At 47.5% G+C, this 144179-nt stretch overlaps 1 protein-coding gene across 2 annotated transcripts; it reads right to left on the bottom strand.

Moving 5' to 3' along the window:
* Positions 1-84617: 84617 nt before the first annotated feature.
* On the bottom strand, positions 84618-143492 carry TMEM200A (transmembrane protein 200A). Of its 2 annotated transcripts, none has more exons than XM_038526769.1 (2): positions 143395-143492; positions 84618-87836 (listed from the first exon to the last, which is right to left on the bottom strand). In XM_038526769.1, exon 2 carries the CDS (start codon positions 87818-87820, stop codon positions 86345-86347), a length of 1476 nt encoding a protein of 491 aa, XP_038382697.1. In that variant the 5' UTR covers positions 87821-87836; positions 143395-143492; the 3' UTR covers positions 84618-86344. The 2 variants fall into 2 exon arrangements, with proteins under 2 accessions (XP_038382697.1, XP_038382698.1); XM_038526770.1 differs by having other exon boundaries at positions 84618-87831; positions 143395-143466.
* Positions 143493-144179: the final 687 nt, after the last annotated feature.

The following is a 144179-nucleotide window of genomic DNA, read 5'->3' as shown; positions in this document are numbered from 1 at the left end:
ACAAGGAGGTCAAGGTGATAGGGATAGGACGAAGGGTCATAATTTAAGTAGAAGTTCTGAGAAAAGCCCTGAGGGAAGTAAGGGAGATGGCACATTGATGTCTGAGAGAGGAACACGTCAGAGAAAGAGAGGGAAGGACCCTGAGCAGGGAGGGGGCTTGGCGGCCAGCAGCGGGTGTGGCTGGAACAGAGTTGGGGAGGGGCAGAGTGAGGAAGTGTTCGGGGAGTAGAGGTGGAATCCTGCAGACGAGGGAGGAGAACCACGGAAGGGGAGGCAGGAATGAAGTGGGTGGAAGTATCCCGGACAGCACAGAGTAGGCCCCAGGCACTGAGCGGCTATGGCAGAGGCAACCTGGCGAGGTCTCTGGAGAAGCTGTGGGTGCTGAGTGGACTTTGAGTTCCAGTCCGTGGGACCCACAGTACGACTTGTTATCAGGAATCCTGTTTTTCTCCTGTTATCTGCTCTTATTGTAGCCTTACTATAAACCTCGAGTAAAAGAAAAATACTCGCGTGACCCTAAGCTCCTTGCATCTGAGCACAAGGATTCTGGGTTGCACGTCACCACCTCAGGGTCTGCAGGATGGCTGGCATTTGGCTGTGGCCTTAGAACGGGTTTGCTCCAGTCTAGCTCTCACCAGGATGCCAAGAGCCATATCTGCCACGGCAACTGGAGTATTGCCTGTGATTTCAAATGTGCCCAAAGCACGTCCCCTTTGAAGCCAGTACTCTCTGTGACTCGGTTGCTGCTATGTTTCAGAAACGTCAAGGGGCTCAGAAATGTACGGACAAAGAAGTTGGACGGTAGCTCCTCTCGGTGTTAGGTGCCTTCAAAAGCAAAATGTCAAGCTCTTTCCTGGGTTGCTCACCTAATGGCAGATAAGGAAACAAAGCACCATTACATGACCGTTGCGAGATGCATTTTCTGTCTGTGTCCATATCCAAGGCTAAGAGCCTGCTGACTATTATGTTCAGAAAATGGTTTTCTGCAATGAAGAAATGAAGCATCTAACACATTCTCTCTCTTGACTATTTGTGAGCTAAGAAATAGTCATATCGTTGGTTGCAGGAGTAGAAGCAGAAAAGATGCACTGGGGAGGGTCATGCTTAGATAAATTTCTGGAAGAAACTATGAGCAACTAGAATCAAAGAGCCAGAGACGACAGGATGCTCTACTGGTGAGAAGTGAAATTAGAGTAGAAACAAGAGGAATAAAAGTCCTGTTACCACAGTGGTTGGAGGCGCAGTGAACATTTTGTGCTGAGGGACGAAGCGACACTGTGGTCTGTAACCTGTGCTAGATTCCTCTAGTCCCCAGACAACATTCCCATCATGTCAAACCTGCCTGTTCAGATCTACTGAGCACCCAGCTTGGTTCAGCATGCTCTGGTACCGGGAAGGCGTATACCTCCTGGGTCGCTCTCAGGCTCGTGGTAGGGGGGATATGAGACAGTTTTAACCATCAATTACAAAGTGATTTCACATCTGTTTTTCAACTGATACAAGAATCCTCATGGAGCTGTTAGAGAGGCATGTCATAGTTCAGCTGGGTTTCCTTTGAGGAGGTGAAACAGCCGGCGGGTAATATGACTTACGCAAGTCCCATGTGTTGGCCACTATTTCAAGGAAGCACACAGCTTTCCAGTGAACAGTGGAGACCATTTCAGCTCGAGGCTGAATTTGTGGATCATTAGTCATTGTATCTTAATTTCAGTTAGTTGGAACTCAGTTCTCTAGATTTCAAGATCTTAGGTGCCTGGTGATTAATAACAGATATTGTCTGTTTTGCCTTTGGTTGACAAGTTCCATTAACAAGGTCAGAAGGTCATGAGTTTGCCACTGGTGATCTACAATAAAGCAGGGGGCTCTTTGGTGCTCTAAACTCCTCTGTTTTAGAGACTGCTTATATTCAATGACCCTCAACAAATATGATAGGCACTAATATTCGGAAAATAGCATTCATATTTTAGGAAGACGACAAAACACATTTTCTTTTTTTTAGCTTTGTATTTTATTTTATTTTTTATTTTATATATTTATTTGTTATTGGTGTTCAATTTGCCAACATATGGAATAACGCCCAGTGCTTATCCCGCCAAGTGCCCCCCTCAGTGCCCGTCACCGAGTCACCCTCACCCCCCACCAACCTCCCCCTCCATCACCCCTAGTTCGTTTCTCAGAGTTAGGAGTCTTTCATTTTCTTTTTAGAAATTTCAAACCCAGACTCAGAAGAGCAGTAAAAATGACCCCAAAAGAAGGTTTTCAATAAACTGACTTGTATTTATTCCATGCTCAGTGCCAAATCACCTTCTAACATTGTTGTCTATAAACTACAAGGAGTAACAAAGGCCTGTTACATACAATACCCTTTCCCTCCTCACTGGTATGATGACTGACTCAGTAAAGGGATGTCTAATTTGTGAGATTTATTTTAGTTTGTGTAGAATTATAGATTTTTCAATTCTGGCAGAAACCGGAGCACTAACCTGGTCCTTCCACCTGAATCCAGTCTATTTATAGAATATCGTAGCAATTCTGCTATTTGCAAAGAGTAAATTCTTGTTTTCTGACATTGTATTTCTGGAAATTTCTAGACAGTGTGGCTAAATAAACCAACTTTCAAAACAAAACAGAATAACATAACAAATAAACAACACCTCACAATGATAATAATTGGAAGGCACTGCGTTTGAGATCCCCTCACCCAGGAAGAGGCCTTTGTGGTTGATGAACATGATGTTGCCACATGAACTCCATTATATCCAGGCCTCATGACTTCAATAGACATAAAGTCTCTGCTCTCTAGTACCAGAAAGTAACACACAGGAAGAATCGGTGTTTATAGAGCGGGGACCTAGGGTACACCATTTTTTTTTCTTCTGGTAAAATCCTCAGTAAATCTAGATAGAGGGATGTGAAGCCGCACCAGCAATTTAACAAGACTGAATGATAGCTTCAATAAAAGATTGACATGTTGAGTGCTGGGAATCCAGGAAAGTCTTCCTGTCAGGATATTCTAATAATCTTCTTTGAGGCATTCTTAATCAGCTGCACCATCTCTTCAAACACAGGATTTTAATGAGACACAGAGATGTTGTCCTCATCCTTCAAGTCAGTTCAAGTTATTGCAGAAATAACCGTGTCAGGGAATCACACATTGCATATAACTGCCATGGAGCTGCGATTGTTTCAATTGAAGCACGTGGGAAGAAAGGAGGTCAAGTAAAGGCCACATGTGCCTCACTCGAAAATCTATATTAAAAACCACAACACTGTACTTTCTCTCAATCAATGCGAAATGTGTATTTGAAATGTCGCATCATCAAATTTCTGGAATAGCATGGAAATATCTCCATCAAGCAGATTTCTCTGTAAGCAGGCAAAACGTGTTGACAACATGTGAACTAAAAAATTCAGTTGTGACAGGTGAGAAATCCGAGATAATGGGGCAATGCTAACCATGCATAGCGTTTAACCAATTAAAACTATTTCCATGTACGCTTTCCACTTTTGTGGCCCTCACAAAAACCCAGCTGAGGCTCAGAGATAGTGAATAATTTAGTCAAGTTCACAGAAGTAATGAGACCCAAAGCCATGATTTGCAAATAGCTTTTATATTGGTCAACCCTTACCATCCTGTATTTAGGTCAAAAAAGAGGCCATTATGACATCAAACAATATCTGATGCTGCTCTTTCAATTTACACAATTAATGTTTCTTAGTAACTCCAGACAGCAGGTTCAAGTGTAAGAGAAGTCCCCAGTGGACAAATACTTGTGATTTAAAGATAGGGTGCTAAAAAAAAAATAGGATGTTCTGATTTCAAAATAGTAGGCTGAGCACACACTGAACTCTGACACGCCGCAACAAACTCCAGAAACGAAAGCTTGTGTGTGTGCATGTTTGTGTATATATGTGTATGTATAATATAGGTTACATCTTAATCACTTACACATTTTACTTAAATATATATGTAAGCAAATACATAACTACAGTCACCCCGATAAAAGAAGAAACATTTTCAAAAGTTGTGATGGATTCCCTAAATTACTTAAAACAGATGGTTTCTGATTTTAAAGAGATAAGCAGTAGTCCCAAACACTGTGCAGAAGTCCAAGGGACACCATGGAAATGAGAGTAATACCTCATATGCTTCAAGCTCATAAGTGGTGGAAACCAGACGCCAGAAGAGGCCAGGGGCATTCAAGATGATGTTTGTTGGTATTAAGAACAACTTGGCTGATGAACTCTTAGAAACTCACGTACACACACGCATGCATACTCAATTTTAGGGCCAGGAAGCCCCATAACAGGAGTATGTTTCCTGGGGACACAAAACCACACCCTTAGTGATGTGGGGAACAGGGGTCTCTTAAGCCCAGACCAGGTGCCAAGATGTCCTACCAGGGGCATCCCACCTTCCTCCTAACTTGTTTAAAAACATTATGGAGCCCAGTCTGCACAGCAGACTCTGCTCTTCCCTCTAGAGAGGCATTGTATACAGAGGCAGCTGACCACTTGCATGAATCACAGTAGAGAGATAAGCTCAAAGAATGAGAGACCGAGAAAGTAAAATAAATAAATAAACAACAGAGAAGCAAAACACAGGTGTTAGTCTGAAAAAGCAGATCTGGTAAAGCATTAAGAACAGGATGTGTAAAATGAATTTAACACTATCATGGAAAAGTTAGGGAAAGTATTACAACCAGGAAACAAATTACAGTTAAAGAAATGATCAGAAATTCAAAATCCCATACCATCCGTGATTAACACACATGCACACACACAATTAATAGTTAACTAGGTATAGGAAAACCTTTCCTTAGCCTGGTGAAAGTTACTGTAAATATCCAGCAAAGATTATAATTAATGGTGAAACATTTCAAGAATTGCAAGTAAAACCAGAAGTGTGATGAGGATGCTGGCTGTCGTGGCTAACATTCCAATCGTGTCAAAAACAAGATGTATAATAATTAAAAAGCAGTGCAATTGCTGGGTCGTAGGGCAGGTCTATTTTTAACTCTTTGAGGAACCTCCACACAGTTTTCCAGAGTGGCTGCACCAGTTCACATTCCCACCAACAGTGTAAGAGGGTTCCCTTTTCTCTGCATCCTCTCCAACATTTGTGGTTTCCTGCCTTGTTAATGTTCCCCATTCTCACTGGTGTGAGGTGGTATCTCATTGTGGTTTTGATTTGTATTTCCCTGACGGCAAGTGATGTGGAGCATTTTCTCATGTGCGTGTTGGCCATGTCTAGGTCTTCCTCTGTGAGATTTCTGTTCATGTCTTTTGCCCATTTCATGATTGGATTGTTTGTTTCTTTGCTGTTGAGTTTAATAAGTTATTCTAGATCTTGGAAACTAGCCCTTTATCTGATAGGTCATTTGCAAATATCTTCTCCCATTCTGTAGGTTGTCTTTTAGTTTTGTTGACTGTATCCTTTGCTGTGCAAAAGCTTCTTACCTTGATGAAGTCCCAATAGTTCATTTACCCCAAAGATACAGATGCAATGAAATGCCGGGACACCTGCACCCCGATGTTTATAGCAGCAATGGCCACAATAGCCAAACTGTGGAAGGAGCCTCGGTGTCCATCGAAAGATGAATGGATAAAGAAGATGTGGTTTATGTATACAATGGAATATTCCTCAGCCATTAGAAATGACAAATACCCACCATTTGCTTCAACGTGGATGGAACTGGAGGGTGTTATGCTGAGTGAAATAAGTCAATCAGAGAAGGACAAACATTATATGTTCTCATTCATTTGGGGAATATAAATAATAGTGAAAGGGAATAGAAGGGAAGGGAGAAGAAATGGGTAGGAAATATCAGAAAGGGAGACAGAACATGAAAGACTCCTAACTCTGGGAAACAAACTAGGGATGGGGGAAGGGGAGGAAGGCGGGGGGTGGGGGTAAATGGGTGACGGGCACTGAGGGGGGCACTTGATGGGATGAGCACTGGGTGTTATTCTGTATGTTGGCAAACTGAACACCAATAAAAAATAAATTTATTATTAAAAATAATTAAAAAGCAAAGAAAACTATGGTTGTTTACAGATAATATAATTGTTTACCTGGAGAACACAAGATAATGAATGGTAAGCTGTTGGAAGGACATGAATTAGTCTACAAATGAGTCCAATATGATATGAGCCATCAGGAAACAATGGCTTCCAGATACCTGAGAAATTATCACTTAGCAAATCCAACTCCAATAGCAATAAAGACAAGGAAGTGATGGAGTAAGTTTAACAAAAAACGTAGAATACATTTATAGGGGAAGTTGAAATGCTATTGAAGGATAGCAAATAAGACCTTAATAAATGGCGAGACACTGTGGTCATTGACCAGAAAACACATGACCATAACGATGTTGCTCTTTCCCAAATTAATACATAAAGCAAATGCAGTCCCAATCAATATCCCCAACAGACTCTTCATAGACATCGCCAAGCTGAATCTATAACTTGCATAGAATACGAAATATGCAAAACTAAAATAATTCTGAAAGTAACTCAAATGAACTGTACTTGCTCTATCAGAGATCAAAGTTGATTACAGAGCTAAGAGGAATTATGTGATATTGATGCAGGAATAGACAAACGGATTAATGAGCTAAACAAAGCCCAGGGACACAGTGAGATGCATGCAGATACTTGGCTTATAACAATGGGAGGGAAGAAAGGATGGACTACTCAGCCAATAATTTCATGACAACTGCCTTCATATGTGGAAAACCAATTGGATCCCTGCAAAAAAGTGAATCTAGCTATATTATACACCTAAAGGGAAAGGAAAATTTAAACTACTCAAGAGTGTACAAAATATCTTTGTAATTGCCAGTAAGAAAGTATTTATCATCTCCTCCCCCCCAAAAAATCAAGAAACAGTTTGCAAATGTGCCCACCTCAGAATATAAAATCTTCTAATCCACAAAGACTTCATTAAAAAGTGAAAAGATAAGTGACTGACGTGGATTTGCCACCTAGATAGCAAAGTATTCGTATCTAGATCATATAGGAAAAGGCTAAGAGAAGATATTTTTCATTAACCAGTCTTGCAAAAATTTAAACATTAGATAAGGGGCATCTGGGTGCCTCAGTGGATTAAGTGTCGGCCTTCAGCTGGGGTCACGATCCCAGGGTCCTGGGATGGAGCCCCATGTCCGGCTCCCTGCTTCTCCCTCCGCCTCTGCCTGCCACTCCCCCTGTTCGTGCTCATTCTCTCTCTCTCTCTCTCTGTCAAATAAATAAATAAAACTTTAAAAAATTGTTTTTCTTAATTAGTACCCAAAGTTGGTGAAGTCTTAGCAACATTTTTTTTGGATTTGACCCCAAAAGCAAAGGCGAGGAAAGTGAAACTAAACAAGTGGGATCACATCAAACTGGTAAAGCTGCCCAGAGAAGGAAACCATCAACAAAAGGAGCAGACAAGCTGGCGAGGGGCTGAGGAATCAGGTCTTATAAATCGTAGATGCAAATATCAATTGCTACGATCACGTTCGGGAGCAATTTGCCAATAGCCAGTAAAATTAAAAATATTTATACCTACGCCTCTGGCATGTTTCCTTGACAAAATTTTACACTTGTGCCAAGTTTGTTCATAACATTATTTTTCATAGTGAATCACTGGAAGGGATCTAAAAATGAAGACATATCCATCCAAGATAGATAAATAAAATGTGGTATGTTCACCAATTGGAGTGCCCCCCATAAAACAGTTTACAAACATATACTAAATTTAAGCAGAATGACCCAGTCTGATCTCAAAACAATGCTGAATAAAGCAGACAAAATCACTACTAGCATGGAACATGTAGTATCCTAGCATTTAATGACTGATGTCACATTTTTCTACAAACTTAAGAACCTTATATACTTTTATGTTCATTTATGTTTATTTTTTATTTTTTATTTTTTACATTTATGTTTATTTTTTTATTTTTTATTTTTTTACATTTATGTTTAAATTAAAAAAAATCTCATGATACTGATGGCCTCTTAGGAGGTAGGAGAGAAAACAGAGTTAATTGGGGGTCGTAGAGAGTGAGCAAAGTAATTACTTTATCTCTAATATTCTAATTTTTTTCTAATATTCTATGTTTTTAAGGGAGAATGTATTCTATTAACTTGTGCAGTTGGAATTCATTTTTCCAACTCGCTGTATAAGGACATGTAGTAGCTGCGAGCATATGCCCATATTCCTTCACTCAGTGCCATTGTTTTCATTACTTATAGTCCATTCTTGTAATAAAATTAATAGGTACTGTTTGGTGGTCCCCTACCGCAGGCTAGGAACCGCACCAGGAGCTTGGGGGCATTAATCCTGCTCCTCATCCTGGGAGTCAGGTATTCTCACAGCGTCAAGGGTGGACGGAGCTGATCCTCCAAGAGGTCAAGCACCGGGTCTGCTACACGGTCAGAACTAAGCTTGTAGGACCAGGTTTTAGACTCACTTTTGTAGGGGCGCCTGGGTGGCCGCCCTCGGCCTGGTCATGATCCCAGGGCCCTGGGGTCCAGCCCCACATTGGCTTCCCTGCTCCACGAGGGGTTGGCCTCTCTCTCTGCCTTTCCCCTGCTCAGGCTCTCTCTCTCTCAAATAAGTAATTATACAAATATATTCACTCTGGTAAGACCGTAAAGGCCTGCAGTTCCCACCGCTGACCGTTTAACTGTGTCCTCTACTGACAACAAGTGACACTTGCCTTGGCTATAAGGCAAAGAGCAGGAGCACGGTGACATCCATGGCACCTCTGTCGCGTTCGTCCCCCTCGGGTGGGAGCCCCGGGCTCCACTTGCTCCTGCAGCTCCCAGCACTTGGTACTCGGGAATTCTCGGTGTTCGGGACGGACTCAGCTGGACTGAGGGCTTATTAGGAAAGCAGCCGGGTCTGCAGCCCTAAGAACGGGCCCAGGGCGGGATGCGGCAGCCTGGAGAGTGCGAGCGACGAAGGAGGCTTCCGTGGGCCTGAGCAGGCTGCGACCGTGCACTCGGCAGCCCTGGGGCCATGGGGTGTCCGTGGCTTGGGCGTGGGCGTCTCGGCCGCACTTCGCCGAGCTATGGGCACACATATACTAGATTGACGCATATTAATGGGGCCCGGACAGCGCTGGTGACGCTTCTAGGAAGTCACTCGTGTAAACATTAGCATCTGCAACTCTGAAAGTGCTCTACCGGGTGTAGGGGATGGATCCAGCAGCCGTCTCAGGCTAGGGTGAGGCCACTGTGTCCACGGTGCCGAGCTGCAGAGGGGCCTAGTCACAGTGAATTGGAATTGGATGGTAGTGCGGGGTCCGGCAGTGCCCCATCTGGGCGGCCCCCCACGGGGGTCCTGTGCTCTGTCCTCGATATGCTGGCTTCCTCAGGGCCAGGCCTGAGGACCAGGCCCTGCTTGGCCCTATCGGCCCCTACACGTGGCCTCTTCTTAAATCTGCATCATCTAGTGCCGTGGCCAACAGCTCTGGACATCGATCGGCCTTTGTCATGATGGGTGCTCTGCTTATTCACGGTAAAAGCACACGTGTGAAGTCGTGTCCTCATGTTTCCCAAGTCACCATGTGGATGATCACCCAGATGTGTGCAACCTTTCATTCTTACCGTTAAAATCCGCAGGGATACATTGGATGTATAGCCAATAATTGAGTTGCTAATACAATAATTATTTTATATCTTCTCTACTTTTAATCAATCCCAAAGCTTCTATCTCACCCTTGTATCATAGTCGTGCAAAACAAGGGCCGTACCCCGCGTGGTTAGCTCAGATTGTCAAGGTAGTGGTCAGAGAATCATGGCGGGGCCGCTTGGGGAGGGCTGCGCTCCTGGTTCCTGGGTAACCGCAAGCTCCCGTCGGTCTGGGGAGAGCCCCAGCTGGCAGATTGTATCTTTCCGGGGCCGTTGGCAAGTCCCATCTTAACGGGCAGATTGTTGCTGAGCATGTTCGGATGCTGCGAACTGAAGCATAAGTGACGGGAAACAGGCGCTTCATCACACAGGCACACGGTCGTCATAATGAACAGCCTGGACTTGAAGGCCAGGGGGTACCTGACGTTCTGAAAATTGTCCTCAGGACACTGATTTCAACCCCATGGATCTTCCTTCCTATTGTGAGTCATAGATGCTCAAAAAGTCCACTGGAGAAAATACTAAGAAGGTAAAGGAAGCCCAGGGAGCATGAGGCGACAGCGGCCGTCCAGGCTCCTTTACCACGAAGGCCACACGACTCACGTTGGGTGGGCTGACCTCTCGGACGGACGGACCGATGGACGGAGGCCCAGCGGTGCACCTGCCCGGCAGCCACCAACAGGACAGCCAAGTGGGGCGCCACGTGGCTCACACGTCCCTTGCACGTGGCGGAGGAAGGCCGAGCGGCACCCAGGCCTTCCTCTGAGAGCCCTGTCCAGGTCCCCGCATCCAGGACTGCGGGCTGGCAGTTCGGCAGAGCTTCTTGGGGTTGGCCCCTCGCAGATGGTGAGAGCCGGGCTGGCCAGGGAGCCACGGCCGTGGCGGGAGGCCCGGAAGCAGGCGGGTGCACCTGCTGGAGGCGGCCCAGCAAGGAGCCCGCTCAGCGCTCTCAGCCTCCCTCCTGGCTGAGGACGTGGGACTAGGCCAGCGGGCCCAGGCTCTGCTGCAGGGCAGCATGAGCAGACATTGGGGACATTCCTGGCAGGTGTGCGGATGTGGGCCACCAGCCCTCCCCTCCCTCCGGCTCCAGGCCCTTGGGTCCACGCAGGTGGCTGCTCTGAGCCGCTCCCCAGCCCCGCTGAATGAGGGATCGCACTCGTGGGCCGGGGCGGCAGTCCCAGCTGTTTTATGGTATCGATCTCTGGGGACACACTGCAGCTAATCGCTAAGATGGGACGGCGCTTTCATGTCTCACTGAATCCAAACACCCCGTGAAACAAATAAACAAGCCCCATTTTACAGATGGGAAGAGAGCTGTGGCTTATCCCCAAATCACGCGGCTTATAAATGATGCATTTGAGAGGCACACTTGGCCTCGCTGACGGCAAATCCTGGTTTGTTTAGCTGTGACTTACTGTTCAACGTTTAAGTGGTTTTTTGAACTACTTTTCTTTTTCTTTTTAAAAATATTTATTTATTCATGAGAGACACAGAGAGAGAGAGGGAGAGGCAGAGACACAGGCAGAGGGAGAAGCAGGCTCCATGCGGGGAGCCCGACGTGGGACTCGAACCCAGGACCCAGGGATCACGCCCTGGGCTGAAGGCGGCCCTAAACCCATGAGCCACTCAGGCATCCCCTGAACTACTTTTCAAATGATCTTCTTTTGAACAGATAAATCAATGTTTTACTATCACAGTAATAAAAACAAGTAAGATCTTTTTCCTATTTTTTTAAACTTTCTTTCAGATTGGAAAGTGGGGTGCACTAACACTCAGATTTTCCAAACTGAACCAAATGAGCTATTTTGTTTTAAACAGCTTTTCTATAATTTTACCAACTGTAAGATATAGCAAATTTCCAAAAATAAATATTTTTGCATTCCGTTGAGATTTCTCTCTAAATATAAAAGAGTGAGGTAAAAGGATAAGGTGACACAAAGAGCATGGGGCGCCTGGAGTGCTCATTCAGTTAAGGGTCTGGCTCTTGATTTTGGCTCAGCTCATGATCTCAGGGTCCTGGGATCCAGTCCCTCGTTGGGCTCCCTGCTCAGCGGGGACTCTGCTTGAGGACTCTCTCTTTCCCTCTCCCTCCACCCTTCCCCCTGTGCCCCCCCCTCTCTTTCTGAAATAAATAAATAAATCTTTTCTAAAAAAAGAAAAATGAATCGCTATCCATCTGTCAAGCATCTACCATATGCAACAAACCATGTGTGAAGGTTATATATCCTATTGCTAGTCCTTATCAGAATCCTGTAAGGCACGTTTTACTGACCTCATTTTACAGATGAGAAAACTAAAGTTCTGAGAGTGAACCAAGGAGAGCAGGGGTCCATGCTCCTCTTTTTACACTGTAATGAGCGTGAATTTAGATGAGGAAATATAACCTGGAATACTTGGAAACAGCGAGCACGAGGATGCTAGAAGTCAATGGGGAATGAGTCCCCTTCTCATGTAGGCCCCTTTCTAGCTGAGAGACAGCTGCTTTTTTCTGATGATAGGAGAAGAGGGGGGACACATTATTGGAGAACCGAGACCCAATTCTGGCAGGAAGATATGATCCTGTTCACCAGATAGACCTCAAAGCAATTAATTTCCACTTGAACAAGCATATGAAGTTAGGAGCCCCAGCAGCCAGCCGGGGAAAGTGTTTCTCCCCCCTCCTATGATACAAGAAAAATAGACAAGCCACCTGCAATATGCACATATCGGACATCTTTAAAGAAGAACAGGATAGTGAAATACAATAAATATTTAAAGATATAATTCAAGAGAATTTTCCTGAAATAAGATTTTTTAAAAACTTGTATATTAAAATGCTAAGTAGACAAAGTTGACCCAGTTCAGTCAACACAAAAGTACCTCTTAGTAAAGTAATTAGACTCTAAAGTGACAATAACTAGGGCACCTGGTGACTCAGTCTGTTAGGCACTGGACTCTTGATTTTGGCTCAGGTCATAATCTCAGGGTCCTGCGATCGAGCCCCACACTGGGAGTCTCCTTGTCCCTCTTCCTTCCCCTCTGACCCTGACTCCACTTGCACGTAGCCTCTCTCTCTCTCTCTTAATCAATCAATCAATCAATCAATCAATCAATCAAATCTTTAAAAAAAATAAAGTAACAACATGTACTGCAACCAGTCTTTGGTCAACCTTTGGTGAACCAGGTGAAGAACACCATCTTCTTTTTTTTTAAGGGTCATTTATTTATTTTAGTGAGGGCTAGGGGAGAGAATCTTGAAGCAGACTCCCTTCTGACCACGCAGCCCACTCAAGGCTCAATCTCATGACCCACGAGATCATGGGCAGCCTGAGCTGAGACCAAGAGGTCATCGCTTAACTGACTGTGCCACCCAGAAACCCCAAGACCATCTTTTCTTAAGAAGAAAAAGGAAATCAGCTGGCTTCCCCACAGCTACATTTAGTGTCAGAGGATAATAGAGCCATTTCTACAAAGTGTTCATCAAGGATTTTATCTTCTTTTTTTTTTTAAGATTTTATTTATTCATGAGATACATAGAGAGAGGGAGAGAAAGACAGAGGGAGAAGCAGGCTCCATGCTGGGAGCCTGACGTGGGACTCGATCCCAGGTCTCCAGGATCACACCCTGGGCCAAAGGCAGACGATCAACCGCTGAGCCACCCAGGGATCCCAGGATTTTATCTTTGAATGAAATGTCCTTCCAGTGTGAAGGTTACATAAAAATAGTTTTTTTAATGCCAGGGCTCAGGGATTATTGTTCCCATGAATGCTTTGTAAGGAATCTGCTTGGAAGAAATATCAACTAACCAAGAAATGCCTGGGAAAACCATAGTGAAATGTTTGGCAGTGAACGTTGAAAATATTCAACTGCAATACTTGGTTCCAAGCAAATGTGAGAATCGGGGTCTCAGAACAGAATGTCAATATTATTTACAACGTAGAAATAAGATGAAGGGAAAGAGCAAAAGAAGAAGGCAGGTGAACAAAGTCTTATAGCAGGGATTCAAAGGTTATCTTTTTTTGAAACTTTATTTGGCAATGACTTCAAATTTATAAAAAGTTGCAAAAATAAAAATAGTGCAAAGTACACCTTTACGTAGATTTACCAGCTGTAAGTAAACATTTTACCCCACTTGCGTTATCATTAGTTCTCCTTTCCTGCACACATACACACACACACACACACACACACACACACTCATTCCACAGTGGCCCTTTATCCTTAAATAAGTAAATGTATATTTTCTAAGAATAGGGATATTGTCTTGCATTACAGTACGGTTACCAACTACATAAACCTATATCGATGCAATTTATTACCTAATCTATCATCTATATCCAGGCTTTGTCAGCGAACCTAGGAAGATCATTACAGCATATTTTCCCCTCTAAAACAAGATGTGGGGCAGCCCCGGTGGCTCAGCGATTTGGTGCTGCCTTCAGCCCAGGGCGTGATCCTGGAGTCCCAGGATCGAGTCCCACGCCAGGCTCCCTGCATGGAGCCTGCTTGTCCTTTTGCCTGTGTCTGTGCCTCTCTCTCTCTCTCTCTCTCTCTCTATGTCATGAATGGATAAATAAAATCTTTAAAAAAAATAAAAATAAAACAAGATGTGGTGAAGGGTCAGGTTTTACAATTAACTGTCAGGCTCTTTAGGTTCCTTTAATCTGTAATATTCCACTGCCTTTGTCTTCTGTGACATTGACATTTTTGAAGAATGCAGCCACCCCCCCCCACCATCACCCTTTCTTTCTTCTTTTTCTTTTTTTAGCAGAGCGTTCTTCACTTGTGTTTGCCTGATGTTTCTTCACCCTTGGATCTAGGCTATGCATTTCCAGCCAGAATGCTACCAAGGCAATGTTGTGTTTTCAGGACATCAGATCTGGAGGTGTGTGAAGCTCATCTGGCCCTCACATGTGACGGTAATTTTGATCATCTGGTCAAAATGTTCATTTTCTCCTCTTAAAATTCCTCTTTAAGAAGAAGTCCAATGGAACAATCCACAAAAACAGGGACTGAATAGGTATCATGATGACATATAATCACTGTTTTGCTTTGTTTATCCTCCCTTGCCACAAATAAGCAGTCTGTAGAGGGGATGCTTCAGGATTATGCAAATCATCTCATCCTCACCCAAAGTGTATCTTTTAAAATCATCAAATCAAGTAATAGAAGTGTGAGCATATTCAACAGTACAAAATTAAGCATTAAGAAAGATGATATAATTGACTAACATAGAGTGGAGGAAGGGCGACGGGAGAGAAAGGAAAAAGGAACTATTGCTGACAGTAGCAGAAAGTGTATAAAGCATAAAGTTAGTACATCAAATGATCATCATTAATGAAATCACTAGAAGCAAAACATGGCTTTCAATATATCAGAACTGCTTTTTGAAATTAAATCTAAGCTAAGCACATAATGAAATACTTTGTTAGGGTTGTATAAACAAACAAAAAATGGCAAAATGAAGACAATACATAGCTATCATGCCTCTATGTAAAAAAAAAAAAAAAAAAGCCTCTTTCACCTACGAAAAGACAGATTTTCAGAGGGAGCCACAAAACAATATCTAGCTTTCTGTTTTATGTAAGGGGTACTTAAGACACGTGGGAGATATTTAAAACAGGTTGATTCAGAAAATTGAATAATTTTAGAGGACAAATATATGTGAGGAAAATGCAAACCCAATAAAACCCAATAAATCCCATATCAAGGAACAGAAGTGTGAAGTATGTAACAGTACAAAGATAAATACTGAGCAAGGTAATATCAATGACTAAAATGGGGAGAGAAGAGGAGGAATGAGAGAAGAGAGGAGAAGAAGAAATATCAGGTCACAATCCTCGTATTGGACAGACTGGAATTCAGCCCAAAGACCTGAGCCGAAGGCAGACGCTTAATGAACTGAGCCACTCAGGGTGCCCCTAGATAATCTTGAAAAAAATTGGTAATTTCAAAAACAAAAAACAAAAAAACCCCAAAACAGAAATAGCATTTTTCTAGCAGAATGCAATAAAATCAAATGAATGGCGAAAGCATTAAAAAGGACCTTTCAATTTGGAAAAGAAAAATTGCACAAATTACCTAGAAGAAATGATTATGAAAACACTAGAGGTATGTCAGGCCTAAGGAATATATTTAAATAAGGGATCAGAGGAATAAGTATTGGCTTGCATATTCATATTAATACAAGTGAAGGAACAGAAAGAAAGAAATCGAGCGTCTGACTAAAAGAATTGACAAACGCGGGATCCCTGGGTGGCGCAGCGGTTTGGCGCCTGCCTTTGGCCCAGGGCGCGATCCTGGAGACCCGGGATCGAGTCCCACGTCGGGCTCCCGGTGCATGGAGCCTGCTTCTCCCTCTGCCTGTGTCTCTGCCTCTCTCTCTCTGTAACTATCATAAATAAATAAAAAAATTAAAAAAAAAAAAGAAAAGAATTGACAAACGCAAAGCAAAGCAAGCTGAGCAAACCAGAAGGAAAGGATCCTTTTTTTTTCTTTTTTTTTTTTTAAAGAAGGAAAGAATTCTTAAAAGTAAAAGCAAAAATACAGGAGTTAGAAAACAGGAAAACAGTCGGACCAGCAAGCAAATCCAAAGCTGCTCCTTTGGGGGGGAAGAAAGTAAACATTAAGTCACATAAACTGCTGGCTAAGCCAGCTAAGAAGAGAAGGAGAGCGGCCAAGGCAGTGGATAAGGCAGGTTAGGAGGCTCTTGCTGAAGCCCTTGAGCCCGCACCTATGCGGGAGCAGCAATTTCCTGACTTCCTCCCTTTCTTTTATACGAATCATTGTGTTTGGGCTTTTTTGTTTCTGCTGTGGTTATCTTTGGCAAATAGAACATTTCTAGAGAATTACCCGCTGTACCAAGGTGTCCAGACTGATTCGTGTCAGTTTGAGGAAAGCAGCCTTCCAGGTCCTCTCGGTGGTGGAGGTTCGCGCCACATTGTCCGAAAGAAGGAGGGCAGCCCCAGAGCTTCCGGAAGCATCGACCGGCTGCCCGGTGGCTCTGGTCTGACCCTGTTTCATTGCCAGGTGCAGAGGGGAAGGCACAGTGGGCCCCGCATCAGCACCAGCCTGGCCTCGGCGTCAACAGGAATCTCCAGATACTTGGGGGGTCCTCGCTCGGGAGTCGTCAGCCTCAAGAGGGATGCAGGCTCTCCCCTGCGGTAGGAGAGGACGCCTCCCAGCAGCCACCCCGAACCCCGAGAAGGTGGCTTTAGCACAGGGCTGCGCTTGGCCCGCGGCACACAACCGGCATTTGACCTCGTGCTGCTAGGGCCTCTGTGCTCCCAGGATCAGGAGAAGGGAATGTCCCTCGCCGTGGGCAAACAGGGATGCACCGTGGGTGCGTGGGGATGCACCGTGAGCACCTGGGGATACACCGTGGCGTGAGGAGATGCACTGTGGGTGCACGGGGATGCACCGTGGGCACGTGGGGATGCACCATGGGTGTGCCGGGATGCACTGTGGGTGTGCAGGAATGCACCGTGGGTGCACGGGGATACACCGAGGGCACCCAGAGATGCACTGTGATCGCACAGTGATGCACCATGGGCATGCGGGGATGCACCGTGAGCATGCGGGGATGCGCCATGGGCGTGCGGGGATGCGCCATGGGCGCATGGGGATGCACCGTGGGCACACAGGAATGCACTGTGGGTGTGCAGGGATACACCGTGGGAGCGCAGGGATGCACCGTGGACACCGGGAGATGCACCGTGGTCGTGCAGGGATGCACTGTGGGTGCGCGGGGATGCACTTTGGGTGCATGGGGATGCACTGTGAGCACCTGGGGATGCACCGTGAGCGTGCAGGGATGCACCGTGGGTGCGTGGGGATGCACCGATGCACCGTGGGTGGGCAGAGATGCACCATGGGCACGCGGGGACACTGCAGGCAGCAGCCAGCCGCGGCCGTCTAGCCAAGAGCCTCTCAGGGTCGCAGGCCACCAGGGCCCAGGGGAGCTGCCCGGCAGGAAGGGGCAGGCCCTCTGTCGTGCCAGAGAGCAATGCAGAACCCGGCAGGACCGGATCACCGGCTCCTGGCGCAGCTCCTAGCAGAAGCTGGGGAGCGGCCACGCACCCCCTTCACTGCGGGTCCCCAGGCAGGAGGCCGGCAGGGCCCGGCCTGCAGGTGCTGGATGTTAAGCTGCAGTGAGGTTTCAAATCTGCTGAACGAGTGGACCTTTTGTCTGAAAATGACAGAGAAGCTATGGCTCCAGGAGGACATGTCCGTAAGGGGCAAGAAGGGGAGCCGCCCGAAGCTGGTTTGGGTGCAGTGATGGGAAAGGAAAATAAAGCAAGGTTTTGGGGAACTCACCCGAGTTCAGGCTGTTTCAGGACGTGTGAGAACTAGGATCTAGAGGCCGTTCCTGTGCTCATGGACGCCCTCGGCCTCTTGCTCCTAGAGCCTGTTGGATTCAGTCTGACGGCTTCTGGCTTGGCATGAGCTAGTCTAGATGTTAACATCTTCAGGGAAGGGACATATTAATGGGATTAACCTAAAACATGGCTCCTTATGACATTCTTTCGCCTTGAAGTAGGTGGAATCCACAATCAGCAAATCCTCCTTGACCTAATCGACAAATGTCCCCCATCACTGTTTTGTAATGTATTTAGGACGAGCCGATGCGACATCTGAGGATCTCAAGACCATATTTTCTACGTATGAAGTTTTTTTTTTTTCCTTTCAAATACAGGCTGCACGTTTGTCCTAGAAAGGAACTTAAAGCATCTGTCTCTCTATCTGCCGGTCGCGTGTTCCTGTAGCAATAGCTGTGGTGACACGTGAGTCGCACAGATGTGTCCCCGCTGGGCCGTCTCACTGGTGGGGGGGATCCCAGAACTGGACCCTGATAATCCATAACCTGAGCTCCCAGCGACCACTGCCTCTGCCATTACCCCAGGTGTAATCACTGCTTCCCCTCAAGAGAGAAGCTTTGGGCCCCGAGCTCACAGGCCCCGAGCAGGAACCTCCGCCCCCTCCTTGACGAACCCGCTTCAGGAGAGCCCACGGAAGCTGCTGTCTACCTGCTGGAGCTAAAACCAACGCGGCTGAGGTTACCCGTGACTCGAGCCTTCGAGGCACAGGTGAAGTAAGGCGGCCTTCGTGCGGGTGAGACGGGGGCGGCGGCCGCAGGTGTGGGGAGTGGTCCCCCCGGCCGGTGCCTGGTGCTCCTGCTGTGGGGGGCAGGTCACAGCCTCGGTAGGAGAAGCGGGACCCCAGCACCCACTGGGTGCGACCTGGAGCAGCCTTGCTGCCACTTCCCGGGGGCGGGGATACAGATGATGGGGGAGAGGAGGGATGTGGGGGAAGGATGGGGCGGGGCAGGAGCCCCAGGAGGCCCATCAGGAAGCCAGGAAGCCGTGTTCTACAGGAGGCCGGGAGAGGAGGGGCGGGGAGCCAGTGGTGGGGACAGATGATGGGGGGAGGAGGGATGGGGGGCAGGAAGGCCCCAGTAGGTATGAAGCCATGTTCTACAGGAGGTGGGGAGCAGACCGGGGAGCTAGCAGGGTGGGGGACTACTGCTGCCCCCCGACATCCGACGCCCGGCTTCCGTGTGGCTGCAGGGACCCAGCAGGCGGCGGTGAGAAGGAAGGAGCCGGGTGCCCAGTCTCACCCCGGATTCCGCGCGGGTCCTGCCCTCGGGGACCTGGGATCGAGCCCCAAGCGTGGACTCTGCTTCGTCCTCTGCCTCTCCCCCGCTCATGCTCTCTCTCTCTCTCTCTAAACAGAGACACAGAGATAAATGCAATCCTTTAAATAAAAAGGCAGGTGATGGGAGCGGAGCGGTGGGCAGTGGCCCCGTGGGCACCGATGGTGAGCCGAGGGAACGGAGCTTCACAGCAGCGCCGTGGGCCTCCTCCCAGGGCCTCCTCCCCGGGCCTCCTCCCCAGGCCTCCACGCTGGGTCTCCTTGCTGGGCCTCCTCATGGGGCCTCCCCTCCTCCTCCTTGTCCTTTAGGGAGACAGGACGGGGAAGCGGCCATGCAGCCTTTGCTGGCTTCTGCCTTCCAAAGTTTGGGTCTTCGGCAGAATGGGGACCGAGTGTTAGCAAACCCTGGGATTCGTGGGTAGGAGCTGAGGAGCAGGGAGCTGGACGGAGGCACCTGCCGCCCGTGCCTGCAGGCCGATCCCAGGGTCTGCACTTCCCGGGCGAGGGGCCTGCTGGCCTGCTCCGCGGTGCAGTCCCGGGTGGCAGCACTCAGCGCAGAGGCGGTGTCGCAGGTGAGTGGGGACTCCTTGAGCTCTCCCGTCCCCCCGCGGGGCTGACCTGTAGCCCAGGGACCGAGACCCCGAAGGGACAGGCAGGCGGACAGGGACAATCCTTCAGGAGCGACGAGCCCCTGGATTCGGGTGAAGAGCTTTTGAAGCGGAGGCCGCAGGGAGGGAGCCCGGGGGACTGCGCGGGTCACGTCAGGGTCACATGTCAGGGTGCTCATGAGCGATCCATTACTGGGGGCCCAGCTAGACGGCGGGATTTTTGGGGACACCCGTCCCCGCGGCCGGCAGCCTCTGCAGCCGGGCCCAGCGGGTCAGCCCCTCACACACCCTGTGGTTGCCTCGCTCGTAGGCCCACGGGCTCAGGGTGACAACTCTCGCTGTGTCGCTCCCATGGGCAGGTGTTCTCGGACTCAGGGGCCTGCCCATAAACCCCGTGTGGGGCCAGAGAACGGAGTCAGCACGGAGGACCCGGCATAGAGAAAACCAGGGCCCGGTGACACCGTTTGGACACTGGAGTCAGACGGTACCTGAAACCGGTTCTATCCCTGGGCTCCCCAGTCCTTCGGCCTCAACATTCCTTGGGTTAACAGTCTGTTCCTGTTGGGTTTTCTGCCGCTGGTACCCTGTCGAGTCCGACCCATGCGACTCACTGTTCCCCCCAGTGATTCACTGCCCCGTGTGACCGGGGTCAGTTACTCAAGCTCTGAGGATGAAACGAGGTAACCTGTGTAGCCCCTCAATTCTTGGGGTTCTAACAAACGCTAATTCCCTATAGAGGTATCGAGAAGACACCGGCTGCTCGGCCGTCTTGGGGTTTGAGCCGAGCCCGGGGCTCTAAGCCTCATCCCTTCACTCCCGAGCTGCGTGCTAGGGCAGGCCCTTGTCCTCTCTGGGCTGCAAGTGCCTCACGACCGCGGAAGAGCCCTGGTGTCTGCCTCAGGGGTCTGTCCTGGGGACTCAAGCAGTTCATTCTTGCTCAAGGCTATGAGGTGCCCGGTACACGTTCGGGACTCACAAGCATGTTGGCTCTGGCTGCACGTGGCAGCGAGGGGCCCCTGATGTGGCCGGCGCCCTCGAGGTCATTGCTGTGCCAACTGGTGAGAAGGTCCCGATACAGTGACTGTGGCACCAGAGTCGCGGTCGGAAAGTGGCTCTGGCCACCGCTCTGCCACTTCCCTTTTTAGGAGTCGTTTCAATGATCCGGACCTCAGAGATCCAAGCTGCTATTGCTCCTCCTATTTATTTATTTATTTATTTATTTATTTATTTAAAGATTTATTTATTTATTCATGAGAGACACAGACTGAGAGAGAGGCAGAGACACAGGCAGAGGGAGAAGCAGGCTCCATGCAGGGAGCTGACGCAGGACTCGATCCTGGATCCTGGGATCATGACCGAAGCCGAAGGCAGGTGTTCAACCGTTGAGCCCCCCGGGCGTCCCTGCTCCGCCCTTTTAATATGAGTTGTCTTCTTTGGAAAATTCAACTTTTTGTCTCTAGATCCGGATCCCAAGCTCTTGACAGACGAGTTATGAAATGGGCTCATTTTATAACTACCGATAAAGCAGCAGTGGCTGAACAGGCGGATCTTCAGAACCACAGGTGGAGCGTCTCTAACCGCAGATCCCGGGGTGCAGATCCCGGGGCGCAGGCCGCAGATGCTTGTTGAGTGGCAGGCAGTGGGCCGGGAGCCGAGGTTTAAAACAATCTCCCAGCTAACATTGATTACCATGTAGGGTTGGAGACGATCGTACAAAGGGGCTTGGTGATGGTGAGCCTGAGTTCATGAATGGCTCCTTAAATTAAAAATATTAATGTAAAAAAAATAAAATTAAAAAATTAAAAAAAATAAAAATATTAACGTAAAGAGAAGCACCTCAGATAAACGTTGTTAGCAAACATGGTAGCCGAGACCCCGCTGGCTCTGGAAGGAGGCGGAGACTAGGGAGTGTAGCCCATTTATGCACGAATCCTGTATCGTCCTCATGCCTGAAGTTTCCGGGTTTCGGAGGTTTGCCCAAAGCCCTACCTTCTGTAAAACAGCTGGAGCTAGGAACCGGGTCCTGACTCCCCTTCTCCCTTCCCCGCACCAACTCGTAACAGGACGTGCACGCGACGTGCACCTGCCTCAAGAAAGAAAAGGCAAGATTTCAAGCCCAGTTTGGGGAACGCTGTTCTCAGTTCCCTGGGTGCAGCGAAGTGGCAGAGAGGAGTGTCGCCTCTGTCTCCCGCCTATATTCTTCTCTAAGCTCACGTCTGAGCTGCTAGTCTGGGGCGGGAAGGGGGCCAAGATGTCCCGAATGCGGGTTCTCTCCTCTCGGATGTAACGTCTGTGGGTACAGACACCGCGGGCCCCTGAGCCCCTTAGAAAGATCCTGCTAGAACAGCCCAGAGGACATCGCTGAAGGTTCCTCTGCTGGTTATCAGCCTTCAGAAACTGCCTTGCACTATTTTCTCTCTCTTTTTTTTTTTTTAAGATTTTATCCATCTATTCATGAGAGACACAGAAAGAGAGGCAGAGACCCAGGCAGAGGGAGAAGCAGGCTCCATGCAGGGAGCCCGATGCGGGACTCGATCCCAAGACCCCGGGGTCACTCCCCGGGCCGAAGGCAGATGCTCCACTGCTGAGTCACTGGGGCGCCCCATGCCAAGTGCTATTTTTGCACCCATTTCACTCTTCCTGGGGGCAGGAAATGGGTGGATAATCACTCTTCTGATGGGTCCGTAATCACTCTTCTAAAGTCCTCAGCCCTCACCTTATTAATTCAAATACCAAATTTGTTTTCCTAACAAAAAAATTGTATGTATTTTTAAAATTTTATTATTTTTATTATTTTTTATTTCATTTTATTACTTTATTTATTAAAATTTTTTATTTTGTTTATTTAATTTTTTTATTTTTTAATATTTATTTTTAAATTGTATTTAAATTTATTTTCAAATTGCATTTTTATTTAAAAATAACTTCATAAGGTCTTTTGGGAATGTACACACAGGATTCCTACGATACTCTCACTCACCAGTCATGACTCTAATGAGCCTATATTTAAGAATCATCCTCAAGCAAACCTGTTATTACTAAAAGCCTCCTGATATCTCATACAGGCTGTCTGAAAAAGCGGTCCGTCTAGACACAGTGTATTTCATCTATGTCTTTGCATTTGGTTTTAGTCGTAATTATGAAAGCCGCCATCTGATTCCATATATTGTTTTTGTTTCTGCAATAAGGAAGCCGACTTCACTCGGAGAACAGTGGCAACGTTAATAATCTCTGCGGGAAATATTAATCAGCATAATGCACATATGAATCTAAATAAAATCGTTTGGTAATTTTCAAGGATAATTTGGTTTTATGAAAGGAATCCGAGAAGATTATGTGCCCACAGGGCATTCTTGTCTTGCACAAATAAAGGACTAAATGTAACGCTTTTGATACAACATTTTATGCAGACTTCAGACTTTTTCTTGAAACAGTAGAGTTGTGAAAAGAAAATGGAAGGGAGAAGAGCAAAGTTAATGTCCACTTATAACGAGCTGAGCTTTCTAAAACCAATTAACCTCTTTGGAACTCAGTTTCATCAGTGTTTTTTTTTTTTTTTTTTTTAATAAGGGGAGAAATGATCATGCGTATCTTAATGCCAGTGTAAGGATTAAGTGGCATAATTGATGTGAAAGTCCTTGGTAAAACTGTACAAATGTTTACGATCATAATCGCTCTGTGGAGTTTCATGAGCCATTTTGGTCTGAGGGAAGTTAAGGGATTTCTCACCTTCCTGCAACAATCATTATTATCCCAATAATGATCTGATCCATTGCACTTTTTGCAATCCCAAAGTTGGTTCATGATACTTTCTTGATTGTACCTTTAGTTTGCTCATCTGTCTGATAGGGTGCATTTTACTTTTCCTTATTTTGTAAAAGAAGAGACAAAACGCAACATTTAGTTAAGCAACAGTTTTATCTTCTCCGTTAAAGGCCAAGCCAAGCCTTAGGCCTCGCCGTCCTGTGTTCTCTTGCGGAGATCTCCCATCTGGGGAGTGAGCAGGCCTTTGCTACCATCCTCCTCCATGCGGAATTAAGAAAAAAGGCAAAGTGAGGCTGACTCTTTGCTTTCTGGATGTGCAGAAATGTCTTAGGACATAGAGTAGACTGAGGCAGGAGGACAAGCTGGCAGTGCTCGGGGCTGCTGTCGCCTGCGCCCCATGAGTCTGAGGCATCACTGGAGCGGCCAGAGCCGAGAGAGCCTGAAGTCTTCACTGCGTGGAGTTATTGTGCATACTTTTCTGAAGTAGTGATATAAGGCAGGTAAAAAGGAATTTGTAGCAGTACGCGATGTTGCTTCCTCCATCTGACTTGTGTGTCACGGGGTCACCAGTAGCAGCACACGGCTATTACTCACTTTGAGGGGCCCCCGGAAGCTGAGAGTTCTCAAGTAGCTTCTACCCCTGCTCAGGCGCAGGACCAAAGAAGATTCATGGACTTTGATCTTGGCTTTGGACGCTTCAGTCATGCTGCTGCAGAGTTAAAGAAAGGCAGAGGGTTAAGGGTAATGTCGCTAGAGGAAGAAGTGAGTATCTAGGTCAGCACTGAGTCCGGAAAGAGGCCAGAAGTCCCAGTATTTCTGAGGGAAGGGTTTTATGTTAATGTCCTTGAGAGAAACAAAACCAATCAGATACAGATGAGGAGACTTATGCGGGGGTGGCTCATTGGGTACGGAGGCTGAGGGGTCTCACGATCTGCCGTCTGCAAGCTGGAGAACCAGGGAAGCCAGTGGTGTAATTCAATCCCAATCCGAAGGGCCGAGAACCAGGTGTTCTGATGGCCAAGGGCAGGAAGAGGAGAGAGGAGAGGAGGAAGAGAGAAAGAAAGGAAGAGAGGAGAAAAAGAATGTGCCCTCTGCCCGGTCTTGGGTGTGTACCTCGAAACTGAAGAAGGCAATTGGGTTTTTAACCAAGTACTATGGCCGGGAGCTTCTGAAGCACATGGTAAAATTCATCCCGGAAGCTCCCCGCCGGGGAGCACGTCAATCCTTTCTACCACGTCACGCAGATGCAGTGTTTTCCTTCCCTGGATTGCAGAAAGAATGGCCTTGTCCTTGTCACTCTTCAACGGCGCTCTATTCCGTTGGATTTTCATGTGGCACACGGTTTGTCAGCTGTGTGGAGGACAATGGCTGATACCCCAGGGAAAGGCGGTCTCGAGGACCAGCTGCATATACGGAGGAATGTATAGACCTTTAATCCACCTTAATACGGTCTTCAAAACTTTTAGGCGTTCAGAGCTGTACCGCTGTTTCGTGTCAAGACTAAGTAGCTCCCAGCCATGGGAGACATTCTTTTTCTTTCTTAAGATTTTATTTATTTATTTGAGAGAGAAAGACTGTGAGAGAGTGAGCATGAGTGGAGGTAGGGAGGGGGAAGCAGGCTCCCCGCCAAGCAGGGAGCCCAATGTGAGGCTCCATCCCAGGACCCTGGGATCATGACCTGAGCCAAAGGCAGACACCCAACCCCGACTGAGCCCCCCAGATGCTCCATGAGACAGTCTCCTTCTTAATAAGCTGTAGACAAGACTCAGTGGTTCTCTGTAGATACTTTGGCCGTAACCTTCTAGGTCTACCCTTCCTGGAGGCCCATCCAGCCCCCTTTTAGCTACCTACACACAGATGTCCTCTGTGATTCATTAGTTCCTTTTTATATAAACAGCATTCTCTCTCTCTCTCTCTCTCTTTTTTTTATCATCCTTGCTGTCCTCATGTCTCAAAATAGCAACTCTTACTAACCAAAGATAAACCCACCTTAAAGATGAGGAAACTGGATCCTAGAGTGTGACTATTACACCTGCTTCTCATTGCTCATGACTCACCGTTCAGGGCTTTCTCCACCACCCATACTGACTGTCACGAGCTTCCCATCTCATGTGAGCTCTGACACTTTTCTGAAATCTTTGCCTGTGTTAGTCATTCTCTCTAAAGAGAGAAAGAAGTCAAAATCCATGGTAAAATCAGAAGTAAAATGTGACTAGCACTACCAGATATCAAGGGATTTATTAACTACAGAAATCATGACAGCATGGTATTAAATCGGAGATAAGCAAATAAACAAATGGAGTTGGTTATGTAAGGGACAGAATCATATAAATATGGCTTAAAGCAGTGAAAGAGCCCTGGAAACAACCCTGTAAAAATTAGATTCCATTTGAACAGAATGTAAACTTGGATTCCTATCCCTCAAACAAACACATTCAAAGCGGATTTAAAGATCTTAATGTGAAAAGTGAAAAATTTATTTTTTAAATTTTTAAAATTTTTTTAAAAGTGAAAAATTTATTTTTTAATTTTTATTTTTTAAAAGTGAAAAATTTATTTTTTCTAATTTTTATTTTTTAAAAGTGAAAAATTTATTTTTTTTTTTAATTTTTAAAAATTTTTTAAAAGTGAAAATTTTAAATTGACAAGTGTTGGAGAGATCTCCGTGGCCTTAGGCTGGGGAAGGAGTTTTTTTTAAAAATATACAAACATAAAGACTAATACAAATATTAAAATTTAAAACTTCTTTATCGCAAAGATGTGACACTGCTCCAAGATAAACCATAAAAGAGCAGAAGATGTTTCCACACATTGACCCCATAAAGGTTTAGTATCAGACTATATGTTTTTTTGAAACTCTTTAAAATGAATATGAAATTACACAAGCCAATAGAAAAAGGAGCCAAATACGTGAACGACCGATTCATAATAAAAGATGGCCAATGAGCCCATGAAAAGATAACCAATGACTCTTAATAAAGTGAGGAGGTAAGCGCACATTAAAACCACAGTAAGACAACATCTCCCACCCTTCAGAGGACTGGAAGCTTTAAAGCCCGACAGTCCCAAGAGGCGGCAGGGGTGTGGAGCCCCAGGATGAGAGTCTGAACCTGGATGCGGTCTCCAAGGAGCAGTTCGACAGTGTCCAGTTCAGCAGAAGATGCACACGGCCTCCACTCAGCAACGCCCTCCGCTCCTTATCCCTGAGGCTGTGCCACGAAGAGACGCTTGCACGCGCACACAGGACAGGCACCATGTGGACAGCAGCATGATTTGTATGGCTAAGGTTGGAAATATCCTATAAAAAAGACTCTTAACAGAAGATCGGGTCTTCACAGACCGCCACAGTGTGGAGCAATGAAAACCAATTAGTAAAGTGGAGGTGATTCACATAATATAACAACAAACTCTCTCACTATCACGTTGAGCCAATAAAGGATAATTTACAAAATACGGAAGACGTTATACTATCTATATGGTTTAAAATATGTACGATAATGAGATACAATGCCTCTGAGATATGCATATATGGTCATAAAGAAGTGGTAAAATCATTAAAAATGCTGAAATATGAAATATCCAAATTAAAGATTACCTGGTGGAAGACAGGTGTTGCATGAAGGGATTTCAACAATGTTGGTAGCACTTTTTTCTTTGCTATGATTTATGAATATGTTGAAATATTTCATAATAACTTCTTTAGTCGGAGGGAAGAAACGTGAGTACAAATTAACTTTTCCCAGGTACGTCGTAAGTGCCAGGTAATGAGCTGTGATCACGGGTATCATTTCATTCCACTCTCACGGCACTTTTTCGCATAAACTCACGACTCTGTTTCCATTCCGAAACATGTTCCATGTTGCCAGCATAGGAATGAAATACCCAGGTCGTGGGCAGTAGTGTTGTGGGCTCCAGTCCCACCCTCGACACTGTCTACTCTGTGGCCTTAAGCAAGTTACTTCCCCTCTCTGGGCCTGTCTCCTCGTGAATAGGGAGTCAGCCTCCATGTATACTTAAGCCTCCCCTCCCCCACCCCAGAATTGCTTTGTGAATTAAGTAATTGATGTTAATAATCGTGTTCTCTCCCAGAAATATTTTATTAAAACAAACCAAAGAGGAAAGGCTCTACAGAAAATGTTCAGGTCAGGGTAGTAACTTGCAAGGACCAGATGACTGGCCTGAGTCCTAGACTGAGCGCATAATCTGATAAAATGTGCCTATTGTAAAATACGTTTAAAAAAAGACTCTTAAATACAGAGTAGAAAACCTATTCCCACTCGGATTTTCATTAAGCAGATTTGGTGGTGGCAGATTCTTTTTACCGCACTCTGGTATTGGACAGGAGAACGGCATTAATTAGCACTATCATTCAAGAGCTTGTCACGATGGTTATCCTACCAGTTTTAAAGAGAAGCGGAATTTAAAAGAGCTTAATTCACGTGACCGCGTTGCCACAACACAGGCGACCTCTAGAATGTCCTGAAAAGCAGGCATCTGTCTGCCCGGCAAGTTCTGGCTCCTGACACGGTTGTGGGGCGTCGCTGACCTCGGCTCTCGGAGACGTCCCTGAGGGACAGAGCCGCAAGGTCTCACCTGCAGAGAAAAGCCAGCATCCTGGCCACCACGGGTGGCATGGGGCAGGACAGGCCGGGCGGGCAGGCCCTGGCTCGACGGCTCTGACTCCTGGGTCTCCAGGGCTCCCGGTCTCTGCAGACGGGGCTGTCCTAGCTCATTGCCCCAGGTGGGCCTGCGACATGGGTCGGCCAGCTCTGGCCAGCGTGCTTCTCGTGCAAACACCGTCCCCGGCGGGCTCTGGGAAGGGAGCCAGGCTAGTGTCCCTGGAGCTGGCGCCGTGCACGACGGAACACACGCTCCTAGTGTCCCGTGTGCAGCCCACTCCCCGCGGCTGGGAGGGAGCCCCAGAGCAGCTCAGGAGCCGGAGCCAATACCTACCATGAATCAGCAGAGGCTCTTACAATAAACGGAGGAGCGCTCGCAACAAATGAGGTCCGTGAAAACAAACGAGAATCGGAGGAGCGACCCTCGGTACCAGCCGGAGAGCGCAGGAGCCCCCGAGCCCTGACGGCGCCACCCAAGGGCGCCGGGCTCCCGTGGCGAAGGTGGCAGGTGCACAGCCCAAGCTCCGGGAAGAGGGTCTCCTCGAAACAGTGGCACGGATCTAACCACCTCTTGCAGAATCTGACGACTCAGGTAGCCCAAGCCATGTCAGCTTTGGGAGAATTTGGATAAATTTACTCAAATGAACATAATCAGCACGAAGGTGTTTACAGCGTTTCGTGTCCTACAAGCAGGGCTGCACGGTGCACCCGGGCCACGGCCACCACGTCAGTCACATACTGACCCAGAGAGAAAACCTCAGTGCGTTTAAGGCGGAGATTCTAGAAGAATGTTCCCTGATGGACTGTGGTGACACGATCAATCGGTCAATCAGCAAAATATAAAAGGAGAAATGTAAAATATGACAGAAATATAAGAACTAACTTCTGGGGAGAAAAATTAAAAAGATAATAATTTATCTTCTAGGATCCACTAAAAGGATAAAAGTCTTATAAATCGGTGTCAAGAAGTGAAAACTCAAATTCCCTCGGGGGCCGTGCGGAGAGATGAGAGGTGAAGCTTGTGAGACGGTGGAGAAGAGACACCTGGCTCTAGGATGCAAACCTTCAAGGGAAAATAAGATAAGACATGAAAGTAAGAGGGAGGGAGGGAGGACGAGGAGGGGAAGGAGGAGAGAGAGATTGAGAGAAGGAAATGTGAACCAAACAAAATGTATTTGTGGTTAATTTTTAACGCCTGTTCTATTAAATATAAATGAGAATAAAAATAAGAGACATCGTTTGAAGCATCGGGGTTCAGAGCTGAGGGCTGAGAGAATCCTCGAGATGTCTTTGATACAGAAAGGTGGTTTTGTCAAGGTAGGGGGGCGGGGGGGCAGGACAGGGGCAGGATGGGGGCAGAAAGGGGGAGCAAGCTGGGGGCAGGACAGGGGGCAAGATGGGGGAAGGATGGGGGGGCAGAATGGGGGCAGGAAGGGGGAGCAAGCTGGGGAGGCAGGACGGGGGCAGGATTGGGGACAAGATAAGGGGGCAGGATGGGAGCAGGATTGGGGGGCAGACTGGGGGACAGGACAGGGCCAGGAAGGGGGGGTGGCAGGATGGGGGCAGGAAGGGGGGCAAGAGGGGAGCAGGATGGGGGCAGGAAGGGGGGGCAGGACGGGGGGCAAGACAGGGGAGGCAGGATGAGAGGGGCAGAATGGGGGTAGGACAGGGGGCAAGAGGGGGGCAGGATGGGGGCAGGCCAGGGGGCAAGAGGGGAGGCAGGATGGGGCCAGGACAGGAGGCAGGCTGGGGGCAGGCTGGTGAGCAAGACAGGGGGGCAGGATGGGGGCAAGATGGGGGCCAGGATGGGGGCCAGGACAGGGGCAGGCTGGGGTAGGGACTCTGAGTCTCTAAGGAGTTAGGGCACCAGGTTCCCAGGACCCCAAGGGGCCGGGCTGTGGCCAGTGGGGTCCCGGACTCATAGCGAGACCTCCATCATGAGACGGTGGGGGGACCCCGGGGTGATCGCCAGCGTCTACCTTGCGGGAGGAGGACAGGGAAGTGTCCAAAGTGGGTTTTCACGTTCCTGGAGACCGCCGGGTGGTGACAGGGAGCTGGGGACCCTGTGCCCCGGGCAGAGCAGCGGCGGCCTGCATGATGAAGGGCCGTGGACTCTTCCTTTGCCTTTGTTCCCACATCATAGAGAAAGTAGCGTGATACGCTCAGCAAATGTCGCCGGACTGGTTTGGGAGAAAATAAATCCGGGGCTCCACCTGACACTGCAAATAAAGTAATTTCCCTGGAATCAGCTGCACTTAGAATAAATTCATACAAGCAGCGAAAAAAGTGGCAGAATATCACCAGCCCAGGTCAGGTGCGACTCTCCATGGACTAAAAGGAAACATGTTGATAGGATTTTCTCTGTAGACATCTGCAGCTCCTTGTGGTAAAAGATTGAGTGGGAAAGAGCAAAATATAAAACTAAGTACAGAATAAAAAAGAAGACGATTTGGAAGAGGAATCGCAAATTAACAATCAGTGTATTACGAATGCTTTTGCCCAATTAGAAGTCAGGGAAACATAAATCTCAGAAATGCCACATGGTTCATGGGCCATCGGATCAGGCAGAAAGGAAACGGACGGACGGCATGAGGCCCGGCCAGGGTGTCAGGACAGTGGGCCTTCTCTTTTGTGCTTAGTGAGATTGTTAATTTGTACAGAGCGTTTTTTGGAAAGTATGTCTCTTTTTGCTATGACAATCGGGGACTTAATAAACATTTTTGTACACACGTTACTATATATTTCCTGCTTTATTTCCATCAGAAATCATCCCAGAAATGGCTCGGCCGTCACGCACATTCCAATTCTAACAGATCACGCAGGACTGCTTTCTTCCACTTTGGAGCCGGTGGAAAAGCTGGGCCCGGCGCGTGGACTGCGGCTGCCCCGGCTTCTCATTTCGGCATCTCTGGACTCTGCAGCTCGAGAGGCTAGATGCCCTCCTGCATCCTGGGCCTGCAGTTCCTCCTGGGGCTGGAGTCCTGTGGGCTGCGGTGTCCAGGATGCGCTCGTGTCCCGACCTATCCCAGAGTGCGGGGCGGCTTGGAGGAGGGGAGACAGGTGCTGCTTAGGGCCGCTGGGGCCTGGACAGCAGCAGGAGCCGGGCCTCAGGGCAGGACAGGAACCTGGGGGTGGCAAACGAGGACGTGATGTCCTAGGTGCTCCTCGGGGCCACCTGCGCTGTCACAGGCCCCAGCACCTGGAAAGCATCCCCTCTGCGCCCCCCCAGAGCAGTGCCAGGCCGCAAGGATCTGTGGGCCTCCTTGTCCCTAGAAAAGACCGGGGAGTCCTCAGTCTGCTTCTAGGAAAAGCTCCCTGTAAAGGGAAAATCCAAAGGAAGGAAGGGTGTGGCCCTGAGGCCGCCGGTGACTTGGCCGAGGGCAACTGCAGGTGACGCTGACGGCTCCAGGCTGGCGGGTGAGCAGCTTTTCCGGGGGGTTCCAGGGCCGAGGAGCCCTCCCGCGCTCCCACCAGGGAGGACCCGTGTCCCAGAGGCTCCAGGCTGGGCGCCGGGCTGGCCTCTGCCCTCGGGCGCGCGGCGGATGGACGCTCTGAGCTCAGTGCAGGCTCCCTGAGCGCGGGCCATGAGCAGGGAGGCAACTATTTGAGAGTCTGCTCATTTCGTTTTATGAGAAGTTTTGGTCGCATCTGTGCTAGGAAGCTGTGAAATGGGGTCACAGTAATAGCGACCTGGGAGCGATCTGAGGGCCGTATGAAAGTCATCTACCACTGCAGTCTCTGGGACGCAGTAAATGCTCAATAAACACTAGTGACTATTTGTGTTATTTGTGTTTTACTAGCCTTTTTTTTTTCTGTTTATAGAAGATAGTCTTAAGAAAAATACGAAAATCTTTAAAGAAGAAAATAAAACCCTATAATCAAAGGAAATCTGATTTTCTTCTCCTGTATTTACAAATACATGGATTGGAATTATTATATAGAGTTTTATCCCATTCTCTTAATTACATAACAAGCATATTCCTATATTTATTAAAAATTATATGAAAAAAGCCTTTAATATCTGTGTGATGTAATGATATTCATGTACAATAATCTATTAGCTATTCTCCTACTGATAGATTTTGGGGTTGTTTTCACTTTTTCATCATCATCATTGTTTTTTCAAAGTGTGAACATCTCTGTGTTTTGCCTCAATCTCTTATTTCCTCAGAAAAAAAAATTCCCGTAACTAGAATTACTGAGCCAAAGATGATCATCATTTTTAAGTCTGATACATTGCTTTTTAAGACAGTTCAGCTGCTGTCAATTTTTGATTTTCACAGCCAAGTTTCGTGAGAGATTTATGCTCTCACCGGGACTCATCTGACCCTACTTTCCCATATAATGGAGAACCGATTATATTTTTCTTTCTTCTTTTCAAGCATTACATAATGGTCACTCATTTTAATTGACATTTCTTTGATTTGTAGTGAATTTGAAACCTTTTCCTAGTCATTCCTAGTTTTTATGTAATAAATTACTTATTTGTGTCCTGGACTTGATTTTCTACTTGGGATTTTAGTGGTACCTTGGAATACTTTGTATATTAAGGATGGCAGCTCATATCCTAATGCAACACAGACCTTTTTCCCTTCCGTACACACTTTTTTTTTTTTTTTTTTTTTGCCTTTTAGGTTGATGACAGTTTTTGACATCAGGTTTTTAACTTTTAGGTAGATGAATCTATTGACCTTCTCTTCATGAATGTTTTAAATGTTCTACACATTGCAAAAGCAGATAAATATTCACTTAAATTTTCTTCATTTTATGTTTTTTCTTTTTTAAATTCAACCCTTTTAAATCTTCTGGAATGTACTGAGGGCTTTGATAGGAATAAGGATCTGATGTGATGTTTTCTTCCAAATGGCCATTTTCTCCAAGATCATCTATTGACTAAGGCAATTGCTCCTGATTGATTGACAATGTCTTTCTTTATTTTAAAGTTTTTCTAAATATTAGGACTTGTTTCTGTTTTATTTTATTCCATGGCTGAGATGTTTTTATATCTTGGTTCTGTCACAGGGCCTCCACGCTAGCTTTCCCAGTGCTGCTTCAGAACCTTATTAGCTAAACATGCATTTTGTCATCCAAGGAAAATGTCTAATAAGGCAAAACCACATGGCATAACATCAGAAACCTCACTGCAGTTGGACAGGAATCCGTTTATCCATGCTTTTTGGACAAAGGCCTTTCATCAGCTAAAAATTCCTTTGCTTCATGTGCTTCTCTGATTATAACAGCTTTGTTAAATACCCATTACTGACTGCATAAGTATGTATCGAGCCAGGCCCTGTGCCAAAATGAAAGCACCCTGTAAATAATGAGTTTCTCTCAAACAGCAATCTAAAAATTCTTACACAGCTGTCAAGTATTTGTGATAATTTACGCATATTATTATGACTTTCCTTTTAAAGGCCTATTTTCTGATTATAAATGGATATTAATAGTTAATATTTATTAGTTTATAGACATATGTGATATATAGGGAAATGTGAAAAAATAAAATTATAACCTCAGTACTTTGAGAGAGGAAAACAACTATTGGCAATATTTTGGTATATTTTCATTTCAGGCTTTTGTATATAAGTTATATACTTTTTTTAGTTATATACATTTTAAAATAATGTTCATTTTTCTGATTATGACAGTAGGACATGTTGTCTGTAGGAAATACTTAAAGCATAAAGAAAAAAAAAATCATCCCAAAACTCATGACGCAATTTTTTTCCTGCTTTTATTAATTAGCCATTCTAGTATGTACATTCGAATATTTTTCTACATTAAGAAAAAACTATAAATATCACACTGATATGTATTATATATTTAATAATCTCTCTGCTGTTAAACATTTAAGATCTTCAAAGTTTCTAGTTTTAAAGAATGTACAATGAATATGTTTGAACATAGTGGGTTTTCATTAGTTTCTTTCAATTCATATTATTTCCTTAGGATAATTTCTTAGAAATGGATTGCTAGTATCATCCCCCCAAAAAACATGTTTATTGCTAAATTGCTTTCCAGAAACATCGTATCCTTTCCTTTCTATAAGTTCATAAAATATCATTATTATATGTTTTTTGGAATGTACATTTCTTGGGAAACAGAGACACTCACCCATCTCTGAGCTTATGTATTCTTGAAAGATTTCACTTTTATTTATTCTTTTTCAAAGATTTTTTAACTATTCATGAGAGACAGAGAAGCAGAGACACAGGCAGAGGGAGAAGCAGGCTCCATGTAGGAGCCCGATGTGGGACTCGATCCCGGGTCCCCAGGATCATGACCTGGGCTGAAGGCAGCGCTAAACCGCTGAGCCATGCGGGCTTCCCAAGATTTTACTTTTAAGCAACCACAGTTACAAGTTCTTTTATTTCATCAGTGTCTAAAGACTTCAACTGACTAATGGTTCTAAAAATAGGAATCACCTGGGGATCTTGTTAAAATGCAGATCCTAATTCAAGAAATCTAGGGCGGAGCCAAGAGTCTGTTTCTGAAAAGCTTCCAGGGGACATGCCGGGGTGATTGGTCTCTAGGTCACAGCAAAGAACCCAGATGCCTTGTTACTTTCTTATCAAATCTGGGGCTTCACTTCCTTCCTATGTTTATCTTACCTTTGAAGTTTGAAAATTATTCTTCTTGATGGAGACCTAAGCAAAAGAGAGGGTGGGCGGGGTGGGAGGAAGAGAGTGTGCGGAGCATGCTATTTTCTAGGTTAAAATTATGCCACGTGACCCAGGATGTCTCCTGTCCATGGTCTCAACACATCTTTATATCCTTAGTATCCTAGGACCGCAGCTCGTGTTAAGATTGGATCTCACTAACCTAATGACCATTTATCCCCTTTTGTTCTCATCCTTGTTTGAGAGATTGAGAGAAGGAAATGTTGTTGTTGTTTGTTTGTTTGTTTGTTTGCCATATTTCTGAGTGTGTCCATTACTGTGAGCAGTCGCTTGGGTTTCTAAAAGCCCTCACATCCCCTTCCTCATTGTGATCATTGCACCATCAGAATTTAGCTTTATAGACCCCCCCCCCACCAAAAAAAAACCACACACACAATGTCTTGAGTTACCTTATCGTTTCACGCTATGCATGTCCTCTCGCCTTCCAGTCTGCTCTGAGTTTTTGGAAATCCACTTTTTCAAGCTCCAGCAAAACAGGATTTTTTACCCACACTTCTCCTTCTTTGGCTACTGCAACCTGTAGGATGGGATAGCCACCTTCTCCCAAATGTCGGTCTCTTCCTCAGTTCTTCCCTATTGAGATTGGTCAAAATTGAGAAGAAACCTTGTGAATATGTATGTGAAGGAGATTGCCTTGCAAAATGTAACACCCTTGAGGCTTGTACCGTATCCTTCTCAGAGTGAGTCATTCCCCCGGTTCCTTCCTTAATCTTGGACTTCTCAGCAAAGCAAGTAAAAATTATTAGTCTGCTTATAACGGAAGAGACTTTCCTAAGCCAAGTAGTTGGAATACCTTCCTGTGCAATGTCTCACGTCCACATCAGGTCTGTGGTCTGTGTTAGGAAGGCGTACATCTTTGCTCTATCACTTCTGTTTCTAACTTCATGCATGTGTCTCTCTACCTATAAAAAAAGATGTGAATTATTTTTTCACGGACAGTGCTAAATGTCCTTGTTAACAAGTCTGTTTATTTAGAAAGTCATAAAATTCTCTTGTCATATTTATGGAATGGACGCTAGCCAATGGGTCCATATTCAGATAGACTTACACTTTACTCCGTGTTGGTGTTTCTGGTTCACTGTGTTATCCACACATAGTGCACAGACTGTGCTTAAAGACTATTCCCACTGATTTCAGAAAATTACTTCAAAGCACTGGGTCAGAAACTGCAGAGACAATCTAAGGATGGCGATGTGCAAATTGCATTATGCCACATATCAGGATTTTTGAAAAGCAGCCTAAAAAAGTGATACACAAATTAAAAAAATAAATAAAAGTTAAAAAATAAAAAAGTGACACACAAGAACGGCATTCAGATTCATGTGAAAACCCCGGCAGTCAACCTGTTTTTGGAAACTAAACCCATCTCTTTTAAAGGGTCAAGAGAAACATCGTATACTTGAATTTTTCATTCCAGATCTAAAACATTTATGTGAGATGGTAGGTTTGTGAAGAATTATAGAGTTCTATTGAATCACTTGTGCATCAATTTACTAGCAATGCTGAGATTTTATATGCATCAAGATGCTCTTGAAGTGTAAACATCATAAGTAAACTGGTCACAAAATTCCTATTGCTTCCCTCAAAAACAGCATGGATAAAGTTCTGGTCATTAAGGAGATTGAGGTGTCAACCTAAATAAACTTGCTCTGTTTGGCTCCCCCACAGACTTAAAGCTGGAGGAGCACAGAATTTGCTATCTTTGCTGATTGTTGAGTATTGTCCCCTTAATCAATCTCTGGGTAAACGGTAGCTTTCATGTTGTTGCCTGAGGATGCCTGAGGGTGGACTGAGAACACAGACCAGACCAGCTGGTGACTATCTCAGAAGATTAATTCATAACATTTGTAAAATAGGAAACAAATAGTTGAGTTACAGGGGCGGGATCTGCATAGATGGATTCTAAGGTCATATCCGTAACTGAAGAGTCAGAAGGTGAAAAACATCAGTATCCCCCCAAATGTAAAGTTTACGTAATGGTTTTTAATCATGTGTGGGGACGCTTTTGCAGTGTCTAGAGACATTTCTGGTCATCCTAACTAACTTGGAGGGCAGTATTGCTCCTGGCGTGGAGCAAGCAGAGGCCAGGGATGCTGCTAAACATTGTACAGTGCACGAGACGGAATTATCTGGCCCAAAATATCGATGGTGCTGATACTGAGAGACCATGATCAACAAGGTATTTTTTCAAAGGAGCTTTATGTCTTAATTCTTGTGTTTTTATTGATTTGGTCATAGAGATAAAGCCAGTAGGAAAAAGGAGGATTATTATTATTGTTATTATTTGTTAAACTTGTTTATCATTGTAGATGATGTGGAGCCCATGTCATAGAAAAATGTGCTCTGTTTCTGGCCCTGCTTTTTTTTTTTTTTTTTTTTTTAATTGAATGGTGCTTACTTCATGCTGTGGCAAACTAATCAGGTAGAAATAAATGTATATAGAATAATAAAACATTACGAGTGCCTCAATATCACACAGGACAAAATGGAATCTGGCCATGATGTAGTGAATGTGATTAATATGGAAAATAAGCAAGATGGTTCAGGGCCCCAGGGGAACATTTGTCCTGAATTATCTGGGTTGACTGTCCCCTCTTTTTATGAGAACTGAAAAAATCGCCGAGTCTTCTCTCCATGCAAGGCAGGCATGAGCTAGATGATGCAGTGTGCCAGGGTGTAGGCAGGGGAGATAATTAGTTAGAGGTATTGTTGTTCTTGGCTAAGGATGTAACTGGAAATAAAAGAACTGAGCAGGGAAACATGACAACACTCCATGTATTACTGTGGCTGACCGATGACACTTTGCACAACTAGCAGTTCACTTCCCCCAATTCTCCTCCTGCACAATTCCTTTTAATGTGGAAGAGGGATGCAATACAGAGAGCTCAAAGGTATGTTAGCCCTTTGCTGCTGGGGTCTGACTACCTTGGATGCCTTGTTTACGTGATAAAGGATGGGCTTGTTTTCACGGCTGCTTTCTCTTTTTTTCCTTTTGAGTGTTTATCAACTTGAGTTGGTAGTAATTTATTATTTGTCTCTGGGTAGGAGAAATGAAATATTTTATTTATACTTGGCATATAGCTCTGAGTGGTTTTGATAAATATTGATTTCATACCTTACAACGTATTTTTAACTTGTTAAAAATGAGAGTGCCCCGGGGCACCTGGCTGGCTCAGTAGGTAGAACATGTGACTCCTGATCTTGGGGTTGCAATTTCAAGTCCCACATTGGGAGTAGAGGTTACTTAAAAAAAAAAGTAAAATCTTAAAAAAAAAATGTGAGTGCCCCTAGAAAACTCAGTAACACAGAAAGTTTTAATAAATACAATGAATTAAAACATTTGGCATCTTTAGCTGGTGATGATATGATATAGTCCCTTTTTTGTAGCTATTTTTCTTCAATTCATTAAGGTCTATTTACCAACTCACGTTAAATAAAAATGCAGGTAAAAAGCAAATTCCTATGGCTGAGCGTCAGAGCAAGAGAGTAGAGTTTATACACTGAACTTATGTCCAAACTTACAGTAATGATAGATAAAATAGAAAACCAAAAATGTATGTCTAGGCTCAGAAATAAGATGGAGATCTCCGTGAAACAGGAACTGCCCAGGAACGAACACAAAAATGGGGCTGAAACCATTGGCATTTTAGAATCTGGTTCCAAAAGCCAGAAGTGGTGGCCAGGAGTTTCATTCCTGCCAGGGAAAGGGAGCCAAACTTTGCGAGATGAGGGATTGGAGAGAGGCTTGCTGTGTGAAGCCATGGGCTCGGGTATGGCTCTCTGACCCACAAAATGAGAATAAATAAATGTTTCTGAACCACCTCCTGGCTCTTCAGCTTCATGGGAAGCTGAGGACCTAGGGAAGTGGTGCAAGCAAACCATCACCTCACCACCCAAAGCTAAACCAGTCCATGTGCCGGGTCAGTGCCTGCATCTCAGTGTCCCCAATACTGCCATAGCACAGCAGTCCCCAAACATCCTTACAAGTCCTTGCCTTGGATTAGAAGCCCAAATGCTGAGTGGAAGCAATAAAAAACTTCTAAGTAGGGATGAGTGAACTCAGATTTGTGTGTGTTGAGAGGAAGGGCAACTAACTGTTAGTGAGGAGAGTTGAAGAGAAAATTGAGAAGAGTGGAAAACTGGGGAAAAGGGTAAGGGGAGGAGAGAGAGGAAATCACCAATCTTTCACTTCAAATAAGCATTTAAAAAAACATCCCAAATATGTGAAGAAATAAAATAAGGAGCACTAACAATAAAAGGAATAATCAGAATGTGAATTCACTACAAGTAGTATTAAATGCGCTTAGAATATATTTTTTTAAGTGATAAAGAATATACAACATCTGCTCTTGAATGAAATCTTTTGTTTGGGGATGATGGTAGACTCACACTCAGTTTTAGAAACGAATCAAAATCCCATGTGCCCTTCACCCGGTGTCCCCCAGTGGTGACATCTTGTAAAAATAATAATACAATATTACAATTATGATATTGCCATTGATATAGGCAAACACATAAGATTTTCACCACCTCAAGGACTCCTTTTGTTGCCCTCTTATGGCAACATCCAATTCCCTTCCAAGATCCGCGCTCCTATTCTTAACCCCTAGCAACCATTCATCTCTTCTGCATTTCTGTAGTCTATAACCGTCATTTCAAGAATGTTACATAAATGAAACTGTCCAGTATGTAACCTTTGGAAGGGACTGGTTTTTATTACTCCACATAATTCTCTGGAGATCCATCTCGGGTGCTGATTTTATGAATAGTCTGTTCTTGTTTGTTGCTAAATAGTATTCCACTGGATGGATTGGCACATTTTAACCCTTAACCTAGGAAAGGATATCTGGTGGTTTTTAGTTTGTAACTATTTCAAATAAAGCTGCTATAGACATTCATGTATATGTTTGCGTGTATACAAGAGTTTTTGTTTCTCTAGAGTAAATGCCCAGGAATACAATTCCAAATCATATGGTAATTGTTTGTTTAGTTTTTAAGAAACTACCAACAGTTTCCAGGATGGCTGTGCCATTTTATATTCCCACCAATGATGTATGAGTGATTCAGTTTCTCTACATCTTTACCCTCATTTAGTGTTGTTACTACTTTTTTTTTTTGCCATTTTGATAGGTATTTAGTGATATTGTGATTTTAATTTACTCTCATGGCTTTTTATGTTCTTATTACTGTCTGTATATCCTGTGTACTGACATCTCTGCCCATACTCCTTGCCCAATTTCTAATGAAATTGTCTGCTTTTTGATTATTGAATTTTGAAGGTCCCCTATATGCTCTAGATGGTAGTCCTTTGTCAGATATGTGTTTTGCAAAATATTCTTCCAGGGTTTAATTTGACTTTTTATCCTCCACACATGGTTTTTCATAGATGAAAAAATTTTGATTTTGATAGAGTCTTGCTTGTCATTTTCCCTTTTATGGATCATGCTTTTGGTGTTGTGAGGAAGAGGTGTGTGGCCTGCTGAGTGGTGGTAAAAAACCTTTACCCTCCGCTGGACTCCTCCAATACCACCGCAGGGGAGAGGGGTAGGAACACCTCCTTACTGCCAGGTGGCCACTGAAGTCCAGGCTTCCTACGTGGTCTCCATGGACACTGCAAGGGACAGACGTCATTACCACCCAGTGAGAATGAGCCCTTATTTCCCTGATATATTGGAGGTAAAAAGAAAACAGAGGAACTCACTACATTGTTGTTCCTTGCATTTCAAGGTCTCTAGCCAATCTGCTTATTCTCTCCTTCTTCTAGAATTGTATTACCTTGCTTTTTTATATAACATCTAGGGACTTTAGTGGTGCTTAGCAGCAGGAACAGGGAAAATTGTGTCAACTCTATCTTCCTGGAAACAGAAGTCTTTAACTTCTATTTTAATATAAGAGAGTTTAAATCAAAATCATCAGGAATAAAACAAGTCCTGGTACATCTGAAAAAGAGCAGATTATAACTATTGGAAATAAAAGGATAGTCATAATCACATTTAGTTTCTTTTTAGATACAGAGAGCAGAAAGAGACATTGCTCCTACCATTATATATCACAGTAACAACATCACTAACAACAAGCTGAACGAACTGTAAGTTTATGACTTTTCTTGAAACTCTCAGAGAGCCAAGGTCACTGGGCAACTAAAAAACGATGTTGACTTCCAGCTAAAAGACAATGTTGACTTGTCAAGTGCTTTTTCTAGATCTATTGAGATGATCCTAATGTGTGACATCTTTGGTCTGCCAATATGGTAAAGTATGCTGATTTTTCAAATTTGAAATCAGCTCTGTTTTCCCAGGGTATGAATGGCTGTGAAGTATTATCCTTTCTATGTGTCACTGGATTTGATTTGCTGACAATTTGTTGAGGATTTTGTGTATATATGCATGAAGGATTCTGCTCTATAGTTTTCTTTACAATACCTTTGGTTTTGCTGTCATGGTTTTATGATCCTGCTATCATGTCTGGGCTCTTTTTTTCTTCATGTCTGGACTCTTAAAATGAGTTGAGAAGTATTGCATTCTCTTCTGTTTAATGGAGAAAATTGTATAGAATTGATATATGTTTATATCTTAAACATTGGATAAAATTTACTAATGAACAGTTAAAAAACCAAGATTTAGTAACATGTTGTCATTCAAGGAACAATTAAAGCAAATGTGTAAAAAATTTGAAAATTGAAGACTAAAAAGTGAGATAACAGCAAAAGAAAATTGGAGTATATATGTTGGTGTCTGACATATATGAAGGACAATGTATAGTCATATGCTGTGAAGAATGAAAAAGAATAAGCACAATAGAATAAGAAGCTACTATTACCATAAATAAATATGTACATAACAATAGAACCAGATACTCAGAAAAGTAATAGGTGTCAGAATGTCAGGGAGAAATAGAGTAACCACCAATTTTAGTTAGCAACTTTTTTCCTGCTCTCCTCCATCAAAGAGATACAAAGATCTGAATATATGAATAATTCGGTTACTAACAAGCTAAAAAAAAATAGCTGTATAATAGAACACTATATAATAGAACGTTGGAAACATACTAAAGTATATCCAACAAATGAACAAGTGATACTTTTTTCGAGCACTTACAGAAAATTTGGAAAATTTCTCCATGTAACTAGGCAGCAAAGGAAGGAGCAATAAATTCCAAAATAATATGGATTATTATGACATATTATGACACATAATTATGTGTTATGTTATATTATGATTATTACGACACATAATAATATGTCAGAACATCTCTGACAATAATTTAAATAAAATTAGAAAATAAGTGGATCGTTTAGAAAACTCTCAATTGTTGTCCTTATAAGATATACTACTGCTCTACAGCTCTCCTATGAAAGGAATTCATAAGGGCTATTGCAAATATCCTTAGAATTGAATGGTGATAAAAACATGTTTATCATCAACTGGGAGGCACAGATAAAGCAATATAAAAGAAATTAATTCTTTATACATATTTGTCAGGATAAATAAATTGTATAAATATGTATAAATAATTCTTTATACATATTTGTCAGGATAAATAATAGAATAATCTTTTTAAAATGACCTAAGCATTCAATTAATACAATCAGGAAAAAAGAGTAGAGCAACATCAAAGAAATAAGAAAAAAAGAAATAAGGATAGGTATAAGGGAAATAAAAAATTGAAGAGAATAATGAAAACAGTTCTTTGAAAAGATTGACTAAATCCAGAGACCTTGGGCCAGAACTTCTTACTGAAAAAAAAAAAAAAAAGTTAAAATAGATAAATTACAGAATAAGTGGAAACAACCACAGAAAAAAAAGCTTAAAATAATTTTCAAAAGTAAATTGCAGTGTGCCAAAAAACCCCTGAAAATCATCATGAAACATACATACTTACGAAGAAAAATAAATGCTAGAAATCAGCACAAAAAGGAATAGAAAAGTTGAGCAAATGAGTGTTAAGGAAACAGAAAGTGTTGTTGAAACTGACCTTTGGGCGTCAGAGCCAAAATAGAGCAGAAGACAGAGTTTGGGATAAAAAGGAACAATGGATTTATGGCTTTGCTGGATTAAGGAGTCTGCAGCAGGCAACGGCCTTCAAAACCTGCAAGCCCTCTGGGAGGAAGAGGGGGGTGCCTTACAGGGAAATACAGCAGCTAGCTGATTTTGACAGGAATTCTGTGCAGGCACCGGCCTCCTTTGTTCTGTCTTTAGGGTGGGACTGGGTCCCTGAAAAGAAAGGCTAAAAAGGGAGTAGGGGAGGTTGTGGAAGGGAGGAAAAAAAATTCCTTTAAAAATCGAGCTTCCCTGAGGCATTAGTGCAGCCATTTTGATTTTTGCTCACCTTTGTGCTTTTAAGGGGTTTCAAAGTGGCTGTTTTAACTTTAAAAATTCCATCTTAAAAAACTACAAGCTATTTTGAGATTCTACCAAATTCAAGGAATAAATAGTTAAACTGTTACTCATTTTTGTGGAAAATAGAGAAAGGGCACATTCTGGTTTGTTTCGTGATTATGGTATAACTTGATTTCAAAATCAGAGAAGGGCAACACAAGAAAAGAAACCAGGGGCTCATTTTGTTGATGAATACAGATGTACAAGTTCCAAATAAAATATCAGCCAATTGAAACAAAGTGATAGCACAATGGTATTTGTGAAATACCATAGCATGAAGAACGGGGTTTGTCACAGAAATGTAAGGATGGTTGAATATGAGTAAAGTCATCAATGTAATTCTTCCCTTTAGTCAACTAGAGAAGATATAATACGGTTTTCTTACTAAAAGTGAAAAAATTATTTCATAAAGTCCAACATCTAGTTATGATTACATCTTATCAAACTAGGAATAGAAGCCAATTTCTCCAAGTTAGGATTATGAACCAAGTGTCTATGGCAAACCTTATAGCAAATGTCACAGAATCCAAGTCAGACATCAGTTGTATGGCTCGGCATTATTTTATGAAATTACATGCTGTCTAAGGCTGCTTTCTCGCCACACAGCAATAGGGACCTACGTGGTACACATCTAAAATATTTGCTTTATCTGGCTGGCCCTTTAAAGAAAAAGTTTGATAACTGCTGATCTAGACCATAAAGAAACTTACACAAATCAGTAAAATTACGCCAAGGGCCTAACTAGAAAAATGAGCATCTGCTAAGTCACATAATAGGTACATTTCAAAGAGGCAAAAAGCAATTGTAGAGATGCTCCAATTTATCAGTAATTGAGAAAATAAATTGAAACCAGAAAAAGAAATTACTTTACACTTGTCAAATTGATAAAGCCTAAGGTCTTTTTTTCCCCCCAAAGATTTTATTAATTTGTTTGAGAGAGAGAGAGCACCCATGTTGGTGTGAGGCACAGAGACAGAAGGACAAGCAGACTCTGTGCAGAATGTGAAGCCTGACGCAGGTCTTGATCTCTGACTTTGAGATCATGACATGAGTCAAAATCAAGAGTTGGACGCTTGACCGACTAAGCTATCCAGGCACCTCTAAAGCCATTATTATAAACAGAATTTGAGGGGGGATTAGTTATTCTACTAATTTGATTCAGATACTAATTTGGCTAGGTTTTGCTTTATAATATACTTTGTCTAAAATTCATGTAAGAATATTAATATGGAAAGAGAAAAGCAGAAGATGACCTTTGTTGCAATTATCAATTTAAGAATTAAGGAAGCCCTGCAAAATCCAAATTCTAAGAGCACACTTCTTATCAGATTAACATAACTCCTAGTGATTTGTAAATATGTCAGAATTGATTTGCAAACCTAAATAGCTAAATGAACCTTGAGATGACAAAGTTCTACTTGAATTCATGTCAACAAAACACCAGATAAATGCTTTGGTAAAGAATCAACTTGCATGTATTTTCAGAGATGATAGTCTTTTAATTACAGACTTAACCCACCTGCTAAAACTTTTTATAAGAATGTCCTTACCCACCTCCACGTAGCCCTCCCCACCATCACCCACTCACACCATATTGCTCTACTCTGTCACAGGCAGGAAATGTTTTTATTCAATCTGAGTATGATGAAGTTGCTATTGTCCTTATGTTCTTATATAATCTTTGTGAACAGTAAGTAAATGTATAGTGCAAGGCAAAACCCTGTACTATTCATTCATGCATCATACCACATGCATTTAGCTTGTGCCAGTGTGATGCCAGATACTCAACATATAAAAATAGTTTCTGCCCTCCAAAAAATTTTGTCTAGTTAGGCAACAGTTACAGTACAGTCTGGAAGTACTCAAAGAGGAGAGTGAACAGGGCCTTACGAAAGCACAGAAGAAAAGTGTCTGGTCCAGCCAGATGTTGAGAAGGTAGAGCACCAAGGGCTTGTCCTAGACAAAGGGCTGCTTTAGTTGAGGTCCGAAGTGCGTGGGATTGTCCCTGCAACAAGGCTCTAGGAAGTAGGAAGATGAGTCGGAGATGGTGGGAGGTAAGTAAATAAATTCAATTAATGAATATTTGGCTAAATGCGTATATCACTCATGTTAACTTTTTTACGGGCGCCAGGTACTGGTTAGTACATATAGCATATGGTATCGAAAGTGACAGCAGGAGGACAAATGCCTGTCACTGGTGCAAGGCACCCAATCACCTTACACATGAAGCACCCCCACCCCACCGAAGGAGGCTCTTTCCAAACCTCAGGGAGCCCATTTCAAGTCTTAGCTGTTGTTATTCAGGATGCTTTTTCTAACCCCAAATTTCATACACAAAGGAAAAGAGAAAGGACAAGCATAACGCAGATGCCTTAGACCCTTCTGATGTGTTGAGAGTTCATTTTAACCCATATTGGAAACTTTGGGGGATCATGGACTACTTGGGCAAAGGTCATGGGTAAGTGAAAAATATCTATAAGGGGATCCCTGGGTGGCTCAGCGGTTTAGCACCTGCCTTTGGCCCAGGGTGTGATGCTGGAGTCCCGGGATTGAGTCCCACGTCGGGCTCCCTGCATGGAGCCTGCTTCTCCCTCTGCCTGTGTCTCTGCCTCTCTCTCTCTCTCTCTCTCTCTATCATAAATAAATAAATAAATCTTTAAAAAATATATCTATAATTTGGGTCCTATGAAGGTTAATTCTAACAGAAGTCTTAATCACATTTATTGAATTGGTTGGTTTTCCTTTTGGGATGGCTCTCTAATAAATGCAGATGTGCAGTCATATTGGTATTTATAAACAAATGGGGAAACGCCGAGGCTTTCATATTTCAGTGGCTGATATTCATCTTGCTTTGAACTGGTTTGACAACTCAGACAGTGAGCCATTCATCATGTCCTTCCCATCCCTTTCCTATTTCAGGAGATAGTACCTCTCCCCACCTACTTGTCCCAACCAAAAAAATGGAAGTGATTCCTGATTTTTTTTGTCTTTTCCTCCGTCCCCTATACCCTCACCCCAATGGCTCAAGCCCACAAACAGCAACATACATATTTACACATGCAGCCAATGCATGAGCGTGTGCAGGTGTTTCTATGATGAAAATAAACCTCCGTTCTAACTACTTCTTGATCAGTACCGTCTCCTCTCACGTGGGCTATTATGATAACCGTCTTCTGGTTTTACTGTTTGAATTTCTTCTCCTCCTACTCTAGCCTCCAGACTCTAGGTTGTGACTTTTAAAACTATAAATGTTCTTATCTTACTCCTTGGGCCAACTCTTTCGGGGGTTTTCTGTTGCGTTGATAGTAAAATCCAGCCATCTTACCCTGATCTAAAGGCCCTGCATAATCGGATGCCTGCTTACTTTTGCAATTGCTTTCCACTTGTTCACTATAGTCCATTGACTATGCCTCCTTTCAGCCACTTGAATTGCCAAGTGTTTCTGGCCTTAATGTATGCACTTCCCTTCGCCTGGAAAGTTCTTGCCCCTGTCTACATGGCTGGCTTCTTCTAATTATTTCTGTCTCCACCTCCATGTCACCTCCTGAGTCCTTACTGACACCTCTACCAGAGAATCTGCCCCCGCCCCCCCGCCCTGGGGCCTGCTACTCTCCATTACAAGGCCTATTGTTTCCCTCATAACCTATCACATTTTATAATTATTCATTTCTTTGTTGATATGTTAACTGATGTGATCCTCTAAAATCCACGAGGGCAGAGCTGTATTTGTTTAACTCACCCCTGCATACCATAGTAATGGACTCAGCACAAGTGTGCTGGGTGAATAAAGGGGTGAATCAGTTGATGAATGAACCTGTGTTCTTTACTTGGTGTGCACTGATAATGAAAACTATCGAACGGAAATGTCACTCAGTTAATCTATCATGCACACCTGTGTGGGCGAAAAAGGCTGCAGAGCAACAAATGTGTTGAATAAGGGAAAGTTCTCAACAACTTTAGTGCTATTCCCTAGGAGGCCTGGATTTTATTTTTAGCATTGAAATTTTAAGTAAAAAACTAAAAGCATGAAGACTTGAGCTGAAGAGAAGTAAAATGCTATGCTCTTCTTTCGATTATATAAACCAAATACTTTAATTTGGAACAAAGAGCTGAACTGGAATTGGCAGACATGTTCCAGAGAGCCTAGCTATCAAATGGATTGTCTAGAAAATTTAAAATTCTCCCTGTGGATGGTGACAGTGCCTACATCTTTTTAATTTTAGTTGTCATATTCGCTGCCTTCAGGCTTGAAAAATAATTACATCAAGATGCCTATTATTTAGGAGGGGGAGGAGAGTTGTAACACAATGGATACTAAAGAAGATATCACATATTTGAAGCTCAGGCTATGGGAACAGTGTGTAGCCAAATAAAAGCAGTGGGCTGAGCTGCAAGTTTTCAGAAGAGAAGTTGGTATGACTAGAAGTTAAACACCCATGTGGGATAATTGCTCCTTCTTGGGCCATTGAACTCCTTAATGAAACAAAAGTGATGACCCCAGGAAAAACTGCCACAACATTAAAGCTCAGAGACCTATTTAGGTTTATTACAACCTATTTGGGTTTCTGAGGAATATGCAAAGAGAAGACAAAAGAGATACTGTCAATACCAACGGCCTTCAGTTCTTCGCTCTTGAACAAAAACTTGTCTAGTTTTGGAGAATTTATGCCTAGTAATTTAAAGTGATTGGTCTCAGCTTGAGTCCTCACTCATCTTTACTGTCTTTGCTGATTTTTTAGCACTAAAACATGTCTAAGGTTTTCTGAGATGAGTGTTCTAGTTAACAATCTAGAATACAGGAAAGATGTGAAAATTAACATTTTCAAAATTCTACTTCTGGCCAAGGCTCAGCAACAAAAACAGGACTTAACCTCCTGCCATGAAAATGTAAAATTGCCAAATATACAGGCAACAGCTGTCTTCAGGCTTTAATTATATTGGTGTCAGAGACCTGTGATCTCTGAGAGAAGGAAACAAGGTGAGACATCCTGTGAGTGGGCTCTTTTCTCTTTATAACCAACGGTAAGACTATAAAAAGTAGAGAACATAGCCCAGAGGTCCCAATGAGAAATTAGGATTCAAGGAGGTCGCAGGGTCTGCTGATGGTGGAAAACAGAGCCCTGAAAGAGAGGAAATAACATAGATAAAGAGCTCAGAACTCTAAGGGAAGTCCTCTTGAGTTTTTGCCGAGCAATAGGCTGCAGATGCTTAGGAGCGAAACTCCACAGGACGAGGCAAACAATTTCCAGGGCTCACACAGGGTGGGGAAATGCTCAAGCATTTGGAGTGGAGACTCCAAAACGATCATATTAGTAACAGAAATTAACTGTTTTTGGAGTAAATGATACTATAGACCCAACCCAGGCCTTAAAGAGATCAAACTGATCCCCAAGTAACTTAACCACCTGCAAAAACAAAGCTTAGCACTAGGTCAAGAAAACATAATCCAGACACTCAGTAACATAATTCTTACTATTTTGGGTATCAAAAAAAAAAAAAATTGTCAGACATGTCTAGAAGCCAGAAAGTGTGACCTTTGCCATAAGAAAAGTCAGTCAAAGGAATCGATGCCATACATGATGGACTTAGCAGCGACGAATATCAAGGCAAGTTGTAACCATGGTCAAGGATTTAAAGGAAACATAAACATGATGAGGAGAGATGTGCAAGACATAAAAAAGAACCAAGTGACACAATAGAAATGTACTTAACTGTACATGTAAAAATAGTGAAAATGGTAAACTTTATGTCATGTATATTTTCCTACAACAAAAAAAGAAAACCAAAATGACTTTTAAGAAACGAAACATATAGTGTCCGAGATGAAAATTTCATTGGGCAGAATTAACAGATGAATATATATTGCAAACAGCAACAACACTTGTTTTGAAGATATTGCAATAGAATCTACCCAAAATAAATTATGGGGAGAAAAAAGGAAGAGAGAGAGAAGGAAGGAAGGAAGGAAGGAAGGAAGGAAGGAAGGAAGGAAGGAAGGAAGGAAGGAAGGAAGGGAGGGAGAGAGAATATGAGAGGCAAAAGGAAACAGAAAGCATATTTAAAGAATACTGGCTAAACTGTTTTCAAATTTGGGATCCCTGGGTGGCGCAGCGGTTTGGCGCCTGCCTTTGGCCCAGGGCGCGATCCTGGAGACCCGGGATCGAATCCCACGTCGGGCTCCCGGTGCATGGAGCCTGCTTCTCCCTCTGCCTGTGTCTCTGCCTCTCTCTCTCTCTCTCTCTCTGTGACTATCATAAATAAATAAAAATTAAAAAAATTAAAAAAAAATAAACTGTTTTCAAATTTGACAAAAACTATAAACCCACAGTACAAAAAAACCTCTAATACTCCAAATTTAAAACTATCTACCTCCCAATGATAAAATCTTAAGGAGTCAAAAGAAAAGAGACACATGGTATACACAGGAACAAGAATGATTTCAGACACAATCAGGCATCACGCAAGTTAGAAGGTGATGGGCTAATATCTTTGAAATTGAACACCAATAAAAAATAAATTTATTAAAAAAATTAAAAAAAATAAAGTGCTGAAAGAAGTAAAGAAGGCCAGCTTAAATTTCTGTAGCCAGTGCAAATATCCTGCAAAAACACAGCCCTAATTTAAGACGTTTTAAATAAACAGAAGCTGATAAAATTCACTGGTCGCAGAACTTCTCTCCAATACATATTAGAGGAAGTTCTTCAGGTGAAATAGAAAATGATCCAAATGGAAACTTAGAGCTACACACAGAAATGGAGAGTGCCACGCGGGGCCTGGCTTTCCTCGCCCAGCGTGATGTCCTGGGCACTCGTTCGCGGGCTCGTATGTCAGCAGCGGCTCCTTTGCATCGCTGAGTAGTGCTCCATCGTGCGGGCCCACTACAATTGGTTTTTCCAGTTACCCTGTGTCGTAAAATCCACAATAAATTGTCATTTTTATTTTCAATGTTTTAATTATCTTTCAAAGTGATTTTTAAATGAAAAAAGAAAAAAGCTGCCTAGTATCTTCACACACAGAGTCACTATTTATGGCACTCTCCATCGTGTCTAAAAAAATTTAACTTATAGTAACGGAAATCAAAGAAGTGGTTATCTGGGGCTGAAAAGGTGAGAAGCTGGGGGAGGTTTTTTTATTTTTTATTTTTTTTCAAAATATGCATGTAAGAAATTTGCTGGTGTGTGCCTGTGAAAATATTGTATGTTGTGACTGTAGTGCTGGTTCTTGTAAATCTTGTGGGACTGTAGACTTAAAACAGGTATGCTGTACTAACATCGATTATATCTCAGCCAGCTTGTTTTTTTTTTTTTAAAGTTTAGTCTGTATAATTGTTAGGATGTCTTGGGAGTTAGTGGGCTAAGTGGTTCACTGAGGTTCGAATCAAGAAGTGCACCTGCTGTCCAATCATATGTGATTAAAAAGAGAATTTATTTATGTGCATATTTGCTTGACACTTTAATATTTGTCCATATTAGTATTATATATCTACAACACAAGCAATTAGGATATAGAGAGAATATACATGTTTAGTTAGGTTTAAGATTAGTATGGTTGGGACGCCCGGGGGGCTCAGCGGTTGAGCACCGCCCTCAGCCCAGGGCATGATCCTGGGGTCCCGGGATTGAGTCCCACGTCGGGCGCCCTGCATGAAGCCTGCTTCTCCCTCTGCCTGTGTCTCTGCTTCTCTCTCTCATGAATAAATAAAAATCTTAAAAAATATAAGATTAGTATGGTGAATAAAGACCTAAAATCGTTCAATTATGATCAATGATACACCAACTTTTTTCTCCCGTAGATAAATTACACACTCAGAGGGTTTTTTTTTTTTTTTAAATTGCTTTAAGCTGAAGCAGTGTGTCTTTTTTTTTTAAAGTTTTTATTTATTTTTTAAATGTTTATTTATTTATGATAGTCACACAGAGAGAGAGAGAGGCCGAGACACAGGCAGAGGGAGAAGCAGGCTCCATGCACCGGGAGCCCGATGTGGGATTCGATCCTGGGTCTCCAGGATCGCGCCCTGGGCCAAAGGCAGGCGCCAAACCGCTGCGCCACCCAGGGATCCCTCAGAGGGTTTTATCCATATTCAGGCTCAACTCAAACATCCTAAATTTCCTAAAACTTTTATAATTTTGTCACTCGACAGATTTCAGCAATATTACTTGGAGTTTTCAAAGCTAATCTCCATAATTGTATTTCTCTATATACAAACCGTTTTCTCTCCCACTCAGATAAATATGAAAAATCAAAGTTGCCGCATAAAAAGAAGACATTTTGGTCCACTAGATATATCAAAAAGTAGAGTGAAATGTATTTGTGTACAGTCACGTGATGGAGCTCCCACGGCAGCGGCTTTCAGGTCCTCTGGGGCCGTGTGTGGACAAAAGGAGAAGCCCTGGGAGATACGCGGGGCTGGGGTCGGGGCCACATAGTAGATGCCACCCGGGGACCAGCCTCCAGTACAGTGGCAGGTCCAGGTGCAGCTCCATACGCACTGTGACGGCTTAGTGTATGTGTTACCTTGACCCGGCCGTAGGATGCCCAAATAGCCAAACATTGCTTTTTTTTTTTTTTTTTTTAGATTTAAAAAAACATACTTATTTCACAGAGAGAGCGAGTGAGCACAAGCTGGAGGAGCAGCAGGGAGAGGGAGAAGCAGGCTGCCCACTGAGCAGGCAGCCCGACCCACCGAGCCCCCCGCCCGGGCCCCTATACATTATTTTTGCCAATGTCTGTAAGCGAGTTTCTGAAGAGATTAGCTTTCGAGTGGATGGGCTGAGTGACCAGGTGGGTGGGCACCATCCACCCCACAGAGCAAGGGAGGGGAGCTTGCATTCAGTCTACTGGACGCGTTCAGGTGGGAGCCGCTGTCTCCCGCCCTCGGTGCTCTGGGTTCTCCTCCAGACTGGAGTCTGTGCCACTGGTTTTCCAGCCCGTAGCCTTCGGACTGGCTTTCCCAGGTCCTTCCAGTTGTGGGATTCCTCGACCTTGTGACTGTGAGAGCCAACTCGCTGCTACTGAATCTCATTTTCTGTGTCTCCGTATCTCTATGGACTCTGCTTTCCTGGAGACCCTGGACGAGGGCAGGTGCTGGACCCTAAGATCCACACAGGCTTAGGGCAGAGACTTTCTGGATCTACCTGCTGCTCGGAGTAGGACGTCTAGAGGGCTGCTGGGAGGTCAAGGGGGGCCTTTCAGTACCGGACACCTGAGGTCAGGCAAGCTCTGCACGAACATCTAGGACGCCCAATTTGGGAAATAGTGGCAATTCATCCCGGACATTTGCAGCCTTTTCTGGAGACATCTTGGTAGGCAGCCTCATTTTGGGGTCAGCAAGTGGTAGCCTGACTGGTCTTTCCACTTTGCAGGGAAAAAGGAAAAAAAAAAATAATAACCCCAACTGCGTGTGTGAGGAGCCATCTCTAGGCACTTTGCCTGCATCTCATCTCATCCCCACCTACTGTCCACATTTTCATAAAAGGAAATCATGCAGCTCAGCAAAACGATCGCCTGCTTTGGCACGACACTACATCATTAGAGTTAAGAATTCAACTCCCATCTGTCTCCCTCCAAAAACTGTTCTTTCTACAACTTTGCAAGGCTAAGAGGCCATTTTTGTCAGAACACCAAAAATTAAGATTTTCACCGACCGTTCATACTAATCAAATTTATAAGAGACTGATTCCTTTAGAAAGGTGTAACTTATGGGGCGCCTGGGTGGCTCAGTCAGCTAAGCATCTGCCTCTGGCTCAAGTCAGGACCTCAGGGTCCTGGGATCAGCTGAGTCGAGCCCCCCGTGGAGCCCCGCATGGAGCCGCAGGTCAGGGCCTGCATCGTGCGCAGCGGGCGGTCTGCTTCTCCCTCGGCCCCTCCCTGCCACTCGTGCGTGCTCTCTCTCAAATAAATAAAATCTAAAAAACAATAAGAAACAAAATTTATTCGTAAATATGCCTTGAGCACTAAAACGGAGAAGGAAGACTGGAGTGTGTCAGTCAGAGGGTTAGTGCATCCTCTCAGCAAATTGAAGACTGACCTGGGAAGCAAATCATATTCTGAATATTGCTTGGTGGGTGCAAATGGGAAACCCAGGGCCGACGAGCTTGAGGACGAGGCTCTGCCGTTAAGGGAGCCACAGGCGTCCTCTTCCTGAGGAGCAGGCCGCCGTCGGGGCTCGGGGCTCCGTCTGCAGCGAGCACAGCTGAGGCCACGGCACCGCCCTGGATCCTTACTGTGCACACCGCACGAGGACATTTCTCTGTTTCGATCCGGTGCGCTGGGCAGCCCGGGTGGCTCAGCGGTTTAGGGCCGCCTTCGGCCCAGGTTGTGACCCTGGGATCCCAGGATCGAGTCCCTCGTCGGGCTCCCTGCATGGAGCCTGCTTCTCCCTCTGCCTGGGTCTCTGCCTCTCTCTCTGTATCTCTCATGAATAAATGAATAAAATCTTAAAAAAAAAAAAAAAAGAATCCTGTGCATTCATTCAGTTCATACATATCGTGCGTCTCTAAAGGCCAGACGGTTCTCGGCTCTAAGCGATACAACAGTAAATAAAAATCAAGTCCCTGCTTTTGATGGAAGGAGTGTGAAAAAATATCTACACTGTCAGAATCAAGGAAGGTAAAACACGGACTTCACTGCAGCTGGAGATCTGCAAATACGATTGCTTTTACAAATTGATCTTCTGTTACGCTCTTCTCCACCAGTTACTTCTTTCAAAGGTCCCGGGGTCACTAGCTCTATCCTTGTGTGTCACCTATGGAAGGTGAGCGAGTGGCTGGGGGACACGGTGCTTCCAGTGGAAGTGGGGCTTGGGGACGTGTCAGGGCCTGCATCTGGGAGGCTCCTGTGGCTCCTGAGTGCTGGGATCCAAGATTCCTGCCCTCCCCCCCAGGAGCCTGCAATCGCGCAGCCCCATGTCCTCGCGGCGCCACCACTGCCACCCTGGGCTCGGCTGCGCTGGGTGTGAGGCCTGCCTGGGCCAGGCCTCAGGGCCGTGGGGACTGTGGGGACGCCTCCAGGGTTCACAGCAGGTGGCCGGGCTCGCGGGGTGTGGTTACCCCTCTGCAGCCGAGGCGCTCGGTGGCCTGGACTCAGCCATATCGACTTCTCCTCTAGGATGGTGTGGCCCACACTAGCAGGAGAAAGGAGGGGCCGGTGGCTGGCGCCGAAACTCTTAGGATGACTAGGAATTCTTCTCACGATGCCACCGCCAAGGAGTCTATCCAGAGGAGGAGGGCAGCCTTCGCTCTCTGCTCCTCAGTCACCGGCAAAATAGAATCCAAGAACAAAACAAACCCCTATCTTCAATACAGTAGAAGGTTCTGGCTTCTACTCACCACTGGGCAGGTTCCAGAGTCCCAGTGGCTTCCCCCTGGAGCCCCAGCCTCCGGGGACGGCCGGCCCTGGCCCTCTGCTCCTCGCCTGCGGGAGGCAGATCCCGGGACACAGGAGGGACCGGGCGAGCCACGTAACCTCATGCATGGGGGTGGGTTGGTCTTGCTTTTCTTTCTTTCTTTCTTTCTTTCTTTCTTTCTTTCTTTCTTTCTTTCTTTCTTTCTTTCTTCTTCTTTCTTCTTCTTTCTTTCTTTCTTTTTTTTTGTAAATGAGGATAAAATGTACTTGATTCTATGAAAAACGACTTTCTTCACAAGCTGATTGAAAGGATCCACTGTGATAGTTACAGGAGAATAGCGTGAGACTGTAGAGCGGTGCAGATCTTGGTCGGCTGTGGGGCGGTCCTTATCCTCTCCACCTTGCATTTGCATAACTAGGGACTTCTGCGCCCCTGCCCACAAAGGGTGAGCACTGGGGACACCCCCTTTGGGAAGCAGAACGGCCAGGTTTTTGGTGGGTAGGGCACCATGCTCAGGCCTGGCGGGCCCTTTCGCTCTCAGGCATCCGACAAGGTGCATGCTCATCCTCCCCGCCCTCGCCTTAGCCTCCCACTCCTCTGTCACCGTGGGCACATCTACCTCCTCGCCCACCCCCGCATGCCTGGGCCTGTCCTGTCCGCGCCTGGGGACACGAGGCCACCCAGCCAAGCTTGCAGCTGGCTGGAATACACGAAGGCACTTGGTGTCTGCCCTACAGGTACAGCTGTCCTCGCAGCCAGTTCCCAAGACTCAGAGGGAAGAAGTTCACATTAGTCTAACCACAACTCACAGTTTGCAGATGCCTAGGAGTGAGCAGTAATGAAGGAAGCTAATGAAGGTGTGTGAGCTCATTCTGTTTGATTGGAGAAAGGAAGAGGAGTGTTTCCTCACCGGCCCACTAGACCCCTTAACCTATAGCAGGGTCTTTAACAGGGGAATCTATGCTGTCCTCGAATAGTTGTCACTTTTATTCTTTGCTGATACTAAATCTTCAAAGAGGAAAAGTTAACTTGGAAAGATGAATCTATAATCATTTTCCCTTTGACAATAAAATGAAAGAGAGAAAAAAATCTGTTTAGAGAGCTAGATGCAAAAACCTTTAACAAGAACCAGAGTCTATCTGCATCGAACTATATTTAGATGGAAAGCCAGCTGGCCGCACTCCAACTGCATCCCCATGTTTTGTTCAGAACTCAGCAAACTCTGTCCAACCAAATACACCGTGTGCGGCCAACGTTGCTTATTTAATACGGGTCTTGACTACTGGCAACAACAGTTCTAAAAATAATCACCCAGAATACATCACGGATTATCTGCAGGGCAAGAAAGGTGTTTAAAACACTTGTTAACAGACAGACTGAAAGCAGCACACGGCCCGCTATCCCTAATCCGAAGGACCGCTGTCTCGTTAGTGGTTTCGGTTCACAATGTTTGCTACAATGGTTACATGTTCCAGTAGGTTTGTACTTAATTCCAATTTAGCTAAGATGACACTGTCCTTTCCAGGACCCCCTTCTTGGAAGAGTTTCACGTTAGCGGGGCCGTTGGAGACGTTTTGCGGTATTATCACCTATGTGCTGGCTCCCCTTGTTGGGGTAGGGTAGGCAGCACTAGCCACGCGGCCCTTCCAGCTCCTGCCAGAAACTCCTTTAACTCCCCAGACGCCTGAGCCACGCGCATGCTTAGTCCCTCTAGGACACTCTGCAAACTTGGAAGCGCTGAGCCGGAGCCAGAGACTAACAGCTTCTATTCCATCTTAAGGGGTCCGGGTTGGCGTCTCACCTCTTATCGTCACATAATCTTCCCTTCTCGGTGGTCTCAAACTCTAGCAACAGATGTAAAGGCAACCACCTCACCTTGACTGTTTAACAAATTCCTACACATGTGTAAGATCAGATTTTTAAATAAATCCTAATGGTTCTGTTTCTCTGATTGAATCTTGGCTAATACACGTCTTGGTGCTGGAAGGGTTTCCCCAGAACAGAACCTGAAGGGTGGGTCCTCTACCTACCCTTAAGGTTGCACACTATCTGGAATTGACTCTCTGATATGATTAGGCTTGGAGTCATTGATGACCCTGTTCCCAGTGATAACGGCTAATGAAGCACAGCAATGAGCCTGGGCTCATGGAGTTTGCTGGTGTGATTACATTCTTTCTCACCCTGAAGCAGCTGGCCTAATACAATGGGGGAGTGGCTTTTTGAAGACTCAGTGATGGATGGCAACACCAGGGCTAGGCCAATATCCTCATTTTTTCAATAGCCTTTCCCCTCAAGCTAGGATTCACAAGTCTAGGAATCAAAGGGCTAGAAATGGGATAGCTCTTCTTATGAAAGGTCAGCTAGTAGAATTTTTGCTTTCTGTACTCATGACTTAGGACTCTGGTCATCTTAGACATTCTGGTTTCCATGTAATGATGTTTCCTCCAGAAGACCCAGCGATGATCCACAAAACTGAAAGCTGAGCTTGCTACCCACCTCGTTAGGCAACTTGTGCCAGCAAATCATCAGGCAAAGAATGGGGTTATGAAAAAAAAAAAAAGAATGGGGTTATGGTATTGGCTGAGATGCTTGACCCTGATTATGAGGGGGAATTGAAATGCTCCCACACCCTGGGAGTAGTAAGGAGGAGTATGTCTGTGATTTAAGAGCTCCCACGGGGCACCGTTTAGCACTTCCATGCTCTGTGACTAATTCAGCAGAAAGCTAACCAGCTCTATCTAGGCAGCACTGCTACAGACTCAGACCCTTCAGGGATGGTCTGAGTTACCCCGCTGAGCAAGGAACCACAGCTCTCTGAAGTGCTGGCTGAGGGCAAATGGAATTGGGTAGAGGAAAATGGTAGTTTTATCACCAACTATGCCTACATGACCAGTTACAGAAACAAAGAATGTAATAGTTTAAGCATTTCATTCTGAAATATATATATATGTAGAAATATATATATGTAGATACATATATTTCTTGATATATTCGTCTTCCTCTGTCCCATTCTTCTAGTATCTAACATAACATTAGTAGGAGCTAACTTTTTTATGTCAGTTTGTAAGTTACAGGACACCCATGGGAGAGCATGACTCATCTAGAAGACGAATGAACATCCCTTAAAGATGGGTAAATAGATTCAGTGTCTTCTTTGCTGGAGAAGGTTACCATGTGTTCAGTGTATGAGGAGATTGTTGCATTTTGCTAAACAGAAGCATGATCTTGCCTGTATTTGTACTTTAAGTATGGTTAGTATGGTTAAAGGAGGTGGATATAGATGGCAAGTTAACAAGGGGTAGAATGTAGCGGCTCTACACGGTGTCAGCCTAGCTAAATTGAGGCTACGTCTCCCAGAATTCCTTTCCCTGCATGAGTTCTAAAAGAAATGTTGTGCGAGACAAGAAGATAGAAGAGGCAACCATATTCCTTCAATTCTCAGAAAACAGGTGCAGAGACCCCAGGCGCTGTTGTGGGGTCTACAAGCTTCTCTACTGGCCTCACCTGGTTGGCCTGGGGTAACAACCGCCATGCTCCTGCTCCAGCTCTCACTATGTCCTCCTTCACCTGCTCTGACTCCTGGGCCAGGAGAATGTTTAGCTTGGTGATAAGAGAACACTTCCTCATCAGTTTGGAGACTTGAGGGTGGTGAGCTCTCATACAGGCCCCAGCATATTATGAACTCCGGTTTGTACTTCTGGGTTCCAGTTTGCCTTCTCTCTCCCCCTGGCTCATATTCCTGTTCCCTTCCCAACTGTTTGTCCTACTGGCTTCAAATTCAGCATAGATGCAAGAAGTTTTACTTAGATTGCTTATCCAGTTCTGATAATTATGCAAAGTAAAAAATATCTACATAATCACCAGGTATGTACATGTATGTGTGCATATATATGAACATACACATACAGAAATATATAAACAAAGGCAGATATGGCACACACACATAGATAAAACCACCTGCATCTAGCGTAGCACTCGACCATAGGCACTCAAAACACATATGTTGAACTGAGGCAGTAAAGTGAATAGAATTGAAAGATGCTCTGTGCGAACTTACATGATGTTTGAAGACCATACAGGTTTACCATGTCATAGTTCTGTAGGTCATTAGTCTGGTGGGTTTGGCTGATGTCTGTGCTCAAGTTTCCACAAGGCTGAAATTAAGGCACAGCCAGGCTGGGTGACGAAGGAGAATCTGGAGGTGACGAAGGAGAGCATGCTTCCAGGCTCCTTCAGGTTGTTGGTAGAATTCAGTTTTGCCTGAGGTCCCTGTTTCCTTGCTGGCTACAGCCTGGGGGTTGTCCTTAGCCTAATTCCCTGCTTCATGGCCTCTGCATCTTCAAAGCCAGCATCCGTATGTTGAATCCTTCTCATGCTTCCAATCCTCTACTTCATCTTCCCTGCCTCCAACTAGAGAAAGTTCTGTACCTATACGATTAGATGAGGCCCAGCTGGGTAGTCCAGGATACTCTCCCTATCTTGAGGTCAGCTGACTAGTAACCTTAATTATATCTGCAGAGCCCCTTCACAGCATTACCTGGATTAGTGTTTGGCTGAATAACTAGATGATGGGAATGTTGGAGGGGATATATTTGTAATTCACCCACCATAATGCTCAGTCACATGTGATCCTAATCCTTGAGTTTAAAGCACAGCATGGGGCAGTGCTCTTTCTCTCTTTCTCTCTCTCTCTCTGTGTGTCTCTCATGAATAAATAAATAAAATCTTTTTTTAAAAAATAAAGCACAGCATGGAGTCTAGAGAGGAAGATGAAGATGAGTCATGGACAGACTCCTATGCTATGCTATGGCATAGAAACCTTAATTTGCAAACAATTGAATGGGTTTTAGTAGAGAGTTCAGGTTTGTGTTTTAGTTGGACTTTGGACTGCAAAAAAGAAGGCTGGAGAGAGTTGTTAAAGGTCAAGGACAAAGGTGAGCCTGAATTGTGAGGATGATAGTAGGAATTTAAAAAAACTAATGCATTCCAGAAGTATCTAGAGAGTAAAATTGCTGAGGAGTTGGATGCTGAGAGGAAGGAATAAGGAAAAGGAGAGCTCTCAGATCATTTCCGAGCTTCTGGCTGGAGGAAGGTTACCAAGAGCATGGTGGTGGTACCGAGACATGAAACACAGGGAAGCAAGCAGGTCTTGGAGGGACTAGGAGGGGAATGAAAGCTTCCATTCTGGATCTACTGTCCATGAGATTTATGGCAGAAATACAAATCTGTGTGTATGTGTGTCAAGATTTGTGTGTGTGTGTGTGTGTGTGTGTGTGTGTTTAACATGGCCATGGGGTAACAGCAAAGAGGAAGGGAGTAGATCATAGTAGCTCTTAAAAACTACAGCTATTTGGGAATAAACACACAAACAAAAAGCCAATCCCCCCTAAAATTAATATGTACAAATTTCATATGGATTATTGGCTCACCCTTAATCAGTGGGTGGGTTTCAGAGACGTAGGCATGCGCATTTTCTCTGATGATAATATCAAACTCTGTTCAGGTGTGTTTGGCTTTCTGACATTCTTGAAGAATGTTTAGCTGCTTACAACTTAAATACACAGGTCGTGGAAGTCAGAGGGAAGAAGAGGAGGTTACTCGTAAATACAGAAATGGGGCCACGATCCACTCTCTACGCCATATCCACTCTACCTTCTGGACCCTCACTTTTTGCTTTTCTGCCTTCAAGGGTATTACAGAAACAAAGAAACCTAACAAGGAAATTTAGAGACAAGCAACACAGCTTGAGTCCCAGGTAGAAGAACTAGAAAATTAAAAAGCAGGTATAAAACCTTGCTGCCATGACCGTCAGAGATGTCCTCTCAAGCAGAAAGTTAATGGCAATGGTCAAACCCAACCTTTTCCAAACCAGCCGCTACCCATGTTGATAATTGAGTCTATAAAGCATGACATGTTTAACACATTTTTAGAAATTAGAATGGAAAGTGAAAGTACCTTGGTTAAAAACATAATTGGAATATGAGTTAATCGTGTTACAGGTACTGGACTTTCCTGCTGTTCTGGGCCTGGTCAAAAGCTTCAATTTTCCTGCATTTGCATCCTGCAAAATGCAATTTTGTGCTTTCTGGTAACCCAAAATCAATTACGCTATCTCAGCAAAGGAGCAATCTTATAAGAACCATCTCCTCTTAAGTATATATTTTTTTTTCAGAAAGTTAAAGATAGCACAGCTCTTTGTTATAAATGGCACACGCGGTCACACACGTGAACCATTTCAAAGGCTTCTATGTCCACAGTATCCACTTAACCTTGAACTTCACACACGGCTCGTTCTCTTAATCCTTGGAGGAATGAACTAAGCACTTCTTAGTACTTTCTCTAATCTGAATTCTTCTTTTTTGTGTGTGACTCTTGGAAAGATTTCAATTACTTCCATTAAAAGTAAGCACCGAAGAAGAGTTTTGCCTTGGACCAAAAGTAGGGAGTCATCAGCCAAATTAAACATAAAATCACAAGGTGTCTGCACAGCTTGGGAGAACAATTCATGTCATTTGCCCAGTAATTGAAGGGCCGATGACGTGCAGTGACGAGGGTCCTCAGCCGTATGTGGGCTCATTTTTTTACCAGCTCCTCATTATCACTGCCACCACTCCGGCTTCCGCCCTCATTATCTCTCACCTGGGCTCTTGAAATAACCTTCTACTGGCTTCTTCCAAATCAGTACCCTCCTGAACCTCTGCTTTCAAAATATCCCTGCAAGATTCACTTTCTTTAAGTGCTGTGCAATTATGTCACAGCTCTGCTGGGAAGCTCTAATGTACCTCGTCCCCTGTGGAGCAGGTTTACCCAAGCTCCTCAGTGGCTCCTGCACGACCCTAATTTAGAGCACTGTCCCACCTCCTCCCAGTTTTCTTTTGCTTTTTCATCACCTTTACAGTAAACATCGACTAGCCTCCACCTACTTTCCCTCCACTGAACCTCGCATCCCTTCGTTGCCTCCATGACTAGGCTGTTTCCTCACATCAATGGCCAATGATGTGGCCTCTTGACATAGGCCAATGTTCATGCCATGTTTGTCAAAAAAGTGCCACCAGTCTGGCAAAGCATCTCTCAACTATGACCTCTTTCACTATGACTTTTTTCAACCCATTTACTTCCCCTTCTTGAGCTGGATAAGACCTGTTCATGCATCTTTCATGGCACTTATCTTATACTGCTTTATATTGTAGTTATTTGTTCTTTCAAAATAATTTATCAATTTCTTTAATCTGTGTTCCCTTTGGGAGAAAAATCCAATACTCTTCATTTTAATATTTTTGGGATATCAAACGATATGAATTATCATGACTAATAAAGAAATCAAAGTAATTATAGTATTTACTGTGCTTTTAAAAACTATCGTGGCCCCAACAGAATGTCTTCATCAGTTGATAATTATAACTCAATCAGTGGATTACACTGAAAATGTATATAGAAGCTAAGCACAGTACCAGTATCCTAGGAAATGCCCCATAAAAGTTGGCTATTTTTATGAGTATAATGAGCTCCTTGAGAGTAGGATTGTCAACTGTTGGTTGCAATATTCACAACTGGCTGATCCCTTAAATGATATGATTTTTCCTTCATGGCAAATTTAAGATCGTATCGTCTAAATAATGATAATCAGTAGTAATACTCCATTCCACATGTGTTGTGACTTGGCTAATGGGGTAAAGAACAAATGAAGTGGTGGCCCAAAGGGGACAATGTAAGTTGGTGCAGTGTGGATAGCAAAGGATGGGTAAGTTGATTCTGGGTATTTCTGGACGTCACTGTGAGTTCAGAGTCAGATTATTTTCACACTGAAAGAGAGATACAAGTTACCCTGATTGGTAGTGCAGCAAGCCAGGCAAATATCCATTCCAGAACTTTAAATTGTTCAATAATAATTACCAACCTGTCATCTCAGGGCTTGAATAGAAAATCCGTCATATGATTCAAATAACTTGTTGAATCCACATTAAGAGAAAAAAAAAACATCTCTAGGTTTTTGGACTCAGTGATCATATGACTCAGTGGGGGTCATATGACAAAAGGACAAGTCGATGATGTCACACACCCATTTTAACTTAGTAAAAACTCATCTATGGTTAAATATTTATGAGCTTGAAATCACCCCAAACAGAACTTTTCTGAAGTTTTCAGTTATAATTATTAGAAAAGAGGGCTTAGAAATTGAGCCAATATCGAAAAATATCGTTTAAAAGATTAAACCCAATCACCTCTGTTAAAGAAAGAAAACTATCAGCATTTTCTCGTCAGATGACTTAGAAAGATATTGTCCAGAAAAGTATGGTTACACCCGAGTACATCGTTAAATGCCAATGAAAATTACCTCAAACGTTCCAGAAAGCATTTCATTGTACCTTAAAGTCAATTTTATTATTTGTTATTAAAAACACAAACTGTATTCTTCAAGAAATCAGGCAAACCATCCATACGTACCTTTTACATCACTGTGGACGCTACAGGGCGTGGCTCTGGCTAAAGCGTTAGGCGCCCAAGGGAACACATTCACTTGTTTTGAATCTTATCAAAAAATTGAGTTTGTTACTCTACACCATTTGTTACTCCCTTATCTTTAAATTAAAAAGTAGCACAGCAAATAGTTTTCATTGACTTAATGGGGGCTTTGAGGCCAACCCCTAAGCCGGCTGCCAGGAATTCCGCGGGGTCGTCGGGATTCAGGCCCCGGGAGGCGGCCGAGGCCTTTGCGACACGGGAGCCTCCATCCCCTTGTCCGCTGCTACGGGAAACCTTCGCATGGACTGTGGGTGAAGTTCGGGTGGGGACACATCGTCCGGAGGGCAGGGCCAAGGAGGCTTCCCTGGACGGCAGCTGCGAGCGGGGAGCTCCAGGATAGCGGGGCGGGCCGGGGAGGCAGCGAGGAAGCTCCGTCCAGGGGCGGCGGGAGCAGAAGAGGCTGGAAGGAAGTGGCGGGGCCAAGGAGGGACGGAGCCTCACCCTGAGCCAGTGTTACCAGGCCCGGCGCCTTCTGCACTCGGTCCCCACCCTGCCCCTGGTCACCGGCCGCAGTCCCGGCCCAGCCCAGCGAAGGCCTGCCAGGTGGGCCTGGAGAGAACCTGAGGCGCAGGTGTGCGCGCAGCAGGAGCCCGCTGGGCCCAGGCAGCAGGGAGCGCCCGCCTGCACCTCTCCTCTCAGGCCCTTGCCATCGCCCCAGCTCCCTGTTGCTGGGCCCGCCGGCCCTCGTCCTCGCCCTGGTGGCACTGGAGCCCCATCTCTGTGTCCCGGCAAGGGTCCCGCCGAAGGCTTCCTCACCATCTCAACAAGGCTTACAGGGCTCACAGGGCTCAGGAGCCAGGTGCCGGGGAGCCGCAATGAGGCCGCAGGACGTAGGCTTCCAGGCCGGGCCAAGCCGCTCCCCCGAGGCTGCCAGTAGCAAGCTGGAACTCAGATGACCGCTGTGTCCCTGCCTGTCCCCCTGCACCCACCCGCTGGCCGGCCAGCGCCCGAGCGCCAAGTCGGGCAGGACTCTCAACTTCCCTCCTCATGTCTCATTCATTTTCTATTTGTTTCTTTTCCTCGTTCCTTCCTCTCACCCTATAAACGCTTCTTGCTCTCCGCCTCGCTTTACAATTCTCTGGACCAGTGGGAACGAGGCCACCCACTGCAGAGCGTGACAGTGTCACCCAAGGTGCCGTCTTCAATAGCTTTTAGCAGGTGGAAGAAGCAGAGGGTAAAGGAGTTGGGGAGGCGGACGGAGCGGGCAGGCAGGGGCTCCTGGGCCGCAGGAAAGATGTGGTCTCTATGAAACAAGAGCATAAAGGCCCTGAGCAGTTTAAAGACACACGGGGGTGTGGTCAGATGTGCATTTTCAAAAGATCATGTGGGCCTTTGACGAAGAAGAACGGCCCCAGTTTGAGATCTCTGGACAACAGGGGACGTGTCGGGACATGCCGGGGAAGAGAGCTCATCGGTGCCCGGGTGAAGGGGCAATGAGGAGGCCATGTCGCTGCAGGGATTGGAAATCTTGGGCAGCTCCTCCCAGCTGAGTGCTCCTCAAGCCCACAGTCCCCCACCTGGTCCACCTGCAGCGACAAGCTGCGAGCCCCACGGGCCATGGCTGGTGCGCTGGGGATATGGCTGGGGGACATCGGCTGTCACCCCAGCAGCCCTCCCGAGAGTGGTACGGGGCTCTGGGGGACAGTGCTTGCTGGCAGCACAACTTATTTTCTTTATTTTTATAAAAATTATTTATTTGAGAGACAGTGAGAGAGTGTGTGCAAGCCTATAGGTGTAGGGGTGAGGGGCAGCGGCCCCTCAAGCCGGGCTCCCTCACTGAGCAAGGAGCCCAACTCAGGGCTTGGGTCCACGACCCCAAGAGCATGACCTGAGCCGAAACCGAGAGTCACACCCATGGGCTCAACCACCCGTGCCACCCCAGGGCCCACTGGCGGCACGATCTGTATCCCCGGGGCTTACTTTAAGAGATGATGACATTAAGATGATGTTTGGAGTATGTTCTTATGGAGCTGTAAGCTGTGCCCCTGGTGCTACAGGGGTGAGTGTGATGACGCAGGGGGACCCGGAGGCCAGTAGGACCGGAGGCAGGATGGACCCGCGGAGGTTACCGAGTAGGGCAGTGGTCGCAAAACACAGAACAGGGAGGCAAGGCCCTCGTGCTGTGCCTGTGAAGCCAGGAGGGCAGGAGGTGAGGTGAGGCCAGCAGGTGTCCAGGCCTTGACTGCGATGCCAGTGGGGAAGGAAGCCAGGGTCCCAAGGCACAGGGGAGACAGTGTGGCATGGCTTCTGTTACCTGTCGCCGGGGGATGGCCTGGTCTTAGTCCATCCCGGCTTGGCTCGGGCCTTCACTGGCTTTGCTGGGCCGCGAGAGCCGCCCTGGCTGCACGGCTCCCTGCACTCTCCAGAGCTGCACCCTCCAGGGCGCCTGGACTTTGCACCCCTCCTGCTGAATCGGGCCACCTGCTTGGGGCTTGGGGTTCCTCCTGGGTCCTGGGGCGCAGCTCCTCCACGCGCGGAGGCAGGGACGTGTCTAGAAGTAAGCGGGCGTCTGGAGCGGGGCCTTTGGCTCCGTGGGCCCGTCTGGATCCACCCCAGTCACGGTCGTTGTGGTCCACGAGGCCGGGAGGGCGGCGGCTGGACAAGTGGGCACCGGGGCGCGAGCCAGGATGCTGTTCAGGAGTGACCCGTGGTGCAGGCAGCGCGTCCCTGTGTGACCCTGTGTCACCTGGCCGGGGTGACCGTGCTGCAGGGGCGGGGAGGGGCGGGTGAGTGGGAGGGGCGGGGAGGGGCTGCCCGCCAGGCCAGGCGCGCGGGAAGAAGCCGGGGCATCACCTTGGGGCCAGGCGGCGGGGGCAGCACCCATGGGCGCGGCTGCTGCCAGGGCAGGTGGCTCTCCGCCGGGGTGGGAAGCTCGGCGCAGTTTGAGCCTTGGAGAGAAGCCCGGCCCCTGGTACCTGGCGTTGCTGTCGCTGGAGGTCGGGGACACGCCCGGGCTTCTGGTTCAGAGGCTCTGGCTCCGCTTCCAGCCACCCCGCAGCCACACAGGTCAGGAGGCGCACGCCCTCGAGCCCCTGGTGCTGTTGGTGCTGCAGAATCACCTGCACAGCGGAGCTGCCCCTCACAGGTCCGGGACGTCGCGACAGTGCCTCGGGCTCCCGGAGACCCAGCGGCTCCTCGGGGACCCTCGGGTGTCCCCCCACCCCCGCCCTGCGCAGGGTGCACGGAGGTGACCACTTCTGACCCTGCCCCTAGCCCCCGAAGGCAGCGGGCCGGGAGCCTCTGCCAACAGCACCCCTGCAGCCCAAGCCACCCACACCCACCCCCTCGCCCCCCGCCCCATCGTGGCTCAACCTCACCCGCCACACTGGGCCCTCTGTGTGGGAGCACGACGGCCTGGGGCGAAGTGCACCCCAGGGGGATGCCACCCTCCCGTGTGGTCTGTGCCCCTCCCGCGGGCACACGCGCACACGTCTCCCCCGCCCCGGGCTCACCAGGGCAGCCAGCACCTGGAGGACGTCAGGTGGATACTTAGGGACCGCGTCGCCCGTGTGCTGGGCCAGGGAAGGACCCACGGTCGCACATCTGTCCCGGGAGGGGAGCCCTAACCCAGGTGTGTCCTGGTGTCTGCTTCCTGGGGCTCCTGGAACAATCGCGACCGCCTCGGCTTCTTGGGGGGGCCCAGCTCCTCCGCCCATGACCCCCTCCTCCTTGGCCTCTTCCTGACCTTGACCCCCTTGTCTCCTGGGCTGACACTGGGCTCCCCGACGATGTCTGCAGGCAGTGGTCCAGCCCGGCATCCCTCGCCGGGCACCGCAGCACACCTGCAGCTTGCTGTTCCAAGTAGGTGGGCTCCGAGGCCGGCAGTGTGGACATCTCTGGGTAAGGGTGAGAAGTGCTAGGAATCCAGGCTTCCCCGTGGGCCGAGTCACCACGCTGCAGGCCGCGGGGCCCCGGAGATACCGGTGCTGTTGGGACTCTAAACCTGCACTTGCTTTTAACCGACAAATTCAAAAGCACGTGCTCCTCCCGCGTTCCTGCTCTTTTCACCTGCTGAGTGTGTGGCCTGCGTGCTCGTGGCTGCACCTTACACGCTCCCCACGGCACCTGCTCCGGCCTCGCTGTGTCCCTGCAGCTGCGGCCTCGAGATCCTCACGTGTTCGTCCACTTTGCCCACTTGGCAGCCAGGCCAGCGAGAGCCCGGTTCCAACGCGGTTCACGTGCAACTATGTTGGGCCACAGCAATGGATGGTCACAGCCTGAGCGCATCAGGACCTTGTTTTCCCCACGCGCAGGCTCCGGCCTGTTACAGTGGCCAGGAGCTCAGAGATGCCGCCGGGCCCCGACTCCTTGGCCGCTGCCCCTTCTTTACCATAGCCTTGGCCGCACGCTGGCCTGGGTGCTCCTGCACCCCTGGGCACTGAGTCCACGGTGCCAGGGAAGGGACGCGAGCCGAACGACAGATGAGAACCCAGCCTGCTCCGGGTCCCCTTCCCCCCCCCCCTTTTTTTTAAGATTTTATTTATTTGAGACAGAACAAGACAAAGAGAGAGAAAAAAGAGAGAGCATGAGCGGGGCAAAGGAGAAGCAGGCGCCCCATGAGCTCACCGTGGGCGGCCCAGACCTTCCCAGGACTTCGCCTTGGGAGTCGCCCTCCAGGGACCCGGGTTCACAGGCTTCTGGGATCCAGCAGTTAATGTGCTCTCCGGAAAGGGCTTGGGGGGCCAGGGGCTCAGCTGGGAATCATCCGGCCCTTGATCTGGGCCCAGGTCAACCTCCGTGCAGAAGAGGGTCTGCTTCTCCCTCCCCCTCCACTATGCATGCTCAACCCCCCCAAAAAACATAAATCTTAAAAAAAAAAAAAAAGAAAGAAAGAAAAGACAAGGACATGGCTCTGAGTAGGTGCAGCACGTGGGTTCGTGGCCACAGCAGCGAGGCATGTGCCCGCCCACAGGTGGCGGAGTTGATGAGCAGACTGTCCCAGGGGCGCAGGACAGGGAGTGCAGTGCGGTGGACAGGGTGCCCAGGGGCAGGACAGGGCGCACTTGTCCCGGGGCCTTCGTGCAAGCCTGTCCCTCCCTCTGCCCCACGGCCACCTGCGCCCTCCGTCCCTGCTGTGGGGTGCACCTGTGTCCCTGCCCTTGTTGCACTTGCGTCCCTGCCCTCGTTGCACCTGCGTCCCTGCCCTCGGGTGCACCTGCGTCCCTGCCCTCAGGTGCACCTGTGCCCACCCACGCCAGCATGCACGGGATGGGGGAGAACGACGTCAACACCCCCGTCCACGGCCGTGGGAGCACGAGGCCTGAGCGCGCAGAGGCCCCGGGAGGCTGGGCAGCGCCGTGCGGGACGCGGGTGGGCAGAGAAGGCGACCATGGTGGTTCCCACACTGTCCCCGGGCTTCTCACTGGCACGGCGCCTCGGGGGTGGACCTCAGGCCATGACAGCGGGGCCCCTGCGGCACCAGCCCTGTGCTACCTGCCATCTGCAGCTCAGGTCCCCGGGGTCCCGCAGACACATCCCCCAGGAGGCCGGGTGGTCCTTGGAGCCGTTGGCCTGCACTGGCCGCGCCAGTGCTCATGCGGACTTCCTTCTGCTCCACCCGCGACGCACCCGCCCACCCGAGGCACTGCGATGCTGGGCTGGATGCGGGGCTGGATGCTGGGCTGGGTGCAGGGCTGGATGCGGGGCCGATGCGGGGCTGAATGCGGGGCTGGATGTGGGGCTGGATGCGGGGCTGGATGAAGGGCCGATGCGGGGCCGGATGCGGAGCCGGATGCAGAGCTGGATGCGGGGCTGGATGCGGGGTCGATGCGGGGCTGGATGCAGGGCTGGATGCGGGGCTGGATGCGGGGCCGATGTGGGGCTGGATGCGGGGCCAATGCAGAGCTGGATGCGGGGCCGATGCAGGGCTGGATGCGGGGCTGGATGTGGGGCTGGATGCAGGGCCGATGCAGGGCTGGATGCGGGGCCAATTCGGGGCTCAATGTGGGGCTCAATGCGGGGCCGATGCGGGGCTCCTGGGCACCCACACCAGGGCCTCGCTGCCCAGGGCACTGCTGTCCCTACGCGTGCCCACTCCACCCCGCTCACCCCGCTCCCAGCCCGGGGACCGAGGGGCAGCTTGCTAGGCGGGCAGCACGTCCTGACCCGCAGCGGGGAGGCCAGGGAGCCAGCTTCGGGGCGGGATGAAGAGCCTACATGCCCGCCTAGCACATGATTGTCTTACACGTCCCAGAGAGCAAGGGTTTTAAGATGGATTGACCCAATAGGTTGATTGGATATTTTATTTTATTTTATTTTATTTTATTTTATTTTATTTTATTTTAAGATTTTATATATTTATCCATGAGACACAGAGAGAGAGGCAGAGACCCAGGCCGAGGGAGAAGCAGGCTTCCTGTGGGGACCCGATGCGGGACTCGATCCCAGGACCCGGGGTCGCGCCCTGGGCCGCAGGCAGGTGCTCACCCGCTGGACCCCCCGGGCTGCCTGGTTGCCTGGATATTTTAGAAGACACGCAGGATGGAAAGTACTTGAAGACACGTGACAGGGATACAGACACTAATAATTCAAAATACCAAGAATTTGTGATTTTGCCTCAGGCCATATTTCAGAGAAAGCTTCCTTCCACATTCAAATGTACCAAGACAGAAACCCGCTCCCCTCCATTGTTCGGGAGCCTGTCTAGGAAAATCTTACATCTGGTACAATATTCATTGCTCTGAATGAAGACAGGAAATATCTGAGACCTCTCCTCATTTGCAATTCACCCTTGAATACACTTAATTTTAATGAAATTCAGAAACTTTAATTCATTGTCAGCCGGTCTCGATTGAGATCTCTGTTTTGGAGAATACATAAAGTCATATTTAATATTTATTTTCTTTTTCCTTGAAGGAATTATAGCTAGACCTCCTCAGTCTATTTGCATATAAATATGGTAATAATATGTTATGTATGTTTAAAATTATCATGAAAATTTGGACGCAAACACCAGGAGCTCCTTTACTCAGTAAAAACCCTTTGGGCCTTCAAGCCTGGTAACTGGGAACCAACGGACAGGATATGCTCAGGACACCCTTGTACTTGAATTGCCTGAATACAGATTAATATTAATACCTGGAAGTGATGAACCAGTTTTCTAACATCAGCAATGAGAAATTGATGACTGAGACTGAACATTTCAGGATGACTCTGCCCTCCCAACCATTAGAGCCCAACCAGTGCTGTAATGCAAAAATAAATATTACAGTTGCCATGGAAACTGAATCACCTTGGAGATGATTAATACCAGGAGGGCTAACAGGAGAGGTTGCAATCTCATCATTTCTGGCCAAATTAATCATGATCAAACAAAGAGCAGCAAACACTTTTATAAAGGCATATGAGCCCCAAACCTTGATTTTTGTTTTTTTTTCTAGACCATTTAATAATTATTAACAAGTTACAGGGGTGGTTCAGTCCATTGAGTGAATCAACCCTTGTGATCTCAGGGTCGTGAGATCGAGCCCCACAGCAGGCTCTGTGCTGAGTGGGAGTAGGCTGGAGGTTCTCTCCCTCCCCCCACCCCCTACCCACACTCCCCTCTGCTCTCTCTCTCTCTCTCAAATATTTTTTTTTTTTTTTAAGAATTACTATCAAGGTTTGTTCTCTGTGTGTCAGGAAGTTTCCTAGTGAATCATTACATTTTCATATATGGAGCAACTTTTTACTAGCTCAGCTGTAGGGGGTGTTGAATGACTCTTCCAGCACAGGCAGGAAGGTTTCATGATGAAAGTCCTCCTCTCCAGCATTTTTTCCTATTTTTCCCCCCTTTGGCTGTGATTCTTCATCTTTTGAGAGTCTGGTGACTCTAGATTATTACAATCTTTGGGGTTTTGATTGTGGCTTTGACAAAAATTGCTTTGCTTGTGAAAGCCTTGCCAAAACATCGGCACATGATGATGTTATCAAGAAGTGTATTATTGAACAGGAAGAAATTTTATTGTTTAAATAAAAGAGTTCTTAATGGAATGTAGAGACAATAAAAAAAAATGTTACCTGGTATGGCTGGTTAGTGATTAGGCTCTTCTAGTTTCAAAAGACAATGAAATCGTTATCAACAAACAGACTGTTCCAGTCACATATTTCTCTCAGAGATTTTAGCATCAGAGGGAGAAATAAGAATAGAAATAGTTATTTTTTCTCTCTGTGTCTCTCATGAATATATAAATAAAATCTTTAAAAAAAATCAAAAGAAATAGTTATTCTTTTTTCAGGTGAAGGGGGTTACATTATAAAAATATTACTGAAAATTGTTGGTTCAAAAATGATGTTCTTGATGCCTGTAATTAGTTTATAATACTTCCTCCTAGGCAAAGTGATGTTACTATCAGTGTCTTAGTAACGTTGAATAACGTGGCTTCTGTAGCAGAAAAGCCCAGAAGTCTCAGAGGTTTAATTCAATGAAGATTATTTTTCAAAACCAGCACAAATTTAACAGCCCACTTATCATGGAAAGGGTTCACGGGTCTCACGTGCCTCCTAAGAGGACCCAATGAGAAGTACCCAATACCATCTACAAAATCCGCTTGCCAAAAAGCTTCACTAACCAAATGATCCATTTACAGGACAGATGGGGCAGAGAAACTTCTCAAATAACACCAGACGCATGTGGTCTCCTAAATCCAGAATATGGAGAATGAAAGGGGACAAATGGCCTGGTTTCTTCAATAAAGAAATCAGGAGGCTTGGGGGTGGGAGGGGAATCTAAAGATTGAAAGAAACTTAGAGATATTAACCAATTGTAATGTCTATACCTTATTTAGATCCTAATATGAAGAAACGAAGAGAAGGAAAATATGAAATGATTAGGGAAGTTTTAATACCAAGTGAATATTTGATAATATTAAAGAATTAATGTTAATTTTCTTTGCTGTGACAACAGTATCGTAATTAGGCTAAGACGAAAGAAGACTGTTGGGGATAAATGCTGAAACGTTTATCGATGAAATGGCATGTCTGGGATCTGCTCCAAAATAATTCAGCGGAAGTGGTAGTAGAGGTGAGACCTTCACCTTTTTGTTTTTTTAATGTCTCAGCAACAACTAGAAAATTTGCTCATTAGTATAATGACATGAGAAAGGAGACTTCATTGTTAAAATCAGCGGCTTTCTAAAAGCAACAAGGATGTGAGAGATGGGCTTCCACCTGTGGTATCTGCAGTGTCTGAGATAAGAGGATTTGCTCCGGTGTTTTGGGGTCGTCCCCACATGCATATAAACAGATTTAATTGAAAAGTCCTGGCGTCCCTATTATTTCCTTCTTTATCTTTCACTCTCAAGGATGGTGTGGGAGGTTTCATGCCTACATTGTTCTATATGCAGATATTGGTTCAGAGGGTTCTAGTTGCATTTGTTCATTTTTGAGTAACTGAGTCCTGACTCTAGATTAGCGACGCTAAAAGTATATAGCTGGGACCTCCAGGGGCCCCCAAGACTTGAAACAGGTCTGCAAGGTAGACTTATATTCCTGACAATAAGGTTCCTTATGCTTTTTCACTCTGATTCTCTTAGGAGTGTGCAGTGGAGTTTCCCGGAGCCTACGTGATGCATGAAAACATCACTGCTCTGAAAGCTAATGGGATGTGCGTTTTAATTTTTTAAAGTTCTCAGTTTTTTTTTAAGATTTTAAAAATTTATTTATTCATGAGAGGGAGAGAGAGAGAGAGGCAGAGACACAGGCAGAGGAAGAAGCAGGCTCCATGCAGGGAGCCCGACATGGGACTCGATCCCAGGTCTCTAGGATCACACCCTGGGATGAAGGCAGTGCTAAACCGCTGAGCCACCTGGGCTGCCCAAGTTCTCAGTTTTATTTTCCAATACAGCGAGCACCTAGATACATAAAACATTAACGCAAAATCTCCTTGGAGTCTTCAATAAATTTTAAGAGGATAAAAGGTTCTTGAGCCCAAAAAGTTTGGGAACCCCTACTTTAGATTGTTAGTACATCTGTCTTGAGTAAAACCACCATGCAAGGTGTTGATGGGGTTCAGGACACACTACCCCAAAATATTGCATCGTGGCATATTGAGTATTTTAAGCTAAGGGAGACTAAGGAAACAGCAGAAGCAGGAAGGTCACTCTGATCTCCTTTCCACAGTTGCTTTTCTTCCCTGAAAACAGGGGATAAATCTCCCTGTATCAGGAGGAAGACATTCTTATCACAAGAGAAAAGGATTTAGGGCTGAGAAAGCCATATGAGCAAATCTTGTTACTTTTTCACCATTTACTACCCAGAGCCCAAACCCCTTTGTCTTGTCAATTCTTCACAAATTTATTGTTTCTTTGTCTAAAAGGTATACAGGTTTCTTACTTCGGCCACTTCTCCAGGTCTTTATTCTCTTATGAAGTTTCGTATAGACATGTAACATTTTCATACAATTTGTATTCTTTTCTCCTGTTAATCTGTCTTTGTCAGCTTCATTTTCAGACCCAATCAGGACTCTAAGAGGGTCAAGGAAAACTTTTAACTCCTCTGCAGTGTCGTAGAAGCTTATAAATTTTTGGAGAAGTAGGACTTGATCGAGCTTGCAGAACAAGCGGTTTTACTCCCACTTGCTAATAACTGTCTGCATCGTCACAAGACCTGGTAGAGACTTGCCTTCATTATAACGTCGCAGCAAGGTAAGAGAGCAGCCACGCCTATCTGTAACTATTGGCGAGCATTGTAAGCAACCAGAAAGAACTTTTTAAAAGATCTTTAAAATTTATTTATTCATGAGAGACACAGAGAGAGGCAGAGACCCAGGCAGAGGGAGAAGCAGGCTCCCTGAAGGAGCCGGATGCGGGACTCGATCCTGGGACCCGGGGTCACGCCCTGAGCCGAAGGCAGATGCTCAACCACTGAGCCCCCCCCCCCGCAGGCACCCTACAACCAAAAAGAACTTAATGGAGATTTGTACCCCCATTGGCTTAGGTCATTTTGTACCAGTAATGAAAACCATAAAGCATATGCTCAGGAGACTTGGAGTAGATGGTTGGGAAGTTGGAAGAAGAATAAAGCCAAGAGATGAGCACATAGACTGGAAGCCAAATTCACTTAGAGAAGAGAGTAGAAGGTTTCTGAGGGGGGCGTCCAGTATGGAGGGAATGTAGAGGTTCTAGCTGTAGAGGTTCCAGGTCGTGGAAAAAGCTATGATACGGGTCTTAGGCTCCTCCATTCCCAGCAGTTCCTGTATTACAGAAACCATTACAGGAATGGTTCCCTCCCTGGCAGCTAAGCCAGCTCTAGTTTTCCCTTCTGGAGAAAGGAGTTTCCAAAAACCTGTAGAAGTATAATTTCTCCCTGCCCTACCTGCTTGCAGACAGGGATGATCTACTGGAGAACAAAGATATTTGTTCCACAGTTAGAGGAAAAAAGCTAAACATCAAAATGTAATCAATTAGGCAATTGAATTGCCGATGGACATACCCTGAAAATTCCCCGGGCTCTCCTCCGGCCTGGGTCCAGTACACCTGTTTGCCTGGTGCTCTTTCAAGGGTAGCTAAGAATATATGCCAATCTGTTTCTCAAGGTTTGAGAAGACTTTGCTCTAGCCAATGGGGCATATGTTTCTTATTTTTTAAAATAATTTTAGTTCACAGATCTGTCACTGACAAAATAAAAAGCTTAGAATGTATGCAAATGCATTCGATGACAGGTTAAATGACTTAATAATTTGTGTCTGGATCATCTGAGAAATAGTCTTTTCAAAACCATTTGCCCTTAATTTTCCTGGCCTCGTCCAGCCCCTTCATTCTCAGGCCACAGGCTCCACCTCCCGACCCTCCCACTGTGGGCAGGGGCTTCTGCGCAGGCCGGGACAGGTCAGAGAGGCGGGAAGGTGGCCCCGGCTGGAGGGGATGGTTGACGCCAGGGCAGGGTGTGAGCTCTGGCGCTGTGGAGGAGGATTTGGCCATTTGAACTTTGCAGGCTTTATTTATTTATTTATTTATTTATTTATTTATTTATTTATTTATAATACATTTATTTTTTATTGGTGTTCAATTTGCCAACATACAGAATAACACCCAGTGGTCATCCCGTCAAGTGCCCCCTCAGTGCCCGTCACCCATTCACCCCCACCCCTTGCCCACCTCCCCTTCCACCACCCCTAGTTCGTTTCCCAGAGTTTGGAGTCTTCATGTTCTGTCTCCCTTTCTGATATTTCCTACCCATTTCTTCTCCCTTCCCTTCTATTCCCTTTCACTATTATTTATATTCCCCAAATGAACGAGAACATATAATGTTTGTCCTTCTCCAATTGACTTATTTCACTCAGCATCATACCCTCCAGTTCCTTAAAGGACAAACAATGGCTCATCTGGTGGTGTTTTCACGTCACTTAATACCATGCCTGGTACACAATGGGGTTTCAAAAAATGATTGTTGCATTGGCCATCTAAGGGTGGCATCTTGAGGGACATTTAATTTTCTAAACTATGCAATTCCATTTTGTTGGGATGTGGAATTTTTTTTTAACAGTGACCACACTATTTCCATAACCAGTAATATCACACAAATACTTCTAAACACCTGAATAATGGTTGAAGAAAGTCCTGCAAGCAAAGGGGAAGTAATAGCTTGGGTTGTCAAATCCAAAGGAAAAACATAGACGTGGTCGAGAGACGAAAGAGACTGGGGACACTAACAGCAGGAAGAGCAAGAGAGGAGGATAGAGATGACATGGTCTGGTACGAGCCAGTGTCCGTTGTCCACAAGGGGCGGGACACAGGGGTAGGTTCAAGCCAAGCCTTGGGGAATTGGGGAACAGAGAGGATGAGGTCAGAGTGAACCAGCGACGTCTCTCAGTGTTTGGGGCGTCTCACCCCTGCCCTGGGGCCTAGCTCCCCGGCCCGGCTTCTTAAAGTTCCCGCTAATCTGAACTTCCGGTTCCCTTCCCGTTCCTCTTCTGTTCCTCTTCTGTTCCTCTCTAACTCCAACTCCCGACTCCGGGAAGGCCGGATGTCCTGCAGGCTCTACTCTCTCAGTTTCCGGGGCTTAACTCGAGCGGCAATTTCTCTCTAAAAAGACTGTCCTTGAAATAGTTCCTTGATTCATACAAATCCTTCAAAATCTAGTTCAAGCTGTTTCACTTCAGAGAGCATGACTTTCTTTTTGATATTCTCTCAGGGTGTAAAGGACAGTGCAGGACTCACCAAGGGTTCCCAACGCCACAAACGGACGTCACAGGGGTGTGCGTGCGACGCTTAAGAGTCCTTTAAAGAATCTCTTTCTTTACCTTATTTAATAATAAAATAAATAACAGGCAGGATTTTTTTCTTACTTACCCTGGAAGAGTGAATGTTTGCATCTTCAGTTTCTATTTTCCCACTCTTCTGGTATCTGCTGTTAGCACATAGGCATCAAATTTCATTACGCGCAAGTTTCTATTTCAGGGTTACATCTAGGAAATAAAGGTAATTTGCATGCTCAGGTAATGTTGGGGTTCCTGGGAGACATGGGCCTGGGGGAGACGTGCTGTACCGATCACACGGCCTTGGTAAATGAACTGAACGGGCAACTCTAAAGAAACACTGAATGAAGATGGTCATTTCGGCCTAAAATTCATGCAATTGAAGTAGTATGTAGGCCTTGGTAATTGTTCCATTGCTGAAATGAATTTTCAAGAGGGCTTGGGCCTTAAAGACTAAAGCAAGTAGATGGGACAAAAACATAATACAAAGTTAATGTTTCCAAAAGGCCACTGACCAACCATAAGTACTGAATTCTTTTTGCAGTTCAGATATAGCTTTTCTGTTTTCTATGCTTTTACAAGATATACACAGCTTTTGAAATTACTTTCTTGTTTTATTTATTTTTTTAAGATTTTATTTATTTATTCATGAGAGACAGAGAGAGAGGGAGAGAGAGAGAGGCAGAGACACCCCAGAGGGAGAAGCAGGCTTCTACAAGGATCCTGATGTGGGACTTGATCCTGGGACTCCGGGATCACACCCTGAGTCAAAGGCAGACGCTCAACAACTGAGCCACCCTGGCGCCCCTGAAATTACTTTCTTATTCTTTCTAGGATCAAATGACTAAGAGTTACCCCAGATTAATTCTTCCTTTCCCTTCCTGCAGCTGGTTGATAGCCCAGTCCATGCCTTCCACTTTTTTTTTTTTAAGATTTTATTTATTAATGAGAGACACACACACACAGAGAGAGAGAGAGAGAGAGAGAGAGAGGCAGAGACACAGGCAGAGGAAGAAGCAGGCTCCATGCAGGGAGCCCAACCTGGGACTCGATCCCAGGTCTCCAGAATCAGGCCCTGTGATGAAGGCAGCGCTAAACTGCTGAGCCACCCAGGCTGCCCTAACCTTCCACTTTTATAACCAGCCACATATGTTCTCCCTTTCTTATCGTAGAGGTTTTTGCACACCGACCCATCTGACCCGTGAGTATAGGACAATGAAATACAGTCTGTATTTTCCACCATGAACTGAAGAGTAAATTCTACCAACATCCATTAGGAGCCTGATATGTACCAACGTTTACAAGACTCTTGATGAATAGAGTCTGACGTCTATAAATAGAAATATTGAAAAGAGGGCCCGCAACAAATAAGTTAAAATCAATTCCTAAATTTCCTGGACTTTGCAGTACACACACCCGTTTCAAGACATAATACCCAAGCTGACAATAACCTCCATTCTAACCAAAAGTCAACTCTGGGTTGACTGTGGCAACAGGAGCAAGACAACAGAAATCACACACATAAAGCAAACTTAGAAATACTCAATATCACACCTTTTCAGATATCCTCCCTTTCCTTCCATTGCGAGCCCATGGCAGCCTCACCATTATGCCGCAGAGGGCCAATACCCACTTTCTAGTTCTCCTTTAGCCAGAGAACACAGCCATAAGATTATGCCAACAAAGTCAATAATGAAATATATAAATTAAAAAAAGAATTTAAAAGAGAAGAGTTTAAAGGATCTGCAGATGAAATACTATACATTTAAATACTTGATTGCAGGCCGTACTTTCGGGACCAGACTTCTTTGGTGTAAGTTTATAAACATACAGTAATTTTGCATCAATATTTCTTAGTGCACATCATTGCCAGAACTCCAGCATAAGAAAACTATGGCTTCTACTAAATTTGCTTTGTAAGCTGCTAAATATCTTGCAGGCCAATATAAAATATGGTGCAGGGTTCACATGCTAGAGTATATTTTATTTTTCACTTTGATTACTTTGTAAGACATTTTTTTTTCCTGTGAATTGGTAATGAGTATACTGAACTCTAGGGGATAACCAATCATAACCTATATTGAATATGATCCAGGTTCTAAATGCCCTTCATATTTTTGCTCATCTGTATTTTATTTGACCCTGAAACAGTAATAGACTATAATAACAAACATAAAATGCAAGAGCCTTTGAACGATAGTTCCTTAACTCTTCAATTAACTGGCTGGAAAGTTCATTTGACTTCTCAGGTTATTAACACAGTATAACTGGTGACACAAGGTAACACAGTGGAAATTGGAAGTGCTTAGAGAAAAAAACTATACCTAATGAATACAGAACATGTGAGTGTAGAAAAAAAAGTGATTTCATTTTTAAAAATAATAATCTCTGAACAGCTCTGAGCTATTGATTCGTTAGTCGACAACCTCAAATTAATGATTAATTCATGAACCCTTAGGGTGATTGACAGAAATAAGCTGGAAAATAAACACTGATAATACCTATTAAGATGTATTTTTAAATCAAGTAAGAATATTTTCTCACTGTTTCCATGATTAAAAATTATAAGCTTGGTTTTATTCCAAAACAAAGTGTAAATGGAATGCCATTTGCTATGCATGGGTTTTCAATAAGCATTAAAAACATATGGGAGTCCCTGCTCTCTATCCCTCAAATCCCACACTCTTCCTTGCCTCCCCCTTGCCTTCCTGCCTTCCTTCATGTACATGTGGTTCATTGAATATGGATGCAAATGACTCACTTTAGTTCCATAAATCTTGTTCATATTAAAGATAATATAATGGCTCAGGCAGGAAAAATGGTAGAGTTACATAGGTAATATATTAAAATGCAGGAAATCATGGGTAAGATAAATAGCAAAAATTCCCATTTCAAACTCTGTGCCTTATCTAATGTCTGTCCCAAGTATATCACCCCCTGCACACCCCACACAAACCTCTAAGATGGGATGAAAGTTTCAACACTGTATTTTCTGCCTGAAATTTTAGATACTTTTTCTTTACCAGTCCTAATGAACTCAAAATCTATCCATCAGAGTTTGAACATATATATTTTTTAAAACCCTTGAAAAGAAAAAGAACCACCTGGCTTGATTTTAATTGATGTAGATCCTGGGAGTCAACAGTTCTGGGTTCGAGTCCTGGTACTGCCACTAACGTGTGTCCCACTGGGTGTCAGCTCTAATGTCCTATTGCTTCTAAAGTCCAGACTTTTATGTTTTCATTTGCAAGTATTCAATCTTTACACCACAAATACCATGGCCTTATTATCTAGATTATAAATAATTGCACCACAAACAAAATCTCTAAATTTAATTTACAGAGTACACGTGCTCCTGGAGACACAACCCATACTATTTGGTGATGAGAAAACTAGAAAATCATTCAAAATCTCAAAGTATTAAATGGTGAATGAGTAGGGAGGAGTAAAAATAAAAGTGAATTTCTCAATAATTTCTGTAATAAAATAACTCCTGAACCAACCAGGAGTGAAAGGAAGCAGTAAGAAGAGAATATTCAAAGTGTATAGTGAAGACCTACTTGATGCATGAGAATGACAAGATCCTGTGTGTGGAGTTTCCTGTGTCCTCTTTATTATTTATTTTCTCTTTTCCTACAATCCCCATAGGAATTGACCTGCTGACATTTAAAGGTTGAGTGACCTAATTCTGTCGCTTTAATAACCCTGCTCTTGGGCAGGCCTGATTTTTAAATTCTATCTCAAGATGGCATCAATGAGTAAAAAGCACTTCAATGAAGTTGGCCTTTCCCCTCTTACGCCATCATCCTGAAAGAAACAGCAGACAGAAAGAAACCAACTTTAGTATATGTGCCGCCAAAACAAGCACAATGAGTGGGGGAAAATCAGAGAGGAAGACAAACCATGAGAGACTCCTGACTCTGGGAAATACATAAAGGGTTGCTGGAGGGGTGGGGGGTGAAGGGATGGGCTGGTGGGGCGACGGGCCCTGAGGAGGGCACGCGATGGGATGAGCACCCGGTGTTGGACTATGTGTTGGCAAATTGAATTCAAATTAAAAAAGAAAGAAAGAAACCAACTGAATTACTTCAGTTTGAATTCGGATCACAAGGGACTTAAATGAGGATCTGATCCCATATCAACGTTATTATTATTATTGATACAAGACCTGAGATGGGATTACATGTAGCATGGGAGAAGGGTAACAGAGCAATTCTTTGGAAGTAAAAGACAGGATAGTGCATGTAGGGCCACTGCTTCTTAGTGAATAATGCTTAAGATCTTTTTTTTTTTTTTTTTTTTTTTTAATGCTTAAGATCTTTAACAATCGAAAACACCACAGCAGTTGGATGTACATCATTGGGCAGGCCAAGATTTTCATCTTTAAAATACAGTAGGTAAGCTTTGGTAAATCGATGGATTAAAAAAAAAATTACTTCCTTTAGTCATTCATCGTGTGTTTCCATAAATTAAAAAGGGTTAAATTTGAACTGCTAAAACAAGTAACTAAAACTTTACCTTTAGTAAATTGTTAATTGCTAGTACAATATCCATTTTGATACAAACGTTGCTAAAAATGTTTCCACTTTTCTTTTAAAATTATATAAACAGAAACACTAATTTGACTCTGAAAACTTTTACAATTGATAGCTGCTCTTAAGCCCAGTTTAAGATATGCCCTTATCCAAATATGGGAATATAAATATACATATATATGAATAATAATAATAAATATATAAGAATATATATATTTTCCCCTCTTAAGATTTACACCTCTTAATCCCCTCCACCTATTTTGCCCATCCCTACATTCCCCTCCCCTCTGGAAACCACCAGTCTGTTCTCTTTATTTATGAGTCTGTTTCTGGTTTTGTTTGCTTGCTTGTTTGTTCATTGGTTTTGATTTTTTAGATTCTACATATAAATTAAATAATTTATTATTTGTCTTTTTCGGTCCAACTTATTTCACCCAGGATAATGCCATCTAGATCCACCCTTGTTCTCACAAATGGCAAGATCTCATACTCTTTCATTGCTGAGTAATATTCCATTGTGTATATATGTCACATCCCCTTTATCCATTCATCTATCGATGGACGCCTCGGTTGTTTCCATATCTTGGTGATTGTAAATAAAGCTGCAATAAACATAGAGGCACATACATCTTTTTGAATTAGTGTCCTCATTTTCCTCAGGTAAAAGCACAGAAGTAGAATTACTAGATTATATGAAACTTCCATTTTTAGCTTTCTGAGGCATTTCCATGCTGCTCTCCACTGTGGCTACATTCCCAGTGCACAAGGGTTCTCTTTTCTCCACATCCTCACCAACATTTGTTATATTTTGTCTTTTAGATACTAGCCAATCTTACAGGTGGAAGGTGCTATCACATTGTGGTTTTGATTTTGATAATTCCCTGATAATTAGTTATGTTGAGCATTTTTTCGTGTGTCTGTTGGCAATTTATTTATTATCCACCAAAGTCAATATTTGCTGCTTCAAAGAATCTCTACCTCTTTTGTCTAAATAACTTACATTATCAATGTTGATCCTACATCAACACTGGGCCACCTGCCATCACCTGGGATGGATGCATTCACCCTGCTTGTTAGTCTGCAGACAACCCGCTCGCTTGTCTGAAAAAGCTCCTTTGGTTTTGGAGAATGTATTAGCTCCCCATGGCTGCTGTAACAAAACACACAGGTTTAGTGGATTAAAATAACATATACTTAATTCACTTCTGGAGGCCAAAAGTCCAAAATCAGTTTCGTTGGGCTAAAATCAAGGTATCAGCAGGGCTGGTTCCTGCGAAGGCTCTGAGGTAAGAGTCTATTTCCCTGCCTTTTCCAGTGTCGAGAGCTTTGTTCCTGTCATTTCTTGGCCTGTGGCTCCTCTCTCCATCTTCAAAGCAAGGATCCGAGCATCTTCTATTTTCCCTCTGGTTTGAACACATCATCTCTGTAGTCAAATCTTTCTCGGCCTCCTTCTCATGAGGACACATCTGAATAATCCTGGATAATCTCCCCCAACTCAAGATCCTTCATTTAGTTGGAGTTAGACGTTCATTTTGCCATATAAGGTAGCATTCATAGGTTCCGGGGAGTGGGACATGAACATTTTTAGGAGGCCTCAATCCATCCTGCATCTGGGGGTGGGATGTGGTTGGGGTGAAGAAGGTGAGAACGCACTCAGCTGACACTGTCAGATAGTAATAGTGATGCTGAGTGTTCACCATGTGCCCCCCTAGGCACCACCCTGGATCCTCTATGAGCTCCAACCGATTAAATCTATACTAGCCTGGAGTGGGGCTGGCACTCAGTTGGTACTTGTTGGTGGTCTTGCCGCAGCAGGGGGAGAAGCCCAAAAGTGACAGAGCCGGGTGCAAATCCTGATGCTCTGGCTCCGACATCCATGAGTCAAACCACTCTGCTCTACTATGGTTCCTGCCCCTCATTATTTGAGAAGCAAACAGAGATGGTGACAAACACTGGGTCTTCATCCCAGGGCATCAAGAACCCAGAGCCTCTAGAGTTTAGGCTTTATCATTTATGTTCTTGCTCATTTCACTTCCCAGTTGAGGAATCTAAGGCTCGAAATTAAGAAATTAATAAAAATGGAGTTAAGTGAAATTGAGAGATTGATTCACTCCAGGCTAGACAGCTGGGGTAGTAAAGCCATTAGGGGGTATACTGTGGTTTCCTTACCTGCTCTAGGCTAAGAACACTCACTCAGCTGCCCCACTTCTCCAGGCACACCTCGTGTTAGAGCCAGATTTGTGTTCCCCTCCAAATTCATGAAGTCCTAACCCCCTGCACCTCAGAATGACATCATATTTGGAGATAGGCAGAACCTTTAAAAAGGTGATGAAGGTGAAATGAGGACAGGATAAAGCCCTAATCCAACAGGACTAGTGTGCTTCTAAGAAAAGAGACTCGGAGACGTGCATTCCAAGGAAAGGTTGTGTGAGGACATAGGGAAAAGATGGCCTTCTGGAGGCCATGAAGACAGGCCTCGGAGAAACCAAACATCCTGATCTTGGACTTCTTGCTTCCAGGTCTAAGAGAAAATAAATTTCTTTTGCGTAAGTCATCCAGTTTGTGGTATTTGTTATGGCAGCCCCAGCAAGCTAATACATCCCAGGTAGATCACAGGCCTTAGATCTCTTTGGCCTAGAGGCAGTTAGCCCACAGTCCAGATACCTGATGTTTCCCAAGGGAAGAAATAAGAGTTTCTAAATAATTTTCAGGATTTATTAAAGCCTAAAGGGAAATGTACAAAACACACTCCGACTAAAATTCCAAGTTTCATTGCTTTTGGGTAGAATTGTATCAAGTCAACATGGTGGCGTCCGCTGTCTCAAATTCATCTGAAGCTTTAATTAGCAACACGTGTCTGATTAATTTAAAATAAAGTTAATCATTTCATAAAGTTGGCTTGTTTGGGAAATAAAAAAAACCTCAGGCTTTTTGATGAAGAGAAGAGTGAGCAGGAATCACTGCTTTGGGCCCCAATTCCTTTCTTTGGATCCTCCAAGCCCCATGCTGTTTAATCCTCTTCAAGCTGCTACAGCTCTTTCAGGGGTGAACTGAGCAAATTACATGGCTCCAGTCCCCTGTCATATCAGGGGTGCTTAGAGTCACTGTTTTCAAACTTGGGATTATCAGTGACATTTGCTAGGTGCTATGTATCTGGTTGTTTTCCTGAAAACCAATGAAACTTTAAGTGAAAATGATCCCAAGTCAGGGTTCCCCAGAAAAACTGAACCTTTAGGAGATAGACAGATAAATAGATTGATAGGTAGACAGATATAGAGAGATTTACTATGAAGCACTCGCTCACATAATTGTGGAGGCCAGGAAATCCCACCACCTGCCATCTGCAAACTAGAGGGGCAGAGGAAAGGTGGCAGTGTCGTTCCAGTCCAAACCCGAAGGCCCAGGAACCAAGGGAGCCGATGGTATAAACCTCAGTCCAAGTCCAAAGGCCCAAGAAGCAGGAGTACTGATGTCTGGGGGCAGGGAGACAGATGTCCCAGCTCAAGCACAGGGAACAGATGTGCCCTTCCTCTGTGTTTTTGTTCTATTCAATCCCTCAACAGGTGAGATGATGTCGACCTGCACTGGTGATCAGTTGATAGATTCACATACGAATCTCTTCTGTAAATACCGTCATAAACACCTAGAAATCTGGATGTCCCTTAGTCCAGTCAAGTTGACACAGAAAATTAATCACCACACAAAGAGAACAAATATGAAAATAGCCTATTTTCAATAAGTGGAGAGACCCAGCTCTTTAATAGAAGCAAAATAAGAAAGCCACAAAACCCAATACACATTCTAGAGGATCAAGTGCCTCCAGGAGACTACATCTTGAAAGTTTGAACAACAGTACTTTAAACAGAATTGTACATTTTATTTAAAAATAATAGCAAATGTAGGCAGAACACAAATTTCTATTAAGAACAGAAGTTTATTCAATGCTTTATAGCAAAATATTGAGCTCACTCTATAACGATACACAAGCTTGGTGTTCTAACAAGTAACACTGACTCAATTCAGGGAAGCTCGGATGCCAACACAAGGTGGGATTGTGGGGAGCTACGGACAGAGATGTATTTTCCTTCTCCTTTTCCACAAGAGCTGCAATGATACCAATGCTGATGCCGCTCAGAAACATTTAGGCATTGGGAAGAATCTGTAAAATTTCCTGAGTATTCCATTAAACAGTTCTTACAATTAAATGTTACCTTAATGGAAAACATGAACATTTTCTGATGGAAACATTCATTTTCGTGTTTATTATCTTCGGTGACTGACAGCCACAATTCCAAAAATGTATTACACCCTAAGAAAGTCTTTGGGGTCTTCATAAGGCTTTCCAGCACAAGGTAAATTTCAAGTCCATTTGTCAAGGATTAAATTTTCTTGAATCACCAAGCTAGTGATACACAAAGATAAAAAGAAATGTCAAGGTTAGCTGATTATTTCCCAAAGAACAGGATCTAAAAAATGTTGAGGAGAAAGAAGGATGTGGGAATGCATGGATGCTGGATGACAAAAGAGATGGCGAGGAGGGATACTGAGCCTAGTTACTGTTAACTAACCCATAGTGTATTTTTGTGACTAGTCAACATTTTCTTCATGTATATAATTATTTCAAGATAGCATTCCTACAAACTAAATTGGCTCATTCCTTTTCCGAGTTAGTTGCAAAGAAATTCTGATTTTGAATATCTAAAGTTATAGCTAATAGCATTTTGATATTTATCCCTAAAAATACCTGGCATTCTCAGCCATGGTTCTCGAATACATGTTTGTTTTTTTTAATAAAATATCCCTAAAATAGAACTAACATTGAAAAAAGATATACCTACCCAGAGCTCAGGGAACTAGTCACAACCAACTTAATTCCTATCAATTAGCTCACATAGAGCTAAACCAATTTCACCAATTCACATTATTTCGCTCACACAGAAACTAGATCTTTTTCCTTTTAAATAATTTATCTGATTTTGTAAAAAAAAAAAATGCTTTTAAAAAAGCAATCATTTAGAAAATCCACCTATGGTTTGTACTCATGTGCATCTATAAGTTTATTTTGAGTCTTGGGCCTAAATTTGGTACTGTGGGTCCACACATTGGCACCCTGCCCTTTCCGAACCGGACACTTCATTCTATGCAGATGACCATCAACGTGAGAACTTGAAAGTAAAGAAAAGGGAGCTGTAGTTCAGATGGGAGTCTGGTGTGTTCATATCAATAAAAGAGATAATGCTTCCAAAGGAAGGGAAAACACTAAACCATGTGCGATTGTAGAAAGAACTGCAACCATGAGCAACCCAAACATAAGCAGCCATCTCCCACACAGAATTAAACAGCCAGGTCTAACCCACTACAAACCATTTGATTAATAAAAAGGCTTATAACCTATACTTTAACAAGGAAACACTGGTGAAAATAGTTTTAAAATATATAGCCTTGTAAAATGATATATTTTTGAACATTAAAACCTGGTTTCAGAAGTTCCCCGCTTCAGGTTGTTACTCAAAAACTCATCATGTTCAAAACTCAAATTATTATGCGATCTGGAAATCATGAGGAGCTTCTCCTTGTTGGTAAAGTCTTTTTTGATCGTAGCCTGGGGCACAAGCAGCCTCTCCATGGGGTCCTCTTTATTCTCTAGTCTCATGTAGCCTTTGCTGTTGCTTCGGTCCAACCGAGGCCAACTTGGGTGTTTCCGTTGCTCCGCCTGAACAGTTAGGGTAGAAGGACCCCGGTCTAAGTCTAAGGATTTTGAGTGTGACGAGAGCAAATGTAAAGATGTGTTGGACCCGAACTGTCTTCTCGCGGCCCCAGGAGACAAGAACTGTCCGGCCCCAGGTCCGAGGGCCACAGAGGACTTGTACTGGCTCGACAGCGACTCGCCAACAGAATGATTCCTCGGGAAGGCCGTGCTGACCGGCTGGAAGGGTTCCCCAGCGTTGGGTGGAGGGAGCACCAGGGAGTCCATGGACAAGTTCCTCGCCCTGCTCTTGAGGTTGTCCGCAGCCTCAGTGATGTGGTCTATACTGGGCTCGTCAATGACGCAGTTGTTAAGCTTGATCACAGGCAAGGTAAAAGCGCTGATGGACGACGACACGATTGATTTGGTTCCACACTTCTTGGGGCCACCTGTCTTGTCCTCTGTCGTCTTGGACGCAGGTGGGTAGAGGCCAAAGACGGAGACAGAGCTGTCAGAAAGCAAAGGTGGCATGAGATGCCCCAAACTCTTATTTTCATTCAGTGCAAGCTCATCCTCCTCGACGGAGCTGTCCATCCGAAAACTGCTCCTAAAGCCGGAGAAAGATGCGATGGTGTTTGCTGCTAGTCTCGAGGTGCAGGAGCTCCCATTCTGTTTAACCTCTGAGTCTCCCATCGCACCCGTGTAGAGGCCATTCATATGCTTCTGCTCCTTGACCCTCAGCGTGTGGATGTCGATGACCGTGGAATAGATGTCCCTCATGTGTATGATTTTTGTTTCTTTGTCACGGTTCTCGTGAAGAATGGCATTGGCACAGATGAAAATGAAAATGCCAATCCCCATGGTGAAAGGGCCGAGCATTTTCATCTTATCAGAATGTAAATGCTGCTCAAAGAAGCGGACCACCACGCCACCCTGGTTCCGAATGACCTGGGTCTCGTTGGTTGACAGTGTTGTCTCGGCATCGATGAAATGTTCTTTTTGGGGCCAGTATCCAAGGACTGCCATTGCAATTCCTACAATGGAGATGAGCACTCCTAAAATGAGGAAAAACCCAGATGGGGAATAAAGCCGGATTTTGCCCCGCACTACTACGACGTCGGCCTGAGGCCGACGCCGGGCCGGTTTCTTGTCTTGGGCAGCAGGCGCCGGGCTGAGGCTGACGTGGTGCTGAGATCTCGCCGAGTCTTGCCTTTTCAAGGCGGCCAGGCCCGTTATCACTCCCCCGGTTGCTATCATAGCTCAGCCCTCTGTTCTGAAAAGAAAGAGAAAAGATGATCATCTTAGCTGTTCTGGGACATGCTCACCAGTTCAGCAATTGTTTATATGTTTTTATTGTTTGCTGTTTCATATAATGAAAAAGGGCAGTGGAGTATCTCTTTACCTGATATAGTTTGGGTAGAAGTTTTGTCTATTGAATAACGTAAAATTCTGGAGATTTCCTTTATCGGCTGAATTAATGTCTGGGTTGTTAATGAAACATGAGCTCAAGGTATAGTTTATTCAAACAATCTCATCATTTATATAAAACAGTCCCTGATCACAAGGAACCCCCCCCCACACACACACACGCATGCCGTCTTTCATTATCTGTGTCATCTCAAAGAAATGGGAAAATCCAGAACACTTAATAGACCCCAAACCATCAAACCCTAGACTTACAAAGAGAACACATTCCAATAAATCACAGTTTAACATCCACTCTTGTGGAAGTCACCAGTGAGCTCTCGCCTATCACACTTCGTTTCTCCCGATCTGTTCTCAGCCTCCTTATTTCTCTGTGTCCATGAACACTCGGACCCCTGCTTCCTTGAAACTCGCTCTTTTCCAGTCTCCTATGATCCTAAGTCCGGCTCTTCCCTGCCCTCACTGACTACTTCCATCGTGGCTCATCTTCCCTCCCCTACAACTAGACCACCTGCTCCCGCGAGGCCGACCTTTGGCCATCTTTATATCCCCCCTTGGCCTTCATACCCGCTCCTACTCCTGCCGCCATCACGTCTGTGCTAACGCATCCCAAGCCCGTACTGCAGGCCGTAGCCGGGGTTCCCAGGGCAGCGCGTGTATGTCCACGCACCGCTCGCACAGCTGAGCTCACCCTCCCTCCGTACGGCTTGACTTGTCTCACTTCCCTCACGGTGTCGCTTCTTCTGGTTGACGCTTCATAATTATCTTTAACTCCTTCCTTTCTCTTTTCTCTCATCTGCTGATCAGGCTCTAAATCTGAGAAATGTTCACTCCCTGACGTTTCTCCTTTCTACCGCCCACTCCAATCCTACCCCGCCCAGCCCAGGCCGCTCTCGGTACCTGTCACTAGACCATTGTAATAACCTCCCAGCCGGCCTTCCAAACTCCCAATTCTCTTTCTCTTCCACAGTCAAGCTTATAAGCTGAGGACAGATTAATTATGTGATTCATTATCCTCAAACACAACTCTGAAATTGTTTAAAGAGTGGAATAATAGATAAAACATTCCCCATTACCTACCAGCATTAAATGCGGGATTTCAGACCCAGGGGATTTAGCTTTATCTCTAACTGTTCTCTTTCATTTACATAAAACTAAAACCTAACAAAGTGCCCTGTACTTCATACTGTACTATTTTTGAGACTTTGTTAATAAGGTTTCGTTCGTCTAGATGCCCCTTCCTCACCCTCCATGCCCCATTTCACATATTAGCACAGGCTGGTCATCGAAGCTCGTGTCCCACTTCCCTTAAAAGCCTTCTTTGACTCACTCAGCCAATCCCACCCGAGCCCTCATTTCTCAGTGCATTTTAGCAAGTTTTCCACGGCACTGGCTGTATTATAACGTCTCAGTTCTTTCAATTCTTGTGGTCAAACATCAAGTTCAATTCATATTTTCATCACCAAAAACATTCAATATAATAGCTTGCGCGGAGCCACTGTTCAAGAAACACACACTAAAACGTTCAAAATGAGAGTAATTCTTTTCCTGGGATTTGTTGGATGACCATCATGTCACACCACACTGACTTCCCCAGTCAAAAATATGAACAAATGAAATTAATACCAAAACAGAAAGCAACATGTTGTGAGTTGGTAAAATATTTGTCATTATTTGTAAGAATAGTTCTCCAGCTGCCAGTGCTGGCTGGGAGGAAACGGAGGATATTTTAGGACTCACGGGGTCTCTAGCAAATTTTTGAGAGGGTTTCAGATCTCAGCTTGTGAAATCAAGCTCTCCTTTTGAATTGCTATTTATGATTTCTGAGTTCTGTTTAAATAAGCGGGGTCGTGGAAGGCATCCACACGTTGAGCTAGCTGAACAAGCTGCTGAGTAAATCCAGCCTTGGCCGCAACTATAACTAGGAGGAAAAGAGTTTAATGTCGAAAGGACCAACTATCCTGTAACACACAGCAGGAGCCTAGGAAAGTCAGCTAGGCCTCCTACTGCGGTTCAGAACCTCTCCCGGACCTTGGCTACCTCGGAGCTTAGTCAACCTAGGTTGTCTCGATCCCCAAACAGTTCTGAATGTTTGAATAAAATAATTTGATCAGATAGAAGCCATCTAACTCCGTTATTTCCGTGTAGCAGGACGAGGATTTAGTTTGCCATCCTTCTAAACAGAATGAAGACAAAGGCACGGACTTTTCCATCAGGGGTTGAAAGCCTCCATGGTGGATCACATTCCACGGAGCCCACGCCCACCTCCAGTGGTTAAGACATTCCCGCTATCTCGCCCTCTCCATTCCCGAGGCCCACGGAGGAGAGGCGGCTGGAAGAGAAAACCACATTTGAGAAAGACGGATGAAGATTGGAAGGCAGGACAGAGCGACGGGGAGTGGGCCTTGAGAGCAAGCACGCAGGGCTAGTCGACGTGTGAAAACGCAACTGGAAGGGGGAGAGTCCGGGCCGAGGTCAGAAATAAAGAATGGGGAGGGGGGGAGATGAAAGGACCCCCTGGCTTCTTCAACCTGCTCTGGCCAGACCCCGAGGGGGCACGCGGCTCCGGGCGGGTGCCCGTGTCTTCCTTTGTGAGCCGCCGTGGTGACTGGGCCCAGACTGACTCCGACAGGAAGGCAAAGGTGCTTAAACGCAGTCACTGCTTCAAAGAACTTGAACCTCCACTGTAAAGAGCTAGTCTATCTCCATAAAACAGAATTAACGCCCCTAGAACCAAAGGTTTATTGTGGAGGACCTTTGCAGCAGCTTCCGGCAGGTGGAAGCTTTCTGACTCTCATCACAGTGAGAAGCCAAATGAATAGTATTTGGGACAAGGAAGGTCAAGGGAAAGCGAGGCTGGAGAAGAGAGCCCTGGTCTGTGCGGAGCACCCCTGAGCACCCGGCTCAGCGTGGAGGGAGGGAGCCAGGCCATGTGCGAGGAGAAAGGGAAGGCCCAGGGTCTTGGAAGGTAGCAAGGGTCCCTCCCAGGTGCTTGACTATCCCATTCACACGTGACGGGGCTGGAGGAAGACACAAATACTGCTGTCATAGCTTAGGAGGATCGACTTCAACTCGTAGGCTGACGCCATAATGAGGGACCGACACTGTGGCCCCCATGAAGATTCTGGCGGAACTGCAACTCCGGGGGCGGGCGTCTGGGCCTGGGCCCCTGCACCCCCGCCCCGCAACGTCAGCCTGGTCTATGGTGTTCGGTCCATGTGAAAGCAGCCTAAATCTATTTTTTTTTAATGTATGCTAAAAAGCCACATCCTCTCCATCCTACACTTTTATCACTGTATGTGTGCTCCCTACCATCCCAGGGCAGGGATAGGACTTATTTCCTTAACCATCCAAGTGAAGAATTTTGCTACTACGCTGAATTTTGTTCTGCTAATTTGGGCACAGAGTCTGTGCTTCCCAATCTCTCTGGATCCACAGCTTTCCCTAAACCTTTGGAAAATGGAGGACGTGCTGGAATACTCCAGTAGGGGCCTCCTCCTAAGGGGGAGTGTTAGTCTGTGTAGATATTCACTCATGTAACGGTAAACACTGACACCTGGGCTTGCACGTCTAGTGGAAGACTCAACATCAGTTTTCTGGCCAGAAGAATATAATGATCAGCAACTGTTTTTTTGAGGAGGCCTTTCGACGAGTTATACCTCAACCTAGCTAGAGGGTCAGCCACAGTCTCCTTCCATGTTCTCCAGAGAGGAATCATGATGTCGTCAAGACATGCATGAAAATAAGCATCTGTTGACAGCCAAAAAAATTTTTTTTAAATCAGTTTGGGTTAACTTTTGGCTGCATATCAGTCAGCCTATCTGCCATTCCCAGTGCTCATGAATCAGCCACGCGCTGCTAGCTGCCCCTGCCCCAATTAGCAGCTTGCGACCCACACTCGCCCTTCTTCTCCCCCGTCAAGCAGATTCGTGCTGGGCTGTGTCTGGCCTGCGCCTTCTTACCTGCTCATGAGGCACGTCAGCGTCATCAACGGGGACTCAGGCCCCGTAGCTACCTTTCCACCATAGGTGCAGCCTCTTGCGCTCGCTTGCATGCCCCATTCTTGTCCACTTGCCTACCTGGGGCACCTCTGCCCTCTGGGCCGTGCTCACCCGACACCTCGGGCTTGGCTGTAAGCGCTTGCTCCGGCCTGAGCAGATCTCTGCCTTGCATATCGTGTCAGTACACACCACTGGCCTCACCATCAGGCCTCACCTCCATACTCTTGCTCAGCCAATCGTTTTCGAAGTTGCTGCTGTGGCCCGTCACTCCCATCACGAGCTTATGCACCCCGTGGACCCGGCTCTCCACGGCGTTCACCCGCATGTGGGGCTGCCACCCTCACGGAAGCCCATTCCTGTACCCTGTATCCTCTTGCGACCACGTGACCTCCTGCCCTGACCACGCCGTGAGTCTCCCGCTCAGCAGATGCGGTTCCAGATGCATTCGCACACTCCCCTCGGACATGGTAAGTACGCGCACTTGCAGAGTCGAGAGATGTCAGAAGTCTTTGAATCAGACATTCCTTTTAAGCAACTGAGGACCAGGAATGTTGTCCCAGATCCAACAACGGAGAAGCAGAAAGAATAGGACTGGATTTCAAGTTTTCAGACTAGCAGGCCAGCGTTCATTCTTGGTTACATATTCCTCTTCCTGTTGTTTTTCCTGCTACCCCTGGGCCTCACATGGTGCCGGGAATGAGACAGATGCCCAACAAGTTGATCTGTTGACTATGACTTGATGTGAGGGATGCGAGGGCATGACTGGCATGCGCTGGGGGCCAGGGGCACGGCTCACAGCTCGTCCTGACTTCCAGGAGCATGGAGTCCGGTCGAGAGCAGGAAAGTACCTAAAACGAAATCACCTACTTGCTGTGATGATGGACTTGAGGACGCTCTTCCCCACTATCTGGAGTAACCCGGAGGCTTCCGAGAGGCAGCAGCAGCAGGGCAGTGGAGACACAGCTGTAGGAGTTTGCCAAGAAGCAGATTCTAACTCACTGCTGTTCCTCACTCTTTCACAAAGGCCCTCGCACCAGGATTTCTCTCTATCCGCTCAACCGCAGTATGCTTATTATCCTAAATATATTTGATATTGTCTTACTTCTCTGTTTGAATTTATATTCTTATCTCAAGGCTTAAAAATGCACCAGAATGTGAGGCTATCTGCCAAAAGGAAGTGAAAGTTAATCTGTGCCTTCAGGACCAAACAAAAACATTATATAAAAACCCCATGTGGTATCCACAAATGTGACAGATAGAAATATTTTCTGTTCAAGCTAGAACAGTTTTAGGACTTTCTTCCCAGGAGAGACATTTTAAATTTTCAGACTGGGATTTTTAATCTACATCTTTACCAGAGTTGGAAGAGAAAATGCCTATGGGTGACTAATAAGTTCAATCATATTAAAGTTTAAAAAATAGGAATAGGTAGAAATCATTACTTAGCACATAGCATAATGGATTTGCACACTGTCTCTGGAATCACAGAAACCTGATAGCCAGGCAGCCTTGGACAATTTTTTTTTAAGATTTATATATTTATTTATTATTATTTTTTAAAGATTTATTTATTTATTCATGATAGACATAGAGAGAGAGAGAGAGGCAGAGATACAGGCAGAGGGAGAAGCAGGCTCCATGCAGGGAGCCCAACGTGGGACTCAATTCCGGGACCCGGGGTCACGCCCTGGGCCTAAGGCAGGTGCCAAACCACTGAGCCACCCAGGGATCCCCAAGATTCATATATTTTGTTAAAGAAAGACAGAGCACTGGTGCACGAGCAGGGGGAGGGACAGAGAAAGGGGGAGCGTCTCCAGGAGACTCCCGCTGAGCGCAGAGCCCGACACAGGGCTGCATCTCATGACCCTGCGATCACGACCTGAGCCGACATCAGGAGTCAGCCGCCCAACCTACTGAGCCACCCAGGGGCCCCTTGGACAAGGTGTTTTAAATTCCTATCTCAGTTCCTCCGTCAGTCAAATGGCAAAAACCTTCCTTAATACTCAGTATGTAGAGCACTGGCCCTGTTAAGGATAAAATGAAGAAATATCTATGAAAAGTTCACTGTAGTGTTGACTATAGTAAATCCTCAAAAAACAGCAGCTATTTTTATTAGCTCTTCATTGCTCAGTGCCATCCACTCTTTCGTTGCTCTGCTAGGCAAACCAACACACACTCCAATACGCGAAGCGAAATAATTAACGACGGCTCACTGTATGTGGAGAGGGAATTATGACTGCAGGTTTGCACGGGGTTTAGAGTCAAAAGCTATCTGAATGGAAACTGTATTTTAGTGGCAGGAGCATTAATAATTTGGTAGTTACTAGGAAGAGCTGTGTTTATATAAGAGAGAGGCAAGTGGGGGATTATAGAAAGAATATAAAGCATGCCCTCCTCCTAGTTCTAGTTCTTCAGATTCAGAGACCTGTCGTACGACCAAAAAAATACAAGCAATTACAAGAATTAAGTTCATCTGATGTTTTGATCTATCTTAATGATGCAGGTGAACCAAAGGCAGCGGGATCTGATCAATTCTGCAAGCACCATTCTGCTTCCATTGGGACCCTCGGGCATAACACAGACTGAAAATGAAGAGGAATATGGGGCTTGGGGATATGGGGACTAGAGAATTTGCCATAAGGGTGATATAAAGCGAACATTGCAAAATGTTAATTTTGTGACAATAGGTTAAGCTGCGATTTTATGCACACGTGATGACCTGTGCTGGTCTGCCTTGGAGAAGGGCATCCTAATATTCAGCATAATTCTACATCTGCATGAGGGCTGGAACTACAGGGAAATAGAGAATTCTTTAAAATTAGCAGAACGATACTCAAATCATTAGATAGAAAACACCACGTTACGGTCAAGGACATCCTACGCATGCGGAAAACACTAGGAATAGAGGATGCGCTGGGAAATCCTACGTGTTCTTTGTTACTGAGCGCCTTCAAAACCCGCCAGCCTGACAAACTGTACAATTAGGGTCCAAACCAATTACAGACTGTGTAACAATGACAAGGAACAACTGCTCTCCCAGGACTAAGAGCCACGAAGCTCGCAGAACGCAAAAGTCTTCAGGAGGCCAAATAACAGATCCGTAATGAGCTGTTGGAAAAAAACCCTGCTGAGACCCAGTGGGAGACATTTTCCGCAGGAACAGAAGAAATTAGAAGCCTATTTCCCCCAAAGTAGAAATAATGCTTCCTGCCTTGTACCCTCATTCTTCAAGTCAGGACAAGCTTGAAAGGAAGCCGACTTGAAATCGATGCACAGAAGCTACCGTTAAAGAAGTCACAGGTTACGAAAATGCAGATTAGCTGAGATGAAGAGCTGAAACACTGAAAACCATGGGCTGGACTTGGTATACAGACCTCTCCCCTGCAGAGAAACACCGGCGGTCACGTCACTTAAGGGTACAGTGACAAGGCTTCTGGAAACAACACTGGTAAGTGAGGCTCCAGTAATCACACCCTTTACAGTGACTTAAAAACCCCAAGAAGCCCCAAACACTCTGGTGACCATCCTATAGGACAAGGGGGAAGGCCGAAACCTGGTAGCAAGTCTCAGTTCTCCTTGGCCCCACTTTCTAGCAAACGTCCTATGTCAGCCCGCCAGGGGTGCGTGCAGTGCCACTGGGCCAGTACTGTGACGGGGCCCGAACATCCCACTTTCTTCTCTGCTGCAAATTAGGGATCATTTCCCACCAGAGCAAAAGCACCATCTAAATTAGCAAACAGCTGCGCCATCTTTTAATCCACAGTAACACACCATCCATCGAATTTCTCATAAAGTCTTCCGAACCACGGTAGCTCGAGGCTGCCATGAAGCATTTACATTAGGCAATAAGTCAGACCTCATCGTTTCCACTGGGGAATTTCTTTTCCCCCAGAAGTGCGACCTGAGTAGGATCGCCCTTCAGGCAAGGGGGGAAGGGGTGGCCTCGCAGGAGAGGCCAAGGCCAAAGCCTTCACCAGTCACAGAAAAGAATGAAACACACACAAAAAATAAATAAATAAATAAAAATAAAAATAAATAAAAAAATAAAAAAGAACGAAACACACGAGTCCTTCAGCATAAGGAACATAGTCTTTAGAGAAACTCTGGCAGAGGAGGCAGTGGGGACACATGTGACTATTTCTATTTTTGTTTGCCTCGTCTTTTTTCCTCCTTGCACAGCTTAGGGGCAGCAAGGTGAATCAAGGAAATAGATTTTTACAGTTCCAATTTAAAACCAGTGTTGGGGGTAACTGGGGTGACGGGCACTGAGGGGGGCACTTGATGGGATGAGCAGTGGGCATTATTCTATATGTTGGCAAATTGAACACCAATAAAAAATAAATTGCCAAAAAAATAAATAAAAAATAAGAATTTGCATCCATGTATCAAAAAATAAAAAAATGAAAAAATAAAACCAGTGTTGGTCAGCCCGTCTGTCTTTCTCACCTCCCTTCCCCTCGCCTCCCCTCCCCTCCTCTTCTCTCCCCTCTCTGTGCAAGGGAAAAATCCAGCAATAGAGTAAGTGAAGCTGGTTTCCCAAACCAGTAAGGGAAACTGGTTTCCCTAGTTTCCCCCTCCTAGAGGTCAGCCGAGTGTTGTGTTTTTTGCAGCTCTTTGAGAAGTGGGAAGGAGGTTTTCTCACTTGGTGTCTTAGAATTATCTATGAGAACTCTTTGCATATGAAAGAAATCAGCTCTCTGGTAGTGATATGCCTGGCACACATATTTATGTTTTGGCTTCCGTTTTTATTGTATCCTTTATCGAACAGAAAATTTCAATTCTATGTGGCCAGCCTTATGTTGGTTGATGGCTTCCCAGAATCATTAGAAAGCTCTTCTTCATTGGAAAGTCATGCTAAAAGTTCTTCCATGTGGGGGCACCTGGGTGGCACAGTGGGTTGGGCATCCGACTCTGGGTTTTGGCTCAGGTCGTGGTCTCGGGTTGTAGGATTGGGCCTTCTAGTGGGGTTCATGCCCAGTGCAGGATCTGCTTAGGAGTCTCTCTGCCTCTCCCTCTGCCCTTCCCCCTTGAGATTGCATGTGTGTGCGTGCCCTCTCTCTCTCTCTCAGATAAATAAAGAAATCTTGAAAAAAAATTCCCTCATTTTCCCCCCAATAATTTCATGTTCTAATTATCTTACATTTTCATTTTCTTGTGTATCTGGATGTGTGTGTGTGTGTAAGAATATAGGTAGGGCTCTAACGTGTTCATAGGAAACCTCTCCTCCTTTGCTTCGAAATACTTTCATTGTATATTAATTTCTTATAGTCGTACTATGTACCAAATCTCATACCCATTTTGGTCAATATTAAGATTGCCCATTCTGTTCCATTAATCTACTAATTTGCCTGAACGAAACTAATATGATAATTCATATTTGGACACCTGATAAGATTAGTTTATTCTCATTCTCCTGCGTCAAAAATTTCTTGCTATGCTTACACATTTTATGTTGCCTGTGAACTTCAGAATTTGAGTTTTAAAAACCTGGCAATTTTATTGCAATCGCACCAGATCTCTACATACATATGAGGAGGACGGACACTGTTGTACCATGGTAGCATTTCACTAAAAGCTTTATGCCATAGTTTCTTTCTTTTCTTTCTTTGTTTCTTTCTATGTTTCTTTCTTTGTTTCTTTCTTTCTTTCTTTCTCTTTTTTTCAACATAGATGTTTCTCACTTCTTCTTACTCTTTCTTGGGTCACTGCGTTTTGATGTAAAGCAGAGTTTTCTGTCCCTATCATTTACATCTTCAAGTGGTTGTCATTTGGCTGTAGGAAGGCTATTGACTTTTGTGCATTAATTTACTAAGCTGCCTTAACTGAGCTTGTTGACTGTTAAAAAAATAAATTTTTAGTTCATTCTCTTACGTGTCCTAGAAGGACAATGATATCATCCAGATATATCTTTGCCTCCTCTTTCCCAATCTTTAAAAATATTTTATTTATTTATTCATGAGAGACCCAGAGAGAGAGAGGCAGAGACACAGGCAGAGGGAGAAGCAGGCTCCCTGCGGGGAGCCTGATGTGGGATTCGATCCCAGGGCCCCGGAGTCAGGCCCTGAGCCAAAGGCAGATGCTTGAGCCCTAAGCCACCCAGGTGCCCCCCTTTCCCAATTTCAAACCCACAACCGACATTTTCTAACTGTACCACCGAGGACCTGGAGGAGGTAGGTAAACCAGGACAAAGTGGGGGGTGTGTGTGGCCCTCCCTGCCTGGCTCCTGGTTTTAAAGGGAGCACCCCCCGGTCCCACCACCGAATTACCTGTCCATACTGCTTCAGGTAGAGTTTTTAACCTAGATTCCGGGGGAGAAAATTAATTATGTCAGAGCTGCTGCTAGATGGGGACACGGAGGACATGGAGGGAAGGGGGAAGGTCAAAAGATAGAAAAGAAGGAAGAAGGAAAATGAGTTCAGTGGAGGAAGAGAAGGTGAACCATGTTCCGGGGCAGAAAATTATGGAATACTAACGCGACACAAACTATCAGAAACCATGAATCAGTTCTGTTTTCTTAAAAATGCTTCCTTCTTTCCAGAACTTCTTTAAAAAAAAAAAAAAAAAAAAAGGTCATACAAGGTCAGGAATCCTCCGGCTGGGCCTGCCAGGCTTACCAGGTCGTCCGCACACTCTGGTTGAATATATTGGCCGAGAGGGGAAAATCGAGAATAATGGTAAACTGCCCACGATCTCAGGCATCGAAGACCAAACTGGAAAGAGCACAGGACATGACTTCGAGGGAGGCTTAACCTAACAACAGCGACGGAGGGAAGCGCGTTTCTAAACACACCACACACGCACATGTCCGCTTTCCACGGGTGGGGTGTGTGGGGGCCCCGCCTGGGACAGCTTCAGCCTCAGCTGTCTGTGACCCCAGATCGCAGCCTGCCTCACTGCTAACTTCCACGGGAGACAGCAATCCGAGGGGAAAAGGGACAAAAGAGATTCCTCATCCAGCCACAGAAGAAAAAAAAATACAAATGTCCAGGGAGCAGAGTCAAAGAGCAACCCGACAGGAAAGGGAGACACGTGGCCTGACGCAATTTCGAAAGAAAAGCTGCGCCTTCGTTCACTCGTTGACGGAAAAGAAAAAGAAGGGTTGACTATGTGCATTCCTGGGGGTGACTTGCAAAGTCACCCTCCTCCTGCCCCACTTCACTTCCACGACCACAGCCTTGAGAAAGCCTCGCAGGGGTCCGGGGGGTGGGCGCGCGGGGACAGGGGAGCCAAGCAGTCCACGTGGGCGTGAGTCGTTGGCCAGGCAAGGCTCTGCTCTGGCCGCGGCCTGGCGGGCGGGTGGCAGGGACTGGCGCCTTGTGCCCAAGGGCCTCTGTGCGTGCCCCCCGGTTCATCTGAATGGAGACAAACACAGTCACGAGGAACTTTCTTTCAGGCACTGGCATCCCATCCCGGGGCTTATGGAAGTTGAGTTTAGGCCAAGGTTGAGCCAGCCTCTAAACTGTGCGTGGGGATCCCTGGGGGGGCTCAGCGGTTTGGCACCTGCCTTTGGCCCAGGGCATGACCCCAGGCCCCAGGATCGAGTCCCACGTCGGGCTCCCTGCATGGAGCCTGCTTCTCCCTCTGCCTGGGTCTCTGCCTCTCTCTCTATGTCTATCATGAATGAATAAATAAAATCTTAAAAAAAATAAAAATGAACTCACGTGCGACTTCAATCTGAGTTTTAAAAATGCCTTCGATCTCGATGCTTATCATCAAAATGAAAGACTAATGGGATTATAAGGACGAGTTTTTGATGTGTATGCTTTTTAAACAAATACGCAGCATTGGTTCAGGTTTTTGATTGTCAATGACATCCAGCCCAGGGACAAACAAAACTTCCTTTAAAATTCTAAGTATTAAAAAAAATAAATAAATAAATAAATAAAATTCTAAGTATTTCTTAGGTTTGCCACAGCTGCCTGCCAAACCACGGATTTTACCCGTAGCCTTTTGAAGGTGAATCAGACGTTTGCTGGCTTATTCACACGTTGGCCCATGAGAGCCTCACAGCCGTGGGGAGCAGGCTGTAGCACCACGGCCCGACACACAGCTGCGTAGCAGCCCCCTCCCGGCAATGGGCCAAGAGTCCAAGACGATACATCGGTCGTGTGTAGGGCAGTGCTCTGCAGCTCTGCAGCTCTGCCGAAGCAAGCTCCGACCCTACAACCCCTGGGGCCACCTGATTACCTCCGAACTGGCTGATCTCCAAAAGGAAAATTACGTAGAGGGTTGAAGCAATGGCTGGGCTTGTTCAGGCTTCAGCATCCTTCGCTTCCAACCACCTATTTAGAGGGCATTCTGGGCTATTTTTTTTTATTGCTTTTGAAAAGATGACGAGGATTCTTCTTTGTTCCTAAATCCACGTAAGATAACGAAGCCAAGTAATTAAACAAATCAAAGCACAGTCCTAATTCTTCCAGAACGATGTTGATCATTTATTCAAATTCCTCGTTCACTCTGGGAAGCAGGGAATCTCGCATTTCTATTTAGCACTGCTTGGGCTGCTTTTCTTTTCTTTTTTTTTTTCTTTTTTTTTTTTTGAGGGGGGGGGCTGCTTTTCATTCTGATCACCACTTACAATGATTTCAAGCTTCTACGCCCTTTGATCTGAGGAGCCGTGCTTGTGATGTTTATTTATTTCTGCACTTGGTGCAGACTCGTTGAGCACCAACTATGCTCCAAAGCTCAGCGGTGAGTGTGCCATCCCCTGTGCTGTCATTGGGCTGACAAGCAGGTGCTGAGACGCAGTCTAGGCGCGGCGACGGGAATGTTGGTGGACACACAAGGCCCAGAGGAGACAGTGACCTCGGAGTGTGCGGGTCAGGACAGTGAACGGGCAGGAGAGGTTTCATGACCAAGGGAGGAAGAGGAGCAGAGAGGAACTCCCAGCAGAGGAAATAGAGGGAAGGCGGCCACTAGGACGGCATGGATGGACCTGCAGGAATTCAGGCTGGTTGGGGGTTTAGACCTAAGAAGCATAGCTTCTGATAGCTTCCTATCAGCAATCCCCAAGCAGCACACGGAAGTCGGTGGTGAACTCCCCGAGACTTACTCTACCACAAGTCGTCATCACCATCATGATCACAGCCCAGCCCAGACCCGCCTAACCTCATAAAGCAGCGGAAGACCCTGTGCTGCGTAAAAGGTCATTGTAGGATTCACTCCGATTGGAAAGGGCTGGAGTTGACTCGCCGAAGCTCTGCAACCTTACTGAGACCAAAGTAAATATTAGGTAAATGGGAAATAAGTCAATCGGAGAAGGACAAACATTATATGTTCTCATTCATTTGGGGAATATAGATAATAGTGAAAGGGAATAGAAGGGAAGGGAGAAGAAATGGGTGGAAATATCAGGGAGGGAGACAGAACATAAAGACTCCTAACTGGGAAACGAACTAGGGGTGGTGGAAGGGGAGGAGGGCGGGGGGTGGGGGTGACTGCGTGATGGGCACTGAGGGGGGCACTTGACGGGATGAGCACTGGGTGTTATTCTATATGTTGGCAAATTGAACACCAATAAAAAATAAATTTATTATTATTTAAAAAATGCTGACTTTTTGAAGATGATGGCAAGGCTCTCACAAGCAAAGCGATTTTTGTCAAAGCCACAATCAAAACCTCAAAGATCGTAATACTCTAGAGTCACCAGACTCTCAGAAGATGAAGAATCACAGCAAAAGGGGGAAAAATAGGGAAAAAATGCCGGAGAGGAGGACTTTCATCTTTTCCAGAGGGAAAGAAAAAAGTTTGACTCTTTTCCAAGAGAACAGTCAAGAAGCTCAACTTATTCATCTGGAGGCTTTGGGGGGAAAAGGATGAAAATCGTGAAGGAAGAATGAAAAATCAGAAATAAGAGAGGAGGTAATGTTTACCGAGCTGTGATGTCTCATTAGGAACTAAATACACACCGTTGTCCTTGATTTTCAGAAAAATTCGGTGAGGGAGGAAAACCGCTTCACTGAGACTCAGAGAGGGTAAGTAATTTGCTTCATGTCACGCAGCCAGGAAATGGGAGAGAGAGCAGGGCTTCACATCCAGACCCGCTCAGCTCCAAGAACGTGATTTTTATCCCAAATCACATCGCGCAGTAATAGGATAAGGGGGAGGGGGAGGCGTGACCGCAAGTGTCGAGAGAAAACAAGGAGATGAGGGGAAGAGGGAAGAATTTGTGCTTATGAATGTAGAATGCAGAGAGGAAATAATACGTTATTTAAAGCAACAACAAAGTCTGTCATTTAAAGGAAAAAAAATGTCATTTAAAGAAGGAGATCGTACGCATCTCTGAATTGCACAGCGCAGTGCCACGTCCTCAGCACCGCGCCATCGCTGGTGATGACACAGTGAGTTCCGTTTCTGACCTTTGTAGGAACCCATTTCTGTAAAAATCGTCGAAGTTGTATATGAGAAATAAACAAATGCCTAAAAAAAAACACACACACAGAAAAACCCCCAAACCACCCAAAACTATAGTACTGGATGCAGAAATAAAATAGAGATCGATTATCCCAAAAAGCAAGCGACGGTGGTGTCACTCTATCTATTTAGTTGCCTTCGCATCCTGCCACATTGACGCGTACTCATCGCCATGCCGCTACGCAGTTGACCCAAACTAAGGAAAGGCACTTAAGAAGGACCTGGCACCCTAATCAGATTGGAGAATATTTTAGACCCAACTGGCTTCAAGATTTTATTTTTTCCCCTAAAGCGTCATCAGTACAAACTAAGGAAATGCCAGCAAAAGGTTTTTTATTAGTTAGCAATGTTTATATGGAGGGGTTTTCTCTCTTTTTAGGGGGTAATTCAGCAGCATGTACCTTCTTCTCCTCTCGACTGTATTAACACAGCGACCCGACCCACCAGTTATGGCGCCCTCATGGCGACGGACACTGGCGGTCATCCCCAAAATGTAGACAGACATTTTTTTTTTAAGATTTTATTTATTCATGAGAGAGACACAGAGGCAGAGACACAGGCAGAGGGAGAAGCAGGCTCCATGCCCGGAGCCCGATGCAGGACTCAATCCCAGGACCCCAGGATCACGCCCTGGGCCAAAGGCAGGGGCTGAACCGCTGAGCCATCCGGGGATCCCCGTAGACAGACATTTAATGACAGGAAGACATGTTCAGTAAGTATATCAAACCAATATCAAAAACCCAGTGTGATAAGCAATCTCATTTATTTGAAAAATCTATTTCACATGCCTCCGTGTGGGCACAGCTGGAGAGCGGCAGCCAGGTGAGGCACAGCCGCCAACCGTCCACTGTTCGGGCCGCAGAAATGCCCCTGCGTAGCCAGAGGCACACTGAAAAAAATGCACACATGGGGAAAATACCCAGAAAAGCCATATGGAAAAGAGTTCACCCTACGGTCTAAGCACAGTCCCCAGTTGGCTCGTCTAACAACAAATATCCCCAATAGAAGATCACGCAGCATCTAGACTTTGATTTCTTCTGGCTCGTGCAGCACAGCTCGGTAAACACTGCTTTTTCACTCAAAAGTCATATTACTCTGTTGTTACATCAAGATCAGTTTGAGAGCTACAGCTATGAATTTAAAACTTGGCTCAGTCAACTACGTGATAGAGCTCCTTGTGCAAAATCATGGCCCGTGGATTTTATATTTCACCCCTAGAGCCGAAGTGACTTCGTGATTTCAAAAAGGCCGACTGGCTAACTAGCTGGACGCCAGGCGCACGATGCAAACTCTTGCGAATTTGGGAAACAGCCGATGAAAGGGTCCAACTGTGTTTTGCGACAGGAAGCCATGCCTTTCCCCTCCTGACCGAGTGCAGTCTTCAGGCAGGTCCCTGGACTCCCCCCACCCCCGGACGGTCTTCTGGGACCAGAGGTTCCAGTGCTTTAGCAATTCATAATCCGTGACAATCAAAACAACACTGGGGCCGCACACAGAAGACAACACGGGGATTCTAAGAGCAGGAGAAAAGTCATTAGGGTCATTCCCATGGTTCAGAAGCAACATGGAACAGTTATGTAAACCCAGTGCCTGAGCAGAGAGGTCCCCGGGAAGCCTGGAGGCTCGGGGGGCAGGCCTCAGGAGGGAGGAGGCCTGGGGGAGGCCCGGGGGAGGGGGCGGTGGGAGGACAGGGGAGGCCTGGGTGGGAGGCCTAGGGGGTAGGAGGCCTGGGGGGAGGCCCGGGGAGGGGATGGTGGAGGGAGGGGGAAGGCCTGGGGGAGGAGACCTGGGGAGAGAGGTCTGCGGGAGAGGGGGGAGGCCTGGGCACCTGCCGCGGGTGCCACGTCCATGCAGCACACCCAGGCACGTCCAGCGCGCCGCTCAGGGCTCAGCCGGGTTCACAGACACGGGCTTCATTTCAGCACCGCCCCCCCCCCCCCCCATGAGGAGCATGCACCCACAAGCGCAGGAGGCTGCAGGCCTGCGTGCTGGGGAAGCCTGCAGCCGATGCCAGGCTGACAATCCAGGCGGCTGGGTCGTCGCGGGGCACCGAGCAGCTTCCGCCCAGACGGTGCTGATGGGCCAGGTGCTCCTGAGGGTGCTTCTCCACATTCCAACCCCCCCCCCCCCCCCACCAGGTCCACAGACCCCTTCCTGCCTTGCATCTTCCCGACCCCATGAACCAGGCAGGGGAAGTGACCTGCCTTGTCCCTGAAAGGTGAGCGGACAGGTGTGTGTCCCTTCGGGGGACAAGGCATGTGTGATTCGCTAGGACCCCTTCCCGTGGCTGGGACCCTCCAGATGGGTCCACACCTCAGGTTCTCATACGAGGATGACGGGAAGGGCTGCGGGCCAACCCACATGGACCTGAATAAGAAAGACGTCCTGGCTGTTTTAAAGCACTGAGATGTGGGGTTGTCTGCTCTGAACACCCTGCCTGATGGATACAGCTAAGTACTGCTGTCTTTCCAGTGCCTTCTAAAGAAACCAGAGCCAGGGAGGCTAAAAAGCGACTTGAATGCAAAAGGGTATTGTCACCGGATTAATGTTTTGTTTCATGCCTGACCCTCTAGCTTCAGGAGCTAAAGGAAACCCTTAGCGGATTTCTCAGGGATTCCCTCTGGTGGCTCCAGGTCATTTTTCACCCAACTGATACATGATGACATCCCATGACTAATAATTGCTCAGAGGTTGCCCCCATCTACGGAGATGAAGCAAATTGCTCACTGCGATTCAGCTGGTATGTGACCAACGGAAGGATCCAAACCTAGATCTTTAGGACCCTAAAAGCTGTGATTTTATCACACTGCTACATTGCTTTTATGGCCCAGTATAACCTGAAAAGACTAGAAGTTTGTATCCTTAATAAACTGTAATTTTAAGGTAATAATTCAGGTTCCCGCTGCAGGTTTTTATTTGCAAAATCAGAATATTGGCGCTCCCATCCTTAATAGGTTGCTCTGAGTCAGGTTGAGTTTAAAGGGTTTGCAAACTATACATTGATAAAATCAGAACTGGTGCATAGTGACACTTCGGGTTTGGGACACTCCCTGGTTTCTGAGGAGCTCTAAAAAAATAGAAGTAGCAGGTTTGTATTCACCTCTCTGTACTTTCATTATGGGGAATAAAATATTTCTTCTAAATAAATAAATAAATAAATAATTATATTTATAATAAAATATAACACTTCAAAAAAAATAATGCAATAACAGTACTTCATTCCAGGTTCCTCAAGCAATATTAACCATAATTTAATTTTCCCTTGATGCTTCCGAGTTGTTTCGCTCCGTTTGGAATCTGAGTATCCGCCACGACCCGCTCCCGCGTGCCGCCCGGAGGGCTCTGTGAGAAGCCAAGGCCTTTCTTTGAGATGTTTAAGATCGAGAATGGGAAGGAACTTTTTAAAAGCAGACTGGAGTCGCGAGGTGCATGCGGTCAGCGCTGTGACGCGGGTGACAGTCCCCAGGGTGCGGAGTGGGTGAGGGGAAGGTGCCGTGGCTGACCCGCCGCTGCCATAGGCTTCCCCGTCCCCGGGCTACACGGGGCGCCATCCTCGGGAATGAGGGGCCCAGCAATGTGCCGACGGCGCGTTAAGGCAACGCGGGCAGAGCCAGAGTGAAGGCTCGGGGTACACTCCGCTCTGGGCTTGGTGGCATCTATTTAACCTGTTGTTTGACTTGGGTGTGTGTCTACCCTGGTTTTGCTGTCCCTAATAGGTCTGCAGATTCCCGGGGAAGGTAAAGTCCTTACGTCGCTGGATCAGCCTCTACCCGTCAGGGGCTGTTTAGACAGGTTGTAGCCGGAGTACGAGAAAGCCAGTATTTTCTAGACGTTACATTCTGTATCTGTTCTCATGAAGGATGCTTCCCACTTGTGGAGGGCTTACCCATATATTTAAATTTCTTCACCTGCAGGATTCTCTGCGTTCCTACACACTGCCAAGCCAATTTGAACCCGAGTATATGAGAATGTCCATAATACTTTCAAACGAATTTTTTAAGAGTACCACCAGTCTGTGCCCAAATTTTCATTATTTCTTTTCTAACTGATTCTAATTATTATCGTAATAATTCAATACCAAACTAAGTATCTGAGGGACATTCACATTGGTCTGTCATTCATTCACTCATTCATTTCATTTATTCATTTTCATTCATTCAACAAATATTTGCTGAGCGTTCATTATGTGCCAAGCACTCTGTTGGGAGCCTGGAGAAAGGACCTAACTGTTGAGTGTTGAAGAGAGACATTGGACAAATCATTGCGAGCGTTACATGCGGTAGGAGGGGCGAACGTAGGGTGGCACGGAAGTGAACACCAAGGTGACCCCTTTCGACTAAAGGAGTGTGAGGAGGTGACTTTAAAGTAGAGCAGGGGGGATCCCTGGGTGGCTCAGGGGTTTGGCGTCTGCCTTTGGTCCGTCCAGGGCATGATCCTGGAGACCCGGGATCGAGTCCCATTTCGGGCTCCCTGCGTGGAGCCTGCTTCTCCCTCTGCCTGTGTCTCTGCCTCTCTCTCTTTGTGTCTCTCGTGAATAAATAAATAAATAAATCTTAAAAAAAAAAAAAAAGTAGAGCAGGGAGGGAAGAACAGCATGGGCCAAGACTGACATGGTAGGAGGGGCAAGGTCACAGGAGATTTCACAGATCATATTAAGGGCCTTAAGCTTTATCTTGGGAGACACTATGAGCAGGCTCTAAGCAGAGCTAGATCAGGATCAGATTTGCATGATTATAAGATTCCTGGCGTCAGAGGGAAAGGAAGCAAAAATGGATGTAGGAAGACCAGGTAAGGAGCCCTACAGCAATCTAGATAGGAGGCGACAGTAGCTGGAACAGGGTGGTGGCTATGGGGTTAACAGGGTGGACAGAACTGTGGAGGGAGGACCAAGATCTTGGTGTGGGGGAGGGGAAGTTGTCAGGATGACACCCACCGGATGCTGGCTTGAGCACCTGGATGAAGACAAGGAACAAATGAAAAGCTGTTTAAGGGAAAAGTTTAGTTTTGAATCGGTCAGTGGTCCTCATATTCCTACAGACTTACAGTTAATTAACTATGTGTACACACACAAAGACAGCAATCCTATAAGGAAAAGTGGAAAATCTAATCCACTGATAAAATAAGCATGAGGCTTAATGACCATGAATCATCATGTTGTTTTTCTCAGTGAAACAGATCCTCTGAATCTTCACGCTAGACTCAAATACTCCATAATGAACGTGATTTTGGAGCTAATTTCTGTTCTACAGTATTGCTTATTTTGTAACCTGGAGAAGAATCCCAGCAGCAATTGGCACGGAATAACTGTCAAACTTAATTTACTGTTAAAAACAACAGCATCAACAACAACGACAAAAATCTTCCTCCCTAAGTAAACGTCTTAATGAAAATCAATGTAATTATGACATTTAAAATGTAAAAAGGAAAAAAAAAACAGGAATTTCTATAAAATATTCAGTATACAAAACACTTTCAAACCCTGGAAGAGATGGGAATTCAAAGTATTATTATTACCAAATCATCTCTAGTTTAATTTCCAGATGACTTGTTTTAGTAAAGATGATGGATCTTTGCTAATGATGCTTATAAATACTCTAATAATTCCTTACACATACATAGCACAGTAGCTCATTTACATATCAGATTGGAGTTTTCGTTCGGATAAGGGTACAACCTCAGACGCCCTCCCAGAATGGTCTCGTGGGTGCCTGTAAGTGGAGGAAAGGGGTCTGTAGGGCAGAGGAGGGTCGTAGGTTTACCATCAATTTAGTAAACTGTCCAAGCGGGGCTCAAGGGAGTCCCAATGTCCCTTCACAACTGAGGGATCCATCATCTTCTGGAGTCTTTGGCTCTCCTTTTTTCTGGCATATAGTTTTTTGGAAATTATAAGGAGCTGATTCCGTCACCAAGGAATAATGTGACTCATTAATAATGAAGCTTGCTGTTGGCAAGCCAGGCACGCAGAATTAAGGAGAACATACTAAATCGTTCATGAATCCATGTTCCATTTTTATCTCTTAGTCTCTACAGGATGCGTGGGGAATTGGGGGTGAAGAGGTTTCCTTACCCATCTGCTCATCTCCGTAGCTTGGTACCTTACCAGGCCCTCAAATGAAGAAGATACATCCTTTTGGGCCAAACCTCTATTCTCTCCATCCTCTATAGTCTCTAACTCTCTGATTCTCTTCCATTTCTTTTTGCTTCCTCCGAGGCTCGATCTGCTAATACCTGCATTCCACTGGGTTCTATTCTGGATGGGGTGGAAGGGGTGAGCTTTCAGCTTTCAGTCCCCATGGATACAGTATTTACAAAACAATAAAATTTTACAATGCCTCAAGTAATCTGCCTCCTATGAGTTCACATGAACCAAGAGTCTCTGACCCTTCCTTCCTTCTCCCTGTATGTCATATCTAAAGGTTGGTTTGGATGTTCAGTATGTTCCTGGCTCCAGAAATACAGTGTGTATGAGCAAGGGGAAATATCCCTCCAAGCACATAAATGTATTTGCTGGTTCACTTGTTTATTATGTTTGTCCTCTAGGAGATCATGAGCACACTTTGTTCCTAAGTTCCTAGCACAGTGCTTGATGCGGAGTACTCTCAAACAATATTTACTTAATGACATGATGCTAATAAGTCACTTCTCTGATCTCATGAGGTTGGAAATTCAAGAGAGACAATGCATGCACACATTCTTGTACTCTGGGCTGTTCCATGTACCTGTAAGAAATTATTACAGCACTTACAGACACCGCTAATAAAAATCCGCCGTCTTTACTGAAGCGACTCATGTGAAAATTGAGCTAGACATCCTTTGGTGACACTAATACTTTGAATTCCCCCTTATTTCCCCAGGATTTCAAAGTGTTTCATATACTGAATATTTTATAGAAACTGTGGCTTATTCTCCTTTTTATCTTTTCAGTGTCATAATTACATGGATTCTTATTAAGACTTTTACTTTGGAAGTGGTTGGAAGCAGACTCTTCTTGTTGTTTTCTTAATAGTAAATTAAGTTTAACAGTTATTTCGTATTAATTGCCACTGAGATTCTCCTTCAAGTACAAAATAAATAATACTGAAGGAGAACAGAAACTAGTCCCCAAATCACACTTATCAGTAAGCATTTGGCTCTGGTGGAAAGACTCAAACGTCCTTTTTGGAATAGGGACATTAATGATATTCTTAGGCAGAGGATGTTCAAGAGCTCTAAAGTCGCAAATAAGTCTGATCCGTTCCAAGACAGAAAGAGGGCCAGGCGCTCAGGGCTTAGGGGGTAGAGGGGGTGAGCCGCACAAGATGAGCGTGGAGAGAGGGACGGGCTGGTCACGCAACTGTACGTAAGAATCGTGGGGCTTGCTGAGTGTGGTTAAGCAGGTTAGGGAAGTGATCTGAGATGCAGACCTCGCTTCGGCAGCTGTGAGGATAAGGAATGAGGATAAGAAGTAAATGAGAGGAGAAATACTGGGGTTTTTTCTTTCCCTCTTTTTGAAGGAAGAATGAAGGTCACCTGCCCACTGGGCTCCTCCATGTAGCCCATGGAAGCTTCCTGTTCTCCAGCCCACAGCTATTTTCTTACTCCCCAGGAGGTTCTGGTAGGCTCTTCATTCTCAACTCTACCCCATTTTCATTTGTGATGAAGAACTTTGGCCCTCCGTGTATCCATTTCTATCTTTTCGCTCTTTTTCCAAAGCACGACCCCCCTGGGAGCCACTCAGAGCCAGTGTCTCAGAGCAACGCGCTCTGCTTTAAACCGAGGGCTTGAAATAAATAAATAAATAAATAAATAAATAAATAAATAAATAAACAAACAAACAAACAAACAAACCGAGGGCTTGGGCAGAAACCTTGTGACTCCGTCATGAGTCGGGCCACAGGGCCCTCGTAATTTGCCTCTGGGAACTCTGTTGACAACGGGCGGCCTAGGGCATTCGATGGTGCCAGGTGGGACCTGTTTGTGTGTAGGCAGGGCCCAAGGTTTTGGAAGGGAGCCGTCCTCACTTCAAGGTCAGGGTAGAATGAAGTTAGACATCTCATTCCCAGCTTTATCCCAATCCCATTCCCATTCCAACTCGAGTTGAGACAAGAGGTCCCAAAAAGAACAGAACAGACCACAAACCACAGAATGCATTAAACTGTCCTACATAGGGATAAAGGAGCATCAAGAACATTTCCAGATCTCTCACTTGGGGCATGGCCACGCCAGGTGTCGGGAGCGGGGAGACTGGGAAGGAGATGTGCACTGCGCAGGGTGGTGTTAGTAATCAAGAGTTCGGGTGTGGACACGCTGAAGTGGAGATGCCTGTGAAATACCAAAGGAGCACAAACGCGTCTCCATCTCGGTGTCCCACAGGCATGTCAATGACAAAGTTTTAGTACAATTGACACAAAGAACAGTCTAATGTAGAGTGGTATGAAGGCAGCTCCAGGGCCAATATCTGTGCTGGAAATACAAATTTGGGGTCTCCAGTATATACTGCGCGTGCAGGGTGGGCAGTACCTTAGACCTTTGCCTGATATGAAAGAGCATAGATCTGATGGAATGTCAATGAGAAACTGCTGGCACTTGATTCTGAAGGTTTCATCACAGATTACTTTGGACACAAAATCCTCTGAAGACTACCTACTCCTAAGTAATTAATGCCTCTGTCTATTTTGGAGAAGATATGCTATACATGTGTGTTCATTTCCTACTGAGCGTAGAAGAAATTAAACATCAAAGCTCTGCTATATTAAAATATGCATCCTCACATTATAAAATAAATCTTAAAAAAATGAATTGATATGAGGATACTTCAGGAATCATTTCTCCTTAATAGTATGTTCCAGAATCTTGGCTAAAAATATGACCACAGATCTTCTGAGCCCAGCAAATTATTAGGTTGCTTCTATATCAACATTTAAAAATGGCATTGAGCCCTATTCTCCTTTATGAACAATTCATTCCTAAAGCCATTTGGTGGGGAAGGAGCAATACTATGGCACAGCACACCAGCTCAGGGAATCCGAGCAGGACCAGGAGGAGGGCATCCCCCTGGGGTGGGGCGGGGACAGCAGTGATGACTATCTACTGAGAGGGTCTATAAGCAGCAACAATGCCCTAATAATGAGCACACCTATCACCCAAATTTTGGTTTCTAAATATTGTTCTCCACTGAAAGGAACAAGACCTTTTGGAAGAAGGATAATTTCAGAACTAGGGTAGGAGAAGTGTAACATGACCTCAAAATAACATGGGCCCCCAAAAGCAAGGAAATGCTCAATGACAGTGATCTGTCAAGAGGACACAGAGGTCAGCTTGCACGAGCTCCCACCAGCCAAATGTGGAAGAACAGAGCATCAAAATAAATAATGGTAGCCACAGATTACAACCCACTAAGCCATGAGACCATGATAATATAAACAAGCAAATGCATAAATTTGAAGTTTAAGAAAATATATTTACACAAATTCAAAGTGCCCCCTCACAAAACACTTATTAATTATAAATGGAAAACACTGTGAAACTTTGATGGACTAAGGAGTGGCAAAAACCAGAACAAAGTGAACATCATTATCATGAGGCGAACTGAAATCATGCACTAATTGACCCAACAGGGAAAAAGCGCCATGAAAGGATCCAGAATAAGCCACTGTGGCATAAAAATTATTTTAAGATAAAGGTATTTTGAGTTCCTGAAATCCCTTATCTGCCTAAAAGCAGAGGCTCCCAAAACAGCTTAAAAAAAAAAAATTCAATGGTCATAAATCCCCATCTCTGGGAACAACTCCAATCTTCTCTTTCAGAGAGAGAAGCTGGCACCACACCCGAACTGATTGTATCTCCCATCTATTTTCCTGAGGGCCCATTTATCATTCCAGAGAGTCATTTGTTTTTCCATAAGTGCCCTTTCCCTGCACTTCCTTTCTAAAAAGTCCTGTGTCCTCCTCGAAGTGCCCATCTGGCCCTCTCTGTTCCTGATTAGGATGCCATAGGAGTCTCAAATCTTTACTACTTCTCTGCGTTACCATTGTGACCTCCCGTGCATATGTGATTGATTAAATCTGATTTTCTTTCCTCCTTACTAACCTGCCTGTGTCGGTTTAATTTGCAGGCCCCCATACCCTGAACTGGAGAGGTTAGAGGAAGAGTTACTTTCCCCCTCAACAACCACTTCTGTGATACCCATGCCAAAACTGAACCTGAGAACAAGGAAGCATCATCAAACAAACCCACGCTGAGAGACTTCCTACAAAACTGGCCTTTCACGATTATGAACGTCTGGGGCCGACTAAAGAAAAATTCCAGATTGAAGGCGATGAAGAGACGTGACCGCTGAATCCAACCCATGATTCTGGACCGGATCCTTTTGTTAGAAAAGACAAGACTGGGGCACCCGGCAAAACAGGAATAGGGTCTGAGGATTAGAAGGCAGTAAAGCATCAGTGTTAAGGTTTGGGATTTGATGGTTGTATTATAGTTATGTAGAGAACGTCCTTGTAAAAAACGCACACTAATCTACTTGCCCGCTAACTCGTGCCAACAGGTTATTTTCAAGTGGTTTAGGGAAAAAAAAAAAAAGTTCTTTGTGCTGTATTTGCAAAGTTTTTGTAAGCATGAGGTTCAGGAAAGACAAACACTTCGAAAAATGGCGTTGCCTCGCCTCAGCACCCCGTCCGTTCATGTCCATCAAACACAGTCAACTGCTGGCTTGAAACAAATCTCAAATGTCGAAGGGAAAGGCCATACTGTGTTCCCAAACTTCCATTTGACCCAGAGAGCCTCCCTGCAGAGGCCCCTCCGCGCACTCTGTGGCTTCCCTGCAACAACTCTGGCGACACAGAAAGCTCATTATTAAGTTAAATAAGAAGGTCACGCACACGCCCAAATTCAATCTCACCCAAATTAAGATGTAAGCACATTAACGTTTCACTCGGGCTTTTAAAGTAATGATTCCTGTCACGTTCGCGGATCCTCATTTTTGTCTTCGTTTAAACGGCAGATCTGCCACGCTGAACAGAGGCAGCGTCTCACGTGTCACGGGTTCCAAACACTGCAAAGTCATGATGTCGCATGCGATCCTTTCACCAAATAGACTTCCCAGCACATTAAGCAATGTCACAGAAACACGAGGTTTTTCTTTACATGATTCTTTTCATGTTTCAGCAACATATGTGTTCTTTTTAAATGAAAATGTAGGGGATCCCTGGGTGGCTCAGCAGTTTGGCGCCTGCCTTCGGCCCAGGGTGTGACCCCGGGGTCCCAGGATCGAGTCCAGCATCGGGCTCCCTGCATGGAGCCTGCTTCTCCCTCTGCCTTGGTCTCTGCCTCTGTGTGTGTGTGTGTGTCTCTCATGAATAAATAAATATTTTTTAAAAAAATGAAAATGTACTAGAAAATGTGCACAATTACAATTAGGTTATTTGGACTTTAAAAAATGTGTTGTTTTTTTTTAATGGGAAAGTTAAAGGCATTTAACATCTTATCACTCCAGATTTTGAATCCATCTGAGGTTTTATCGGCCGTCTTCTAGCCGCCTCCTACGGAAGAGATTCTAACATGGAAGGATGAGAACAAAGTGGGGCAGCAAGGCCATGCGGTTGGTCCTCAGCCCCTCCCTAAGTCCTGGACCACACAGAGGATGCCTCCCACTCACGAGCACCTGCAAAGCAGGTGTGATCACAGCCACACCTGAAGGCCGGCCCAGGAGGTCAGATAGGGCCCAGTTCCACAAGGTAACTCAAACACCTCCCTTTTGGTTTAAAAAAAACCTTGTAGTTTTTTGAAAACTATGTAGTCCATCGACAGCTCTTTACCTTAAATAAACGAAGTATAGCGTTCTGCTGTTGGCCGTGCCCCACGACCTCCGATAACCAGGACAGGCCTCCGAAACGCTAAAAATTAACTTCCATACTTTTCTGAGAGCTTACTCCAAGGACATGATTCATCTAAATATGATTCATCGGAAGTTTATTAAAAAGGAAGAGCGGGGAGGTGCCTCCCCACAGAAGGCAGAGTATTCCAGGGAGGGCACCTGCCTCAGAGGTCAGCAGGCAGCTCGCCCCGTTAGCCCCGTCCCCCCAGACGCTGGCCACTGGATGTTCAGATGCCGAATCGGCTCCTTTGACGTGGCTGCCTGCTGGTCTGGAGCCCTTGAAGCGCTCTAGAGGAGAGCCAGGCAAGGACGCCCAACCGACGGAAGCGATTCATGTCCACGACGTCTCTGACCCGCGCCCAGGGGGCGGCCGGCGGTGGGGGGGGACACCCCAGGGAGAAGCCGGCCGGGCAGGCGGCCGCCCGCTGACCTTGTGCGGGTCAGAGTGCTGGGGTCACCGGGGTCTGCGGGGCATCGCTGGGGTCGCGGCTTGCTTCGGGCCACACCTGGCTTCACACAAGCAAGGATGCGAGCCAGGGACTGGGCGCAGCCGCTCCCAGACCTACGTGGGCACCTGCCGCGGCCTCTGGAGCGACGGGTCTCAGGTCACGTCCTAGGGAAGCAGGTGGCCACGTGATCAAGCCCATAAGAGGGTGCTGGGGGCCGGTGATGCAGGGCGGGCGCGGGTGAGGTGGGGCGCCCTGCCAGGGGGCAGGAGGATGCATGCGGCTGCGAGTCCGTGCGGTTGGCACCCCAGGCCCAGGTCACCCAGCGAGGCGCCTGGCGTTGGGCAGAGTGGTCAGGCAGTACTGTGGGCGGGGAAGATGCCGCAGGTGGGCCAGGTGGGAGGACCTGTGGCAGGTGGGCCAGGTGGGGGACTGCGGCAGGTGGGCCAGGTGGGGGGGCTGCGGTGGATGGGCCAGGTGGAGGGCCTGTGGCGGGTGGGCCAGGTGGGACCCTGCAGGCCACTTGGCCGTGACCCCAAGGGGACCCAGGAGCATATGCCTCGCTCCAGTGGGAAGTGACCCAGCGACGTGGCACATCGTAGGGTCCACACCCCCGGCGGAGCACACAGGTTCCTTCACCGTCCAGATGCTGCCCTTGTGCCCCCCCATGTCGCACCTGTTCCCCGGAAGCGGCCGACCATGCTCAGGCCCCCACAGGCCTCGGGCTGCCGCCGCATCCCCAACAGTTCTCAGGTCCTTCCTGTCCTTCCGCATCTGGTTGCCCAGCGCAGGGTGAGCCCCACACCTCCCAGAGTGTTCTGGGCGCTGGGCCACGCGGAGTCAGAGGCAGGGTGGAGAGCAGACCAGGACCCGAGGCTGGGGCTGCAGCCGGCGGTCGAGCGGGGACAGCTGACTGCGTGTCCGGGGAGCTTGGTCACAGCCCTGCTCCGGTGCCAGGCGCAGCGAGGAACCCGTGCAAGTGCCCGCTGGGCAGAGGCCCAAGAGGTGCTCCCCGTGTCCTGCGGTAACTCCGTCAGGCAGCCCCCAATGAGCCCCTGGGTCGGAATCCAGGCCACCAGCCACAGCTGCCAGTCGGGGTCCACACCGCCCTGGCCCAGTGCGTGCACAACAGCGCCCGAGCACCGGGGACGCGGTCCCGACCTGCCCCCTCGTCTCTGAGCCCCTCAGCCACGTCCCACCTCCCCCGGGTCCACACTCGGGGTGCACTCAGGCTGGCCGTCGCACCTGCCACGGACGCTGGGGCTCAGTTATGCACAGGCCCCACGGCAGCAGGCCGGCCTGTAGGATCAGGGGCGAGGGCCAGCGTGGGAGACCACGTGGATGCAGACTCAGCAGCGTCATGCAGGGACCCGAGGAGAAAGGGCCAACGACGGGGCGGGGAGCAAAGGGGAAAGGTAGATAAGGACGCGGAGGTGGACACTCGTGGAGGACACGGCCCGGTTTCCTGTCGAAGGCGGAAGAGCTTTGCTTCGGCAACAAGGCCGGCCTCGTGAAACGAAGTAAGCCGCTTCCAGGGAATAACAACCGGGAAGATAAGTTACTCCGTCCGGGATTTAGGACATTGTGCGTCAGGTGCAGCATCTACGAGGCACACCTGCAGACGGGGAACCAGACGACAGGCACCTGAATGTCACCTACATCAGCCCCACAACGTAGCTGTTTTGTTTTTTTTGTTTGTTTGTTTTTTGTTTTTTGTTTTTTACAATGTAGCTGTGGACGGCGGCTACAGGTGGCACGGACATGGGGCAGGGGGACAGAAGGACGAGGGAGCCCGCGGCAGGCTGAACAGAGGCCACTGCTGGTACCGCAGGGGGAAGACAGGTCAGCCATAGGCGACTCCCTAGGGATTGATCTAATAAGCCACAATTATGACCCAGAAATCATTCTCTGAAACACAGCAGGTCATCAATACGTCGACTGAAAAGCAAACCCAAAAGTTAAGTTCCGTCAAAGTTGAACGACTCTCATTAAGTGTAATAAAAAGTTCCTCTGTGGATCTTATCCAATTAACAATAAATCTCGAGTACTATGTGAATAGAACAGCTGACTGTGGGTTTCATATTTCTTTCATTTAGATTTACTTAGTCTCTTCATGTTTTTTCCCATTTTTTTATGCAACCGTGTCCTATTTTCCACAAACAGTGTTGTAGTCTCGTCGCTGGAGGCACAGTGTCTGAATTTCCATTACTTGAAAATTTGCTTGTTGGGTTTCACTTTAAAGTTTTGTTATTAAAAAAATAAAATAAAAAATAAAGTTTTGTTATTTTTATTGTTTTAAGTGTGTAAGTTTTCCCCCTATTTATTCCGGGAAATGTTATTTTTACATAATGTTCCATTTGCTCATTATATGAATTACTCATGACAAGTTAGAATTTTTTTCTGATGAGAGCACTTCACCAATTCCTTCTTTAGAGTATTTTAGTCAGTGTAAGAAAGCCAAAAGTCATTGTTTTTTTTTTAAAGAGGAGCTATGAATATATAAACTTTAAAATTCTTTTTTTTAATAATAAATTTATTTTTTATTGGTGTTCAATTAAACTTTAAAATTCTTATATTGCAAAGCCACTACAGTCAATTTTAGAACAAAAACTGCAAAGTTGCAACATATACAACAGGCAATTGTATATGCCTGTTCCTATTATATAAAGAGTTCTTAGAAATCAATGGTTAGAGCAACCTGGATGACTTGATGGTTGAGTGTCTCCCTTTGGCTCAGGGCGTGACCCCGGGGTCCTGGGATCGAGTCCTGCATCGGGCTCCCTGCATGGAGCCTGCCTCTCCCTCTGCCTGTGTCTCTGCCTCTCTGGGTCTCTCATGAATAAATAAAATCCTAAAAAAAAAATCAATGGTTAGGGGGTTCCTGGCTGGCTCAGTAAAGCACGTGACTCTCAATCTCAGGGTCACGAGTTCAAGCTACTCATTGGGCATGAAGACTACTTAAAAAAAAGGGGGGGGAAGAAATCAATGATTAAAAAAACAACACTGCATTGGAAAAATAGAACATAAACAGGCAATTTACAAAAAAACTGAAAAAGGTCATTAATAAACGAAAAAAATGCCCAACCTTATTAAGAAAAAATGCCAAGTAAAGCAATTACATATCCTTTTATACATATTAAATTTACACAGTTAAAAACAACTGGAAAGATCTGGTGACGGTGAAGCATGGGGTAAGCATAGACCCGGGAGGGTAACAATCTCGTAATACCTGCATAATTTTATTTATTTATTTATTTATTTTTATTTATTTATGATAGTCACACAGAGAGAGAGAGGCAGAGACACAGGCAGAGGGAGAAGCAGGCTCCATGCACCGGAGCCCGACGTGGGATTCGATCCCGGGTCTCCAGGATCGCGCCCTGGGCCAAAGGCAGGCACTAACCCGCTGCGCCACCCAGGGATCCCAATACCTGCGTAATTTTAAATATGTGTGCACCCTTCGACCCAATGATTTCCTTTCTGGTCTCCTACTCCATAAGGTTGGGCACGTGGGACAGGAAGACACTTGTATAAATGTTAAGATCCATGATCCAATGGTCTCAGTAATCAAACATCAACAGCAAAAGTACAAGAACGGGGACGCGAGGCTTTACGAGGGACCAGTCACTTCCAAGGAGCGAGGGCAGAGTATGGGACGTGGTAGAAGGGAGCTGCCAGTGGCACCCCAGGCACTTTCCTCCCTTTTTTTCCAACTTTTAAAGAAAATATATTTATTTATTTATTTATTTATTTATTTATTTATTTATTTATTGAGAGAGAGAGAGGCAGAGACGCAGGCAGAGGGAGAAGCAGGCTCCATGCAGGGAGCACAACGCAGGACTCGATCCCGGGACCCCGGGGTCACACCCCAGGCCAAAGGCGGGCGTTGAACCGCTGCGCCCCCTCGGGCATCCCGGCCTCTGTGTTTTCCCTGCCGTCACGTGTGGCATTTGCTTTAGCTTCGAAGTTGGACGCGGCGTGAGTTTCCTTCTTGACCACACGACACCATCGTCGCCAGCAAAATCGCCTGCACCCAAGCGGCGATTTCAGAAGCAATTGTCGCGAACAGAAATGCATTTTCACTGACCCCTTATTTAAAAAGAAAAAAAAAAAAAAAGAAATCACCACATCCTATCAGGTTTAGCAAGAGCTTTTTAAAATTGAAGCATTCAAGGTTCTCACGCAGAGCCTGGAACATTCTCTGAGCTACTTGTACTCAAATTGGTTGTTTGTATAATCCTTCCCTGCAAAGAGAGGCTTTGCGGCCCCGCTCTTCCCGCGTGTGCCTTCACCGACCCGCTAGGGACGCTTCACAGAGCCCAACGGAACAGAGCGTCTGGGGCTGGCGATGCAACTGCTTTTCCAATTTCTCTAAAATTACAGATTGACATTGATGCGCTCCAGCTGGCTGGTGTTTCAACCAAGGTTCCAAGCACTCGGGAGCGGGGAAGGCTAGCAAAGTGACCCCTTTTCCAGGCAACTCAATCCAGCTGCAAGGACGACAGCCAGTCCACCCGGGGCGGCGACACAGCCAGTCAGCACTGTTCGGGAGGGGAAATGGGGAGCCCTTGCTTCGCTGCGTCCTACACGCAAGATGAACCACGGAGGCAGATGACCCGATGCGTCTCCCACGTCGCTGAGGCCCTACTACCTGCGAAACACGACGGGAGAGTGAAAATAACACAGAACAAAGCGAGGAGCCCGGAGCTCGAGCTCGGGGTCCAGCGCGAGCCAGCGGGGTGAGCGCGGGCACATCACTGAGCGGTGTCTTGCCGCAACTTCCTCTGCTGGCAAGAGCTCACGCTAAGTCCCAGACCCTTGCCTGCCTTCTGGTTCAGGACCTCGCGGCTCGACGTTCAGTAAGGGGTCCTCTGACCTTTGCAAGCGGGCGAGTGAGTCAGGCCGCGGTCCTCCGCTTACCCAGAGCCGCGACCTCTCTCCCAGGGAGGCCGCTGCCCACGTCGCAGACCCGCCAGAAGCTCCGGGATGTGAATTCGGCCCCCTTCACGCCCAGACTTCGTGCAGACCTTGCGACATCTTAACAAATGCGTAAAAGACGCCAAAAAAACAAATTAGCAAGGGCTCTGTCAGCCAGACACGAAGAAATGAGGATAATGTGCCAGGAAATGTCCTCCCACGTGTACAGCAGCCGGTAATTGGAAGTAAGAGGGATCCCCGCCTCCCGGAGCAGACTGTGCAGAGGCGGGGGGGCGCCCCTGCCGACACCCAGGTCTTTGCCAGAGCAGCGGCAGCGGTGGCGGCGTGGGGGGCACAGGGCCCTACCGCCCCCGCCGCCCTGGGTGTTTACAGGGACGGGGTCCCGCTGCGGCAGGGCCTGTGGCCGGGGCTGTGCCCTTCTGCAGGGACGGTCGGTGCTCCCCACCTGATCGCTGTGAGGTGGCTGGGGATCTGCAGCTCTGGGGATGGGCCCCGCTGGCGTTCGGGGTCTCGGATCCTGCGGACCCTGCTAGGCAGGAGGATGCTGGCTCCCCCGGTGCGGGAGAGCCGGGAGCCAGGCCTCCAGGGCTGGTACGAGGCCGTGGGAAATGGGCAGCCCTGACATCATGGCCCGACAACCACCCAGAGGGGCTCGGTTCACTGAAGCCCTGAAGGCCCCCAGGGCTGTGATCATGCTGCCCCCGCACCTGCCCAGCACCGCACAAATGCCAGGGCCAGAGAGTCGCCGTCACCCTAATGAAGCGTGGTGGGCGCTGCTCCACCAGGAAGGTCGGGGGACGAGGACGGACCCTCCACACAGGGCGACGCGGGCGTCGGCGGCAAAGCTCAGCTACGGCCTCCCCAGCTGTGGCTTCCAGAGGCAGCCCCGTGGGCAGCGAGCCCACGCCTTCCTTGCCACCACCCCACAGTGCGGTTCCTTTGGAGACAGCGTGGGTCAAAGGGCCCGTCACCCAGCGCTGCTCTGGTCACCGCCTGGGACGGCCAGTGCGCGTCTGCCCGTGTGGGGCAGCCTTGCTGCAGGCAAGGGCTCCCGGGACCGTGGCCCTGAGCAGCGAGCTGGCCTGGGAATGCTCGGGTGCAGGACGACCACCGCGGGCACCGTGTGCGGGCAGAGGCCGGCGATCTGAGGACGCCCGGATGGGAGCCTCCCTCCGGGGCGCCAGCCGGTCATTTCTGGGCCGCAGGCGACGACACGACTCCACCGTGGAGAAGTTATTTCATCTCTGTCGTCCCCACACGGGCACATGCCCTGTGAAGAGCACTCTCACAAGAGCGCGCGGTCCCGGGGGCTGGTGACCAGGGGTAGCTTCGAGGATGAGGACACGACGGCCCTTTGCCTTAAAGAGGAGATGTCAGTTCAGTGAAAAAGAGGAAGGGAAACAGGGCGAGGAGAAGCCGGCTCCGAGGGCGGAGGTGCAGGGGCCACAGGCATGAGCCGGGCTGCGGTCGGGCCACCGAGGGCCACTGCGTCCTGCTTGAGGTCGGCCTCCGTTATGGAGGCGATGGCAGGCGCTAGGCCGTCCGTGTGTCCAGGGACCAGGAGACCAGCAGAGGTCTGAGGCCTGAACCTGAGGGCAGGAGGCTGCGTAAGCGTGGTCCTCACCCATCACGGCCTCTACTGAGCGGAGCAGGCGTTTTGGGTCCCCTCGCTGCTTTACATACTGTTTCATTGAAGTGATTTGCATGTATTACCCACTGTTGTCTTCACAGCAGCCCTAGGAGATCGGAATCCATCTGACAGATGAAGAAAACGAGGCGACAAGAGGAGAAGGTCACCGAGTCCTCAGGTGGCAAAGGAAGATCCCGACTCCCGACCCCCGCACCAGGCCTGGTTCCTGGGCTAACACGTCGCGGGGAAGCTGAGAAGGGGCACGGAAGGGACCAGGTGAGTCTACAGTCCTTGCACACCAGGCTGCCGGTTTGCGAGCTCGGGAAATGGCAAGAGGAGCTCCCCGGGGCCAGGAAACGGGAGTCCGACTTAGTAGGGAGGCTCTATGCCGGAGACACACGCTTGGGGTCTTCAGGGAAATAGGTGGTTGGAGCCTGGCTGTTCCAGGGAGGTGTTCCGGGGTGGGGGTGGGGGTGGGGGGAGACAGGGAGACAGGGAGAGGGAGATGGAGGAGGAGGGAGGGAGGGGGGAGGGGGAGGGGGAAAGAGAGGAAGAGGGAGGGGGAGAGGGAGGAAGAGGGGAGGGGGGAGAGGGGGAAGGAGAGAGAGGGGGGAGGAGGGAGAGGCTTTTCACCTCTGTCCCGACTTTGAAGCCTAAAGCCCCAGGGTTCAGCCTGGGATGACCCGCACTTTGAGTGGACGCCCAGCGTGACGGCGTCCTCGGTCGGGCCATGGGAGAGGAAGACCTGAAGGAGACTGGACAGCAGCGGTTAGACCAAAGGAGACCTCAGGTACCGGCGAGTCCTTGCCCTTTTCACACCCCTGCCCCCCCAAATCCGCTACAGGTCCCAGACCAACCCAAGGATCCTAGCGGCTTCTGCTGGCCGGCGGCTCCTCCTCCCTCCCCCCCCCCCCCCCCCCCCCGCCCAGCTGTTGCGCCTCCACCCGCGGCAACGGAGGCTCAGGGAAGGCCCGGGGCCCCCGAGGGGCTGCTGGCTTAGCCGACGAGCCAGTCACGGTGAAGTGTGGAGGGCTGCACGCCGTGTAGACGGCCGGCCCGGCGGGCGGCTCTGCACCCAGAGCTCGGGCCACCACGCGCCCACGGCTCAGGGTTATAGGCCACCAGCAACGGAAACGCCAGGGGTGTTAGCGGCGTCGGTGGGAAGAGGCCGGGCCTCCTCTCCTGCCGCAAAGAACCGCCCGGCCCTGTGGTCACTAGCGTGGGGGCCAGGGAGCGGGGAGCCAGGGGCAGACGGCACCCAATGCCGGGCTGCCGGGGGAGCGCAGCAAGCCCACCCACACTGGAGCTGCCCCCGAAGATGTGCGAGCACACATGTGCTCCTTACTGGGCACTGTTTCCCCACAGTCCCGATCCATGTGCCAGCATCCAGTAAGCACCTACTGTATGCGATGCATCTCTCCAGCTCTCTGGGGGAGAGACTCATGAGGAAGGTGGGGTTCATCCCTTGAGTCCGGAGGACACTAATTCCTGCCCAGCTTCCCCAGACACTTCACTGTGTAAACCTCACGTCGACCCTACGACGGAGCTGAACGGGCCTTGCTCCCTACCATCGGATGCCACTTGTTGAGACCCCAGACAGACCTCAGCCCACAGGGGCAGTGGCAGGGCTGCTCGGCCGCCTCTCTCGTGCTGCCCTGCACCCTGCGGGACAGCACCCCATGGGCGGCACCCCGCACCCCAGGGTAATCTACGCCAGTCAGTTCACCAAAGTGTGACACCTTCACGTTGGCTCTCCGGCTGCCGAGCCTCCCGAGGAAAGTTAGACACCTGCGAGGTTTCATAATATATCATTTCTCCAGACCAGACAACGCAGATAAAATAAATAGAACAGTATGATTTATAATCGTGTCTATCAGGACATGAGGGGTTTTTTTTTTTTTTTTTTGAGTTTTTTGTTTGTTTGTTTGTTTTTTAATCAAAGAAAGATTATAGTCAGAAATCGCCCGGGAGCTTGTTGCACATTTCGTTTGTTATCCTTTTCGGAAAGTTGGTAAAGCATTCGGAGCAGCTCTTAGTGGACTACAACATCCCCAAAACCCAAACGCTTATTTCTGGCCACTCTCGACAACTGCTTAAAATGCACTCGGCAGCAGAAAAACGTTTATCGGTAACCCTGACGTGTCGAGATGAGCCATTTTTATAAGGCGATTTTTACGCTTCTGAAGTAGTCGGCATTAACAGAAGACTGGGGGAGACCCCGTAGCTCCGTCCTAACGGCAGGAGCCCGTGGGAGGAAATCTGCCCCGGGGAGTATCGACCTTTCGTCCTTTACTTAGTACAACTGACCTGGAAGTTCTACTCAGAAATTTTCAGATTTGGGGGGAATCTGAAAATCAGTGAATCATCAGAACCAATTGATAGTATCAGAACCTGGCTTGCCACATTCTGTGTCTAAAATCAAGGGTCTCTTAAAACTCTAAAGGGCTGCATCATCGCGTTCCCCTAGGGGTCAAAAACCTTTGGTCGGGCGCTAAACCCCGACGGTACCAACGCTGAGCCATCTGTCCTCCTCTCCATATCCCCGTCACGGGCCCTTCTCAAAATCCGCAGTTGGCTTTCTGGACGGTGCACGACCGCGGAACGTGCCCTGGGCCCCCACCCCAATGTGTGGCTCCCGCTTCTCCAAGCCTCGCTGCGTGATTGCCGGGCAACCGTCGATCTTTGTTTCCTCATCTGTAAAATCAGAGGACTATGCAAGTCCAGCAATCTATAATGCCGACCTACAATTTATTTATTCTAAAGGCCTAATTTCCTGAGAGGCGATGAAAATGTCATTGATTTACCTAATTACCTAACTGGAAGATGGTCTTGTTTTCATATGATATCTATATTTTTTTATAAGTTTATTTTTTATTGGTGTTCGATTTGCCAACGTATAGAATAACCCCCAGTGCTCATCCTGTCAAGTGCCCCCCTCCGTGCCCGTCACCCACTCACCCCTACCCCCACCCACCTCTCCTTCCCCCACCCCTAGTTCGTTTCCCAGAGTTAGGAGTCTCTCATGTGCTGTCTCCCTCTCTGATATATCATATGATATCTACATTATTTTTATAGAAAACATGCTTTGTTTTAAATTAATTCACCTTTATCAGATGAATCATGGATTTTACCAAAAAAAAGTCTGCTTGTTTTCTCCTTAAACATAATGATTAGCATTAGAATGACTGCCATTTACTATTATTTATATAAATAATAGTGAAAGGGAATAGAAGGGAAGGGAGAAAAAATGGGTAGGAAATATCAGAAAGGGAGACAGAACATGAAGACTCCTAAGTCTGGGAAACGAACTAGGGGTGGTGGAAGGGGAGGAGGGTAGGGGGTGGGGGTGACTCGGTGACGGGCACTGAGGTGGGCATTGACAGGATGAGCACTAGGTGTTATTCTATATGTTAGCAAATTGAACACCAATAAAAAATAAATTTATTATTAAAAAAAATTACTGCCATTTAGGGGCACCTGGCTGGCTCAGCTGGTGGAACACGCGACTCTTGAGCTCAGAGCTGTGGGTTTGAGCTGGGTTTGAGCCCCACGTGGGGTGTGGAGATTACTTAAAATAAAATCTTTAAAAACAAAATTATTGCCATGTAGTGATACCCTGAACGCCATGGGGTAAGTGGTTTTATAAGCACCCATACCTGCAGGGGTTGATATGGTAAAAAAAAAAAAAAAAAAGCCTCAATAAATGCGTTTTTAGTAAGGACACTCAAATGCTTACTCTTTTTAGTCTCGGTAATTTCAGTGTGTGTAATGGGGTGATGCGTGTATTTTTTAAGTATTAGAATTATTTTAAGAATCAGCTATCTACTCGCAAACGTAAAAATTAATTGTCATCGTTTCTGGGGACAAGATGGGGAAAGCGTGATGACCTAGTTAGGACAGGCACCAAAAGGATCCATCATCTTCTCAGAAATTGGAGAAAGAAGGACGCGTGAATTTGGATTCTAAGACACTGTTCCTGGATGAAGACCCCCTAAGCCAGAGGACACACATCAATCACAGCCACAGAAGCAGAACTCAGCTACGCAGCCAGTTGTCCTACCCGGAGGACGGGTCCCATCTTCTCCCAGGACACATATGCCACCTCTCTTGACACTTCATTCCGGGCCTGACCGACCCAGCTGGGGAGCACCTACACGTAGGTCACCTCCTGGCGCTGCAGCGTGAGCACATTTCCTTTTTAAACTATTTCCATCCTCAGGAGGAAGATACGTGATTCTCACCCCTCTGGAAACCATCAATATAAGCCTTTTCGTCTCCAGAATCCTTTCACGCTTCCCAGCTTCTTAATCAGGCCTCGTTGCTCATCTGCAGCTTCACCCCTCTCCCTTCCCGCCCGACAGGTGGCTGGCTGAGGCGGGCCCAGCTCCGGAGGTCTCCGCCGGACAGCGCAACGGAGTCGCGGCACCGTAGGCCTTGGCTTCCCCCTTCCCCGACGCCTGCTTTCATTCTCCCTTTCACTCCCAGACTGTTCATTACGAAAACTCGTGCCCCAGGCAGCAGAGACCGACCGCCAACCCCCAACGCCCCGGGACGCTCATTGCCTCCCATTTTCGTTGTCCTTCCCACCTTCGCCAAAGGACTTCCCAAAGGGAAAAAACAAAGACAGAAATGGGACCTGCTCTGCAGTCTGGTCATAGAGTCCAGCTGTCTCGTGGACGGCAGTTCCAGGGAAAGACACTTACGGGTAAGGAAACCGCGTCGTGATTTCTCTAGAACTCCCTCTGGAGACCTGGGCCCCCGACTCAACCGTCGCCAAGGAACCCGAGGAGCCGTGGGGACTGCGCCCGAACCGAAAAGATACAGCTTCCCGGCTCTTTCCGATGCTGTCCCAGCAAGAGCATCTGTTCCGCTACGGATGGACAGACGGACGACGGGTGTCCCCCAAAGGGCTTTCATGTCGCTCTTTAATGCTAATCACCTAGAGGAGCTTTTCAAAAGCCAAGGTTTGCTTTTTGCCCTGGGAGGCTGGTGTTTGCAGGGGGCAGAGGGGCCGGCACACGAGGCAAGGAGGGTCCAGAAAGGCCCCCAACCGTGTCCCGGGACCCCCGGGACCGTCTGAGAGACCACCCAGTTCCCCTGCACCGGGCTTCATGGCCCGCAGTGACCGGCTGCCTTCCTGGCTCTGAGAGGAAGCCGCAGAAGGGCCACCGAGCCACAGAAGGGCCACCCTGAGCAGCGTCGTCCTGTCGCCAGCACACTGCGGCTCTTGTCCGCAGAGATCGTGCAACCACCAGGGCTGCCGCACGAGGTGTGTCCTCTGTCCCCCCCTCCCTGGGCCGGCCTCGAGCTTCGAGGGACTGGGCCCTGCTCAGCCTCCTCGTTGTCAGACATCCCTTCCCTGCCAGGGACGGGGCTGGGATGAGCCACGAGCATGGGAACCAGAAAGCTCTTCCACTATGTCCCGTTCCTTCCAACCGCTGCACGTCAGTTGCATAAACCCAGACGCAGACACGGAAGGGACACAAAGAACACGGGGAATGCTAGCTAGTCCACGTCTAGGAGCTCTCCCCTTGTTATACACAACTTCCCCCCAAACATCCATAAGATTTCAGGGAAAAAGGGGGGAGTTTCTTCCTCGATTGAAGAATGATTTCCTCAACTGTGCATTTTGCCCGTCGAGGCACGGCCAAAGGGCACAAGGTAGCCCCTAAAAAACTCACCTGGACATTCTCCTCATAGTTTATTTATAATAACGGGGGCTCACGTAGCTAGGAGTTGGCTGAGGCTCAGACTCCAAGAAAAGTGTTTTCAAAAAGAAAAAAGAAAATGGTGTGAAGAACCACTGGTCGCAAGGTCATCAACCTTCCTTTACTCCAACTGGCACATCATGTGACTTTAAAATTAAAGAAGTGCAAAGAAATTCTTTTTTTTTTTTTTTCAGACAATGAGCTTCTACTTGGCATCTTTTTTCTTTTTCTTTTTTTTTTTAGATTTTATTTATTCACGAGAGACACAGAGAGAGAGAGAGAGAGAGAGGCAGAGACACAGGCAGAGGGAAAAGCAGGCTCCATGCGGGGAGCCCGATGCGGGACTCGATCCCAGGACCCCGGGGTCACGCACTGGGCCAAAGGCAGATGCTAAACCGCGGAGCCACCCGGGCCACCCCTACTTGGCATCTTCTTTGGGGGACTTTGGTGGAGATGAAAGAACCGGTGGCACCGGAAGCAATCCTGTGAGACGACTTCCTCTACAAAAGGATCTACAAACTTATTTTTACGGTGAGTGTTCAGCCAGGGTAGCAACCCACCTTTATTTTGCATTAAAATTATTTATTGGGGATCCCTGGGTGGCGCAGCGGTTTGGCGCCTGCCTTTGGCCCAGGGCGCGATCCTGGAGACCCGGGATCGATTCCCACATCAGGCTCCCGGTGCATGGAGCCTGCTTCTCTCTCTGCCTGTGTCTCTGCCTCTCTTTCTCTCTCTGTGACTATCATAAATAAATAAAAATTAAAAAAAATAAATAAATAAAATAAAATTATTTATTGGAGGAGCTTCGATTTGGCAAAATAAGGCAACTGCTCTACGTAATACGGTTAACAGGAGGAACGGCCTGACAAATCCCCAACAATAAACTCTGTTTAGAATGTAAACAGACTCTTGGATCCCTGGAAGAACAAATAGATCATAAAGATGGCCATAAAAAGCTGCCGAGCGGGCCAGGCTGTTCCCACTCACCTCCGGGACACGGCCCAGCGGGAGCCCAGCCCTTCCTCCTTCCTTGAGGCGGCTCTAGGAGCCGAAAAATCACAGTTTTATTACTGTGACCACTGCGACGCATAACGCCCCAAAAGCACGTGCACGGAGCACCGTGTTAACAACGCAAATCCCCTTGCTAGATAAAGACCGCTTTTTTTTTACTGCTTTCTTCTATATTTCTATTCCAAAGATTCTATTTAAAAAAATGACTGGTTTTGGGGACCTCTGGGTGACTCAGCAGTTGAGCGTCTGCCTTCAGCTCAGGGCATGACCCCAGGGTCCTGGGATCGAGTCCCGCGTCGGGATCCCTGCACGGAGCCTGCTTCTCCCTCCGCCTGTGTCTCCGCCTCTCTCTGTGTGTCTCTCATGAATAAATACATAAAATCGTAAAAATAAGTAAGTAAAAATGATGTTTTTCTCATGTTTCTCTCTAACCCTGGATGAGATGCTGTGATAGAGAGAAATCTTTCTGCAAAAAGACAGTAAGTAAAGATACTCCAAATATAAACATTTGTGATATGAGAGAAAAAGCAAAAATAATCCCAAAGTGTCTGACACTCCAAAGCTTCTAAGAAGAAGAACAGAAAAAGATTCCATCGGAAACTTCAAGGGAAAAGGGGACGAGCTCACTTCAGTGTGATTTGGTCGTCACTTCAAGTTGTTAAGCTTGATAGAAAAATGCCAAAATATCCAATGATACGTCTGGGAACCCTTCCTTCCTTCCTTCCTTCCTTCCTTCCTTCCTTCCTTCCTTCCTTCCTTCCTTCCTTCCTTCCTTCCTCCCCTTCCTCCCCTTCCTTTTCTTTCTTTCTTTCTTTCTTTCTTTCTTTCTTTCTTTCTTTCTTTCTTTCTTTCTTTCTTTCTTTCTTTTTTTTCATGCTTTTCTTTCTTGAATCAAGGAAATGGCAAAGGAAAACTTCACCTCTCACAAGAATCAATGTCTCCTTTTTTATTAATTAAAAACTAATTTAAAAACGTAGGTACCGGGGGCGCTTGGCTGGCTCACCCAGTGGAGCATGCGACTCTCGATCTCCTGGCATAGAGATGACTCAAAAAATAAAACCTTAAGAAAAAATAAATGCGTAAATGAAACATAGGTAACGGAACATCGTGCAGCCTTTAGAAAAATATGTTTACCAAAACTTCAGTAACACGATTACTAATAAACTAAAAGAAGTATGTTCTGAAAGGCTCACTGGCAAAAACAACTAATAATGTTCAGAAAATACTTAAGCAATTCCTGTGGGGTTTTTTTTTTTTTTCAGATTATTTGAATAAATTATTCCTACATACTACCTTGGGTCCATTGGCCCTGCAAGTTTTAACATTTATCATAATTTCTCAGAAAAGTTTAGAAAGGAAAGAATAATCATTTGTGCTCATAATACAGATGGCATTCGCGGCTTCTTGACCCTCCTCCTTATCTGGGTGCCAACCGCGTGGGGGGCGGCACGGGGACCCCAAGGCCTCCGGGGTCTGGAGCATGCACGGTGGCCCTGCACTGCCACTGCCAATTTCACTGGGGGCCTCGTGGATGTTTCCAGACCTCCAAATGGGCACGGCCAGGAGAAGCCGGGTCTGCTGCCCCAAGCCCCCAGGGACCCCCCCACCCCCCAGGTGTCCCCTGCCCCCCTCAAGCCCCCTGGGACCCCCAGACCCACTGGCCTGTCCCTGGACCGCTGCCCCAGGCCCCCTGGGACCCCCAGACCCCCCAGACCACTGCCCTGCTTGGGCTTAGGTGGACCCCGTAAGTTCGGGGAGACCCCTGAGCTCCCGGGGACACCAGGCAGCCCTGACGGGGTCCCACAGCAACTCAAGTGGGGGCCACGCCTGTGTGGGGTCCCCAGGCCCAGCCAACACAGCAGTGGCACCTGCTCACCCACCCGCCGCGCAGCGGGAAGCTCCCCGTGCCTCAGGGGTCTGCCCAGGGGTCATCCGGCTGCACAGTGAGGTGGTGGGGGGAGGCACTGCCTGGGGGCGGGTGCTACCTGGGGGGGTGCTACCTGGGGGGCCTGCTTGGGGGGGAGTGAGGCCTTGGGTGGGACGCTGCAGCCTCCTCCACACGCTGGCCCCCGTGGCTGGAGCTGGAGCGAGCCCTGCAACTGCCCTTGCTCATCCCCTGGATCCTGTGCCCCGTCCTGACAGCCATCGGCCAGTTGTTACCAGCCAGGCCTCCGGGTGGGCAGAGGGGGGACCTCGCCAACGGCTGGCGCGAGCAGGGCACCTGAACCTGCTGCACGAGGCCCGAGACTCTCCCCAGACAGGCTCGCCCCCCCCCCCCCCAGGACTTCACGGCCACGCAGACCTAAGAGCATGTGTGCAAAGTAAGGTCATCTGAGTGGGAGCGACCGGAGGGAAAGAACCACACCGGGCGAGGCCACCCAGCGTCCCACGATCCATGGGATCCTTTATCTACAGGACCTCTGCGGGTGGGCGACCCCTCCAAGGAGGTCCTGCCCCGGCCGCAGCTGAGCAGCGTGGGCTTGGGCAGGGGGACGTCGCCTGACCCGGGCCACACGGTGCTTAGGTGGCTGAGGTGAACGTCTCCATGGCTTCTCCAATAACCCCTGGCAACGGGACTCTTTTTCTAAACACAATGTCCCTTAAATCACAGAGAGCTCCGATAATCAAAAGTGGACCGTGTATTTTAAAAACCCGTCGGAAGGAGAGCTGCTTGGCCAGGCGCCGGCATTGGCCTCCGGAGTGGAGGGCAGGCTCAGGCCCCGCGGCCCCGGGGAGCAGGCCGGCGGCGAGGCAGCTCCCACTGCTGACCGTGGGTCCGCGGTTCCCCAAATCCTATCAGACGAACTACAGAAAACTCAGAAACCGAAACCGCATCCACGTCTCTGGTCCCTGGACGTGGACTCCAGGGGGCCGCTCGGAGCCCCTCCACCAGCTGCCTCCCAGCGCTCCCCCGCCCCGGGAGCGGGGACGTCCCCCCCACCCCGGGTGTCACCCGTGGGCCACTGCGGCCGGGAGCTCACGGAGCCCCAGCGTCGGGCCAGGGAGCGCGGTCCCTCATGGATCCAAGGTCAGGCCGACCCCCCAGCACCCCACCTCCTCTCCTCAAGGGCCAGCCTCAGAGGGAGTTCCCCGAAAGGCACATTTTTTTTCAATTATTTTTTTCTTTTGTTGAGGACAAGCGAGAAGATGGGTGAGCAGACACAGCACGCCGCGCCCGGCACTGCTCCCCGGACACACTGCTGACGGCCCCACGGCCGGACGGAGACACTGGCCGCCCCACGGAGCATGCAGGCGGGAGGAGGAAGGAGCTCCTGGGCTGCCGGCCGGGCCCCCCATCAGGTCCCCGCTGGGATCTCAGGGGGCTTCCCGAGCACGCTCCTCTCCGGCAGCCTGCTTTCCGCGCGTGGGCCCTGCTCACGGCAACGCAGGGGCTACTGGGGCCCGTCTCCTCACCGCCGCAGGCGTCCCCCACACACTGGTCCCTGTGGCCGGAGCTGGAGCACCCTGCAATTGCCCTGGCTCGTCCCCTGGATCCTGTCCTGTCCTGACAACTGTCGGCCTCCAGGCTCCTGCTAGACGTCGTCGGGCGAGGGCAGCAACCCAGGCGCTTGGGAAACAGGTGAGCATGTAGGAGCAGAGGAGCCAACGAGCAACACTCCCGGAGGCCAGGCGGCAGCGGCGCTGAGGGTCTCGGGCCTCGAGCCGCTGTGTCTCTGAAAGGCAGGGGCAGTGGTGCAACGAGCAGTCGAGGCAGAGCCTAGGTTGCTGGGCCCCAAGGCAAGGGAGCCAAGAGACAGCCTCCCATTTGCACACTCCAGCTCGTGCCGCCCCCACCGCCACCCGCAGGCCGCTGGGGAGAGGTTCTGTTCACGGGGTGGCAGGCGGGGCTGGGGCCCGGGGCCCTGCCACCCCGTGGGTCTCCTGCCAAGCAGCGGTGAGCTGCTGACCCCGGGGCCGGAGGACACGAACTCCCCGGGGCAGGAACGGTGGAAACGGGGTTAGGATGCGGCGGCCTTGCGACCTGGAGGGGGATGCGGCCACCTTTTCACTTGTGTCCTCTTTTGTAAATTGTCTTTTAAAAATCACTTAACCAGGGGCACGCAGGGGGCTCAATGGTCGAGCGTTGGCCCTCGGCTCAGGGCGTGACCCCGGAGTCCCAGGATCAAGTCCCGCATTGGCCTCCCTGCAGGGAGCCTGCTTCTCCCTCTGCCTGTGTCTTTGCCCCTCTCTGTGTCTCATGAATAAATAAATAAAATCTTTAAAAAATATATCGTTTAATCAAATTCTGAATTTAAGGCTTCTGTGAGCTAGTCCACATTTTCACTCACGACCACCCCTTTCCCCAAGCGTGGGCTCAGGGAGGCCGTGCATCATCTCTCAAGGCTGTGAATCCTCTCCTGCCCCCTAGACTCCAAGTCCCTCCGGAGGAGCTGCGGGGCTCCCAGCACCGACCACAGAGGCCGGCTCTCGGCATGCTCTTCACAAACACCCGAAGACGCGGTGCGGAGATATTGAACGCGATCTCCCCAAAGACACCGAGCTAAACATTCACAAGCAAACATCACTAATTACGTGCTACTATTGTCTTCTCTTCAACTATGCAGGTGTTGGACAGAGTTAGTCCTGCATAGAGAGCAGTGCAAGGACTGGAAGACTTAGAGAATAAATAAGGGATTTCCACATGTGTCATAAGGTGTGATAAGACCACCGTGTGCATTTCCAGAAATTTCTACCTCTACAGCACAGGGGCAGGGGAGTGGGGTTGGGGAGGAGAAGAAGTATGTAAGGAAGATGATTATATCTGCATATTACATTTTTGTTTTCAAGATTTCATTTTTCGGGATCCCTGGGTGGCGCAGCGGTTTAGCGCCTGCCTTTGGCCCAGGGCGCGATCCTGGAGACCCAGGATCGAATCCCACGTCGGGCTCCCGGTGCATGGAGCCTGCTTCTCCCTCTGCCTGTGTCTCTGCCTCTCTCTCTCTCTCTCTCTCTCTCTCTGTGACTATCATAAATAAATAAAAAAATTAAAAAAAAAAAGATTTCATTTTTCAACACTTTGAAAATATTTTTAATTTTTAAATATTTTAATATTTTAAAAATATTCTTTAAATATTATTTTTAAATAATCATTAATTTAATTTTAAATTATTTTTAAATAATCATTAATTTATTCTTAATTATTTTTAAATAATCATTAATTTATTTTTAATTAATTTTAATCATTGATTTTATTTTTAATTAATTTTAAATAATCATTGATTTTATTTTTAATTATTTTAAATAATTATTTATTTTATTTTTAATTATTTTAAGTATTATTAATTTTCAGAGGCACCTAGGTGGCTCAGTCAATTAAGCGTCTGACACTTGATTTCAACTCAGGTCATGATTTCAGGGTCATGGGATTGGGCCCCCAGTCGGCTTGAGGTTCACTCCCTCCCCCCAAATAAATAAATAAATCCTTTAAAATATATGTTTAATATTCACGATAATATTAACACTTTATCTAAATATTTTCAGAAAAAAATGATGCCCTGTTTTCCTAAAAATTCCGTGTTCTATACCTTACAGTGATTTTTCTCCTCCCTGACATCACAGAAGATCAAATATACTCGATTCAGCAAACACTGACTGAATGCAGACAACATGCAAGGCCCACAGTTAAAATAAATAAGCTTCACACAACAACAAAAAAGTGAGGTGGACTGACTGAGCTGTTCATATTCTACCAAGAGAACTATATTGATCTTAGTATTGAATATTTTATTTATGTCATTTATTTTATTTATATTAAGTATTTTATTGTATTTACATTCAGCGCTCTTTGAAGGTGGATATACTATGTATAGTATGTCTGCAGCCACGTGATGATGTTCAGCACGTCTTGAGTCTCTAACGTGAGGGGCACTTTTGCTCCCAATCCCCTGTTTTTAATAAATGGCCTTACTTACACACCACGCTCTAAATGAAAAACCTTCTAGTAGCCCCCACGTGCACTGAGAATAGAACCTTCCTTCCCGCAGTGTGCAAGGCTGGGCTCTCATGATGGTGCAGGCGTGAGCCCAACCGCGCCAGACACACGGAGTTGGCCCTGACCCTCCGATCTGCAAAAGCCCAGGCACCTGTCGCAGCAGAGTCCTTTGCCTTCCGTGAGTGAACCCACGGTGGGTGTCTCCCCATCTGGAAGGCGCCCTCGCCACAACCTGGGCTGTGACCCTGCCCTATCCTCAGCTCTTTACTAATGAACATCCTAGAGACCTTGAACTGACTACCCTAACTACTGTCCTTGGCCTTCACCACTATCACGTACGTGACGTGCTTCACATTCAACCAAACGGGTCATGAGTACGACCTTGCGGCGACTCCTGAGCGAAGCTCCCTAAATCATGATTTGGCAAATAAATGAGTGAGAATGATTATGTTCAAGGTTGACTGAGATCCATACACGAAAACGGCGTCCTAACGCTCTAATGTTCTCCCTCAACTGTTAGAAGAAAACCAAAACCGTTTATTTGAGTTGCATGTTAGTTTTGTAGAAAAATAGCAGTTGTGAAAAGATGGAAAATGGTATGCAAAACCCACATCAAACGGGCTGCTATGGTAGCTTTAATCGTTTCCTTGTAGTCTCAAGCGGTGTTTTCGGACAAGAAAAAACCCTACAGAGGTTTACCTAAGATGCAAGTTCCTCCTCCCTAGGGAAAGTCAAGGGTCCTCACTCTGAAAGCCAGCGACTATGATGCGGCTGGCTTTTTTTCTGGAAAGGGGAGCAAAATCTGAAGGTTCAAAATTCAGGTTCTTTGGCTTATTTGGGGGGAATGGGTCAGTTAAGAGAGCCAACGTGCTTGAGGGGGAAAACCTCAAGCATTTTCATATTCTATCTGGGACCTCACAGCCTGCCTGTCAGCTCACCGCGGCCCAGTAGCCCCGGCGGGGACGCAGCCGCCCGTCAAGCAGGCACAGGGCCGCCATGGCAGAGGGGTCACGAGCACAAGGTCACAGCATCCCACGCGCCACTGACGCCCAGCGGGACAGGTTCACTCTACAGAGTGCGGCTCTGGCCCCACAGGTTCTCCGCAGCATGAAGACGCTCCCACGGGACGTGCATCTTATGGATTTTAAAGAATTACTCACAAGCTAACCTGCTCTCTGTCTTGTGTCACCATCTGCATCATCAGGAACATGTGCAAATAAATTTTTAAAATTTGAATGGTTTATCAGAGCATTTTAATGGTCTGCATTCTGAAAGGTGTTTTTTTTTAATAACAAAGAAACAAAGTAAAAAGTTAAAAGCTGTTACTCATTTTGAAACAGTAGCTTTTCTTAATTTAAAAATAAATACATAAAACCCTAGTGCAGGCATGATGAGGGGTATTTCCATGCACTGTCAGTACACAGTCACCTATCCTGAAAATGAGTTTTGCACGAAGTATCTTGACACATCCACACCCCCCGACCCAGGAATCAGCCTCTTCCACGGATCCTGCTTAGAGAAGTAATCTGAAATCGGAACAAAGATTCCATCAAAATGCCACTTATAATGCCAGATATTTGGAAACCTTCTAAAGGTCCAATTTTAACAGAAGATGGTGCATCCACACCATCAACTCTCATACAGACATTAACAGAGCTTGCCTGGGAGTCGGGAAATCTTTAGGACACAAGGTTAAACAGACAGCGCAGGGTGTAACATGTTACTGACTATGGAAAAAATGCATTAAAAATGAGTGAAGAAAATCTCAAAATGTGACGGGTGCTTTCGGGTCATGGGATTGCAGGCAAATTGTCTCCCCGATTTGTTATACTTCACGTGTTTTCCAAAGTTCTGACGGGGAGCATGTAGCGTGTTTATGGCTGGAGGTGGTGACGTGTCCTCTGCAGGCGGTGGCCACCGCACGCCGGGTCCACGCTTGCGGCCGATGGCGGGGCCCATCGGGTAAGCGGTGAGTCGCGTGGGTGCAGATCCGGGCCTCAGCCCTGCCCACGGCGGCACAGACAGAGGCCGAGATTCCTTGGATTCACCTTGCGTTTTGGCCCGAAGATGTTAATGCGCAAAAAGGAAAATCCCCCTCAGCAGCGGCCAACCCGTCAGCCCCTCTGGGACGAGCCCGCCGTTTGCAAGGCGGCTCCTCCTCAGCATGGCTCGTCCTGGCCAGGCGGGCGTTACCTTACCCGCACCCCTGCTCAGCGCTGGGGCGGCGGGCTGCGGGCACCGGCCAATGTCTGGCTCCCCCACATCGTGAACTTCTTGAGGTCCCTGTCACCCCAACATCCGCAGAGTTTAGCCCAGTGCCTAGCAGACGGTGGCATCTAACAAATGCTGTGAAATAGATTCGTGCCGCGACACCTCAGTGACACCCAAGAGCAATATGCACAAGCGGGCACCTCCTGCAACGGAACCGGGAGGAGCCCCAGATGGAACCTCCAGCTCGCGAGCAGCGGAGCCACCCGAACCCCAAACTGGCCTGGCGCTCGCCCCCCGCCCCAGCATTCTCCCACACGAGGCCACTCTGTGCCCACGGTGGCTCAGGACAGAAGCAGAGCTTCGGGAGTCACACCCGCCCACAGCAGATTTCCCCCAAATGTGCTTCTGTGCCAGCTGCAGCCTTGTCTCCATCAGACACGCTGATGAGGACAAAGTCACGGGATTGCTCCTGCTCCTGTGACCTTCCCCCAAGTCGCGGAACACGAGCCCCGACTTCGAGATCCTGTGCTAAGTGCCTTCTCACACCCCTTGGCGACACCCCATGACTCCGGACGGCCAACCTCCTCCGCTGCTCCCCGCGGGTGCTTCCCGGGCCTCTGGCCGCAGGGCAGGCAAGAAGTTCATAATCCTACATGCTCCCCTGTCGTCTCTCTGCTCGTGCAGGGCCTTCAGAACCCTCTTCCTCCTGAGCGCCTTCCTGGCTTGGCCGCTCAGGTTTTGGGCGGGCCTGCTCTTGCTCGTCTCCGTCCGCTCCACCGCTACCGTTCAGCGTGGACTTCAGGACAGTCACCGACGCTGGGATCTGCGCTGCTCTCTGAAAAATCCTTTGAACCCTAAACATGTATTATACTTTTTTTTTTCCCCTAAAGATTTTATTCATTTATTCATGAGAGGCCGAGAGAGAGAGAAGCCGAGACACAAGCAGAGGGAGAAGCAGGCTCCATGCAGGGAGCCCGACGTGGGACTTGATCCCGGGTCCCCAGGATCACGCCCTGGGCTGCAGGCGGCACTAACCACTTAGCCACCCGCGCTGCCCAACACATATTATTCTACTGGGTTGCTTTAATAGTTCCCTGCGTGGTTATTTCCCCTCCCCCAAGGTGACGGCTCTGAGTTCTCACAAATAGGCCTAAAATATATACTTTTATCTACCTTCACATCCGCTTTCCACTTACTGTACACACACACACACACAGTCCAATGCACATGACGACACGTATGGTCACGTGTCTGAGCAGATGACTGTGATTGCGTGGGCTGGGAGTGACACGATGTGGCTCATATTCCATGGGTCAGCAGGTTCATCCATTAAGCAGCATCGTCAAGTGCCGGCCCCTTATGGCCACAGCGTGACCCACGTTCCTCCTCCATTCAGCCTGTGCGAGCGCCTCCCTCCTGCCCGCCCACCCTCCTTCCCTCCCCCTCCCTCCATACCTGTTCATCATATTTCAGGGCAGAGTGTCTGTCCGCACAAAGGTAAACTCAGGCCACGGCAGCCAGCAGAGGTCCCTCCTCTGCAACAGGAATCAGGGCCTAAAATGAAGCCCCCCAAACACCTGACTTGCTGACGTCTGTGTCCTGCATAGGGACAGATCCCCGCGGAGGGGAAACCCCGCTGGGTGGTTGCATCCCCGGCTCCGGATCCATCGTGCTGCACGAGTCCTTCCCACCCTGGCGACACACGCGAGCTCCCAGGCTCCCTGCACAGCCACACGCCCCGCTGACTCCCCACGGCCTTGGCCCCATGGACAGCTCCCCGAAGGCCCAGAACCAGGTCTGGATGCAGGCACAACGGGGCTCCGTGACGGCGCCTTGTCTCCAGTCTGGCTCCAGGGTCATCTGGCCCTTCTGAGCCTCGAGTTCCCGGCTGAAAACAGGGAGAAAAGCCGTAATATTCCCCGTAATGAGGACTTGGTGCAGATCTCGTCCCCGAGGCACAGAGCGGCCGCTCTTCACTGTGTCCTGACAACGCCTGACAGCCAGCAGGACCCGGTCTCCCCGGAGGAGCGGCCTCCCAGGGAGGAGGGGGGCTGAGGCAAGGCGGTGGGCCCTGTTCTGAGCTGCCCCCGGTCCCTCACCCACACCCCTTGGACAGCTTCCTTGCTCCCCGCAGACCCCACCCCAGGGACCCGCGGCCGCCAGCCCCGCCACTGAGCACCCAAGCCCCCCAGTCCATCCCCCCGGAGCTCCCGTTGCTTTGGGTGTCGAGTAGAAAGCGGCCCCTCTGCACACCTCCCCCACCGGTGGCGGCCCACAGACCTGGAGCCGCGTGCCCCTAACCCCCAGGGTCCTCGCCCCACACGGCCTCCACGAGGACCAGCGGACGAGGGAGGTCCTGGCGAGGGTCGGCGCCCGTGATAACCTGTCAGCCCCAGGTGATAACGCCGCGTGGGCCTCCCCTGGCTGCCTCCCACAGACCCAGGGAAGCGCCCGCCCGTTGGCGTTGTGTGCGCCTCTTCTCTCTCCCACTCAAGCCCTGGCTACAGCTGTAGTGCCCGAAGTAGGGGGTCTCCAGCCTCATGATCCCTAGACGCCCCGGGCTTCTGAGGGTGAGCTCACTAGGCTGCAGATAAAGCAGGGCGATACTTAGTGGAAGTGTGTGGATATAGATAAATGGAGATAGGCCGCAAGCACGAGTCTTTCAGTGAAGTCTAGGCATGAAGGGTGTTCCTTCATCACCGGGCTTTGCCTTGGTTGGGAAGAGGGTCGCACTTTTGGAATCTGCACGGTCACGGGCGCCTGAGCTGCCTTCATGTGCAGACTCCACATCACTGTTCAGGGGGGGTCTGTCCCGAAACAGGAAGGGACAATTCTTCTCCACAACAGACATGTCGTTTTTGGTCATCGGCATCATCAGCTTCGGAGAACCACACCTCTCTGTGATCTCGACAAAGAGCGTCCATCGTGGTGTCCCCACCAGCCTCTAGGTCCTCACCCCACCACCAGCACCATGCACACAGCGGGAGGCCCCCCAGCTAGACGGCCCCCATCATACTCTCTGACGGACGCGGGTGGATTCAACGGCCACCAAGGCAGGGCCAATCAGAGCCCTTCCAAGAAATTTCTAGAAGAGAAATTCTAGAAAGAAGACAAGACCTCTTTTCTATGGAAAAGACAAGACCTCTTTTCTATGGCTCAAAAGCCCAAGAATTCAGGCTGCAAACTGCTTGAAAGTCAGCTTTCTCAGCACATGGGATGAAGCTGACCCAGACAGAAAAGAGCTAGAAACGAGGAGAGAGAGAGAGAAAGAACCCCGACAAAGCCTCGTGAGTCTCTGGGTTCTCGCCATGACTCAAGCGAGGTCTACCGTTGGACCTTCCAGTCACATGAGCCAATAAGTCCTTTTTTGCTTAACATAGTTAAGTAGAGGTTCCTCATACAGACAATCAGGTGAGTCCTGACCAATTCGCTTGGCCAGGAACACGGGGTGGGGTGGGGCGGGAGGGAACTCGTCCACCCTTGGTGCTTCGGGCAGAGAGGAGGGTAGAGCGGGAGGGGATGTAGACATCCTCATCCTCACACCTTGCTCACATTCCCACAACTCCTGTGTAATTTCACCCCAGCACAACTTGCTGCTACAACAGATCCCATTAGCAGTAGCACAGCCCCCAAACCCCACCTTTATAGGAGAATTTCCTTTCCCAGCTGCACTCAAAGCCCTTGTGAGCATCAAAGCTCGCAATGACGCAGTCATAGTCAAACCTCTAGAATTCCTGCTGGGGAAGGGGAGGGGGTGAGGCGGGGAGGGAGCACACAGAAATAATCAGACTAAACATCAATGATACGAATCACGACATTCCGGGAGGTCTCCATCTCCTCACTGGAGACTTACCTTCCAGAACACAACCTAAATGTTTTATGCAGAAATGTGAACCTGCACCAAAATCGGACACCAGCCTTATCTCTCGGACCCATGAACACAGGGTTTCCTTTTTTTATTTTTTTTTAAATTTATTTATGATAGTCACACACACAGAGAGAGAGAGGCAGAGACATAGGCAGAGGGAGAAGCAGGCTCCATGCACCAGGAGCCCGATGTGGGATTCGATCCCAGGTCTCCAGGATCGCGCCCTGGGCCAAAGGCAGGCACTAAACCGCTGCGCCACCCAGAGATCCCAACACAGGGTTTCCTAAGTACGTTCTAGCTTCTCCTATTCTCTACAATTCTGCAGAAAGGCAACGGGGCGTAGAGCAGAACAGTGTTCCTTGGCCTTAATGGGCTCCTGGTGCGAGCGTGCCAGCTTCATCGCCGTTCTGCCCTAATTAACTCTTAGCGATGTTGTGAAAAATCAATCGCCGTCATTTGTTAAAATTCACCAAAAACCATTCAGGACTAAGCAAGAGTTGTATTTTATTCATGAGCTCAGATAATCAATGATGGGCCAGGCCTCCTTTGCCTCGCGTCAGCACCATTACCCTTTCCCCAGGTCCGGCATGGCCTCCAGCCTGTCTTCCCCTGACCCCAACTCTACTAACCGCACCATTCCCAAACCACGTTCTGACTCCTCCCTCTCGATTCCACCAGAACGCATCATGAAGCACTTTGAAAAGAGAGACCATGGACCAAAGCTCTCGACCTGTCCATGAGGGGATGAGGGGGCACAGAGGCCACTCAGTCAGCGGCTTGGTCAGATGACAACGTGGGTTTTCCAAGCCTCCCTCCAAAGTCCTTTGCAACCCACCAGGCCCCTAATGCTCAAAGAGCATCCCAGGTATGGAAGGATCTGTGCACACTTTCCAGCACCACCCCCAGCCTCTAGGTTCCTATAGGAGCAGCGACCTCGCAGTCCCCCCGCTAGCAGGGCACCCCACATGTGCTCACTGTGTTCTCCGAGAGCCGGAGCACATCTATATCAGCAGACAAAACCTCTTAAGCTCTGAAACGGATGTACTTAGGAAAATTGCAGGTCATATATCCCTTCATAACACAAAGGGTCCATCTCACTGCAGATTCATTTTCTTGGTCTCCACACAAGCTTCTTTTTTTGTTCTGTTTTTTTTTGTTGTTGTTGTTGTTGTTTTTGTTTTTTTTCCAAATGCTCTTTGCTTAAGGAAGAGGTCCCATGCGGTCTCCTACTTAGGGAGAGAGATAATAAAGAAATTTAAGACCGCTTTCCCTTTTTAGGCTATATATTCTGTTTAATAAGTGCATTATTATGAGGACTTATTAATTCATCCTCTACTAATTCTGCTTAAGAAATGTAAAAGGTGACATCTGCTTTTATCCTCCTTCTCCTCTATTTTCCTGAGCTGAGTATGCATTTCTTTGCCTTTAGGCTGAGAATCTTCAGGGGAATGAACAGTTAAACAATCAGCTCAGATTCGCTCCCCGTACGTGTCGGTAGTTATCTTCCTCTGCCGAGTGAGCCGTTGTCAAAATTCTGAAAGCACACACATCCGACTATAGCAATGTAGCTCTTGGAGCTTTCTTTTTTTTTTTTGCTCTTGGAGCTTTCAAAAGCTTCCCTAAAAATTCTTGTAAGTTAAAATAAGTGCAGCCATCCTTCCTCACAACGGTCCTTCCTGAAGAATCCCTTCCGATTACGGGTGCTGCCTTTGGGAGACCACATGGCACTTACCTGGACCCAACTCAGATGCAACAGGGAAATCCTCTCCGCACCGACGGCCTGGAAGCCACACACAAAGACTTCCCACGCGACAACTCCCTCTTTCACTGAAGGCTTTCCCAGCCTAGCATACAAAGCTAATTGTCACAGGGGTTACACATTATAGCTAAATCATCCCGTAATTACGAGCTCTCTAGTGGGACTTGGTGAGAGAGGATCAGTCCTAACACATATATTTTTAAGAGTAAAAAAAAAAAAAAAAATTCCGCAACGTTAAATCGCTAAAACATTTAACCATTGTTTCCGCTTAATGAAAACATTATTCTCTGTTCAGGACTCCTATTCTTCACCTAGGCCTTTTGGAAAGGCTGACACCGCATGCAGATACGCTTCTGTACCAATGAACAGCAGTGGGAAAACCAAAGTTTCAAAATGCAGCCCCTTTTTCACCAAATGGTAATATGTTCTAGCATCAGCAGCCCCAACACGAACGGAAGGTCATTTGATAACAAGTGTTTCTACGATGCAAGGCCTGCCCAACCAGCTACGCCAACAGCTGTTACAGGGGCTGCTAGTGTTCTCGCCCGAAGCCCTCCGGCCGCGCGTGGGAACTTGGCTGGACCGCAAAGCCTCGAGGGCGGCCGCGCTCACGGCCAAGGGCAGCTGTCCACTCCACTCCTGCAAGGTCCTCGGTCGTCCACAGCGGCCCCCGAGCCTCTCCAGAGGAAACCACGAGGTCAAGGGGCGCTTTAACGCAACGGGGCTGAAGCGGCCGACGAGGGGCCCTGGGGTGCACACGGCGGACGAACTGCAGGCGGGACGCGCCACCGCCTCCCGGGCCGAGGCCGAGGGGCCCGTGACCACGCGCATCTCACGCGCGCACCCGGCTCGTCCCCAGGCCCGGCCGTAGGACGACACAGGGGGGCGCAGAGCTGAGCCCGCCCGCGTAGGTGTCAGCGGCGCGGCTCCGGGCAGCGGGCTCCAGGGGCCGCGCTCCGGGCACAGCGCTCTGGGCACCGCGCTCCGGGGGCCGCGCTCCAGGGGCCACGCTCCGGGCACCGCGCTCTGGGGGTCGCGTCCTGGGGGCCGCGCTCAGGGCTCCGCGCTCAGGGCACCGCGCTCCGGGCTCCGCGCTCTGGGGGCCGCGCTCAGGGCACCGCGCTCCGGGCACCGCGCTCCGAGCACCGCGCTCCGGGGGCCGCGCTCCGGGCACCGCGCTCCGAGCACCGCGCTCTGGGGGCCGCGCTCCGGGCACCGCGCTCCGGGCTCCGCGCTCTGGGGGCCGCGCTCCGGGCACCGCGCTCCGAGCACCGCGCTCTGGGGGCCGCGCTCCGGGCACCGCGCTCCGGGCTCCGCGCTCAGGGCTCCGCGCTCCGGGGACCGCACTGCCCGCAGCCGCCGGGCTCCGCCGGGGACGAGGCCGCGGACGCCCTCGCGGAGCGCGCCGACCCGGGGCCGAGACAAAGGAGGGTGTAGTCGGGGCCGCGGCGGGCTCCGGGCTCCCCCACCCCCCGTAGGCCGGGGTCCCACGCCAGCGGCGGACCCGCTTTGCGCCCCAAACTTCGGGCGACCGCGCTCACCCCAGCTCCGGCGGCCGCGGCGGGGGCGCGGGAAGGAGCGGCCCCCCTACCCGCCCGCCCGCCTCCCCCCAGCCCTGCCCTGCCCTGCCCTCACCTGTGCGGGGCGCGCGGCCGCGGGGCTCCGGCGGGCTCCCTCCCGGGACGGTCAGCGCGGGAGCAGTCGGGGCGTCGGGCGCCTCGGGAGGCGGGCGGGGGCGGGGCGGGGCGGGGGGGGGCGTCCGCGGGAATCTCGGAGCCGCCGGCTCCCTCCCGCCCCGGCGCGGCCACCGCGGCCCGATGAGTCAGGCGAGGGGGCGGGCGGCGGGGGCGGCGGGGACGGGGGGGAGGGGAAGGGGGCCGGGGGGCGGGGTCCAGGGGGGAGGGCGTCCAGGTCCGGGGTCCGGGGTCCGGAGGGGGAGGGGGTCCCGGGTCCGGGATCGGGGCGGGGGCGGGGGTCCGGATCCGGGGTCCGGGTCCGGGGTCGGCGGGGGTCCGGGGTCCGGGCTCGGGGTCCGGGGGCGGTGACCCGGGCGCCCTACCTGGGCGGGGTGGGGGGGTGGGGGTGCGCCACGGAGCGCTGGGAGCGCGGGCGCCTGTGCCCTGGAGGTCAGCGGCCGCGGGGTCGTCGCCGCCCGCGAGGAAGACAAAAGGGCCCCGGGGGCTGCGGGGAAAAGTTTTCAGCGCGGCTCCAGCCGGACCCGGGGAAGCACCCGCCCGAGCGCCGGCGAGGCGGGGGCGGGGGCGGGCTTCCAGGAGCGTCACCGCGCGCTGGGGACCCGGGTCCGGCCGGTGTCGCCGCCGCGCGGCCCCCGCCGCCGCACCCCTGCCCCCCCCGCCCCGGGGCGCCCCTTCCCCGCCCCCTCCCCGCCCCTCCCGGGCCCCGCAGCCTCCCCCCGTCCC

The sequence above is a fragment of the Canis lupus genome, chromosome 1, assembly GCF_011100685.1.
Source record: "Canis lupus familiaris isolate Mischka breed German Shepherd chromosome 1, alternate assembly UU_Cfam_GSD_1.0, whole genome shotgun sequence".
NCBI classification, from domain to species: Eukaryota; Metazoa; Chordata; class Mammalia; order Carnivora; family Canidae; genus Canis; species Canis lupus.
This window is presented reverse-complemented; position numbering and strand designations above follow the sequence as displayed.

Coding starts and splice junctions, on each gene's coding strand:
- TMEM200A (XM_038526769.1), bottom strand. CDS start 87,820: ATGATAGCAACCGGGGGAGTGATAACGGGCCTGGCCGCCTTGAAAAGG.